The sequence below is a fragment of the Siphateles boraxobius genome, unplaced genomic scaffold, assembly GCF_051911475.1.
Source record: "Siphateles boraxobius isolate OS27281-9 unplaced genomic scaffold, OSU_SipBor_1 6, whole genome shotgun sequence".
NCBI lineage: Eukaryota > Metazoa > Chordata > Actinopteri > Cypriniformes > Leuciscidae > Siphateles > Siphateles boraxobius.
Window position 1 is genome coordinate 19,235,679 of NW_027509186.1, and position 122,536 is coordinate 19,358,214.

Genomic DNA, 122,536 nt, shown 5'->3' on the forward strand with positions numbered 1-122,536 from the left:
CAGCATTTCTTGTCCAATGGTTGGTCAGATTAATTTTCTAATTTCATCCTAAATGAAGACGTGGGGGGAGTAGTTTGATGTTCAAGCTTCTGGGGAAAAAAAAACATTTTTTATTATTACAAACAAACAATTTATTATTATTATCATCAGATAAAATTATTTTTTTAATTTATTTTTTATAATGATTGAATGACATTAGAATGACTTGAAACCATTTGGTTTGTTTTGTTTATTAAATTGTAAATATTCGTGTTCAGACTAGTTAGCGTTTGCTAAAACTGGGAATGTAGCAACCAAATGGGGATTTAAATTACGGCTAGCTTAGAATATGCAAAACAGGTTGCTGAGCTGAAAACTGGAAAATATAAGGTAGCATGTACAATAAATGACAAGAATCTGGAAAACAACTAATGCAATATTTCTGGTTTACCATGGAATCATGCATAAATTTGCAACTAAACTTGGAGGCTTGCATATTAATGTTAACAGACTGGCTAGTGTTTGCTAACTTAATGCAAACTAATGTTGCTGATAGCTACATTTAGATTTTGGTTAAACCCTATGGTACAAATCCCATGAATGACATATCTCAATTTTATTAAGTTAAAATAACAACTGGTAAATATAAAGTAGCCTGCACAATAAATGACTAGAAGCTGGAAAACATAACTTATGCAATAAGTCTGGTTTACCATGGAATCATTAATAGATTTTGTTTTACCATTGGCTGTTCATGTTAGCTGCAGTCAGACATACAGGCTATAGTGATTACAGGGTTACATCTCCCTCTCTCTTTAAAGGTCTGTGATATATTACATGTATATAATATATATGTGTGTGCCATATTTGTACATTTTAAAATCCAAAATGTGAATGTAATTAAGCAGCACAAACTTACTGCATAATAGCTGTCTTATCTGATGCCATCACTAGGCTGATTTTAGAATTCAATTTAGGCTGCTATATTTAACAGTGAGTTCATTTCATTCAGGTGTGAGGATGGTGGGTCACCAAATTGTTGCTGCATACCCCTCTGACACTGGGGAGTTGTGCTCCTGACCGTTTGTGTACCATGAGTTGCGCATTTTCTCAGAACGAAGAGTATAAGAGATTTTAATCTAAATAAGATGTTTCCAGGTTAAATATAAGCCTAATACATGAAAACCACAAGACGCAACGATACAACAGGATTTATATATAAATATATTTTAAGTTTTGATCAAAATTGATGCTAGGGACATATCAGTGTCACTGGATAGGTAGGGCTGAATAATATTGGTAGGGCGTCCCTGCTAAATTCTATGCCCCTGCCCTCTCCATACAGTACATGCAGTTCAGTTGCTCAGCGAACACACTTGGCTGAAACTCACGACAGCACAAGCTAGGTCTAGCTCTCAACAGCTCACCTCGACACTTGCCAGAGTGGCACACTTTGACAAGTGTTCTTGTCTTTTTTTTAAATTCTTTCAAAATGAAAGTCATTGAATACCACCACATGAAGCACTTGGGCAGCTAGTCAAATCCTGATTGGTGCTGTGTCAAGTCGTGACGTGTGACGGCGTAACGTGGATGCAACAAAGGGAGTGTGGTGGCAAACAAAATTCTATCACTGAATAAGAGACAAACATTTCCAATTATCTTTGATGAGGTTTATTTTCTTTCAAGAAAAGGCCAGCAGTCATACAGTCACACAGAGTGGCTGCAGAGTGTGACAGTGAGGGGAAGGCATCCTTCCTCTTTTATAGTTTTATAGACTCCCAAAATGTTATCTTTCTAGGCCAATGATGGTATTTTCAACCATACGTGGAACATTCTTAGACTTGTTCATCATATTTTATCATTGAGTGGAGGCCCTCCTGTCCATACCAACACTCTTTACCATTCCAATACAATTCCATATTAGAATAAGGTCACACACATCTTAAAGATACAATTTCTTCCACAATTCACCCCTTTTCATCATTTATTGATAGCTATAATAATGCTGCAAATTTAAGTCATTACATCACATTTATACTTTTGATTCCTGATTTTCATAAAAATTATTACTCTCTTCAATTTGTGAAAGAAGATATTAAAAGAAGAAGGCTGGTTTTTTTTTGTGGGGCTAGTCCCTTTAGTCTTAGCAAGCAAAGATTTTTTTCTGAAGCCGGGCTGAATGAATAAACACATTGCACTTCTGACACTAGGTCAGACCCTCAGTCACCTCAGTTAAAACAAGTAATATTATAGATGTTCAGAATGAAAAAAACATAACTTAAATTCCGCTAGTCATGTCATCTTAAAATTTTTGTGGTTTCATCATTAAATTGATCCTCATAATTTAGACATTTGAAGCATTTGATGTACTTTTCACCTTTCTCTCCACTAAGGCTGAAATATATTTTATTACACATAGCAGGCACACTAACACCAAAACTCCTATCAATATCACTGGCAGCACTGTATGGCATATCCAATAGCCCCAGAGGTCGGTGAACCATTCAAACAATGAATTATCACTTCTGGGTGGTTCTATTACGGCCATTTTCATGTGCTCAATTATATTGTTTATATTGTCAGTATAGAATGTAAAAACAACATGATGTTCCCAACATTTTTCACACTCCTCCTTTTTCAGCAGTTACCATGTCAGTAATCTATTCTGTTTAACAGCATCTCTAATTTGTTTAATTTCATCATTAATCATTGTCAAAGCATTCTCAGAGCTGTTTGCTATTGCGAACACAGTCCATGTCAACCCATTATAGCCCACATAAAAAATAAAACATAAATGAACATAAACCTAAACTTTGTGAAATACCCTTGTTACTACACCAAAATTGTTATAATTTGAACAAAAACAGTCCAATTTTCATAATCCGCTAATAACTTAAATCTCCAGGTTTGATGTTGTGCAGTGTGATATCAGCTGCCTTTCCTTGATCTGCTTTCACCTAAACAAAAATGTTAGATAGGATAGAAGACGTTTTTTTACATGATGTCCACACAACTCGGTTGATGGCACTCGTTGTTTAGTCCCTTGCGTTCCCATAACTGGGTTTTCCATACAATAGCCAAAGCAAACTTTTTCCCTTTTCCCCAAACAAAAGTTATCATCCCCCCTTTTGATGCATGGTCCAACCCGTGCATCAATTTATCATAGTGGTTGAAGAAAGGTTTCGGTAAACAAGGTTTGCCATCAACACTAAACTAAACACGTCTTTAATACTGCAGCCTAATTTCTTCCAAACAGCCGTCTCTGTGTCTTAATCAAAACACTGCATGCTCTGTAACGGAGTCAGACAAGTCAGGGTTACTTTCAGATAACAGGGTACACACAATCTCCATAGTTTCTGTGGGAGCAGCTTTTCAGCTGCGTCTGCCATGCCATTTCCTATAAAAAATCAAATTGTTTTTGTTAGTATGCGCTGCGGATTAACAAATATAAATTTGATCAGGCAACAAAATAGGATCATAAAAATTGATACTAACTCAGCATGAAAGATAGGGCGACCATCTGACCACTGCCCCAAAATCATGAACAACCGCAAACAAATTATGATGATCTGTATAAATTGTCACACATTTTCCTTTCATTAATTTACAGACTTCAGTTAAAGCCACAAACTCAGCTCTTTTAACAGAATAATTTTAGGGCAACGGCCATAAGACTAACACTTACAATTCAGTGGTCACTGCCTATCTTGCCCAATTCAGGGCTGCTGTTTTGTCTCTGAAGCCACAACCAACTACAAACAACACATTCTCTCAGTTTTCAAGTCCTGTGTCTATGCGGTCAGGTCGTTTTGTACAGAGTTGGTCAAGGACAGTCAAACAACAGTGACGGTCCTCCCCGTCCTCCACCTTTCATAATATGTGAGGAGCTCTCTCAATAATTGTTATGGTGACCAATTTGTCACTTTGTCACTCTGCCGTCAAATCTATTATTTTTACGTTTATCATTCTGATCACAAATAGTTGACTATTTACATTTAGACACTCAGTTTAATTTAGACAAGGTTTTTTAACCCATGATGGACATCAATCTTCACAATTCCAATTTACACAAATACACCAATCCAGATAGTAATTCAAATCAACATCATAAATGACAATAGTACAGTCATAATCAGCACTAGCAGACAGACCTGTAAACCAATCCAATTAAATCTCAGCCCATGTTCTGTATCGTCTTTTCATCAGATTCACTCAGAATTATCAGCTTAAAGTTATTCGTTTCACTTAACCTATCTGTAATCATAAAACACTTATTCCAGAGGTTAATGACACTATATCCACAAAATCTCAAAATAGTGCAGTCACCATCACACACACTCATACTAGACACACATAAACTGCTCATACTCAAGGTTTGCTTAAGCAGTTGCCTTTCAAAATATTTACTCTCTCACTATACACACAAATGATCTTTTCAACAGCCTCTTAAGACTCTAACTTAGACAGAATGTAATACTGAATTCATTACAATAACCTTTTTATCAATCACAAATGTTAAAAATGTAAATGTTTAACTTCCAAATTAGAACCATTACAACAATATAAAATATGTTATGCAAGGAACATTTCTAAGGTTATCTTTAGTTTAAATGCTGGATTCACGTAACCTTTGTTATCCAGATTTTCTCTCTAATCTTTGCTCTTTAATCTTTAAAAACAGTCTTCATCTTTAGCCACCATCATGTCTTGGAATTATCCTATGCCAGGTCTAATAATCTGCAGTAGTTAAAACTATGATAAAGACAGTTCAATGAGACAGTCACAGGAGCCACTGGGCAGTTAACTGGGTCCAACTAACAGCAACTTTCACTTACGGTATAAAGATTCCTCGTAGGGGGAGCTCTAGACCCGAGGCTGGTCTCCACAACCTCAGATGAGAGACCTGTATTCAGGAACTAATCCCCCTCAAGGGTCAGCCCCCCTCTCTCTAGAACTCCTGGGAGCAGAGCAATCGGGGGAAATGCATACAGACAAAGCCTAAGCTAAGTCTGTACCATGGTATCTGGTCCTGCAGGGCTGGATGTGTAAGGGAGGACCAGAGCAGACAGTGGGTCATCTCTTATGATGCCAACAGATCTTAGTAAAATCTCCATTCCCTGGGCCTCAGCCCCTGCCTCTACAGGACGTCTACTCCCAAATTTTGGTCCCCAGGGATATACATTACTTTAAGTGAGAGCAACTTGCCCTGGGACCAGAAAAGGACCTGATGCACCAGTCTGCACATATAGTGTGCGATCTCAGGCCCCCCCAGATGAATTATGTAGGAGACCACCGACATATTTTCTGTTTGTACTAGATCATGATGGCCCCTGAGGTGTAAGAAGAAGCACTCAGAGCTAGAAGCACAGCTCCTCCTTGTTGCTCCTGAGGGTGCGCCCTCAGTGGTCTGCACGTAACATCTGGACCTCTTACCCGAAGATCCTTCGAGAGAAAAACAGTCCTCAAATCTGTTTTCTTTGCTGCACGCAGCAAAATGCATCACGCATTCTTCTGCCAAATACCAAAATGATTTACTCTGATAGTTTTCCCCAATATTTATTTTTCTTCTGTTATTTAGTGGCTATACAAGACCCGTTACACAAGACTTGAAACAACAGCGCAACCAGTAGTCTGAATCCCAAAATATGACTATGAGCCAATTATTTTGAGTGAATGAACAATAACAGTAAACAAAAAGTCTAACTCTCAAATGAATGACTGTAATTCTTCTTTTAATTAAGTCAAATATTTTATATTTTTTAGTGAGTCAAATATTTGGGAGCTTGTTTCTGCCACTGAATAAAATTGCAATTCTGATTTTTTCCCTCAGAATTACATGATATAAACTCGCAATAGCATGTTATAAAGCCAGAATTGGGAGATATAGCCTAAACTCGCAATTCAGATTTTTTCTTTCTCAGAATTGCGAATTTATATCTTATTCTGACTTTATAACACACAATAGAGTGTTGCTGTCATTGTTTTCAGGTTCACTGACTCATTTTCGCTGTCTCTCTCTGTGCTCGTGAGTGCTGATTGAGTCATCTCATCTGGTCCTCATTACCACGACCTGTGCCTTTTCTATTCTGTGTTGTCAGAAGTTTGGTGTTTATTGTGCAGTTGTTATCCAGCTCACAGTTCTGCCTCAGTCCTGTTCCAGTCTGGGTGATTGCAACACTGACGAATTTGGATCTTGTTTATGGACTGTCTGTTTGTGGCTCTGGTTGTTCCCTGAATACCCACCACTATCTGTACCAGTATCTAACTGGGTTGTTCACTCTAGTGTATATCTAATAAATTCTGCAAATACTGCATTTGCGATTGCATCTGTCTCGTTCATCCCTAACAGTTGCAGGTTCAGTATGATGTCAGAAACCAGAAATCTAATTCATTGCTGGTTCCTTAGATTTTCCTATGGGGTTTTACACATTAATCGAAAAAAACCTTAGGACAATCTCTGGAACCAGTGGCGAATTAGTTTTCATACCTTCACCACTCTATTATGAGTTATAAAGTCTGAATCTTTTTCCCTCTCAGAATTGGACTTTGTAACTTCCAATTGTGAGTTTATATCTCAGTTCTGAGAAAAGTCAAAATTGCGGGATATAAACTATAAAAATTGTATATCTTGCAATTCTACTTTATTTCTCGCAATTGCGAGTTTATACAGTATCTCGCAATTCTGACTTTATTTCTTGCAATTTCGAGCTTGTTTACAATTCTGACATAACTCGCAATGGCGAGTTTATATCTTTCAATATGAGAAAAAAGTCATAATTGTGAGATATAAAGTCGCAATTATCTTTTATATTTTTTTCTTCTGTGGCTTGAACAAGCTTTCATACCCAACCCTATCATATTGGTGGAATATCTAAGGGATACAAACCTATTAATCAAATTACTAAAATGAATACAAAGACGTGGCATAACATTTAGAATGTAGGCCTAAGTAGACTGGTGTTTTCTTTTCTCATTGCCTTTCCTCCAGAAAGCTGCTGTTCCTGCTGTTTTCTGTTATAAACAAGATTTCTTGTAAATCACATGACAATGCATTTTTTTGCCAATAATTTTCCCTTTTTTTCAGTGTCAAAGCCCAATTTAACGGAGGTGGGAAATAGCCCTCGTAGTCTTTTCTCAGTTAGTTGGTAGATGATGTTAGTTGCTGTCCTAATGGAATAATCGCATAGGAGCAAGGTGAAACAGCAAGATGATCTACCCTCTGTTTTTTGCATTTTTGTTTTTTCTTGCAGTGGATGCACAGAAACCCACGTAAGTACTAGAATTATTGACTAATTTTACAAAAGTAAACCGTTCTTGTTTTCTCATAATTACCCACTGCTTGCATTTTGTTCTATCCTATCAGTGCGTATATTCATTTGCATTTTACCGCAGATGCCTAATTGTTGCTCCAAATAATATTCACCTGGGAGTGGAAGAGACTGTGAGTGTGCAGCTTCATGGAGCAACTAAAGAAATCAGCATGCTGCTATACTTTGAAACACAAACCTCTAAACATCTGTCAGAAAAGAAGTCTATAATCCTTAACCAGGACAATAACTACCAAGCTGTGGTAAAACTTAAGGTAAGTCTGTACACTTGAGATTTTTAAAAGTGTTAAAATCTTTGTCTCCACAGCAAACTCTGCCAATGTCTTTTCAAACCAATGTACTGTAGGTTGATCCTAAGATGTATAGAAGTACAACAATGGATTCATACGTTCAACTTGTAGCTGAAAGCAAAGATGTCTTTGCAGACAAAGTCAAAAAAGTCAGAAAAGCCAACATCTTTTTGTCAACTAAAAGGGGGTACATTTTTATCCAAACAGACAAGCCCATTTATAATCCAGGAGAAAAGGGTACTGTATCACTATTCAATTTCTTTTTTTTCTTTTTCTTCTACTTATTTACTTTTATTAAGTATGTATTATTTGTTTACCAGTATTAAAAACGGCCACATTAGTTTAGTTTCTCTTTGTTCCATATTTTTCAGCAAAATACAGAATCTTCACCCTAGACAACTACATGCTCCCCATAAAGGATGAAATTCACGTTCAAATAGCAGTAAGTCGTTATTGTCCATGATGAAACGCAAATAATATGCACAGACACCTAGACTGAGCAGGTGAAAAACTTTCCTTTTACAGAATTGCAAAGGCTTGATTGTTTACAATCATATTTGGTTTTCTGACCAAATCTTGGAAAAAACTATCACTATACCGGAAGTGGAGCTGTAAGTTAACTACATGAACACTAAACAACACTTACAATAAATAAAGTGTGTATATAGTAATTGTTTAAAGCTTTGGTTGTAAAAATCACATTTGCATATGCAGTGTACATATTCTTATACAATGGGCAACATTACATTATAGGGGACAGCTATGGACTTGTAATGAACCTCATTGATATATTGTGTGTAATTTTATTCATCCTTCAGGGCTGGCAAATGGAAAATCATTGCATCATTCCATAAGTACCCTGAATCTATCTCAGCATTGGAGTTTGAGGTCAAGGAATATGGTAGGTATAATGACATTGCAGGTACATCTATATTAAGAATTCTCGTTTAATCGGTCACTTTAACCTTTCATTTATCACAGTTTTGCCCACATTTGAGGTTAAGATTGAGTCTACACAGCCTTACCATATTTTGATGAGCGAGTCCTTTCCATTCAACATCTCTGCCAGGTATGTACACTACTCCATCACATGCCGATGGGGTTTGTTGTTGACTTCAGATTTTGCCATGTAACTCATCAGTATTTGGTGTTTTCAGATATACTTATGGGAAGGGGGTCAACGGGATAGCATATGTTCGATTTGGACTTATTGATGAAATGGGGAATAAGATATATCTTCCAGGCACTGAACAGCAGATAGCAGTAAGTAAATAATTTTGCACTAGAACTAAAAGAAATGATAAATGAAAAGAAATTATCTAAAAAAAAAATTCTCTCTCCCTCTCTCTCTCTCTTTCTCTCTCTCTCTCTATCTCTCTCTCTCTCTCTCTCTCTCTCTCTCTCTCTCTCCCCCTCTCTCTCTGTCTCTCCTCTCTCTCTCTCCCTCTCTCTCTCTCTCTCTCTCTCTCTCTCTCTCTCTCTCTCTCTCTCTCTCTCTCTCTCTCTCTCTCTCTCTCTCTCTCTCTCTCTCTCTCTCTATATATATATATATATATATATATATATATATAGTTGTGGTCAGAATTAATGGCACCCCTGGTAAATATGATCAAAAATGGCTGTAAAAAATAAATCTGCATTGTTTATCCTTTTGATCTTTCATTTAAAAAAATTGCAAAAAACGAACCTTCCGTAAAAGAATTGAAAGTGGGGGGTAAATCACATTATAAAATAAATGCTTTTCTTTGGTTTGCTGCCAAAAAGCCCTTTTTTTGTTTCATCTGACCAAAGAATCCAGTCCCTTTTGAAGTTTCAGTCGTGTCTGACAACTGAATATGCTGGAGTTTGTTTTTGGAGGAGCGAGGAAGATTTTTCTTGAAACCCTCCCAAACAACATGTGGTGATGTAGGGGTTGTTTGATATATTTTTTTAGGCTTTCTGACCCCCGAGACTCAAGTAATCTCTGCAATTCTCTATCTGTGATCCTTGGAGAGTCTTTGGCCACTCAAACTTTCCTCCTCATCGTGCATTAAGACAATATAGACACACGTCATCTTCCTGGCAGATTCGTAACATCTTTAGTTGATTGGAACTTCTTAATTATTGCCCTGATGGTCAAAATGGGGATTTTCAATTCTTTAGCTATATTCTTACAGACTCTTTCTATTTTGTGATGCTCAACAATCTTTTGATGCACATCAGAAATATATTCTTTGGTTTTACTCATTGTGATGGATGATTAAGGGAATTTGGTCTTTGTGTTTCCTCATATTTAAACTCCTGTGAAACAAGTCATAGCTAGACAATTTCATGTTCCTAGTCACCCTGGTGTGTTAAAAAAGGTAAATATTAATGGGAATATACTTCAGAGATATAAATTCTAGGGGTGCCAATAATTGTGGCCAATGTGTTTTAGAGAAAAACATTTATTTCATAATTTGAAATACACAGACACTTTTAATTATTTTACCTAAATGAAAGGTTTGATTTTTTGCAAATTTATTGAATGAAAGATCAAAATTTCTTTACAGCCTTTTTTTTATCATATTAGCCAGGGGTGCCATTAATTCTGACCACCACTATATGTATGTATATGTGTGTGTAAAATGTACTTATCAGTATCTGATTTGGTTTATTTGTTTATATTCTTCTGTTATGTAGGTAGAGGATGGCACTTCATATACAGAAGTACTCACTGAGGTCTTAAAGATAGTGTCAAAAAATAACACTCAAGGCCATATAGAGGGATATTATCTTTATATTGCAGTCTCGGTTTTGGAAAAAGCAAGTGAGTAATAAATGGAAAGTAGCCTAATGATTAGATCATGAAATGTATGCAATAAAATAAATTATAGTGATCACAAGTGCAAAAGTACATTGATTAAATAATTCCCTTTATAAATAACAAAGTTTCTTTGTCTTATTATACACTAGTTATCTTATTCACTTATTTTATGTACTTAAAGTTACTATTTATCCTCAGACTGGCATTAAAATATGTTTAATGACTGAAAATGATATCACAATGAACATTTGCATTTATTTTATGCAGGTGGCAATCTAGAGGAAGCTGAAAGTTCTTCTGTGAAGATTGTGACATCACCATATGTTATTGATCTGTCAAAAACCAAGACATATTTCACCCCGGGTGGCATGTTTTCCATTTTGGTATGTGGCCTAAATAATTTTTTATCTTAAATACGTTATTTTTATCCCTCTCTGGCTTTAAAATAAATGTTAGTATCCCACCTGCATACACACATTTTTTTGCAGGCTACTGCAACATATCCAGATGGCCAAAGAGTCCCAAACTTGAAATTTACAGCCACTGTTAGAATAGAAGGATCACCAGAGCAGATTCTAAGCGATGAGGGCTGGGGAAATCAAATTGGAGATGTAGCCATGTCCTTTCAAATACCACCACAGGCTAAGAATTTAGCTATAACGGTGAGATTTCACATGATAATTGATATTACCATTCCAAAGTGGCCACAATATACAATGGCCTTGTTTTAAATCTGCTGTCAACAACAGTATCAACCTTTCGTGTATCCTCGTGGCTTTGGTATTGACCAATCACCATCCAGGACTGGGACTGTCCATTTTATATGGTCCTTATTTTGCAGGTGTTTGCCGAGGGGAGAGACCAGGAGGTAATTCGTAGTGATAAAAAGATGACAGTCAGTGCAATAAAAGCTGAAGAACACTGCTATCTTAGTTTGGAAGTGGAGCAACAGTTCCTACAGCCTGGAGAAGACTTGAAAGCCACATTACGGGACATTGCACCTCAGGGTTCAGGAAAACCAACTTTCTTTTATTTTATGGTAAGACTAAGAACAATCAGCTTGGATGTCATTTTGAATAGGTCTTTACCAGATTTGCTTTATCTTCAATCTAATGTCTTCCATCATTTAAAAAATAAATAATTACCCAAACAGGTTTGGAGTAAAGGACGAATTGTGCAGATGGGGAGGGTGCCAAGAACTGAAATCACAACAATCAATGTGAAGTTCAATGTGGATATGGTGCCTTCTTTCCGCCTGGTCGCCTACTATTTTACAGGCCTTACACCAAAAGAAAAAATAGTGGCTGACTCTGTGTGGGTCGATGTGAAAGATGTCTGCAAAGGCAAGGTACAGCAGTGATGATTTATCTTTCAGAATCTAAATATTGTGAAATTTTTTTAGAAGCGAGTGTTTCCACATACTGTTTTGTTTGAATAGGTAGAAATTGATCCAATGGCTGAGATAAAACCTGCAACTGGGTTTAAGGTGACGGTCAGAACAGATCCAAAGGCCAAGGTGGCTCTTGCCGCAGTGGACTCAGCTGTTTACATTCTGAACAAAAACAAACTAAGCCTTCAAAAGGTAATGCATTTGGGATTATGTATTGTACATTATGTACAAAATCAAAACTGGAGTTTTGTGGATATCTAGTATGCTATGCTAGTGTACTCCTAAAAGTACTGCATGTACCTTTTCAGGATTGCCTCTCACGATGGAGATGATTTGTTTTTTCCCACAGATGTTTGAGTGTATGAACTCGTATGACTTGGCCTGCTCTGTTGGAGGAGGAGAGGACTCCAGTGCTGTTCTGCAGAGAGCTGGGCTAACTTTCATTTGTAACTGTGATCTGGAAACCCCTATACCCGAAAGTAAAATACCTGCTGACAATTTATTTTGTGAATTATTATTCAAAAACCATAAGAGCATGAAAGCGTGATCAACACAGTTTTTTACTTCTTCTCAGAGCATAAGTGTTACAACTCTAAACCTCGTATCAGGAGAGCAGCGGACTATGTTGCAAAATACGATGCAGTCGGTAAGATGCAAAACAACAGTTTGACAACCCTTGATCATTCCTCACATGATTTGTCTTTTAATCATATGTCAATTGATAATATCATCAACAGTCAACAGCTATAAGAACAAAGACAGGAAATGCTGTATTGATGGTGTAAGGCCAAGCAAACTGCATACATCCTGTGATGAGCGTCTCAAAAGAGTACAAAAATCGGACAGCTGTCGTAAGGCTTTTAAACAATGCTGCGAAGCTGCAAATGAGAGGAGGAAGAGGGAGAAATTTGAGAGGAGAAAAACAAGCCTTGGAAGAGGTACAATTTGTCTTGCATAACTTCTTGGAAGGGTTTTCTTGTATTAAAACCACATTTATTGCACAATTCTAAAGTGATGTGTCTTTCTAAATCAAACCAAACAAAGAAATGAGTGAGCAGTGAAGCCAATTTAGTTTATTATTTTTATATTAATAGTGATTATTATTATTATTAGTATTAATATCCTTAATAATAATAATGTGAAAATATTGTCTATATCAATAATTGTATTCACTCCCACTATAGTTTAAATTATAAAATGTAAGAAATATAAAAAATGTTACTGAGAAGTGAAGTCTAAATTGGCTGCTTACACTTATATACAATATAAAATATAAAATGTATTATTACAGTATTATTATTATTATATTATTACTGCTACTTTTTAAAAGCTGAAATCTGCTCTCCCTTTCTGTCTCTCACTGTAGTCTCTGACGACACACTGGACGAAATTGTTATTAATGAGGATGCAATCTATCTCCGTAAATATTTCCCACAGTCATGGATGTGGACAGTCATTGAATCAGATAGGACTGGCATTATCAGGTCACCAATTAATCAGATAAACAAATAAACATTATATTGAGTTTGACTACATATATATATATATATATATATATATATATATATATATATATATATATATACTATGAATAAAATAAATCATCTCTAACATCATATTTATATGTAAATACATTTTTGTCTTTTGTAAACTTTAAGGCATGATGCAGTTGCTCCTGATTCTATAACCACTTGGGAAATACAGGCTGTGGGCATTTCTTCCACAAAAGGTTGCTATAACCTTAGAATCTGCCATTAAGTGTGCTATTTGGATGCTGATAATTTTTCAAAAGGTGTTTATTATTATTATTATTATTATTTAGGATTCTGCATTGCAGAACCAAAGCCCCTGAAGGTCTTCCAAGATTTCTTTTTGTCCGTTAACCTTCCTTACTCTGTGAAAAGAAATGAGCAGCTTCAGGTTAAAGCTGTTGTGTACAATTACAAGCAAGAAAGTTTACAGGTAAATTCAATTCATCTTTATTTCAGGTGCTATTCTTTTTTACCAGTAACATGTGCCTGAAAAATTATTACTGTGACAAACAGGATTAAAAAGCTTTGTAGAAACTAAGCAAAACTCTATTTCCTGTTTAATGGCTGAGAATGCCATATCATGTGTCTCAATAGGTAATAGTGCAGATGAATAAGAAGGAAGGTTTGTGCACTGCTGGCGGCAGTGAGGTGAGGGAGGAGGTCACGGTTCCTGGTAACTCTGCAGTGGCCGTGTATTTCACCGTGGTGCCCCTTGTTATCGGAACTATCCCCATCACCGTGCTGGCTTACGCCTCAGACACTGCCCAAGATCGAGTAGAAAAGGAGCTCCGTGTGGAGGTAAAGTGTGGCATACCACGATTTTACTGTTCTTCAGTGCCACATACCTAAAAAATTAAAGGTGTTTCTTAAGGGAATATTCTTGTTTCCTACAAGTAATTAAGTATTCACCCAAAAACTCTCTTTGTAATCCTTCATCTTTAGGGGGAAGGGGAAATCGCCTCTATTGACAGGGAGTTCAACATTGATCCAAAATGTAAGAATCCGGTATATAAATAGTAGATCTGTTCTTGGGCTTTCCATCATTGCAGTAAACCTTTTTTTTTTTTTTTATGTTTTTTTACGCAGTGAGGAAATTAGAGATTGATATTCCAGTCCCTGATGATGAGATCCCTGGTGGGACAGACTCAGACGTCCTTTTGAGTTTAAAAGGTGAGGTGGTATAGAACTAGGTTTTAAGCCGCTAAACTCCAGGAAAGTTTTTAGTCCAACGATCTAGTAAGTGAATTCCTATTCTGTGATTGTTTCTGAAGAGCGTGTGTGTGTGTGTGTGTGTGTGTGTGTGTGTGTGTGTGTGTGTGTGTGTGTGTGTGTGTGTGTGTGTGTGTGTGTGTGTGTGTGTGTGTGTGTGTGTGTATGGATGGATGGATGGATGGAGTTGAAGTACAGTAGATAATGACCTAGTTATTTTCCAGGTGGTGTGATGGGTGAGTCAATAGATAACTGTCTAAACCTGGAGGGTGTTGATAAACTCATTCAGCTGCCCACCGGCTGCGCGGAGCAGACTATGGTGAAGATGTCTCCTGCTATTCATGCCATGAGGTACCTGGATGCCACCAACCAATGGATATCACTGAAAGCTGAACGAAGAGATGAGGCCCAATCAATGATCCAAACTGGTGCGTATCCATTATGAGATACCTTTAGATGACAAAAAATCAAGTAAATAATAATAGGTCATAAGCAATGAGCAGGGCCATAACTAGGGTATCCAGGTTGTTAATGTGGTCTCTCGTTGGTGGAAAATGTGTCCCCCACATTTTCTTCCTCCTCGATTGTAACCGCGTTCCTGGAGTCAGAACTTTAAAAAAAAAATGTTTTCAAATGAAAGTCTCTTGTGCTCACCAAAGCTGCATTTATTTAATCAACAATACTGTTTTCTATTTGAATATGTTATTAAATATAATGTATTCATGTGATGGTAAAGCTGAATTTTCAGCATCATTACTCTAGTCTTCAGTGTCACATGATCCTTTAGAAATTATTCAGATATGCTGATTTGCTGCTCAGGAAACATTTATTATAATTACCAATGTTGAAAACGTAATATTTTTGTTAAAACTTGGATAAATTTTTCTTTAGGATTATTTGATGAATAGAACGTTTGAGAAACAGTGTTTATGTGAAAGAGAATATTTTGTAACATTAAAAATGTCTTTACTGTCACTTTTCTTAACTGTAATGGATCCTTCTTAAAAAAAATTATTTTTTATTATTTAAAAAAATCGTACTGACCCCAAACTTTTGAGCAATATTGTACATATCATATATTTGCATATATTTGCATATAAAGAGTTTTTGTTGGGCCCACCATTATACAAAAGTATTAAGTAAAATACCTGACAAATGTTAGGATGTTGAAACATCATATATACTTAAACCACATACATCTTTGTTTCAACTTCTTATGTACCAGGTTACAGCACAGTCCTCACACACAAGAAAACTGATGGCTCTTACGGAGCCTTTCTGTGGACTCCCAGCAGTATTTGGTACGTTTTTGGTTCCTCTAGCTGTAATGTTGCAGCAAGGATAAAGCGGAGAGTGAATCCAATCGCAAGCACTTTAATAACAGAATATCCAGGGTAAACTTAGAATAATTCACAAGGCACACGGAACTGGGAAAAACTCACATCAAACAACGACCGACAAAAACCAACTGAAACACAGAGATCTAAATAGACAGGCAAACAAGCTAAACAAGATAACAAGGGGGCGTGGCTAATCAGAAACACATGGGAACAATGATCAGACCATTAACAAGACACATGGCAAACAGGGAATCACATGACAGACAAGAACAAGGAACAAGACACAAAACCCACAAGCCCCCCCCCCCCCCCCCCCCTTGAGACAAAAACAAAACAAAACAAAAAAAACACTAAAGTTCAGGAGGGTGGTGAAGTGGAGGCGGTCTTGGGGGAGGGACGGAGGGCCAGGTTCGTGGAGTGAGGGCGGACCTGGACTGTGGGTGGAGCAGGCTGAGCAGGCGACCCCTCGGGCGGCCAGGGCGGTGAAGACCCCTCGGGCGGCCAGGGCGGTGAAGACCCCTCGGGCGGCCAGGGCGGTGAAGACCCCTCGGGCGGCCAGGGCGGTGACTCAGGCGCAGGAACAGCAGACACCGGCTCAGGAACAGCAGACACCGGCTCAGGAACAGCAGACACCGGCTCAGGAACAGCAGACACCGGCTCAGGAACAGCAGACACCGGCTCAGGAACAGCAGACACACACACACTGGCTCGGGCTCGGGAACAGACAACACACACACTGGCTCGGGAACAGACAACACACACACTGGCTCGGGAACAGACAATACACACACTTGCTCGGGCTCAGGAACAGACAACACACACACTGGCTCGGGCTCAGGAACAGACAACACACACACTGGCTCGGGCTCAGGAACAGACAACACACACACTGGCTCGGGAACAAACAACACAAACACTGGCTCTGGCTCGGGAACAGACACTGGCTCCGGTTCTGGAACAGACACCAGAACAGAAACAGCCACAAGGACAGACGTAAACACAGAAACAAACATAGAGCGATCAGGTTCAGGCGTGACTTGAACAGTCTCTGAATCGGCAGACGTGACTTGAACAGTCTCTGGATCGGCAGACGTGACTTGAACAGCCTCTGGATCGGCAGACGTGACTTGAACAGCCTCTGGATCGGCAGACGTGACTTGAGGGGCAGTCATGGCCTAATGGTAGCAGAGTTGGACTGGTGACCCAAAGGTTGCTGGTTCAATTCCAGTACCGGCAGGAATATGACTGAGGTGTCCTTGAGCAAGGCACCTAACCCCCAATCGCTCCCCGGGCGCCACTCAAGGCTGCCCGCTGCTCCGGGTGTGTGTATCCAAGTTTGCAGTGTGTGTGTGTACACTACTCACTACTCTGCTCCTAATGTGTGTGCACTTACTTGGATGGGTTAAATGCAGAGGTCAAATTCCAAGTATGGGTTACCATACTTGGCCATCACGTGTCACTTTCACTTTCACTTTCACTTTCACTTGAACAGCCTCTGGATCGGCAGACGTGACTTGAACAGTCTCTGCATCGGACGGGACCAGCGGCGAGGACTCTGGGCTGACAGGAAGTACAGGGAGGACTTCCAGGCATTGCGGGACGCGGGAAGTCCTCTTTCTCTTCCGTCTCCGAGAGTGAGAGGGCGCTGTGCTGGACGGGACCAGCGGTGAGGGCGCTGTGCTGGACGGGACCAGCGGTGAAGGCGCTGTGCTGGACGGGACCAGCGGTGAGGGTGCTGTGCTGGACGGGACCAGCGGCGAGGGCGCTGTGCTGGACGGGACCAGCGGTGAGGGCTCTGTGCTGGACGGGACCAGGGGTGAAGGATCTTTGCTGGACGGGACCAGCGGTGAAGGCTCTGTGCTGGACGGGACCAGCGGTGAAGGCTCTGTGCTGGACGGGACCAGCGGTGAAGGCTCTGTGCTGGACGGGACCAGCGGTGAAGGCTCTGGCCGAACGTTGCTGACGTGAAGCTCTGGCCGGACGTGGCTGACGTGAAGCTCTGGCCGGACGTGGCTGACGTGAAGCTCTGGCCGGACGTGGCTGACGTGAAGCTCTGGCCGGACGTGGCTGACGTGAAGCTCTGGCCGGACGTGGCTGACGTGAAGCTCTGGCCGGACGTGGCTGACGTGAAGCTCAGGCATGTCGTGGTGAAGCTCAGGCATGTCTTGGTGAACTTGAAGAACAGGTGATGACGTGGCGTGCCACGGGAGGAAGCTCTCCAGACATCTGGAGAGTGCCTCTCTCCAGTCCAGACCGGAGAGATCGGGGAGCTCCCTCGGGTCGACCTCCTTAGCCCCCAGCCGGTAACACATCTTAATCGCCTCATCACCCAGAGAGCAGGAGGCAGCGAGGGGAACAAACCCCCAGTTGTACTGGAACAGATCAAGGCTTTCCAGGGCCAAGGCCGCGATCTGTCCAGCGAACTCCCGGTCTAGCCTGTGTAGATCAGGCGAGATCCGTGCTGCTGGATTCATATTTGGGGTCGGTCGTTCTGTAATGTTGCAGCAAGGATAAAGCGGAGAGTGAATCCAATCGCAAGCACTTTAATAACAGAATATCCAGGGTAAACAAGGAACTGGGAAAAACTCACATCAAACAACGACCGACAAAAACCAACTGAAACACAGAGATCTAAATAGACAGGCAAACAAGCTAAACAAGATAACAAGGGGGCGTGGCTAATCAGAAACACATGGGAACAATGATCAGACAATTAACAAGACACATGGCAAACAGGGAATCACATGACAGACAAGAACAAGGAACAAGACACAAAACCCACACCGTGACACTAGCCTAGCGCAACTGGTACAGCATGACACTAGCAATGCCAAGAATACTTAAAATGTATTTTTTATATTAATTACAAGAAATCCACACATAATTTAAGATTTTGTTTTTGATATATATTAGTACAAAAGTGTTTTTTGTTTTTTTATTCTATCCAACCTTCCTGTAGGCTTACTGCATATATTGCCAAGGAGCTGACGGAGTCCCGGGACATTATCAATGTGAATGACTTATATATTCAGGATGCCATGTCTTATCTCATTTCCAAACAGAAAAGCAATGGTGCATGGGATGATCCCAATCGCCTATATGACAGAGGAATGAAGGTACAGCTAAAAGGGTATATTTATTTTATTTATCAATATTGATTGCTAACATTGACTGAAAATAAACAAATATTTGTCCTCAGGGAGGAGTTGGAAAGGCGAAAGATGATGTTCCCCTAACTGCCTTTCTCCTTATATCAATGACCCATGCTTTGAAAGCCTACGAGCTGGGAAGTGATACAGAACTGGTAACATATTAACTCTATTGACATCAATTAAATTCATTAACTACTGAATAAACAATACACAACTCTGTTTATTTCCAGAGAGCAGCTATTGATAAAGCAAAGTCTTATCTAGATGGGCAGTTGGATGCTTTGGAGAGTCCCTATTCAGTTGCCATCACAGCTTATGCCTTGACCTTGCATGACCATCAAAGTGCAGAAGTCCGGCGAGTGCTGCAGAAGCTAAAAGACATTGCTAATTGTGACAACAGTCAGTAATTAAATTATTTCCAGCAATTCTTTCTCTTAGAACATAATCCACTTAACATGGCAGAAGATATTCTCAAAATTGCATGTCTATACACATAAAATGTTGAATAAATAAAGAATCACAAAAAAAAAACTGCATGTAAAAAATGTGGTCACAATGTTTTAGCTCAGTTATCATATTATCCAATCCATGCATCATATTTTCTCTCCTTTCTGCACAGCAAAGTGTTTTTGGAATGCCAAAGGTGGCAGAGGCAAATCAGTGGATAAAGCTGAGGCTGAATCTGTGGAGACCACAGCATATGCTCTACTCAGTATGCTCTCAGTGCGTGACATGCAGACTGCTAAACTCGCTGCAAACTGGCTGACAGAGCAGCGCAAATATGGTGGTGGATTTCAGTCCACACAGGTGGGTTGCAGAATTATTTTAACTCTTTTCCCACCAGCATTTTTTTTTAAGTTGCCAGCCGCCTCAAGTGTTTTTGATCATTTCCACAAAACTTCTTTATAATAAAAAAATAATTTGAATAATTTATTGTATGAATATCTGAACATGCAATATATCAAAAGAATGAACAGACCATCTGCTTTTAAACAAACTAACAGACAAAAATGTACACTTCAGTGTGACTAAAAACTACATCCAGATCAGATTCAGAAAGATGATTAAAATGATGGAGTAGATCGAGTCCATCAACGCTTCACAGTCCTATAGCTCATCCTGGGTCGACATTTAATTCAGTAACATTAGGCAGTTTTGATTTATATCCTGTTTAATGTTGATGTTCGCATTATTTTACATATGCATATGATTACATATGACAGCATGTTTCTGCATATTCTTTGCATGTGTTTTGATCAAGTGATTCAGTACTCTTTCAGAAGATGCCTAATAGCATCCCCTACCGTATAACAGTGAAAAACCGGAAAATTCCGTTGCCGAAGCGTTTTCTCCCATATAATTGAAATTTCCGTCAATGGCGGGGAAAGAGTGAACTATAAAATGTTGAAACCTTATTTTTATCAAAATGTTGGTAAAAAATTATAAATATGAAAGGAGAGTTTTTCAAGGGTGCTAACCACGGGTGGGCAGCACCATAAAGTGGTTAAAAACAGAAACGACCACCTCTTCCCTGAGCTCACAGAGTTCTCGGGCGACACAGAGCACCACCCACAAGCCGTGCTCTCCTCGCCCCCCTCTGTCCCAAAGGCGGTTGATACAGCATGCTGTCCACGGACCGCTTCGCCCTTGTCTCCCTCTGTCGCCAGACCCCTGGCAGAGCAGGAGGGACGACCAGCCTGGTCCTTCCCTGGCCCCCTGTGACAGGGCGCAGTTGCTAGCTGTGCCCCCACACCGGGCCGCTATGCCGTCCACGTCTGGGCCAATTACTCCGCTTTGCTGCCCCCCCAGGGTGACGTCTGTGGTTCGCATGACCCCGCTGGTTCAGTTCCTGGAAGCCTGGTTAGAGCTTCCCCGTCTGTCCCGCTGGGTCGCGCGGACCGTCAGGCTCGGCTATGCGATTCAGTTCGCACGGTCTCCTCCCCGCTTCAGGGGAGTCCGCTCCACTGTGGTCGGTGGCAATGCCCCCATCATGAGAGCAGAGATTAGGGTTCAATCGAGACTGTCCCTCCAGCCGAAATGAGGTCCGGCTTCTACAGCCCCTACTTCATTGTCCCCAAGAAAACCGGTGGGTTACGGCCAATCCTGGACTTGCGCGTGCTGAACCGCTCCCTTCACAGGATGACGTTCAAGGTGCTCACAACCAAACGCATTTTCGAATGCGTACGGCCCCAGGATTGGTTTGCAGCGATCGACCTGAAGGACGCCTACTTTCATGTCTCCATTCTTCCTCGACACAGACCGTTCCTACAGTTTGCTTTCGAGGGGCAGGCATACCAGTACGCAGTTCTCCCTTTCTGGCTAGCCCTGTCTACTCGCGTGTTCATGAAGGTCGTCGAGGCTGCCCTTGTTCCCCCCCGGGAACACGTGGTTCGGATCTTGAACTATATCGACGACTGGCTGATTCTAGCTCACTCTCGAGATCAGGTTTGCGAACACAGGGACCTAGTGTTTCGGCACCTAGCTCGTCTGGGCCTTCGGGTCAACTGGGAGAAGAGCAAACTTTGCCCCGTGCAGAGGATCTCTTTTCTCGGTATGGACATCGACTCGGTCGCCATGTCCGCGCAGCTTACAAGCGAGCGCGCGCAGTCACTGCTGACTTGTCTGAGACGATTCGAGGGCAAGAGTGCGGTTCCACTGAAACTTTTTCAGAGGCTCCTGGGGCATATGGCATCTGCAGCCATGGCAACGCCGCTCAGATTGCTTCATATGAGACCGCTTCAGCTTTGCCTTCGCGACCGAGTCCCGAGGTGGGCATGGCAACAAGGCACGCTCCGAGTACCAGTTACTCCGACCTGCCGTCAGACCTTCACCCCGTGGTCGAACCTCAGTTTTCTCAGGGCGGGTGTCTCCCTTGAACGAGCTTCCCGGCATGTTGTCGTGTCAACAGATGCCTCCACCACGGGCTGGGGCGCCATGTGCAATGGACATGCTGCTGCGGGCTCCTGGACAGGACCCCAGCGGCTATGGCATGTCAATTGCCCCGAGTTGTTGGCAGTACGCCTTGCCCTGCACCGCTTCCGGGCATTGCTCAGGGGTCAACACGTACTAGTCCGATCAGACAATACCGCCACTGTAGCGTACATCAACCGTCAAGGTTGTGTACGCTCCCGCCGTATGTCACAACTCGCTCGCCACCTCCTCCTATGGAGTCAGAAGCATCTGAGGTCGCTTCGAGCCATTTTCATTCCCGGAGCTCTGAACTGTGCAGCCGACGAGCTTTCATGGCTTCAGCCCCTCCATGAAGAATGGCGACTCGATCCCCAGTCGGTTCAGCTGATTTGGGACAAGTTCGGGGACGCACAAATAGATCTGTTTGCCTCTCACGACTCGACCAATTGCGCCCTGTTTTATTCCCTGACCGAGGGCACTCTCGGCACGGATGCACTGGCGCACAGCTGGCAGCCTCTGCGCAAGGTCAGGGAGGGTGAGGAGCAGGTCATTCTGGTCGCGCCGTACTGGCCCACCCGGACCTGGTTCCCCGAACTTGTACTCCTCGCAACAGCTCTTCCTTGGCCCATTCCTCTGAGGAAGGACCTCCTTTCTCAGGGACGGGGCACCATGTGGCACCCTCGTCCCGATCTCTGGAGCCTCCACGTGTGGCTCCTGGACGGCTCGAGGCAGGTTTGAGTACCCTACCACCAGCGGTGGTGGCTACCATCACTTCCGCTAGAGTGGTGTCCACGAGACACGTCTATGCGTTGAAGTGGAACCTCTTTGTCAGCTGGTGCTCTTCTCACCGAGAAGACCCCCGGAGATGCTCGATCAGCGTTGTGCTTTCCTTCCTTCAAGATGGATTGGAGCTCCCTTTGAGCCTCTGCAATCAGTCAAGCTTAAGTTCCTGTCAATGAAGACAGCGCTCCTGGTTGCACTGGCCTCCATCAAGAGGGTAGGGGACCTGCACGCATTCTCCGTTTACGAAGCGTGCCTTGAATTCGGGCCGGCTTACTCTCACGTGATCCTGAGACCCCGGCCTGGATATGTGCCCAAGGTTCCCACCACTCCCTTCCGGGACCAGGTGGTGAACCTGCAAGCGCTGCCCCCGGAGGAGGCAGACCCATCCTTGGCACTGCTCTGTCCAGTACGCGCTCTCCGCGCCTATGTAGACAGAACGCAGTGTTTCAGGACCTCAGACCAGCTCTTTGACTGTTATGGTGGGAAGCTGAAGGAAAAAGGCTCTCTCCAAGCAAATGTTTTCTTACTGGATAGTGGACGCCATTGCTTTGGCTTACCAGCAGCAAGGTCGACCGTGCCCCCTTGGTGTGACTGCCCACTCCACCAGGAGTGTGTCGTCCTCTTGTGCTCTAGCGCATGGCGCCTCGCTGACAGACATCTGCAGAGCAGCAGGCTGGGCGACAACGAACACATTCGCCAGATTGCACAATCTCCGAGTGGAGCCTGTGTCCTCTCATGTACTCGCTTCAACCAGCTAGTACTGGACCCGCTCAGGTGTCTTCGCTTGCTCGCCATTCCACTCCACGGACTGGATACGTGCGATATTCTCCTCAGGTGAGCTTCGCCGAAAGTCCTGTGTTCCTCCAGCACTCCTGACGTCGGCGCCAGTGTCTATTGCCTGGGCGTCGGCTAGGTGCCTCCCGTGTGCTTGTTCCCTCCTCTGAGCGACCCCCACATGTGTATTTCCACTGTAAGCCTTTCTGAGCATGTGTCTTTCCCTTGGCAAGCCACCTTGCCACCCCTGGGGTTGAAATATTCCAGCTCCGGCTGGACACCCCAGTGTCTCCATATGTTTCCTTCGGGTCATATGTGTATTCTCTACGTTCCCCCCCTCTGGGTTGGCATTAATTGCATATTTCCCCTAAGCTTGGGATATGCTTCCTAGTGTACCTTGGTATTCCTGTGATGAATAGGAGTCCTTCGTCCAGTCTCACGACAGGGATCTCAGATTTACGCAGGGCAATGGAAGACAGCTGAGAAGGTGGCGTGATTAGACTGGTAACCCCATTCGTCGTCATCCGACGTAACTCGGAGTGACAACGAAAGGGAACGTTCCGTCTGCCTGCCACTCTCCGCTGTACCGCGGGGATAGCTCAGTCTTGGCTCCTCAGCGAAGAAACATATCTGCATGTTGCCAGCGTCCTCCTTTTATACCCACGAGGTGGGGCGGAGTAACGTCATGCAAATTCCGTAGACCCATGGCATTTCCTTGCCATTGGCTCATTTTGTAATACTCGAAGCTGATAGGCTTTCTAAGCGAAACACCATTCGTCGTCATCCGACGGAACGTCTCCGTTCCCTACTCAGGGAACGAGGGTTAAATCCGTAACCGAGACGTTTTACTTTCACAAGAATACTGTAAATTACAATCTTAAATATTTTAACATAGAAAATAGTTATTTCAATTAGAATTTTTATTAGAATTTAAATTATAATTAGAAAATATTTTTACTGAATTTATGATCAAATAAATGCAGTCTTGGTAAACACAAGAGACTTCTTTCAAAAACAAGCAAACAAAAAAAGCCTTACCGACCCCAAACATTTGAACAGTAGTGTACATTTTATTAATTTCTAAGAAATTTCACATATATCAAAAATTAAGACAAACCATCTCCATGTCTGGTGGTAACATGGGAAATCACACACATACACAATCACACACATTAGTAAGAAACAGTCCTTTATAATGCAATAATTTAAACTCATAAAATAACTTTCTCAAATGTGAAACAGAGGTGAGGCATAATAATAATAATAATAATAAAAGATATGTTGATGGTTAAAACACACTTAAGAGGGCTCCATGAGCTATTACCATTATGACCTTGAACCACAGTAGGCAACAGTTGCTGCACAAGTGCATTTAATACCAGTAGTAAATGCACATGGATCATGTACAACCCACAAAACAAGGGGGTCATGATGCAAACTTCTTTGTCATCTGACTGTTTTTAAAAAGTTTTTTTTAATTTTTTTATTATTGATAAGACATAGTATTATAGGCCCAAGACCAAGTAATTTAAATTAATTTAAACTTGTCAGCCCCATCCATTTCTGCCATCTTTTGTGTTGGTTTTCGAGTTTGCATTAATCAATGTTTTTTATATATATACATAGGATACAGTCTTGGCCCTTGAGGCTCTGGCGAAATACAGCATACTGAACAACGATATAGGAGACCTGAATCTGAGGGTGGAAATGTGCCTTGAAAATGGCAAAAAGCAAGATTTACACTTGACCAAATATACTGCTCTCACCACAGAAGCTGTTAGGGTAAGAAATAATACTTGGAAGAGTAATGGTACTATTCCTAAAAGTTGACTTATTTATCTTCAGTAGATATATGCATATACTTTAATTTTAAAAATAGTGATGACTCATCCTGTACTGTCTAGATTTTCTTTTCTTTCTTAAACGAGTAAGTCCCTCCCACTAATTCCATATTCAAGCGACTATAAAGTAGGTTCATGGCTTTTGGTGCAACTAATATAAAAAAGGAATAAACGTTTTTATATATTGAAATATCCAGTTTCAATGGGGAATATCAACAGGCTGCAGAAAACTCAAGTGATTTTATTGGTCTTTAAATATGCGATAAAGTATGCAATAGAAAGTATAAAACCCACACTATATGTACACTTGTTTACACAGGTCAGAAATGCTGGTAAAATTACCCTAAATGTTCAAGGAACGGGACGTGGAACATTAGCAGTAAGATTTTTTTATCCCCTCTAATTTACATTATTGATGATCTATGATGTTTCAGTTAATGCTATTTTAAATGACCTTTTGCTCATTACAGGTTGTGCAGACATACAGAACTATGAAGAAGGATGAATCATACTGTGATCTATTTCACCTCAGTGTTACAGTGGAAGGAGAGCTGGAATACAGTGCGTAACATATAATGTGACAACTGTTGTTGTTGTAGGTCATTCTGAATAAGTAATAAATAAATAAATGTATACACACAATTCAAATTTTAAGTATAAATGTTTTATTCAACCGGACAGGATGTTAAAAACGATACATTACATGAGAGTTTCACAGATCTAGTATTTGGGTAAGGGTGACCTCAGATGGCGAGGAGGAGTAGTTACAAACGTCATCTAATAATAATTTAGACTAGGACTAAGTCAATATGCTCTTCTCTAGAAATGTACAATAAGGAAGAAACTTTTGATGATAATTACAACTACGAAGCCGAGGAGGTTCAAAAAGATGAGCCCATGAGCAGCATTGAATGGTTTGATCTTCGCAGCCGCAGAAAAAGACAAATCTCAGAGGAGCCAAAGAAAGAGAGTTCACTCATATACACAGTGTGTTTGGGGTGAGCACAATAAACAATCTTTTTATGCGCTTGAAATGTTTGATTTGTTATATAAATGTTCAGCAGAATTGTTTGGTCTATTTTTTCTCCTCTGTCCTCCCTCAGCATGAAAAAGAACAATTCGGTTGGCATGGTCATGGTGGACATCTCACTCCTAAGTGGACTGATGCCAAACATCAAGGATTTGGAACATGTGCATTTGCATTTATCATTTTTATTGTTATTACATGTAGTTCTCAAAAATACATTATATTTCTATGACTTGTTATTATTGTACTTGTTAGTACAATGTAAGTATTAATAATATTTAATATTATTTACCATTTTTGTAATTTGGATTTTTTTTATTTCTATCAATAAGCATTAGGTAAACATCAAAATAAATAAAAGAAAAGAAGAAAAACATTCGAGTTTTCTTACGATAAGCACCATATTTCTGGAAGTTTTCTATAATTTCCCGACTTTGTTCAGTTACAAATAATACAATTACTATGTGATACAAAATATGAATGTATTTTTTTCTAAGAATTCATTTCATCTCTCATTTTTCTCCCACAGAATGTAAAGGGCTCAGAGAGGTACATTGATCACTATGAAACCCACCATAATAAAGTCTTTCTTTATTTTGCAAAGGTAATAGAATAGTTTATATTCAAGAATCCCATGAATTTTCAAATGTTTCTTTTTGATGTATGGTTTGCATCTTTCTTTCTTTGCTGAATTTGAAAATAAATGGCTCCACTTTAATTCATCAGTACTTATGCAACAGATCAACGCAGCAGACACGAATAATTTGATTATATGGTTCATGTCAACAGATCACCGAAACCGAGGAGTGTCTTCAGTTTGGTGCTGAACAGGTCGTTCCCATGGGCCTTGTCCAACCTGCTTCTGCTGTCATCTATGACTATTACAGCCCAGGTCATCAAACGCTATGAACAGAACACTTTATTGACAACACTTTTGAGTATGAACACTGACTAATGCTATTCAATGTGTTACACAGAAAAGAGATGTGGCATATTCTATACAGCCCCTCAGAAAAGCCCAATGATCTCCAAACTGTGTAATGGGGATGTGTGTACATGTGCAGAAGGTGGGAAAAACTGTGTACAGCTAGTGTACTGTGATTATATTTGAACACATGGGCCACAAATGCATAAGTGAAAACCAGATGTACATTTCACACTTTTCAGGTGGTTGTCCAAATCTGAAAGTCACCTTCAGCAAAGATATGAAAGATAACACCCGGAGCGGATATGCATGCTACGATCCTACTGTTAACTATGGTGAGAAATTAAGTCAGATAATGTACAAATACTGTATGTTGCCAAGTCTTAACACTATACTAATTTATATTTTAAACGTGTTCTGTTTTCTATAGTCTATGTGATTAAAATTATCAACTCAAGCAGAGATGAAGTGTTTATGCACTATACCACATTAATCACTGATGTTCTTCAGATTGGTAAGTTTGGTCCTCAGTTTTAAATTTAAAACTAAACAAGTTGTAATAAGGTTCTGTAGGTTGATTAAAGTTATAACTATTAGTTATTGTATGGCTGTTTTGAACACTTGATTGGCGAATCGCACCATCCACTGGCAAATTCACTCAAAGTTATGATAAAAAAAAATGCCCGTCATGATGAGTATCCTAGTAAACAGTCGTTTGTGTCTTAAATGAACGAAGTCGAGAAAGAAAATGCACCTGTACAGAATGTATTAATATATTGGATCTGTGCATGTGGCCTTAAAGTGACAGCAGCCTAATATACTGTTTCTGCAGCTATCTGCAGGGTTTTTTGCTTGCTAAAAATCACTCACTGCTCTTGATGGAATAACCTCTGTAACTTTAATAAGGTTTAATCTATGTGTAATTTATACAGTGAAGACAATGCAGTGTTATTTTACATTTGATAAGCCTACTTTATTAAATTCTGTTAAAATTGGGAATTTCACTGGTATCTAAAATTCTGGTGTTATAACTGCCTGTTTCATGGCCAGTAAAAATACTTATGGGCAGTACGTTTTTTTTAAGTCACCGGCCTAAAGTTTGTTTTACGCCCTGGTTGTAATGGACTATTTTTTTATAGCGGAATCTTCAAGATAACATACAGGTCAAATCATACGATTATTTCAACCAACATCTCTTGTCCACAGTCCACGTATTTGTTTATGTGGTATCTGTGTAATGTAGTCATTACCCTGGTATCGCAAAATAAACCCCTACCTGACTACGCTATCGGGAGTTATTTTGTGATAATTGCAGACTGACTGTACGTATCAAGTAATAATGCAAACTGTACATACTGCAAAGTTCATTAAACCTAATAACATAGAAAATTATACCTAATGCATGTAAATTGTTACCGCAATAAATAACATATCAACACAACCTTTCTTGTTAAAGGGATGGACTCTGGTATTCGGAAAGATGTCACGCGCCAGATGATACTGCGCTTATCTTGTGATAAAATGGAGCTTAATAATGAAGCGCAATATCTGTTCATGGGTCAGAACAACGCAATCTCAGTTCTGAATAACGATGGACAACAGTAAGCCTTGAAATCGGAAGTTTATTGAAACACAAAATGCAAATTGTTTTTTGATTGCTGAAACATTGTTCTTCTATTGTTTCTGAAGTTTCAGGTATGTACTGAACAATGACATGTGGATCGAGAAGATACCAGAAGAAAAGAAATGCAGGGCAACCTCAAGTCGCTCTGCCTGCTCTCATCTTAATGAATTTATAAAGAAACACCCCATTAAACGCTGTGATATTTAGAAAACATAACGGAGATGGTAAAATAACCACTTAAAGCATCATTATTTGGCTCTGTAAATCATGTGCTTTTATTTCTAGTGCATATACTGACATATAAAGAGACTGTTACAGTTGTTTGATACATTGGAAAATAGTCAAGAATTTCAATTCAGTTTTCCGTGTGTATTGGCAATACAGTAGATTCACGTCACCTTTCATTCTGATACATAGAGGGAAGTCAAATGGAAGAAATTTATTACAATAATTCCAGATATTATCTCTTTGACATGCCTTTAGATTTTCAGTATTACAACACCATAAAACAAGGGTCCTCTTTTTAGGGGTGTTTTTAGAGATGCTACATTTCTGACAAATATTCAAGAGTGCATTATTGCAGTTTGAATACTGTATTTAGTGGCTTAAACAACACTGTCTTTTTATCGCTTGCACTCGTTCATGATTCCATATAAAGTACAGATGATGGATGTCCTGCTTGTGAATTCATTGCTTTTGTGAACGTCTTGGTGTAACATCTAGGCCAAAATGATCAATGATGAACTGTCAATGCAGTAAATATATATTATTTTTTTTAGATTTTTCTTTCATTTTCCTACATTCATAGAAAACAAGCAATAAAACAAAATAAAAACCAGTAGTAAATGCTTCAGTAATACAGTAAACTATGGCAAATACCCTGCAAATTGTTCTTCCATGAATTTGGCAACTTAAAATGCAGCAGTGGCTGTGTGATTTAATTTTCCCTTATTATTTTATGTTCATATTTCCATTGTCTTGATATGACAGATTCCCTTTGATGTGGTGACTATCGTGTGCATGAGAAAAAACTGTAGTACTTCACTAGACATTAGCTTTGTACACCTTGTGAAAACCACTGAAGGCGGTGGATAACTGCAGATAAACAAAACACTTCAACTTAGAAAAATAACTTGTACATTATACCATTGTGTACAAAATAAATAAACTTGCTTTATAACCTTTTTACGTGAATACAAAGCATGCAATATGTCAATTGTGCTGTTGTGGTCAGTGATATGTAGCAAGCCCAAGTCCCTTTTAAAATCAGAGGCACGATGAACCTACAAGCAGTTCTAGTAGAGCCAGTAAAGCACATTGACAGCTGGATTACTTTAATATTGAGCTTTAGCGCACTAAGAGAGAGTGGATCTCAAAATAAGATATTACAGCATATCAATGGCGATCAAATTTACACCATATGATACAAATACGTACACATGTACAGCTAGTCAATGCACAAAAGGCCAGTTCGATGTGAGAATTTTGAGCTCCATCCATAGGTCATTCTTAAGCTGTTGCATTAATGATTTGCCCAGAAAACATTTATTGACCACCATTTTATTCCCTGCTATTCTTGTTAAATTTAACAGAGGGGTTTGTTAAGCAGCTTTAAGTTTTGCATGAAAGATTTTGTAAAAAGCACAAATATAGCTGCCCTCTCGGTCACTGTTACATACACAGCGCCTGTTATTACTTGCTAGGGTTCAATATACAGTACATTCATTTCGGAAATGACTATTAACACAAATTGATCAAATAGGGATGCAACATTCATGAAGCCCTGGGTTTGTTCACATCAACACCAGTCAAATGGCTGGAAATTTATGTGCAGAGACTTGTTCAAAGGAAAACATGAAATGCCAAAGACCTTACAGTATATTTGTTAACTCTTCCATCACGGCGAGTCTTTACTGCAGGTATCGGTATACCTTGAAGCAGTGGTTTCCAGAGTCTGCCACGGCCACGTGACCATCTGACGTGAGAGCCAGACCCTGCGGACCGTACAAAGGGTCCGCCGTCGTGTTGATGTACGACAGAAAAGAGCCAGAACTGTCAAACACCTACATGACAAAAAATATGTTGTTTGAACAGATTCTATAATAATAATTATAATATATATACATATACATACACAAAATAAAATTATAAAAATAAATCAGGGCTAGGTGGTTGAAAGGAAAAGCAAAATAAAAGTTAATAGTTAAGAAAAAGCATTTTAAAAATAAAATTTTAAATAAAATATATATAATTATATGGTAACAATTTACCATAATGTTTGTTAGCATTAGTTAATGCATTACAATGAGCAATATATTCTTACAACATATACTTTGGTTAATGTTAGTTCACAGTGCAGCTAACAGATACACCTTTAAATAAATGCTTAGAAATTAATAAATGCTGTAGAAGTATTGTTCATTGCTAGTTCATGTTAATTAATTTAAACTTATTGTAAAGTGTTACCAATTATGTTATAATATAAAAATAAATTACAATAAATAATAAATGAAAATACAATAAGCGTATAATCACATTATTAAATTAAATATAAAATAAAATGAAAAAAAAGTTTAAAATAAAATTTTATTTTGGCTTAAAGTAATTGCAAATGTCTCAGAAAAGTAAAATTGTTACTTTTTATAAAAATTATATTTAGTTGTTTAGAATTTAGTGTTTGCAGATGCTGTTTGATATTTTATCTAATGCAATGAAATTCACAAATTGGAATTCTGTCTAAAGTGTGCAAATACTTGGGTCATTATATAGAAACAGCCAAGTTTCCATAAACTTTTATGACAAAAATTGTTGAATTGGCCCAAACTATAAAACTATTATAAATTATTATTAAATGTGAAGATAAAAATCAAAGTGTTCCATAGCCTACCTGTATCCTACTGTTACCCCAGTCTGCCACAATAATATTCCCATTGCCATCAACAGCCACACCGGTGGGTGCGTTGAACTGGCCGTTCCCTTCTCCATGCGATCCAAATTTAAACAGGAACTCTCCATCAGCATTGTAAACCTGCAAGAAGCCGTAAATCAAACAATCCATGTTAAATCCAGAGGAAAATAGACCACAATAAACTAACAATGTTAAGAAATGTCTATCAAAACAAGCATCTTTTAATTTGCACAAGTAGAAATGTCATTAATTAGAGGCAGAACGTAAAAACAGATAGCAGACCTGGGGCCTGTTTCAATAAGGAGGTTCAACCAACTCTGAGTTAAAACTTGAACTCTGAGATGACTTACCCTGAGATGGGAAACTCTGAGTTTTCGGTTTCAGAACAGCTGAAATTAGTTAGTTCAATCAACTCTGAGTTGACTGACTCTGAGTTAAGCGCGTGCACCACAACTATAAAAAGCCATTATCAATGGAGCGCAGATATTATGAGTAACGTCTCGGTTACATATGGTAACCCTCGTTCCCTGAGGGAGGGAACGGAGACGTAGGTCATGACTGACCAATAGGAATCTCGCTAGAGAGGCCAATCTACTTTGAGTGAAACTAAAACAAGCCAATACACATTGGCGTGCAATCATTTGCAACAGCTGTGCAGCCTCGCAGCGCGGGTATTTAACAAGCAGCTGGTGCGATTGCACACTAGTTTTTTGCTGAGGAGCCAAGCCTGAAAAAGCTGGCCGCCCCGGCGGGCGGCAGCAGATGTGGCGACGGGACCTACGTCTCCGTTCCCTCCCTCAGGGAACGAGGGTTACCATATGTAACCGAGACGTTCCCTATCGGTCAGTCACTACAACGTAGGTCATGACTGACCAATAGGAATCCCTACCAAAGCGCCACAGCTGCTGCACCCCATCCAGCGCCCCCATGCAAGCCTCTACACCTTCTTGCCTGGAAGGACGATAGGCGGAGGCTTACACAGAGTGAGTCTGACACTGTTGTTCCGTGATAACCCATACAGTGAGATATTGGATAACACTGGGAAAGCGTGCCCTTTCTGTTTAGGAAGGAACGCTGCGGAAGCCACTTTTTCAAAGAGTTATGTGGAAATGCATATGGACTAGCCCGAAGGCTGTACTGCATATGAAATAATGGGTGACTTAGCCCAAGGGAAAGACACAGGCTTCCGATAGGAGCAGCCGTGGAATATACACATATGGGATCCCCGTAGGGTCACACATATGGAACCCAGCCCAGATCCGGTTCTCAAGGATTCAGCGGATAAGGGCCTGGCGCCGGACGCTCCGCCAAGTCCGGGCCGAGGGGTTATGGAGGACTCGACAGGTTTTACTCTGGAGCAATAAGGGTGCACAGTAGGGTGCAGCAAGCCGACAGAGCCAGACCTCTCAGTGCTTCTACCCGTCTAGGGTGAGAACACGGGAGGAGACCGGCTCTACACGTAGGCTATAGTATCTAGCGAACGTGTTAGGTGTCGCCCAGCCCGCAGCTCTACAGATATCTGTTAGCGAGGAGCCACGTGCCAGTGCCCAGGAGGATGCAATGCCTCTCGTGGAGTGTGCATGCAACCTGAGCGGGCAGGGCACGCCTTGTGCTTGGTAAGCCAAGGCGATGGCATCCACTATCCAGTGGGCCATCCTCTGCTTGGAGACAGCCTTTCCCTTCTGCTGGCCTCCGTAATAGACAAAGAGTTGGTCTGAGGTCCTGACGCTTTGAGTTCTGTCCACGTACATACGCAGAGCGCGAGCGGGACAGAGCAAAGCCAGGGCTGGGTCTGCCTCCTCCAAAGGCAGCGCTTGCAGGTTCACTACCTGGTCTTTGAAGGGAGTGGTAGGAACCTTGGGCACATAGCCAGGCCGGGGTCTTAGTACCACGTGGCTGTCACCCGGCCCGAACTCTAGGCACGATTCGTCGACCGAAAATGCGTGCAGGTCTCCTACCCTCTTGACAGAGGCCAGTGCAACCAGCAGCAAAGTCTTCATGGAAAGAAGCTTTAAGTCTACTGACTGCAGAGGCTCAAAGGGAACATCCTGAAGTGCTCGAAGCACCAGGGAAAGATCCCAAGAGGGTATGGAGGGGGGTCGAGGAGGATTTAATCGTCTCGCCCCCCTAAGAAACCTGACGACCAGGTCGTGCTTTCCAACTGCTTTGCCATCTATGTGGTCGTGATAAGCTGAAATAGCGGCAGCATGTACTTTGAGGGTGGAGGGAGACAGTCTACGCTCCAACCCCTGCTGCAAGAAGGAAAGCACAGACCCTATCGGACATCTTCGGGGGTCTTCTCGGCGAGAAGAACACCACTCGACGAACAGGTTCCACTTCAGGGCGTAAACACGTCTCGTGGACGGCGCCCATGCTGAAGTGATGGTGTTAAGTACCTCAGGGGGTAAGTCACCCAAAACCTCCGCGTCCCGTCCAGGGACCAGACATGGAGTTTCCAGAGGTCTGGACGCGGGTGCCATAGGGTGCCCCGTCTCTGAGTCAGAAGGTCCTTCCTCAGAGGAATGGGCCAGGGAGGGACTGTCACAAGGAGCATGAGTTCTGGGAACCAAGTCCGGGTGGGCCAATAGGGAGCCACCAGAAGGACCTGCTCCTCGTCCTCCCTGACTTTGCACAGTGTCTGCGCAAGTAGGCTCACTGGGGGAAACGCATATTTGCGAAGGCCCCGGGGCCAGCTGTGTGCCAGTGCGTCCGTGCCGAGTGTTCCCTCGGTCAGGGAGTAAAACAGCTGGCAGTGGGAGGTCTCTGAGGAGGCAAACAGGTCTACCTGAGCCTCCCCGAACTCTCTCCAGATCAGCTGAAACCGACTGGGGGTTTAGTCGCCATTCTCCCGGGAGCACAGCTCGTGATAGCTCGTCGGCCACACGGTTGAGCAAGCCGGGGACATACATGGCTCGAAGCGACCTCAGATGCTTCTGACTCCAGAGGAGGAGATGGCGGGCGAGTTGCGACATGCGACGGGAGCGTAGACCACCTTGATGGTTGATGTACGCAACGGTCGCAGTGTTGTCCGTACGGACCAGCACGTCCCTGCCCTGTAGCCGTCTTTTTAAGCGGGTCAGGGCGAGATGTACTGCTAGCAACTCGAGGCAGTTGATGTGCCAATGCAGTTGAGGGTCCGTCCACACCCCTGACACTGCATGCCCGTTGTACGTGGCACCCCAGCCGGTGGCAGAGGCATCTGTGAATACCACAGCATGCCTGGACACCTGTTCCAAGGGGACTCCTGCCCGCAGGAACGAGGGGTCTGACCACGGGCTGAAGGTCTGGCGGCACTCCGGTGTGATTGCCACCCGGTGAGTGCCATGATGCCACGCCCATCTCGGGACTCGGCCGTGAAGCCAGTGCTGAAGCGGTCTCATATGTAGCAGGCCGAGCGGGAGTACCGCTGATGCTGCTGCCATATGCCCCAGGAGCCTCTGAAAGAGTTTCAGTGGGACCGCTGTCCTGCCCTTGAACGTGTTCAAGCAGTTCAGCACCGACTGAGCACGCTGCTGTGTGAGGCGCGCTGTCTGGGCGACCGAATCCAACTCCATACCGAGAAAAGAGATCCTCTGCACAGGGGAGAGTTTGCTCTTTTCCCAGTTGACCTGAAGACCCAACTGGCTGAGGTGCCTGAGCACTAGGTCCCTGTGTTCGCATAGCTGATCTCGAGAGTGTGCTAGTATGAGCCAGTCGTCGAGATAGTTGAGGATGCAAACGCCCTGTTCTATCGTGGGAACAAGGGCCCACTCCGTGACTTTCGTGAAGACACGGGGGGACAGGGACAGCCCGAAGGGTAGGACTTTGTACTGATATGCTCGACCCTCGAACGCAAAGCGCAGAAATGGCCTGTGTCGAGGAAGAATCGAGACATGAAAGTACGCGTCCTTCAGGTCGATCGCTGCAAACCAATCTTGGGGACGGATGCATTCGAAAATGCGTCTCTGCGTGAGCATTTTGAACGGTAGCTTGTGGAGGCTCCGATTCAAAACTCGCAGATCCAAGATCGGTCGTAACCCACCACCTTTCTTGGGTACAATGAAGTAGGGACTGTAGTGCCCTGACCTCATATCGGCTGGAGGGACCAGCTCTATCGCCTCCTTCGCCAGTAGGACTGCGATCTCCGCACGCAAGACATGGGCATCGGCTGCTCTCACTGTAGTGGAGTGGATGGCCCGAAACTTGGGGGGACGCCGGGCGAACTGAATCGCATAGCCGAGCCTGATGGTTCGAATGAGCCAGCGAGACGGCCTGGGGAGCGCTAACCAAGCTCGCAGAGACCGTACAAGTGGGACCAAAGGAACCGTAGGCGTACCCGGAGTGGGGCAGCGAGGTGGAACACAGGGACGCGGCTCGGGAGGCTCTCTCTGGGAGGCGGCCCGTAGCGGGGTCTGAGTGTGCTGTGCAGCACTTACCTGGTTCCACGGGGCAGGAGGTGCGGGAGGCGGCTCGGTGGCGTTCTCGGACCGTACGCAGCTGCCGGCTGGCGATAGAAGAGGCGAATGAGAGTGGTAAGGATTCCGACCCCCCACTGCTCTCCGGGCCCTCTTCGGACCCAGAGATGATAGAAACTGCTCTTTTATTGAAAATTTGGGTACCGCTTGTTTTAAGGCCAGCGGCGGAACACAAACAAAATGAAACAAAGGATTTTCCACCCGGCCCTCTTCCGGGGGAGGGAGCGATGCAGTTATCGTCTCCTGGAGAGCAGTCCCTTCCACCTCTGGGTCGCCCGTCCTATGGCCGCTTACCTTTGGCTTTGCCGCCCCTCTTGGCAGGGGCCTGGACGGGCGGGGCGCCCTGCCTGCGACTGGCTCCACGGTGCCGCTTGGATGGAGGCTGCTGCTGCGACGCGGGAGCAGGGGCAGACGCAGGCGGACGCCCACGGCGACGAGCAGACCGAGGAGCCGCGGGCGGTGGGGTGGAGGCAGCAGCTGACCGCCGCGGCAGGATGTGTTTAATGGCCTCAGTCTGCTTCTGTACAGGCGAGAACTGCTGGGCGAAGTTCTCGACCGCGTCGCCGAAGAGGCCGGTCTGGGACATGGGGAAGTTAAGGAACCTGATCTTGTCGGTCTCCCGCATGTCAGCCAGACACAGCCAGAGGTGGTGTTCCTGGACCACTAGTGTGGACATCGCACGACCCACTGACCGCGCAGTGACCTTCGTCGCACGAAGCGCGAGGTCAGTTGCGGTATGAAGTTCTTGGAGAACTTGTGGATCATGACCACCCTCGTGCAGGTCCTTCAGTGCCTTGGCCTGATGAACCTGCAACAATGCCATAGCGTGCATGGCAGAGGCAGCTTCCCCACAGGCCTTGTAAGCCTTGCCGGTCAGGTCCGACGAGTACTTACAGGCCCGGGAAGGAAGACACGGTTCTCCACGCCAAGTGGAGTTAGGGCACAGTTGCATAGCAACGGCCGACGAGCCGTCGTCCGCGGAGAGGTCTGACCCACCCTCCGATGCAGCGATCGACATCTGGTCGTCGCAGGGAGCGCCGAACGAAACGACTGGTACACATCTCGAGGATGGTCCAGAACGTTCCGTTGGCAGCTCAACTGGTTGCGGAGCATGAGAGGAGTGAGGGTTCCTAGGGGGTTGGTTCCCCGAAGGAAGCGCGCTCACTGTAATCCTCAGGTCACCCGTGTCACTGCCCGTAGCAACCCGCGAAGGGGGGTTGGAACGAGGTGCAGGCACGGGGACTCCGCCCCTTTGCAGGAACGTTAGTCTCGACCTCAGCTCCGAGATGGTCATCTTCCCACAATGGGTACATGACTCATCCACGAACGCTGCCTGTGCGTGTTCGAGGCCCAGACACACAAGGCAGCGATCGTGACCATCCCGCGACCCCAGGTAACGACCGCATCCAGAAACATACAGATAGAATGTCATCTTGAAAAAGACGCAAACTATCTGTGTAAGCTCTTTTAGAGACTGCTCTCCTTGGTGCTGAAGCACGCAGGGGAACGGTCACGGCGAACACAGACAGGAATGTGCACCTGTCTGTGCGCGATTCTCTCTCGCTGGTCTTACCAGCCGTGAAAACGGCCGTTGAGCGCTTTAACCGCGCACCTTACCAGCCGTGAAAACAGCTTTTTTGTTTGCTCAGTTTTAAAACAACAAACAAAGAAGAGAGAGAGAGAAGAGAAAAAGACCGCTCGCGCTGCTGTGCCGTCACGCCCGCACCAAAGTGGAGAGATCCAGAAGAGGCTTGCTTTCAAATTCACTCTGTTCAGCATACGAAGTGCTTGGCTCCGAAGCAAAAAGCTAGTGTGCAATCGCACCAGCTGCTTGTTAAATACCCGCGCTGCGAGGCTGCACAGCTGTTGCAAATGATTGCACGCCAATGTGTATTGGCTTGTTTTAGTTTCACTCGAAGTAGATTGGCCTCTCTAGCGAGATTCCTATTGGTCAGTCATGACCTACGTTGTAGTGACTGACCGATAGGGAACCATGGCAACAGCGCCAAACAAAAAGAGGAATTACTGTTATACAGTGTTGGGTGTAATTAATTACAGTAATCTAAATATTGTAATTTAATTAAAGGGATTACTCTTAATTCTTCTATAATTTAAAATAAAATCTGATGTAATTACATTAAATAGGCTACTGCATAGACTATAGAACAATTTTGTATAAAACAATAACGTTAGTGGATTTAACATACATTTTTAAAATGTATATTTTTAATGTAACCTCCCTCTATACACACTTTGGTCAATTCAAGAATAATTCATGCAATTGTATATTGTTAATTTGAAAGCATTAAAAGCGCAGTTTCTTGTCTCCCCTTGTATTGTTAAGTGGTTGAGGTTGATATGGGATTTATAAAGTAATTAGTAATAAGTAGACCAATACATTCTAGAGATAGTAATTATTACATTAACATAATTACTGTGTTGAAGATGTCATTTGTAGTTAGTAATTAATTACTATTTTAGAGCAACTTACCCAACTGTTATAATATCAGAGGTGAAACTGGAAGAACAGTATATTATTAAACCTAATTTAAATTTTCATGTAGGCTAGGTCACTCGGTTGGGTTTTTCATTGGTCCCAACAGATTCGGATGGTAATATCTGTCTTTTGGAGCCTCCTGTCCCAACAGAACCCCAGATAGTTGTAAGTAGCCTACTCAATACACCAGAAATTATGAAAAATAATTCCCCAGTTAATGAGTTATATAGACTTCATCTTATTAAAAAAAAATAAAAAACAGCGGTAAAAACAGCAATGAATGAATGTACCGAAAGAATGAATGAGTTGTTTAAACACCGCTTCCTCTTTAAAAAAGGGGAGGAGACCGAAATAAACTCTGGGTTTACGGAAGTAAACCTGCTCCCGACCAGGTTAGGTTCACAGAGTAAGTTACTATGGTAACTGACTCTGAGTATAAGTTACCTCTCTTTCAGAAACGGGCTTGACTTACCCTGCTTTCTCAGGTTTGACTTACCTCCCATTCTGAAATGTGAGTGGTTAGTGAATAAGACACACAAGCTCCGTCGAATTGATTCATTAATCCTTGATTTTCTTCTTTTCAACTCATTTATAAACAAGCACTTTCTATTTTTTGTATCATGGGAACTTATCCTCGCTACTATTCCTTATAAAAAACAATCGGATTACTTTGATATCGCTACTTAGATCCAACTTTGCGAATCTCGGCTACTAGCCTTTAGTCCGCTAGCATTTCACGCGTGGCCTCGCGCCTACCGACCGTCTTATTTTACACCCGTTTCACTGAAAGGATACAGGTTATATCCAGCATTTCAGTCCTAAATTAGTAGTGATATTGGTAGTATCACTACTAATTTACTGTTCATCTGTTATAATGGCGAACATATCGGATGTGTGTCTAACGTTACCTCTGAGTGCAGGTGAGGACACATTCGAGCTGATTTCGGTACGATTGGAGCTGGAATCGGTGGAGAAACAGATCCGTGATCTGCTGGAGAAACAAGCCGAGCTGCGGGATCGGCGATCAGCGCTTGAAACGTCACGATGCTCATAAGTCAGTGGTTAGTAACTTTTTGACTCCGACTTAGTCTACTCCGTGCGTTTCTCTGCCCAGGAGGACGCGATCATCTCTGGCATCATTAACTCCGGCACCGACACAACACCATGGACCCTGGGTGATCCCACATCGAAAGACACGAGCCAGGACCAGGGCAAGAACCTCACCGCCCCTCCCGGTCTTCGAGATCTCCACCCGGAACCGCTTCTCCCCCCTTCGCGAGTCGGAACGCGACGACGCCGTGATCATCGGCAGTTCCATGGTCCGTCATGTCCGAGCTACCTCAGGTAAGGGTACGGTGCGCACTCACTGCTTTCCTGGTGCTCGTGTTCTTGATGTCGCGCACAGGTTCCCGAGATCCTGAACGGTGACGAGCGCGTCGGAGCTGTAGTGCTGCACACGGGAGTAAATGACATCAGGCTGCGGCAGACAGAGGTTCTGAAGAAGGACTACAAGAGCCTGATCGAGACGGTACGCAGCACAGCGCCTGAGGCAACGATCATCGTGTCTGGACCGCTTCCCACGTACCGACAAGGACAGGAAAGGTTCAGTAGATTATTTGCACTAAATGAATGGTTAATGTCATGGTGTAATAAACAGAAACTGCTCTTTGTAAATAATTGGAATCTGTTCTGGGAGCGACCTAGGCTCTACCGTGCTGATGGCCTGCACCCCAGCAGAATCGGAGCGGCTGTTCTGTCGGACAACATCTCCAAGACGTTACACACCATATGACTAGAAAATCAAAGTCCAAATCACAGTCTTTGCTGTGCCAAATTAATTGATATAATTAGTGTAGAACATTATATAGAAACTGTGTCTATTCCTCGTTTAGTGAGGCCATATAATAAATCTACTGTAGGATCTAGGAAAAATCTTATTGTAATTAAACCTGAAAATCTAAATATCAGTGAACAAAAACAATTTCTAAAACTAGGTCTTCTAAACATTAGATCGCTCACACCCAAGGCGGTTATTGTAAATGAAATGGTCACAGATAATAGTTTCGATGTACTTTGCCTTAATGAAACCTGGCTTAAACCAAATGAGTATTTCGGTCTAAATGAGTCTACTCCACCAGGATACTGTTATAAGCATGAGCAATCTATAGAGATATTCTTAATGTTACTCAGGAAACAGGTCACAGGTTTAATTCGTTTGAAGTATTTGTACTAAATATTACGCTCTTAGATGTAAGAAAGAAATCCCTATTATCTCTAGCCTTGGCTACTGTATATAGACCTCCAGGGCCCTATGCTGATTTCCTAAAAGAGTTTGCAGAGTTTCTCTCAGATCTATTGGTCAATACCGATAAAGCAATAATTGTTGGAGATTTTAACATACACGTAGATAACACAAATGATGCGTTAGGGACTGCGTTTACAGATTTATTAAACTCTTTTGGGGGTCAAGCAAAACGTCAGTGCTCCCACTCATCGTCTAAATCATACACTAGACTTAATTATATCATATGGAACCAATCCAACTGATATAGATATTATACCGCAAAGTGACGATCTCACTGATCATCACATGGTAACTTGTATAATACGTACTGCTGAAATTTGTCATGTTGCGCCACGTTATAGACCAGGCAGAACAATCGTTCCAACCACTATAGATAGATTCTCAAATAGCTTACCTGATCTATCTCAGCTGCTCAGTGAACCCAATCAAACAGATGAACTAGAGGAAATGACTAGCAGTTTGAGCACCATTTTCTCTAGTACATTAGATATTGTTGCACCAATTAGATCAAAAAAGGTTAGAGAGAAAACTAAAGCACCTTGGTACAACAGTGCTACGCATGTTATCAAGAGAGAAACTCGTAACTTAGAGCGTAAAGGGAAACAAACTAATTTAGAGGTCTTTAGAATCGCGTGGAAAGACAGTATGTCACGTTATAAAAAGGCTCTAAAAGCAGCCAGGGCTGAGCATCTCCACAAACTAATAGAAAATAACCAAAATAATCCAAGGTTTTTATTTAACACCGTGGCTAGACTAACAAATATACAGACATCACCAGAGCAAAATATTCCGTTACAATATAGTAGTAATGATTTTATGAACTACTTTAATGAGAAAATAGAAAGCATCCGTAACACAATTGTAAATGTACACTCTTTTATGGTGTCTTATGATTCAGCCTCACGTATCGCCCCTCTGGAACAACTACACCGCTTTACAACTATAGGACAGGAAGAGCTAAATAAACTTATCATTGCATCGAAACCAACAACATGTTTATTAGATCCAATACCCACTAAACTACTGAAAGAAGTGTTACCTGTAGTGGAAGAGCCTCTTCTTAATATTATTAACTCGTCTTTATCTTTAGGTCATGTTCCAAGAATATTCAAGCTGGCAGTAATACAACCTCTCATTAAGAAACCGCAATTAGACCCAAATAACTCAAATAACAAATTACAGACCCATTTCAAATCTTCCATTATGTCTAAAATACTAGAAAAAATTGTGTCCGCTCAATTGTGCTCTTTCTTGCAAGAAAATGAGATATATGAAAAATTCCAGTCAGGATTCAGACCGCATCATAGCACAGAAACTGCGCTAGTTAAAATTACAAATGATTTACTTTTAGCTTCTGACCAAGGCTGTATCTCAATACTAGTTCTACTCGATCTTAGCGCTGCGTTCGACACTATCGATCATAAAATACTCCTGGATCGACTACAAAACTACACTGGTGTTCAGGGACAGGCATTAAGCTGGTTTAGATCGTACTTATCAGACCGTTATCATTTTGTCTGTTTAAATGGGGAAAAATCAAAGATAACGTCAGTAGACTATGGAGTGCCACAAGGATCGGTGTTAGGCCCTCTGCTATTCTCAATATATATGCTCCCACTTGGTAATATTATAAGAAAACATGGAATTAATTTCCACTGTTATGCTGATGACACTCAATTATATATTTCATCACGGCCAGATGAAAACACTAACTTATCAAATTTGACAGAGTGTCTCAAAGATATAAAATGCTGGATGACGCGTAATTTCCTGCTACTAAATTCAGATAAAACGGAGGTATTACTTATTGGTCCAAAAAACTACCCACAAACTCACTTACAATACAACTTTAATATAGAAGGATGTCCTGTTACTTTATCCACTACAGTAAAAGACCTGGGTGTTATACTAGACCGCAACTTGTCTTTCGAAAATCATATTTCATATGTTACAAGAACAGCCTTTTTCCACCTTAGAAACATTACAAAGCTACGTAACATGCTATCTGTTTCTGATGCAGAAAAGTTAGTTCATGCATTCATGACCTCGAGACTAGATTATTGTAATGCTATATTAGCTGGCTGTCCTGCATCCTCAATAAACAAGCTACAGTTAGTGCAAAATGCAGCTGCTAGAGTTCTTACTAGATCAAGAAAATATGATCATATAACACCTATTTTATCATCTCTACACTGGTTACCTATCAAATTCCGTATCAATTACAAAGTACTATTACTGACCTATAAAGCCCTAAATGGTTTAGCTCCTGTGTATTTAATGGACCTTCTATCGCCCTACAATCCATCGCGTTCTTTAAGATCACTAAATTCGAGGCTTCTGGTCATTCCTAGGATATCTAAGTCCACTAAAGGAGGGAGGGCGTTCTCACATTTAGCTCCAAAACTCTGGAATAGCCTTCCTGATATTGTTCGAGGCTCTGATTCGCTGTCCCAGTTTAAAACTAGATTAAAGACGCATCTCTTTAGCCAAGCATTTACAAAATGCTTACCTTTTATACCACTGCTGAATCAGATCAACGATCAATATAAACGTTCCTGTGTATATTGCGTGAATGACGGCTGGTTGGGTAGATATTGTGTTTTGCGGTAGGTGGTATGCCATACGGAACCGTTGCCACTGAGCCTGCTTTAACGACGACAGTGGGGCTCGACAGCCTTAGTCAAACGGGTCGGCGCGTATGGTTGGGCTGCGGAGAGATTGTGAGATTGTGGTTGGGTCTCAGCAGCAGGAGGGATGTAGAGGTCAGTAAGCAGGGCTGAGTTGAGTGGGGGACGGAGGGGGGTGACTGTGGGACGCAAGAATCACTGTCTTCATGTTTTTTTATCATTTACGCCCGTGTTATGGAAATCATTATGAACAGCAGCTACGCTAATTATTTTCCCTTTTTGCTTTTCTGCTGTTATCTCGGGACGCGAGTCCTGAGAAAAACGGCGTTCGTCAGCTCCAGTTTGTATCCAGCCTTTCACGGAGACTTCAGATAACCCAATCACAAAGCCTGTGAAGAGACGACTCAACACCGGCGATATGGACCCTCTATGGTGGACGGCACTGATCCTCAACAACTCGTCTCAACACCGGAGTGATTACTTGGACTTCCAAAAGATGGAAATGGATAAATATTCTAAATGTTCCGATCCAATCTGCCTTGTAATGCTGCCCGAATCATAAATCATGCATAGTTCCTTCGTTGGCCAGAGGAGAACTGGCCCTCCGACTGAGTCTGGTTTCTCCCAAGGTTTTTTTCTCCATTCTGTCACCTGATGGAGTTTTGGTTCCTTGCCACTGTTGCCTTGGCTTTTGGCTTGCTTAGTTGGGGACATTTAATATTCAATAATATTATTGATCTGCCTTGCTTAAGGTGGACGTTGACTCAATTTTCTTTTAGAAACAAACTCTGTTATATTATTTTCATGTTATCACTGTGAACCTGCTTTGATACAATCTGTATTGTAAAAAGCGCTATATAAATAAAGGTGACTTGACTTGACTTGACTTGAAACAGAAAACCCAGAGTTTCCCTCATTTCAGGGTTAACATACTCAGAGGTTTTACTTACCCTTCTTTCTGAAACAGGCCCCTGGTTAGATTTGGATGAATATATGTTATGGCATGTGGAACAATTAACGCAATAAAAGGGAAGAGCTCAGCATACCTTAACAGAATGATTGTGAAAGTCTGTCACAACAATTTCATTCTTGTTGTTTATAGCCACAAAATGGGGACCTTATGGCCATAGAAGGAGAGAGAAAGAGAGAGAAAGAGAGAGAGAGAGAGAGAGAGAGAGAGAGAGAGAGAGAGAGAGTTGCTGTTACATTCAGAAGATGTTGTTTTGTCTCTAAGGAAGTGTGGCAGCATAGAGAACACTTGATTTATGAAACCTCCACACACACACACACACACACACACACACACACACACACACACACACACACACACACACACACACACACACACACACACACACACATTTCTCTCAGCATTGCTCTCTTTATGTGGATAATCAATTATCTTACAAAGCTTTCATCGTTTTCTGTTTTAAAACGACCTCATTCAATAATCAATAATACAATCTACAAGAAATAAATAGTTCATCTAAAAATTAAAAAAGTTGAATACGCACTGAAGGCAGGGCCAGATTTGCTCTGCTTTGGCTCTGTTGGTGTATTCGGAGTACTTTTGTCTGCAGAGAAACGGAAAGATTAAAACATGATCTGGCCATGAATTAAATGCTCAAGACCAGTGCAGTAGCACAAGAACCTTGACCAAATAAGGGGCATCACCTGCAAATTGCCTCTCTGATGTTCCTTTGGCACCAAATTTGGTCACCAGTTTGCCGTTGGATTGGAAAATGAAGACACAGCAGGCCTTGTTGTCTGCCGTGATAATATGACCATTCTTATCCACAGCCACTCCTTTAGGACCCATCAGCCGACCTGCCCCGATTTTATTCTGCCAGAAAGCCAAGTAAAACACATTAGCACTTGATTAGCAACTAATTAATCAAATCACTGTGGTAGACATTTATAGAGTACCACAAGCAACTGATGCTTGGAAAAGTGAGTTAATAATAATAATAATAATAATACTTTATTACATTTTAATTAGAAATGTATGATAGTTTTGAAGGATTTTTAGAATGAATTTTACTCATCAATTTATCATTTAATATTTTTTCCACTGTCACCATTCTTCTGTTTATTTAATCATATACTTATTCTTGTCATTTTAGATTTTCCCCATAATCACATATGTTAAAAAGGTCCTATTATGCCCTTTTACAAAGTCTTGTTTTTGTGGTGTACTAGAATATACTTTCATGCTTGATTATTCAAAAAACGATTTATTTTTCACATATTTTACATTATTACAGCAACTCTCTTCTCAAATACGCCAATTTCGATGAAGCCCCTCCTTCGGAAATATGAAATGTGCTGTGATTGGTTAGCTGGCCCAGTGTGTTGTGATTGGCACCTCTTAGCGCATGTTCAGGAAATGTGCCGTCCCTCCATAACTGCGAGTTCTGCTCGGGAGTAAATGTTACGGATGGCGTCAATTTCAAACCAATTCGAGCCCGATTCAGACCCTGACAATGTTAACAAACAAGAGGATCGTCCAGAACGGATGTCATGCATGGACTTTGCGAGCACAGATTTCACAGGACGTTTCAGAGTGGTATGTTTTTTGTAATTTCCTTATACATTATGGAAACAATGTTTTCCACCAACTAAGGTAATACAAACAGTAATCGATCACAAAACCATGGCTAATTTTCCTAAGAAGCAGTGAACCGTCTTACAAAAGCAAGCGCTTACAAAACACATCCCTGAAGTGTCAGCAGAGCTCGTTGGCCTCGTCGACACGACAGCCATCGGCACTGATCCTGAACAAACCCGTCTCCATACCGGCGTGACTCCGATCTTCAACCAGATGAACTGCATAATATTCTGATTGTTCCAAACCAATCTGACTTTTGACCTGTAATGCTGCCTGAATCATAATCATTCAATGTTCGTTCATTGGCCAGAGGAGAACTGGGCCTCCGACTGAGCCTGGTTTCTCCCAAGGTTTTTTTTCTCCATTCTGCAACCTGATGGAGTTTTGGTTCCTTGCCACTGTCGTGTTTTTCCACCTTTGTTGCAATTGGCTTGGCTTGCTTAGTTGGGGACATTAAATTTAACATTTAATTTAATATTCAACAATAATATTGATCTGCCAGCATTGACACTATTATACAAGAACTGAACTGAGCTGGACGATGACATCACGGTCTACTCCAGAGCGGCTATATATATATATATATATATAAATTAACTCAATTAACAACTTTTTTTAAACAAAAATTAAACATCACTGAACTTACTTAAGCTGGACTGTGACGCTATTTTCTTCTGGAAACAAACTTTTTTGCATTTTTTTCCTGTTATTTCTGTAAAGCTGCTTTGAAACAATCCGTATTGTAAAAAAGTGATATAAATAAATGTGACTATCCTTGGCAACAGAAATCAAAAACAATGCAAAAAATGTGTAGCGCACAGATAAACGTTGGGGTTATAATGTTCAGTAAAAGTGTTTAAAATAAGTTAACCGTTCTAAGTTTGTCAGCCTTAGGAATGTCAAACAAATGAGACAAAACTGTATCTCTTTGACATAGCGACAACACTGTCTTCTCTAATGCAGCTCAACCAGGCCTCGTCCCCTTTTTGCCTATTATTTAAATGAGTAACATTGTGACTTCATAAGATCCAGGAAAAATCACATTGTAGTACAAACGAGTCGTTCGTTGTAGTTCTTGGAAAGTGAATTCTGTAAAAAAATATATCTCCCTTTGGAGTGGACTTTGAGCTTTGTAACCTTTCAGATCTTTTTCTCAAACAGCAATATACATTCAGCAACAAGACACTAAAGCATAATAGGACCCATTTAATGAGGAGGGCGAGTCTAGAATGTGTGTGAAATACATGTTTTTTTTGTTTGTATTGTAAGTTTTTAATGTTCAAAAACTATGATGAACGAAATCACAGTTTCGTATTTTATATTCAGTTAAATTATATGAAATTTTAAAATCCCAAAAAATATTTTCTATGATTTCTAGATTTATTTATATCTAGATATTTATAATTTTAAAAAGTTTAAGTTATTTTATTATCATTTTAATGCACTTTATATTTAATGTATTTAATTCTTTTTTATATTAATAATTTTTTAACAATTAAAACTGCAGTCATAAATGAAAGTCAACATACCTTAAACTTGCCATCTGGGGAGAAGATGTTGAGCCATCTGTTGTCATAGTCAGCCACAATAATGTCGCCATTCATGTCAACTGCAACACCAGTGGGACGCTGGAGCTGGCCAGGGGAGCGACCTCTGACCCCGAACTTCAATTTGAATTGACCCTCATTGGAGAACACCTATAAGATTACAGAATAGACCAAAAGTGATTTTGGCTACACAGTCCACATTTATTAATATATTTACTTGTTAAAGGATAAGTTCACTTTCAAATAAAAAATTCCTGATAATTTACTCACCCCCATGTCATCCAAGATGTCCATGTCTTTCTTTCTTCAGTCGAAAAGAAATTAAGGTTTTTGAGGAAAACATTCCAGGATTTTTCTCCAAATAATGGACTTCAATGGCAACCAACGGTTTGAAGGGTCAAATGTCAGTGTCAATGCAGCTTCAAAGGCTCGACACGATCCCAGTCGAGAAATAAGGGTATTATCTAGTGAAACAATCGGTTATTTTCTAAAAATAAAAATAAAAAATATATACTTTTTTAACCACAAATGCCTGTCTTGTACCATCTCCGAGATGCGCCACGCATTACATAATCACATTTGCAAAGGTCACGTGTGACATCATTAAACATCCAGGATATACACATGTAAGGACCATTTTAAACAATAAACTGACACAAATACATATAAATATGTGTCATTCAACATACAATAACTTTGAACAATCCTCCTACTTCAAACTTGTAAACGAGCAACCTTTCCAACGTGATGACGTAATACGTGGCGCATCTCAGAGATGGTACAAGACGGGCATTTGTGGTTAAAAAGTTTAGAATTTTTTATTTTTTTTTTGAAAATGACCAATGGTTTCGTTAGATAATACCCTTATTTCTCGACTGGGATCGTGTCGAGCCTTTGAAGCTGCATTGACACTGACATTTGACCCTTTAAACCGTTGGTTGCCATTGAAGTCCATTTTATGGAGAAAAATCCTGGAATGTTTTCCTCAAAAACCTTAATTTCTTTTCAACTGAAGAAAGAAAGAAATGGACAAATGGACGTAAATTATCAGTAAATTTTTATTTGAAAGTGAACTACTCCTTTAAAGGTGGCCTACAGGCTGCTTAGTATTACCTGTATGCACTGGTTGTTGCTGTCAGCTACTACGATTCGTCCGTTGCTGGTGGTAGAGATGCCCTGCAGGTTGGAGAACTCCCCCCGCTCTCGCCCCCGCGTCCCTGTCACATCAAATAAGAGCTGAGCTGACACATTCTGATGCAGGCCAACAGTAAAGCTCAATGCAGGACCTTTTCATCTTTACAGATGACCTTTTTCCTTTACCATGTCTCTTTAGGGGCTCCGTATATTTACAGTACAAGTATTTTTCGTTTAGAAAAATATGTTTCATACCAATTTGCTAAGCAATTCCTGTGAAATTGAAAATTCTGTGACTTTTAAGATTATATAAATTTCCATGGCTGGAATCTCAATTAGTACAAAATAAATAAAAAAATCCCAAGTTGGAAATATATTTAGTTTAAACCTTCACATACCAAAAGATATTACAAACTGTACTTTTAAAGTATATTTACAATCTGAAATGCATCTTAAATATGTATTATTGGATTTCAGGATACAATCTGATGTAAAGATGTAAAATTAAACACCCTACTCTTAACTCACCCACTCTAAAGATGAGTTCATCCTCTATGGGATTCTCCTTCTTCTTCGTTGTACTGTACATACTTGAGGGTCTGCGCACCGCCTTCTGGCGCACATGTCCTCCAGCCCCTCCACCTGCTCCGGGAGACTTCACGCGCCTCTTCACGTCGTCGGGCGACTGCGGGGCGTCGCAGAGTTTAATGGCTCGCAGGCGAAAGGGGCTGCCCCTCACAGGCTGCCCGTAGAGCAGGACGGAGAAAGAGAACTCGCCCTCTGAGCGGAGCGTGTAGCCGATCTCGTAGGTGCCGTTCTTGTTGTCTGTTATGTCGGTTTGGGTGACGGTTGCATCTGGACCGCAGATCTGAGCCCTCAGTGCAGCATTTCCAGTCTTTACTAGCTCACCGTCTTTGTCCTAGGGAAGGCAGTTGAAGACTTATGCTACAAAGTACGAACCTAAATCGACCTAAAGCATTTATTAGGACAGTCCCTCTAAAACAACATGTGGTTTGTGCTTTGCTCATTTTATTAGATCAAACCTACAACATCATGCATTTTCTGTAAAGAAAATGGTTTGAAACAATATGTATTATGAAAAACACAATAAAAATAAATTTGAACTGAACTGATTTAATGTTGGCATATATTAGAGATTTAGCAATTAGACATTAATAATATTTTAATAATATATATACATCATTCTTTTAATGAAGTAAATGATAAAAATACATACATTTAAAAAGTATAAACAATTACAAAGATAATTATAATTCATATATTTATATATAAAGTAATTTACATAATTTAATTAGAATTTATTTTTACATTATTATTTCAAATATTATATTTAGATATTATGATTTATTTTCATAAAGATATCTTATTCTTTAATAATATTTAAATAATTAACAATTTGTCAATAATAAATAAATAATTATTTAATACATTTAAAATAAATGATAAAAATACATTTTTACAATAAATAAACGTTCAAATGAAATTATTTCATTAAAAAAACTAATTTTTTTACTTTATATTTTGATTTCTTGTAATGTTATTGTTTATATTTCTATCATTAATTTTAAATGTATTATAATATAGTTTAATTTATTATTGATTATTTATGTATCAGACAGAACTTTTAATCACTGCAATTCTAATTAAGACTATTTACAAATGAAATGTATTACAACACTGACTGATTTCTGAATCTATCACAATGTAATACAGACTTTGCAAAGAGGCTGTTTTTGAAAAATGGAGCAGTGAACATTATATTGGACACAACAGTAGACCCGCTTGGACTTTCAATAAAAGGTTAAGTTACATAATGCTTACAAATAGAACTCAAACACAAGATTGGCACTACTAACCTTTGTGGTCACTGTAACAGTGGTGTTTTGCCCGACAACAGCATGTCTGAGACCCTCTCCAGTAGCCACGCTGGTGTGGCCCACAGCGCTGGTGGTGAGCAGGACTCCCAGGTTCTGTATGGAGCGGCGCAGCCCCTCTGTCTCCACCTGACAGTCCAGGTGTCCGTTCTCATGGGGCTGCTCAGGGAAAGCATGGCGGGCGAGAACGCCCATCCGCTCTCCCATCTGCTTCTGCACCAGGAGCACCTCAGTGGGGCTGCCGTGGTTCAGTGCCTGCTCTGTGAAGCTGCAACTGCTCTGGATGTTCTCCTTCCCTTGCAGTAATGCAGTGAGTTGGGTCTGCAGCACCTGCAGCAACAGTCGATATAATTACAATTATGCATCCACATGGGTTTGAAATTATGTGAGGGTGAGTAAATAATGGCAGATTAAAAATTTTGGGTGAGCTATGCTTTTGAGGAGTAAGCTTTTCACCTTCTGTTTGGTGCTGCAGATGTTCTCCAGGTCAGTGATGAGGGCAGTCTTGCGCTGGGTCAGTGCTTTCTCTAGTTCCTCGAATGTATTGCTGATCTCGCTCACTGCCTCATTCTTTCTGTCTGTGAGCTGCCTGGAGATCTCATTTACCAGTTCTATAGCTACAGTCAGCTGAGGAAGCCTGCAGATGCAGAATGAGGACAATGTTCAGCCAAACTTTCCATAAGGAGGTCATAGTGTGACTAGTGTATAAAGAACGGGTTAAAATGAGCTGCTGGCTCAGATTAACAGCGAGCTTAATATTATTTTGGCTGCGTGAACCTGTTGCGAATTGCATCCAGCTGGTTCTTCAGCGCGCCTTTGTGCTGCTCCAGAACATCCCGCAGTGGAACGGTCACATGTTCTCTGTGCTCTCCTTCTGTGCACTCCAAACACATGGCCGTTTCACAAGACTCGCAGTAAAACTCCATGACCTGAGGAGGGCAGCAAAAACTCATTGAAATGCTGAACACTGATGGGAAAAGACTTGAAATAAAACAATTATATAAATATTAGCTGAAATAAAATAAAATAGAAAAAATTAGCTGAAACATGCAGAAATAAAATATAATATAAATATCATATTATAAAACTTACATTTAAAAAACTTAGAAAATTTGAATTAGAAATATTTCATTGACAACTATCTGAAATAAATAGGTTTAGGTTGAAGTACTAAAATGACTAAAACTAAAATAAAATTTAATTACTTAAATAGAAATATATATATTTAAAACAATAAAAATGGCAAAAGCACATAATAAAATTATTAAGTTTAAACTAAAATTAAAAAGAACACAGAAAATATTAAAATAGTACATAGATTAAAAACAACTTAAATAAATAAATAAAATGCATCTATTGTTGGTATAATAATTAAATGATTAATAATTAAATATAATAATTTAATTTGGTAAAATAAAGCTGAAATAATAATAATACTATTATATAGTATTTTATATATATATATATATATATATATATATATATATATATATATATATATATACAGTATATATATATATATATATATATATATATATAAACCAAATATTCATTTAAAATTTTCTAATTTTATATATATATATATATATATTTTTTTTTTTATTATTATTATTATTATTTTTTTATTCTAATTATTAATTATTATTATTAGAATTAGGTTGATGTATTCATAAGGATACACAAATTATAATAAGTAAACTACAAATTATAATAATTACAACCTAAAGGCTGCAAATGTCCCAATACTTGTACCAGGTACTTGTTCAAATGTATATATTTTCCCTATCAGCAGCGAAGTATGTGCATTTAGTTCATAGTAGGAGGCCACTGCACTACTCCCATCTGTACTGGCCTGTCAGTATGTGTGGGTGCTTACCTTGCCCTCGTGGTTGGGGCAGGACAGGGGTGGGGCATATGTAGCAGCACCGGCTGAGTCCAGCCCACTGGAGGCCTCGGGACGGGTGCAGTCCTGCTCCCTCTGCAACACCTCCATCAGATTAGTTATGAAGAAATTGTTCTGCAGTGCTGCAACACCCTTTTCTGGCAGGATGGAGGTCTGTCTGCACACTGGGCAGGACAGGGTCAAGGACTGAGGGGGGATGTAGTTCTGGAGGCATCTGTGATGAAAACATAGTGCATGACATAAAAGCAAGCTGTAAAGATTTCCCTCCACATCAAGTGGATTGTAAAAGAAGATATAACCCAAGACGTGATTAATAGCTGTCTGTATTTTTTCAGTCTCATTAAATCTCAGTAGTAAATATTTTGACAGGTTGATAGAAAATAAAAGTAGTTAACAGTTCTGTGAGGACATATGATCTGTTTATAAAATCTGAGGCTCACATTCCAGGTCAGTGACGGCAGAGGGAATATGGTCATCTCGGTCTTTGCTTTACAGGGCGGTTTCTAAACATGATGTCATACGACAGCCATTCTAAACCAAAATCCAGCATCTGGGTCATTGCTTTCTTACAATTCTGGAAGCCCAGGAAGAGCATTAAGTCAAACTGTACGTGTTCACTGGCACGGTGGATCTGAGTGCGGTATTTCAAATAATTTCTTTATAGAAGCTGAGCGGCAGTCCTGCACAGAGAAGTGTGCGGTTTACAACAGAGTGGCGAGAGTGTTGAAATCTTGGGAAATCTTAAACTTTATGCAAATGAGTGGTGAAAAACAATGGGCGGCAGCATCACTTTGAGGTGAAGGCAGTGAAGTCTGTCACAACCATTTAAATTTTGCCTAAATTAGATTGTTAAATAATTTACTATATTAAGTTCAATAATAAACTTATTTTTAAATGCAGTTTGCATGCTTTCAAAGTTGCTATAGACTGTGGAAGGATTAACAAAAGTGTATTACATTGACGTTGAATATGTACTTTGGCAATCCAGAAATAAAGTTTGTTTAATATTTTAGTACTACTTTTAAATTGAATTATTTTGAGAATATTAAGAATTCTCACAGTGAGAATATTACTTTGTAAAATTCTCAATGTGGCTAGACTGTTGTGGGATTTAAAAAAATATTATGACATTTATATGTGTACTTGGACAATCCAGAATTAAAAGTTATTATCCGTAACTTTTGACGCTCTAGCGGTTAATAAACAGAACTGCATGCATCTTGCGGAAGAACATTGTAGCCCGAGCTACTTCTCTCTGTTTATATCTATGACAAGTCAAGCGGGTACTAGGGCTGGACGATATGGCCAAATTTTATATCACGATATATTTCTTAATTTCGGTCGATACGATATAATTCCGATATCGATATGACATATGAACAATATAAAAGCCTCAGAAAAACGGCCAAGAACGCCCATAACAGATTCCTACAATCTTCTGAAAAATGAATTTGCCAAGTCTATGAAATCTGCTGGAGTCTTTCGCTACTGCACCATAACAAACTACATGAAGCAATGAAATAACCCATCATAACAATAATATTCTCTTCTCAATACCTGCTACAAGACTATGAAAGCATATGGGTAGCAATATTCAGTTTGAAATGTAATATGCAAAATGACAATGTAATATGTAAAATGGCAATGCATTTCTGTTTTTAAATTTACATTTGCCATAACATTTGTGCAACATTTGGTACACAAAATGGGGGAATTTTTTTCCGATTTAAATCCCATTTCCTGCATTTACATAAATTTAGGGACTATGGTGTTACAAAATCCAGGAAATAATTAAGTTGATTATAATGAAAAATTCTGCCAAAAATAAAAGTAGGCTACTAAACTATGTATAACAAAAATATGTCTTACTTTGTTGAAGACTTGAGATAATCATTTTATAAAGTCAAAAATGTTCACCATTAATGTTTTGTGTGTAAATAAAACTGAAATATACAGAAATTGAATAAGGTTATCAAATAGTCTGAACTGCAGTCTAAATTAAATAGAGATTAATCCTTATTAAAGCTACACACGTTCTTTAGACAACATCAGTGAGTAATTTGCTCTGTTCCCCTTTGTTCTTTGGTTAACTTAACTGACAGACAGAATTGGCTGCTGTCCCTTTAAGATCTGTCGCTGATGAGAGGATCTTACGCATTTAATTTTCTCATTTAGGCTACTCTTAACTTTCATTTAAGATTTTATTTAACTCATTTAGACTGTTCTTGTGAGGATACAATTGACAAAACGGACATTTTGGCATAAATGTGTGTGTTATTATTCAAGCGCTAAAGAAAGAGAGCTGGATTCTGCGCGTCGTGTGCGTGTGTGCGCGCGCTTCAGGACATTCACAGGGAGCGATACCTGCTCATTAGAACTTTCGGTGAGCTATTTTTAGAGTGTGGACGCGACGTTCCTGGCCGTGGACGTGCGCATCGGCACAGTCTATCTCCTGATCCTCGTCTGATGTTTTCCCGCTGCTAGTCGGACTCGGCAGTCACACTCCGGCACATTTTGCAGCACGCTGAAACACCGAAACACCACTGAATTTATACCACTGAATTAGTCTTTCCTCTCTTATCAACTATTTCGTCTGCTTTCTCCTCACTTGTGGAAGCTCGTTCAGTCACATTTGCATTGCGGTCAGGGGCGCTCATTCTGTGGCTGAAACTTGCCGCGTTGGAGATCCGCTGCTCTGAGCAGTGGCTGCGTGTCTGTGGTGTACGTCATCAGGAAAGTAGCCAATTGTGTTCTGCTCTTTCTGACGGCTGCGCGCCTAACGTCAGTCAGTGACAAATGCTGCAATGTATATTGAAATATCGAAAATGTGTTTAAAAATCATATCACCGTTATCGAAAAAAAATATATCGCGATATATATTGATATTGAATTATTGTCCAACCCTAGCGGGTACTTTGATACTCTGCAGTGGAACGACCCGAACCAGTCTAATATAGTCTGAAAATAAACACTTATTATAGGTGTACCGTAGTGATTCAGGATAAGACAAAAACATGGTTTGGAAAATGGATTCATAATGTATTTGTTTATTATATACATTTTGTAAATATTGAACACAAAAAAAGTTACAGACTGCAGCTTTAATTGAATATATAATATTTTTAAGTAAAATTATTGTAAATATTGTTTCAGTGTGGCTAGACGGTATTAGACTTTTTGTTTTTGCTTTTTTAATGTGTATTAAATTGATACTCTGGCAATTTAAAAATCAAGTTTGCTTTTAATGTAATCAAATTTGATTCAAATGTAATAAATATGATATTATTTTATAAAATGTTCAGTGTGGCTAGGCTGTGGCAAAATTAAAAAGTGTATTAAATTGACATTGCATGTATCCTCCAGCAATTGGGAAATTATGTTAATTTTATTTTATTTTTTAATGTATTTAAGAAAAAATCTTGAATAATTTTAAATATAGCTTATTAGAACTTAAAAACTTAAACTTCACTTGAATACAAAATTCCCAAACATTTCATGAGAGAGAGAGTGGACAGCAAGCATGTTTCATTATTACCTCACTTTGCTCGGCTATAATACAATATTACAACAACAAAAAATGAAGATGTACACTGTAATTTGCTCGATAATTTATTTGTCATGCTCCTAAAAATGTTGTTAATTTAGTGTGCTTTTTTGTTTTGTTTTAAAGCAGTTACTACCCAACACTGGATCATCTTGAAGACAACTAGATTGCTGTGATTTTACAGATACACCCCCAAACCCACAGACCTCTAGTGTTTTGGGCAGAATTGAGCACATTTCTTCCACACAAAGAACACAGACAGTCTTTGGCATTTTCTGAAAGTCTCATTCAGGCTATTCGATCATTCATCCACGAGGCACTTTTATTGTGATGTGTCAGTTTACCTCTCGCAGAAGGTGTGCAGGCAAGGCAGGACTTTGGGGTTGTGGTAGTGCTCCAGACAGATGCTGCACACCAAGAACTGCTTGTCTATTTGACGCACCACCGGGCTGGTGCTGCCGCTTTCCCGCTTAGCCATTGTGAGAGGCATTCAAATGAAGAGACAGAGGCCTCTCAGACTATAAGAGAGAGAGAAAGAGAACGTTAATCTTTGAATACAGCTGTACTATAATCCCATGTTTATGCAAAGACCAATGAAAATCTTGCATAATCTCAAACTGTCATTTCATGCAAAATCACACAATAAAGGTTTTTATGCATGACAAGGTTTTAAGGTAGTACAATTAAACATGATCTGGAATAAAATCACACCTAAATACAATGAAATAATATTTCCGCACTTTTTGCAATTTTACAAAAGAACAACAAAAAAAGATTTAATTGATTAAAAATAATGCACAGTACAAACACATTGTAACACATTTACATTGATTTTGGATCACATATTTTAATCTAACACATGCCCTCCGGTATTTAAAATGTTATCATTCATATTAGGTTGTAGTTTCATATTTTTTAAGTTGAGAATCTGAGTCCAGAACTAGGGGAAAACTAAATATAACAGGGCTTTGAAAAGTTCACCAGTTTTTTTTAATTATTACTTTTATTCAGCAATGACTAATTAAAAAGATCAAAAGTAAAATTAGAGACATTTATATTGTTACAAAAGAGTTATATTTCAAATGCTGTTATTTTAAACTTTACTATTCATCAAAGAATCCCCCCCAAAAAAATGGTTTCCATGAAAATCTTAAAGGGATAGTTCACCCAAAAATGAAAATTCTGTCAGTATTACTCACCCTCATGTTGTTCCAACCCCGTAAGACTTTCGTACATCTAAGGAACACAAATTAAGATATTTTTGATTAAATCTGAGAGCTGGATCACTCCTCCATAGGCTACTTAAGGGATTGACACCTGTTCCCCGAAAAGTTAGTAGTAGTTCACTGGTATAATAGCGTAAGTGTTGTACGTCATACGCATAACACACATGACCAGCGTCGGCCAATAGTGAGCCTACATGTGACGTAGCTCTACGCAATCACACTTCATTAACTGATTAGAGGCCCACAGAGAAGGAAATGAATGGTTGAAATAAAGTCGTTATTTTTGTTTGTTTTTGCGCACAAAAAGTATTCTCGTCACTTGATAAACTTAAGATTGAGCCACTGTAGTCACTTGGACTATTTAAACGATGTCTTTAATAACTTTTCGGGGCCGGCAAGTTTCAATCCCTGAAGAAGCCTATGGAGGAGTGATCCAGCTCTCAGATTTAATCAAAAATATCTTAATTCGTGTTCCTAAGATGAACGAAAGTCTTACGAGGTTGGAACAACATGAGGGTGAGTAATAATTACTGACAGAATATTCATTTTTGGGTGAACTAACCGTTTAAGCAGTTTTCAACATTGATAATAATACAAAATGTTTCTTAAGCCCCAGATCTGCATAAGAATTCAACTTTGCCATCACAGGAATAAATAGAAAAAATAGAAAACAGTTATTGTAAATTGTAATAATTTTTTATAATATTACTGTTTTTACTGTATTCTCTTTTTTAATCAAAAATAAGCAGCCTTGGTGAGCATAAGAGACTTCTTTCAAAAACATTAAAAAATCTTAACAACCCCAAACTTTTAAATGATGGTATGTATAATAAGAAAATCTGTTAGTTTTAATAAAAATCAGGACATACAAGTGTCCATAGGAATGAACAGTCTGTCTGAAAGCAGGAGCTTTGGCCATCAGCTATATCCATGACACACATCCATGTGATCATCTGTCTGCTCAGATAGAAAATAGATTAACTCTGTTCTCTCCATCAACTACAATGTGTTATTGTTCAGAATAAATGACTGTGAAAAACAGAGCAGCAGTTTATCATTCACAAACAAATGTTAAATCCGATGAAACCCAAAACATAACAGCCTTTCTGTTATTGAGAGAGTCATATGTCTGTCTGTCTGTGTGTTTTTGTAAGCAAATGGTATTGTTTGTTGTTTCAGCATCCATGTGCTTCCTCGTCTGCTGTGATTTTCCACCTCTGACCCGTGTCTGATTCCCTGTTGTTGGTTTTAGTATTAGAGTGCCTCATTTTTACTCATGTCAAATCAAATAAGGCCTGTACTCTGAAGCTAACATTAGTGCAGTGTGATGAATGAACACACCAGCAGCTGTAAGAAGACAAGAAAACTGCAGACTCATCCCTCACATCGTGGGATTAGAAACTTCCCAATTCCATCATGACTAACCTGTAACGTCAAGACGTTCTGTGCTTCTTGCAATCTTTCATTTCCAGCTTGTGGAAAAGCAGCAGACTGCGGTGCCCTGGAGCTACGGCAATATTGTGTTCTCTTTATCCTCCCTAAAGTGGTTTTTCAGACTTTAATTAAAAAAAACACACACACATTTTAAATATTATCTATCTGAGTACCGCACCTTTCATTTCTGTATCATCGCAGGAGGAAGGAAAAAAAGGAAGTCTCTAAAAGGCACTTCCTAAAAATCCTCCCAGTTCCTTCCTCCGTTCACACACAGAGAGAGACAAAGAGAGAGCGAGAAAGATCAACTGATCATTGCTAGCCACTGGGATAAATATAAAGACGAGAAAGACAGCAGAGATAAATCCCTGGTGAAATTTTGTTGACAATAAATAATGACCCGCTGATAGCATGGTTTCAGTTGAAAACTTCTGTGTGTTGTTTTAGCACCAAATTCACAAACAAAAAGATGATGCATGGTCAAAAGATGATCCAGACACCTGAACCGTGCATATGACGTTACACATTTTAAAAGCCATAAATATGTTTGACAACACAATTGGTATGATGCTCTAATCCTTTGATCATCATTTGATTAATTATGGGGCCATTCACAAAGAACACATTTTTGCTTTTAGAAACGTGAGACGCAGCCCTCAGGAGTGATTTAAGAAAAGAAAAAAAGCTTACATGAGATTTTCTTGAGACACGCTTTTGAGATGTGATGCAATAATGAAAAGAACAGAAGCTAAACAGCAGAATAGAAAGGTACAATTGAATGCAAAATCACGTTCTGTGCAAACAGCCTCTAATTCTGTTAGTACGGTTAGTACTTTGAAACACTAGAAATGCCCTTGCTTTTCAATAAAAGGTTTTGTGATTAAGGCTCCATCTATGATTTGACTAATTTTCTATAGAAAGTAGGCATGTTTAGTAATATCAACAATTAGGGCAGAATGAGTGACTAAAGAAGGGAAACAAAAATATCCCTCCGGATTGATTGTCAGAGCTAATAGTCAGGGAGAGACTCTATAAAACAGGTAAAATCCAAGAAAACAGCAAAACAGCAGATTTATGGTCAGAGAAACAGATCAATTTCACAATTCGATTCGATTTCGATTCACAAGCTTGCAATTCGATTCAATTCCGATACAATTCAAATCGATTCAATAATGATTCATTTCGATATATATCAGGTACAGTACATGTCAATTTTTTTGAATAATATATATATATCTCTTAAATCTCAAAAGCTGTAAATAATATAGGGAACCCTGTCAGTGGGTACATACTATAATATTAGGGGATACATTTACAAATAATTTGTATAAAAACATTTAAATGACACATCAGGCAGCTTTTAATAATAACTAAGTTATAATATATTAATGTAGAATAAATATAATGGCTGTCATAAACATAAACTTGTTTTCATGATGGATTTATTAAATAATACATTAAATATTGGAGAATAGGTTGAGTAAATAATGTAATGAATATGCAATATAGTGCATATATCTACTAGCAAAATGCCCCTCTCTACAGTTAGTTAGTAGCCTAAGCTATCATCACTGAATGGCTTTGATGTATTTTTTTCAAGCTGTTTTATTGATTCAAATTGAGAAATTGCTTTTTTTTTACCCATCGCTATGATGGACAGTTTGCAAATACTATATATATATATATATATATATATATATATATATATATATAAAAAATATATAATTTAATGATAGCAAATATGATGCACAAAAATAGCTGAAATACCATGTGCAACTGTTTAGTAATTTCGCCCCACTGTTTAGCTACTGTACATGGGTGTTAATTTCCATGTATACACACACAAAACACTAGAAAGATTATCCATGGTCATGAAAAACACACCACACAGAGCTGTGGATTTTCTCAAGCAGACCTCATTGTTTGGTTTCCTGCACGCTCTAGCCAAGCCAAGCCCAGTAACCAAGAAACCCCGGCGCAGCCCCCCTCACTGTCCCGCCCCACCCCCTTCATCATAAGCTCTGAATCAGAGCAGCTGAACACTGACATCACAGCTGCCCTTCCCTCCTTCTTCGACCGCCTCTCGCTGTCTCTCTCTCTCTCTCTCTCTTCATGCTCTCGAGATTATTATGCTTACTCTAAAGCCCAGTAGAAATTTTAAAAGCCTTTAGCTGTAGCATTTCAGAGTCTGTGTCTGTCATTACAGTCCATTTCCTGTGGGCAGACTTGAGAAAAAGTGCCATTATTGAACTGTAAACATGTTACTTTTTCTACCTTATGGTCACTGAGATATTAGCCTTGTTAGTCCCAGTCTAACTATGTTTCAACATGAGGATGGGTAGATGATGACAAATTGGTCTTAACTAGCATTTACTGGAAATAAGAGCAGGCCAAAGTCAGTTGGTCTAATAATAATGAGACCTTTTTGACAGTTATAGCGTCACCTATGGTCCGATCTCCATGAAACTTTGCATGCTTCTTCACCATGTTATGACACATATGCTCATCAATTTTTGTGAAGTTCTGATTTTTATTTATGATTTATAGGCTTTTGACTGTATTTTGCCACGCCCCTTTTCTAAATGACCCTGTTACAGCCACCCAATTGCAAAATTTCAACTTTTTTTCGATAATTATTGATCTAGAGAGTCCAGAGAATAGGCCTAGACTGGTTTGGTTCCGATCAGGCAAAAAACCAGGGACTAGTTCGCAAAAGTAGGTTTAAGACAAAATCCGACATAACTTTTTTTTTTTGTTGCTTAAATCGAATTCGGAGATATACATATTGTCCGTCTTAAGCCAAGGATCACAGTGGTGTAAAAAGCTTGAGGCTAGGACCAACGGTCAATGAGTTATGAGCAATTTAGTACTTTTGGTTGCTGTAGCGCCACCTATGGGCCAATTGGGGTCATACTCTGATAGGTTCTCCCCAAAAGTGTGGCCTACCATCTGGCCAAGTTTCAAGTCTCTAGGTCTTACGGTTTGGGCTGCACGATGCGTTTTAGGTTTTTTTTTTTCAAATAGCAATTACAATAGGTTTTCAGCACTTCGTGCTTGAACACCTAATAATGAGACCTTTTTGACAGTTATAGCGCCACCTATTATCCGATCTCCATGAAACTTTGCATGCTTCTTCGCCATGTTATGACACATATGCTCATCAATTTTTGTGAAGTTCTGACCAAACCAGTGATCGTGTAAAATACAATATTAAAGGTACACTATGTAACTTCTGGCCCTCTAGCAGTTAAAACAAAAATGCATTTGCGGGAGAACATTGTTTTGGTTGTGCTTCAGCTGTGTGTGACTGAGCAGATGAATGTGGTTATCGCACTGCTCATTAAGAGTTCATCACTAGCCTTAAGAGATATAACCAGTTTAGATGGAAAGGATATCAAGCTGACTAGCTGAAGACGTTACTGTAGATATACCCCTACATGGTACTTCCTTGAAACTAAATTCCAGGCCCAGCACAGCGCTACAACAACCATAATGAAATTACCCTTCAAAATAAGGGGCTTTTGCTCCGGAGGAATCTTTTCATAGTTGCTAGAACTGTTGGCAGAATTACCCAAATGCCGGCGTGTTAACACAGCAGGAACTAGGAACGATTTTAGTTTTAGGAGCTCTTTTGGAGGAACTAATTTAGCTTTAACTTCAAAGTAGGGTCTAAACCAGCACTACAGTATATGACTATCCGTGACATAAGTGTACGTGGATTGGCTGAACGCACGCGAAACACCAGCACCCGCCATTTTTTTAAAAATCTTTGTAGAACACACATTATAAATTTACTGCAGAAACTTTCATGGAAAACAGTGATAGACGTGCCTTATAACCTTATGCTGAGGAGAAAACGCATCTTTGAGGGGACCAAGCTAAACATGCAAATTTATTTCTGCTCAGCTAGCAACACTGGACATCAACCACACATCATACGCTAATAACTTTTCATATACAATCTACTTTCAGTGTATAAGAGTTCCCTTTCAGTCGATAACGTCGGACGTAGTCGACGCGACTGAAATGGGATCACGCTAGGGAGCCTATCATCTTCGAGTACTATTGAACGAGCCAATGTAATTGGCGTGCGTGATTCGCATCACACACTCCGCCCCCGCGGCGCGGGTATAAATACGGAAGTGGATGCACGCACTAGTTGCCTTTCGCTTCGGAGCCGATCGTTTGATGTCTCTGAGAGTGCTGTTGTCTACAACGAGCGAGTGTGTCGGTGTTCTTCAGGAAGACTCTCCCAGTGCTGGTGTTCTACAGCGCGAGTGCAGCGGTGATCGCGAGCTTTGAGCTCTCAACTGCTGTTTTAACAGCAACAAATTTCTAAATGTTTGTGTGTGTTGATGGCTGGTTAGAGGGCGGAAAAGTGAGTGCTTCACTGTTTCAGTTCTCTGTTCAGTGTTGCCGCGGTCATTTCCCTGTGTGCTCCGGCACTGGTGACGGTCCTATTTTCTGAAAGAGCAACACGGGTGCGTTTGCGTCTTTTTCAAGATGTCATTCCGCCCGTGCGTTTCTGGGTGCGGTCGTTCCCTGTCTCTCTCTGATGGTCACAACTGTTGTGTCACGTGTTTGGCTTACAGCACGCTGAGACAGCTTTTGTGGACAGCTCATGTTTTCACTGTGGGAACATGACTGTCGCAGTGTTGAGGGCGAGACTCGCCTTCGTTCGCGGAGAGCGAGTCCCCATTACCATGCCCCACCCTCGGGTGCTGTGTGGGATGGGTGACCGGAGGATAGTGTTGGATGTCCCGCCCGGTAACCATTCCCTGTGGGCTCCTCACTCCTCCCTTCCACTGCAACCACTGGAGCCTCCGGTGTTTTCTGCTGGTCCATCTGTAATGGGTGGGCCAGCGGTTTCACTCGGGGCTCCCCTGGAGGACAGGACGCCGATTGCAGCATCAGAGGGTGAGCTGACTTCTGGAGATGATGACTCGGCTGCATTGTCTCCCTCCGGGAGTTCAATGTTGCCCGAGCCGGATCCAGAATTATCAGCTATGCTGAAACGGGCCGCCGAGGCTGCCGGGCTCGAGTGGAACCTCCACCGTGTCCCGTTCAGTCTCGGTTGGAATCTGGAGTTTGGTATCTTGGGGCGGGCCGCGCTGGTTCTCAGCTCGCCGCCCCAGTGCCTTTCTTTCCCGAAATGCATGGAGAGCTTATCAGGTGGTGAACAGCATCTTTCTCTGCCAGAAACTGCCTGAATAGCTTTTCCCCCTCATTACCCTTGATGGAGGAACGGGGAAGGGTTGCGAGGTGTCCCTCCATTGGAGCGGTCTGTCGACACAGGTGCACCTGTGTCCGGCGGCCGCTGCCTTTTGGGGGGATCCTCGTCTCCCCCCTAAGGCCTGTGAGTTTCGTCCGTTCCGACGGGCAGAGCTTACAAAGCCTGTGGGCAAGCCCCTTCCTCTTGCGTGCCATGGCGTTGCTGCAGGCTAGGGCACCCATGGCATGCACGAGGGTAATCCAGACCGTGCGCTCATAGGTGAGCACCGCACTGCATCCGACCTCACCCTCCGGGGTACGGGTGTCGTAGCGTGCGTGATCGGTCTGGCGATGTCCACCTTGGTGGTCCAGTAGCGCCTTCGTTGGCTCAGCCTGGTTGGTATGGCGGATGCGGACAAGGTTCGGTTCCTGGTCTCCCCAATTTCCCAGGTTGGGCTGGTCGGCGACGCGGTGGAGAACTGCATCAAACAGTTCTCTGCCGCTCAAGCGCAGACGGAGGTCATCCGGCACATCCTGCCCCGGTGGCCAGCTGCTGCCTCCACCCGCCGCCGGTGGCAGCTCCTCCGCCTGCTCGTCGCCGTGGGCGTTCTCCGGCCGCCGCTCCTGCTGGCCCTCCGCAGCAGCCTCCACCCAGGCCTCAGCAGGGAGCCGGCCGCAGTAGAGACGCCCAGCCCGCTCCAGGCGCTGCCAAGCCAGGTGGCAAGCGACAGCGAAAGCATTCCGGAGCGGGCCGCCCAGGAATGGATGAGATGCTCTTGGAGTGGCACGATCACTCCCTCCCCCCGGGTGAGGGCCGGGTGGAGCCTTTGTTTGTGTGTGTGTCTGTTCCGCCGCTGGCTCCCTAAAAAAAAAAAAAAAAAAAAAAAAGCGGAGCAAGCGGTACCCACACTTCAAAGAGAGAGCAATTTCATCTGTTCCTGGGTCCCAAGAGGGCCAGTCTGGCGGGTGTGACCCTGTATAGCCTTACACCCCTCAGCTCCCCCTTGGTCGCCAGCAGGCAGCTTGGTGCGTTCGAGGACCCGGTCATCCGCCTTCTCACGCGCCCCCTGCCGCTTGTGGAGACAGGTAAGTGTTGCACAGCACACTAACACCACTCTCTCTACTTTGCTGCCCCACCTCAGGCTCGGCTACCCCGCTCAAGTCAGTGATAGTCATCACATTAGGTGTTGAGCAGACGTGCTCCTGAAAATTCAGTGATATTCATCACACCGAGTGTTGAGCAGTGCTCCTGACTTGTGCGTGCTTATCTTATCCTGCTGGCGAAGGATTTGATATAGCCGCTCCTCCAGCCGGTACGAAGGCCAGTTGTAAACTCGTTCTTCGTGCTACTAGGTGGTGGGTCGTGACCATCTTGGCCCAAGATTGGTCTGCAGCTTTGACCTGAAAGACATGTGCTTCAGATCTCTACCTCCCGCACCGCAGGCCATCCTGTGTGTTGCGTCTAAGGGTGGAGTATCAGTACAGTGTCCTTCCCCTCGAGTGCTCCAGAGCCCGTTGGGTCTTCAGGTCAACTGGAAGAGAGTAATCTCGCCCACGGGCTGAGTATCTCTTTTCTAGTTTTGGAGAGGTACTCGGTCCAACATGTCTCTCCAATGAGAATGTGTTCAGCTGGTGTTGAAGTGAGAAAGGGTCCCACTGAAAGAACTTTCAGAGGCTCCTGGGGTATATGGTAGTCGCAGCCTTTGGCTCCCTCCATATGTGACCGCTTCAGCGCTAGCTTCACGATCGAGTCCCGAGGTGACCGTGGCAGAGCAGCTCACCCTGTGTGACTATAGTTCATCCCGGTCTGCTGCCAAACCCTCTTCAACAGAGCGGCCATGTACAAAGGGCGTGTTTTAACGGGGGCCTGGGCGACCCCCGACTACACGGGCATTCGTGCCTCGAGTTGTTAGACATTGCGACCGTTGCGCAAGCTTCCCTTGCATGTCACAAACTCACCCGTCACCTCCTCCTTGGAGTCAGACGCTTCTGAGGGCGCCTTATTCCACTCCTCCTGCTTACTCAATCGTGCCGCCATCGAGCCTCACGACAGTTATAGCCAGGGCAAGTGGAGACTCCATCCCCTGGGTCCAGCTGGGTCATGACCATTCCGGGGCCGCTCAGTTGCCCCCCCGGTTTTATTTTTCCGCCAGTGTTTGGGTAAACCGAGCGGACTACCCTTGGACAAACACTGGGACTCAGCGGCCCCAGGGGCCCGCAGAAATGCGTTTAACCCCAGTGAGCCTTCTAAAAGTGACTGCGACTCATGGTCGCCTTGCGCCTGCAAGTCAGTGAAATCATCACTCTTCATGTTGAGCAGATTTGCTCCTGAAACTCAGTGAAGTTCATCGCACTCTGGTGTTGAGCAGCAATGCTCCTGTAGCTCAGTGAGTCCATCACAGGTAGCTCAGTGAATTCATCACACGCAGTGCTGAGCAGAAATGCTCCTGGTGCTCAGTGAAGTTCCTCGCACTCAAGTGTTGAGCAGAAATGCTCCTGAAGCTCAGTGAGTTTATCACACTCAGGTGTTGAGCAGTAATGCTCCTGAAGCTCAGTGAACTTGTCACACTCAAGTGCTGAGCAGAAATGCTCCTGTCGCTCAGTGAGGTTCTTCGTACTCAAGTGTTGAGCAGAAATGCTCCTGAAGCTCGGTGAGTTTATCACACTCAGGTGTTGAGCAGGAATGCTCCTGAAGCTCAGTGAACTTGTCACACCCAAGTGCTGAGCAGAAAATGCTCCTGAAGCCCAGTGATCTTCACATGTTGTGTTGAGCAATGCTCCTGTCTTTTGCGCCCGTCACTTGCACCTACGTGCCATGTCAGGAGAGGATCAGGTCTTCATAGTTGCCCCTCATTGGCCCAACTAGACCTGGTTCCCTTCAACAGCCTTCCTGACTTCCCCTGGATTCGGGGACGGGGCACGATGGCACACGCGTTCTTCCCCCGGAGATTCCGGGCGGTCTTACATCCGAACGCGGAGGTTCAGGTGGCTATCACAAGAACATGTGTTAGTTACCATCACTTCTGCGAGCACCCCCTAGAATTGGGTAGCGTGCTTACGCCTTTAGAAGTGGAACCTAGTCGTTGAGTGCGTCTTCTCCCCTGAGGAGATCCTGAAAGCTTTCGATCACTTCAGTGCTCTCTTTCCTGCAAAATGGGTTGCAGTAGGCTGTTTTCCTAAATCACCCTCAAAATGATGTTGCCTCGGTGTTTAAACGACGCTCATCGTGTTGCAGAAGTATGCAGAAGCACGTTCTGATCGTCAGGTTCCTGAGGAGCAAGGTCTTGTAAATCCTTGTGTCCCTCTTTATCCTCTTGGGCCTTGTCCCTGGTGCGACTGCACTGCAGAGACCGCCCCTGAGCCACTGCAGGTAGTGAGTTAAAAATTCTGTTATATCAGTTCTCCTGCTCGCGTGGTCTCTACTAGAGGGTAGGGACTTGCTCGCTTTCGGTCAACGTATTGTGCCTGGAGTCTGGGCCGGCTAACTCTCACAAGCTGAGATCCCGGCTCGGATTGTGCCCAAGGTTCCTACCTCTCCCGTAATAGGAGCAGGTGGTGAGCCTGCAAGCGCTGCCCTGGAGGAGGCAGATCCAGCCCTGGCTTCTCTGTCCGATTCGCTTGGACGTGTACAGAATGCAAGTCATAGACCTCAGACCAGCTCTTCAAATATCTGTGGAATTCAGCAGAGAGGGAAGGCTGTTTCCATGCAAAGTTGCACTTAGTGCTTGCCTTCATTTCGGCAAAGATCCGAGATGCAACATGTCCACTTAGGTGTTGAGCTCCTCTATGATGAGTGTAAAGTGCTCCGCCTGGGCGTTGACGATATACTTTGCTAAACAGATTCTAGAGTTGGGGGCTGGACGACACCTAGTTGAACCGCTGCTTCCCGTGGGCTCCCTTCTCATGAAGCCAGTTTCACCGTGAGCCCGGTTCAAGTGTCGGCTTGCTGCGCCATTCCCCTCCTATGGACTGGATACGTGCGCCTTTCTACTCCAGTTGAGTTCCCTTAAAATTGAACCCTGTTGAGTTCCTCCACACCCCTCCGACGTCGGACGTGCGGAACGTCTGGTGTTAGGCCTACCACTCGTAAGCAGTGTGGAACCTGTGTTAGGCTGGGTCCATATGTTGCGGTCCCTTCGGTGACCCCATATGTGTATTCTTCCACGATACGGCTCCCTGCGGTGAGCCCGTGTCTTCCCTCGGCAGAGTCTCTCTGCCGTCACTGTCCGGTGTGTCTCCCCCCGTCTTAGGCTGGAGCCACCCCAGTGACATTCCATATGTTAGACTGCCCGGTTTCCGCCCAGTTCATATGTGTATTCTCCACATTTCCTCCCTCGGGTTGGATGTGGCTTCCGCAGCGTCCCTTCCTTCCAACGTACGGGGAACGCTTTCCCAGTGGTCCTGTAGGAACAGCAGTGACTTCCCTGGCCTAAGCCCTGTCCTTCCCCGACTTAAGTTTGCGGGGGCATCAGGAGGCTTTGGTTTAGGCACTGGAAGGTGGCAGCGTTAGTGGCGTGTTCAATGGTTGATCCCATTTCAGTCGCGTCGACTACGTCCGACGTTATCGACTGAAAGGGAACGTCCTGGTTGCGTATGCAACCCACCGTTCCCTGAAGGAGGGAACGGAGGACGTAGTCCCCTTGCCACTACCGCTGGACCACCGCTGACCCCGGGTTACTCTCGGCTCCTCAGCGAAAAGCAACTAGTGCGTGCATCCACTTCCGTATTTATACCCGCGCCGCGGGGGCGGAGTGTGTGATGCGAATCACGCACGCCAATTACATTGGCTCGTTCAATAGTACTCGAAGATGATAGGCTCCCTAGCGTGATCCCATTTCAGTCGCGTCGACTACGTCCTCCGTTCCCTCCTTCAGGGAACGGTGGGTTGCATACGCAACCAGGACGTTCTATCTAATAAAGTGTTAGACAGATCGTAAACTAATGAACATGGAGAAAGCGAGCTCTGTTTGTTTCCATCAAAATAAAGTTCTCGGGGAACCACTCCGGTGGTTAGTTCCAAGAACTAAGTTCCTAGAACTATCCGGTGTGAAAGCCCCTATAGATAATGCTTTACAATGAACTCTGTTAGAGAGATTTGGCAATTTATCTGCTCACTAAAATACCTTGCTCGCCTGTTGAGTAGTAAAACCACCGATGCGTCACTTTTACAACATTTCAAATCCCTCAGTTCTCCAAAAAGCCAAGCCAATGGAAGAAGGATTGATGATGAATTGACTCATTATTTAAATTTTTAACAGTTTCTTAATAGTACATGTACTTAAAGGTACGCTGTGTAACTTTTGTTTTAAGTTAACACTAGAACGGCCATCAACGGTCAGACCGTTTTGAATTTTATATCTGCAATAACTTTGTTGAAAAAATAAATAAAATCCTGCTGGTACCTGACCTTTCCTAAAAGTGTCTGTATTTTCATTTAAAATGTGTTTCATATAAATTACACATAAGGCAAAAAAAACAACTGAACATATTTACAGATTTCGGCCAAAGACGGTCATATTAACCGCACTGAATTTCGCAGTATTCTTTTGTTACATTACCCGCGGTTGACCTTTGTCTCTCTCACTGTCAACAGAATATCTAAATAAGATACTTTTAGTTGTTATTATCTTGTTCTGAGTTATGTTGAATGGATATGAAAATATAGCCTATCTGTTATGAATATGCGATAATTACGGTATATGATATTATTATTTATAAATGTATAATTAAACTTGTTTAAATGTACAGTTTGGTGTTGTTTTGTTTTTAAAATATATCTTACTACAATAAATGTATTAATCTCTCAATTGGGTATATATTTATCATTAAAGATATAGAGTTTGGAATCTAGCGGTCAAAATGACCGCTTGTGGCAGTTCAAGTAGTTATGGAATTCTGGCACTTCTAGTGTTAAAGGGATAGTTCACCCAAAAATGAAAATACTGTCAGTAATTACTCACCCTCATGTTGTTCCAACCTCGTAAGACCTTCGTTCATCTTCGGAACACGAATTAAGATATTTTTGATATCCGAAAAGTTATTAAAGACTTCGTTAAAATAGTCCAAGATTAGTCCACTACAGTGGCTTAATCTTAAGTTTATCAAGCGACGAGAATACTTTTTGTTTGCAAAAACAAACAAAAATAACGACTTTATTTCAACTATTCATTTCCTTCTCTGTGGGCCTCAAGTCAGTTCACTAGTGTAATAGCGTAAGCTTCTGTTGTGGACGTCACACGCATCACACACATGACCAGCGTCGTCAAATAGTGAGCCTACGTGTGACATAGCACTACGCAATCACACTACGTTAACTGACTAGAGGCCCACAGAGAAGGAAATGAATAGTTGAAATAAAGTCGTTATTTTTGTTTGTTTTTGCGAACAAAAAGTATTCTCGTCGCTTGATAAACTTAAGATTGAGGCACTGTAGTCACTTGGATTATTTTAACAATGTCTTTAATAACTTTTCGGGGCCGGCAAGATTCAATCCCTTAGAAGCCAGTGGAGGAGTGATCCAGCTCTCAGATTTCATCAAAAATATCTTAATTCATGTTCCGAAGATGAACGAAGTTCTTACGAGGTTGGAACAACATGAGGGTGAGTAATAATTACTGACAGAATTTTCATTATTGGGTGAGCTATCCCTTTAATAATGTTGCTTAGCATGTGAAATATAAACTTGTGTCAATAAGCCATATTATGCGATACTCTCGTCTAATCCTTCTTACACTGTGTTAATGACCCCCCGCAGCCAAAATCACCATGAACAGTCTGGATCAGATACTGTGAAAACACTTGGTGTGTATATTCACACCCTCACAAATCCAGTCTGAACAAAAAAGTTTAGTGTGAATTTCCACAATAAATTTGATATTATTAATATTAATCTCTAGCTCATTTAGCCAATCAAAAGTAGTTATATTATGCTATAGCCTATACAAATAAATGAACGCAGTAAACTCAGTATTTACTTATAAATAAGTTTAAGTTTATAAAAAACACAATACAAAACACAATCTAACCACCTTTTAAATATCTGGATATTACAATTGACATTACATTTTTATATCTAGAATCATATTTCCTTATGTATTCCTCCAATCAGGGATGGGCAATAACTTGAATGGTCACATTATACTAAATAAATATTTCACAATATATTCAATAGTTTCCAAAGAAAAAAAAAAGCCTTAAGTTTAGTGTCACTCTGGTTGCAGCAAGGATAAGTTTGAGCAAGATCTATTCTAGTTGCAGCAGTAAAACTTTAACTATAATTAAAATTAACAAACACTAAGTAGAGAGAACAGGGTGCTGGAACAGAACAACCAACTTAAGAACAGACAAGAAACTAAACAGGGAGTATAAACAGAGACTAAATGAGTGAGTTAACAGGGGTAGGATACAATAGGTTGCTACTTGCTAGGGTAAAAAAAACAACTAGGAAACTAGGTCAACCAAAGGAAGACAGGAACTGGGAACACAAAAACTAAACCAAAACAGAACAGAACATAAACCTGACCGACCATGCATGCACAACATCTCATAGGTTCTGTACCGGAAACAGAAATGATTAGTTCATGTCTCGAGTCGGAGTCGTTCGTTGTTTTGTCACGTGACCTGAAGGCCATATTGGATACAGAAATTAGTTAATATTCCCATTTCCCAACCTTCCTTACAAACAAGTACGTAGTTAGTAGGGCTGTGAATCTTTGGGTAGGCAGCGAATCGATTCGATTCACGATGCATAGGTTTTCAATTCGATTCAAGAATGATTTTTGCAAATTCAGAAAGATTCGATTCAATGCGATTCACATTAAAATTCGATGCGATTCGATTAATTCGATTCGATTCTTCATTTTTTCTATGCATTCATAGGATTATTTAAATACTTCCCCCATTGGGTCTAAGTCAGGGTGTGAATTACACAGCGGCCTACGGGGGTCAGAGAGTGGGGACAAAAAAAAAATAAAATTGTCTATTGTTAATGTTAGTTCATGCTAGTTTTTAATGAATCTATTATTAAAGCCTATAAATGAGCATTTGTAGAAATGTAAGCCAAGATTTAAAAAGGCTTTAAAATTATTGTTAGTTCATCATGCTAACTATTTTGTAGGATATGTTAATGGATACACAACCTTAAAGTGTTCCTGGTACATCCTTCCATTGTGAGAACTTTCCCAACTAAACCTTAACTAACTTTTCCTCTTGGAATAGTAAGTATTCCTCATGGAATACTCTTTGTTCTCTTTATACTGAACATTTTCCTATGATTCTGAAAGAAAACGCGCCGGGTGTCTACTTTTGCTATAGGCTAGTAACGATTACGAATGCAACTTTAATGCGCATCTGATTGATGGATAAACCATGCGCTCTTATTTCAGTGTAATTAATATTGTAGTTATTTCAGCAGTTTCCTTCGTACATTCAGTTTAACGACATAAAGTTAAATTTCATTCATCATTCATGATTCATAGGAAGCGTGTGCATTTTAGGTCTATTATGCGTTTGCTCTTTCCATGTAATAAATGCGCACCCTTGAATAAGTGGGGTTTTACTTCAACTGCTCAGGACAGGTACGACCCATTTCCGTAAAACTTCAGTATCTTATCTTAAAGAAAATAACGGCGACGTTTCCACGCAACGAACGCGTTGTTTCATAGCAGTGCCCACGCAGTGACATGGCAGCTTAATCAATGGCTTGAGCGGTTTGACTCAAGACTTGCTTTCTCGATAGAGAGCTGTCATCGGCTCATGTGAACATCAGTGAGCCAATAAGCATACAGCATGATTGGCTGTGGTGAGGCATCAAGGAAAAACACTATTTCACGCCGATTACGCCCAGAGACGTTGCTCACAGTTACATTTGAGGCTGTAGTGTGTAAGCATCCCCACCCCAGATGTAAAAGATGTGGAAAAGATCAAAAGTGAGGATACATTTCACAAGGCTCGATGCCAACAGCGAGCGATGCAATATTTGCGACAAAATAATTGCTGCCAAGACCGGCAACACGACAAATGATGAAGCACTTGACAGTGCACGGAATAACTTAAACTTAAGAGTAGAAAGCTGCTCCATCTTCGACTGCAAGAATTAATAAATAAACCGAAACTTAGCGTACAATCTACTTGTCTCACAGATATGAGAAATATGCAATTATAGAGCTTGAAATGTCTACTTTTAAACTAAATATTTTAAATCAAAAACAAATACTCTGATTATGTGATCCAAATGAAAGGTGCATTTCTCTCTATAGGCGTGTGCACATTCACTATACTACGGATATGACGCGTCAGCAACAATGCCAACGTCATCTTTGCAGCCAACACTAGCCGCGTTTCCATTACCCTTCAAATTGAGTAGCCTAAATTGAAATTGCGTTTTGAAAATACACCCAATGGAAACTCTCATATATCACAGTTTTCACGCTTGCCTGAGGTGGTTTTTCAGGCAATTCACGTGCCCCGAAATCGCTGTAAATTACATTCCACTGCAATTTAAATAAATTAGATACATATAATTTGGTAGTAAAAACATAAAATGTTGCACATTTTATTGGTGCACAGATGAGTATGGTATGTGTAGGCCTATTTTGTACAGCATTTGCAACTGTTTTTATCACTCATTTAGAAGCACCACAATTTTAAATGTGTGTCATCTGTTAGTTACATAGCAACTACTGAACAGACAGACAGACAGTTTATTATAAAATGCAAAGTATTGAAAATATAATAAATAAAAGCTCTGTAAACACCTGCACCTATATTTCAGTCGCATAACAGCGGTTAATGGAAACGCCGTCACTGACAAGGCTACTGACCTATTTTTTCCCTGACATATTCATAATCATTAAGCTACTTTTGCCAGTAGTTTGCGGCAAGATTTATGCGCATATATTCCGCCCCCTTAGTGGCCTATATGAGTCTTTGAGTCAGTAAACTGTCAGGAAAAAATCCAACCAAATTTTTTTAGGTAACATGTAAGGTAATCTTGTTAAAACGAATTTCATAAAACTGGTATCGAAAAAAGTATAGTTCAGGAACCCGGTACCGAAGTCAAGGTATTGGTATTATCGAATTTTGAACAATACCCAGCTCTAATGGGGATGTTACGTGACAAAACAACGAAGGGCTGGAATGACGCATCTACATAAATTGTTTTGGATCTGTCTATTTTCCCCAATGATGCCGGCTCCCAAGAATGCTAAAAATCAGCAGTTATTACAAAAATATCAAGCCCGACATAAAGTGTGGGAATTTTTTAAACAGAGACTGAATAAAAACTGAAATGGCAAACCACAGCAGCAAAACTTGTATGCAAGAGCATCTGAAAAGAAAATATCCCAGGGCTCTCCAATCTCAATACGACGAGAGAGCAGCGTAAGTATTTGGACTATTACAGTGAATTATTGCACAGTAGAATACGGTTGTCAATCCAATATTTTGTGCTTAAAGGGGCACTCGGCAACTCTAGCTATTTCTTCGCTGATTTTCACTTTTGTTGTTGCATGTTTTCTCAACGAGCTCCCCCTACAGCTGTGAGGCGTATATTTCACAACAATGTCGTAAAATAAACTCACTTGCAGCACCCTCCGCCCCCTTTCTACCACTGCTCATGTGCATTTGTTATTATCGTAGCCGGCCAACTTTATTGTGTGGAGCTATGTCTACCGAGGTGGGTAATACATCATACACATTGAGGGCAGCGTGTGTGTTTATATCGAATTGCCGTAAAGCAGTTTGTGTTTCACGCTCGTTCTCGCTTCTCACGAGACTTCCTATTTCCAACTTACCGGGACGTTAGTTCCCATGTTGCAAGGTTGGTTTTTCGCCTAGGAACATTGGAGGGAACGGGGAAAGTCACCATTCTCACCGGAAGAGGTTATTAAACCATCCAAATGATTTCTAAACGGTTTTATTAAGTTGAAATAGTTGCCAAATGCCCCTTTAATACAGCTTTGTTCATAAAGAATTCTGTTTTTACGAGCTTCTGTAAAAAGTGGCTCTCTGCAACCGGTTAAAAAGCATTTTATGCTGTTGTTGGCTATTTTAAATAGCTAATGGATGGACTTCTTGAAACGGTCATTAGCTGGAGTGCTCTTTAGAGCAGGGGTGGGCAAATTTTTTGGGTCAAGGGCCACACTGGGTTTTAAAATTTGACAGAGGGCCAGCTCAGTAGCACCAAACACATTAACGTTGTGGCAACGTCTGCGCGACATTCAACTGAGAGACAACGTTCTGACAATTAATCTTTTATGCTATAGACAGGGGCGATTCTAGGAATTTCATTTTAGGGGGGCTCAACCCCCAATGAAGGTATGGTTTTAAAAAAGTAACACTTTATTTTGGGGTCTAATGCTCACTATTAACTAGTTTCATTAACATGCATATGGCAGGGTTTTATAATCCCTGAGGTCCTGAATGGGAGGCTAGGCTATTAAGGAGTTTGGAAGGTTTCCCCCAAGATAATTTTGATTTCCACATATCTACATGTGCATTTTAAGATGTTTTGAAGGCCAAACAAATTGGATAACAACAGCTTTAAAACCAGTGAGCAGCTGATTATTTTTCTCTCCTTATCAGCATCACTCTTTTTCTCTATGTTTTTATCTTGCCCTGTCTCTTCCCCTCCTAAGGCTGAGCTTTGACTGATATAGGCTTTTCCTTTTTGTCTGTCAGTGAAGAAAGTAAACATATGGGTCAACTGATAGGTTGATTTTTAGCCTATGAATCATTTTCTCAGATGCGTTAATTTACTGAAAGCGACTAGGAAAGCTAGCTAAATAACTTTATTAAATTCATTCACAATATAGGCTACACATTCATGATTGATCTTATGCCTAATACAGGACTTTATAATCAAATAGGTCCTAAATTTGAGGTTGTTTGGGGGTTCAAATTTTTATTTCTTTGATATGTGGATTTCAAGACGTTTGAAGGCCAAAAAAGGATAAGAAATAGCTTTAAAACCATGTTAGCTGGCAGTAGAGTATGTGCCAATACCTGCTCTCTCCTCTTATCCATCACTACAGGCTACAATACATGAGTCACGTTACATAGGCCTATTTTCATTTCAAAATGGTTTATCAGACAAATTTTTATTAGTTTGCCTTAATTATTTTTGTTATTTGTTTAACATTTATGATATAAAATGTCAGATATGAAATGTTTAGTTTAGAATACTTACATCTTTTCTCGCACTTGACCGTAAGCTGAACATAGAAACTGAAGCGCGTCGAGTCGCTCTGCTAAAATTCGCGCTCTGAAGCTACTGTGAACATAAAACCCGCCTACTTTGATTTGATTGGTCATCCCAAATATTCTGACATTGACGAGTGACAGACCAATGAGGCTGAGATGAACACACACACACACACACACACACACACACACACACACACACACACACACACACACACACACAGTCCTCTTTCTGATGTGCTTGGCACCGCTGCGGATTGAAGATGAAGAACGTGCTGAATCTGATTATAACTGAAGCGAACACGAATTTGTGTAGCCTACACTTAATCACAAATTTATAACGCAAAGTATTGTAGGAAAAAGGCTAAATGAATGCGATCTTTAAGACAATTTTTGTCTGTATGTCATTACCTTGTTTAGCTCACCCCTTATAAGCCTGGTTTTCACATTCACTCACTGCATAGTTTTGTATGTTGTTGCACTGCATCTCTGAGCATTTCTCTAGTTCCCTGTATTTCGTTATTTGGACACTCTGCCTGCCTCTGGATTACCCGTTTGCCTTGTTCCCTGCCTGCCTCTGGATTACTCATTTGCCTTGTTCCCAACCTGTGTGTATTGTTTTGTTAGTTTGAACTGCCTTCCAAGAAAATCCCCCGAACGGGGTCTCATTCTGCCGAAACCACCTTTCCAGAGTCTTGTCCCGTCGAGACAGTCATCCCTACAGAGTCTCGTCTCGTCGAGACCGCCGTCCTTCCAAAGCCTCGTTCCGTCGAGGCCCCTGCCGAACCTGCGCTCCACATCAGCCCTGCCGAGCCTGCTCTTCACATCATGCCTGCCTACCCTGAGTCTCTTCACGTCATGCCTGCCAAGTCTGAGTCTCTTCACGTCATGCCTGTTCGGCCTGATCTTCACGTCACCCCTGATTCGCCTGATCTTCAAGTCACGCCTGGCCAGCCTGATCTTCACGTCATGCCTGTTCAGCCTGATCCTCATGTCATGCCTGTTCAGCCTGATCTTCACTTCATGCCTGTTCAGCCTGATCCTCATGTCATGCCTGTTCAGCTTGATCTTCACGTCAAGCCTCATCAGCCTGATCTTCACGTCATGCCTGTTCAGCCTGATCTTCACGTCAAGCCTCATCCCCCAGAACTTCACGTCAAGCCTCATCAGCCTGATCTTCACATCAAGCCTCATCATCCTGATCTTCACGCCGAGCCTGCGGTCCCGTCAGTCCTGCCGAGCCTGAGCTTCACGTCGGTCCTGCCGAGCCTCTTCACGTCCGTCTAGCCAAGCCTAAGCTGCTTCACGTCAGTCCTGCCGAGCCTGCACTTCACGTCAGTCCTGCCGAGCCTGCACTTCACGTCAGTCCTGCCGAGCCTGCACTTCACGTCAGTTCTGCCGAGCCTGCACTTCACGTCAGTCCTGCCAAGCCTGCTCTTCACGTCAGTCCTGCCAAGCCTACGCATCACGTCATGGCCACCGAACTAGAGAATGTACACGTCGTGCCTGCCGCACAAGAGAATGTTCACGTCGTGCCTGCTGCACAAGAGACTGTTCACGTCATGTCTGCTGAGCCAGAGACTGTTCAAGTCACGTCTGCTGAGCCAGTGTCTCCGGACAAGATGGCCGCCGCCGAGCCAGTGTCTTCGGACAAGATGGCCGCCGCCGAGCCAACGTCTCCGGACAAGATGGACGCCGCAGAGCCAGTGTCTCCGGACAAGATGGCCGCCGCCATGGTCCCCTGAACTGTCTGGTCCGCCCTGGCCGCCTCCGCCAGGGCCGCCTTAAGGGTCATCTCAGCCACGGCCCCCTGAACTGTCTGGTCCACCCTGGTCCCCTGAACTGCCTGGTCCACCCTGGCCACCTGAACTGCCTGGTCCACCCTTGTCCCCTGAACTGTCTGATCCACCCTGGTCCCCTGAACTGCCTGGTCCACTCTGGCCACCTGAATTGCCTGGTTCACCCTGGTCACCTGAACTGCCTGGTCCACCCTGGCTCTCTGAACAGACTGATCCACCCCTTATAAGCCTGGTTTTCACATTCACTCACTGCGTAGTTGTATGTTGTTGCACTTCATCTCTGAGCATTTCTCTGGTTCCCTGTATTTCGTTTTTTGGACTCTCTGCCTGCCTCTGGATTACCCGTTGGCCTTGTTCCCAACCTTGTGTGTTTTGTTTGTTTGGACTGCCTTCCTGTGCTTGACCCTTTGCCTATGTTTGACCACGATTCTGGATTACTCTATTAAACTGCATTAGGATCCTCAACCTTGTCTCGGAGCAGTTTGTGACACTTCTATTGGACTCATTTTTGAATCACGCACTGTCAATTGTGTAAAATTTCACGGTTTTATGCACACTGCCAGCAGTTTGATCATACAGCTGAATGAACATATTCAAGCAGCTACTTTAATCTCTTTAATGAACTAAACATCAGGATTCACACGTGTAAGCAACTGCTGCTTTAAATCCCCAAAAGAGACTGTGAAAAGCCATAGTAAACAACTTTCCTAAGTAGGTCTACACAGCATAAACCTTTACTTTTGTGATAAATAATATTAGTCATAAGATTATTCGATTAATTAAGAAAAAATCTATTGAAAAAAATTTGTTGACCCAGCTAGGCAATTAATTAATTTCTGTTTCATGTGTCCTTGGCTGCATTATGGATAGTTTTTTCTTATTCTAAATGTGATCAACATTTGCGTAAGTTTTAACATGAAACATTTCAATTATATTCTGCTGAAGTGGAAAAAATTAACGAAATGACTTGAAAAAAGATTCGTTCATTTTGCTGAACAAGACTCAAAGATCTTCCCATCACTATTTCACACAGAATGTCAAGACTGTGATAAAAAAACAATCAGGAATATTTAATGAATAGAAAAATTCTAAATAGCATAAAAATGTATTTGAATGTTAATCTTTTGTAACATTATAAATGTCTTTACTGTCACTTTTGATTAATGTCATGCATCCTTTCTAAATAAAAGTATAGGCTATTAATTTCTTTCAAAACAAAATCTTACTGACCCCAAACCTTTGAACGGTAGTGTACACTGAATATCAACTATATCCTGGCTTTACAGTGGCAGAGAGAGTTCATATAACACACAGTAAACTAAACCTTTACCTCAAACTACACAAATATGTCTTTAGATGTCCCAGATAGCTGCAGAATAATGAGGACCAACACAACGAATATTGCAAGTACAGCTCTAGAGTACCTTCTACAGCAGACAGCACTGACCTCACAGTGATTTATGATTTCCTGCTGAATGAATCTCATTTATAGTATGCATTGCAAGCATAAAATATTCAACAGCAGCTACAATGTGTAGTCATTGTGAAATACTCATCATTTCAAAGTGGCTAAAACTAAATAAAAAAGGGGGGGGGGGGGGGGGTTGTACAATCTCCACAGGATTATATTACAAATAATTTCCATAAAAGAATAAAGGTGGATATATGCCTAAACTGAATATCATGGTTGTATTAAGCATTAGGGTTTAAGGGCCATTATTATTTCTTAATGCCCAATTCTAAGACCTTTTCTCAGCAGGGATGGTGTTTAAACGGATTGTAACGCTGACTTACATTCCACAAAAAAAAAAAAAAAACGGTCTGGGTCTAATCTGCCTGGGACAGAGACCGCCACCTACAGTAAATAATAGAGTGACAATAGAGCCGAATAGATATTCCAAGACTGCATCATTTCCATAATTTTCACTTTCTAGTGATTAGTCAACATTAGCAAAGCCGCTCAGAAAGACAGCATGCAACTTTTTCCATTACCTCTGTCTAGAAGGATATTGCACGCAGCAGGCAATAAGCAATTTACCGCAGGACTGCAAAAAACAATTACAAAAGACCCTCGACACCAGGTCGTAAGAGTGTGCTTTCAGGACAGATATCCACGTGTTCAGACTTTTAAGAAACCTATGACATCTAAAGACTTAAAAGAAAGCAGTTAGATGGATTTATTCCATATAACTGGGTTGATTTTGCATGCTGAGAGTGTGTAAGCGGCATGTACAGTGTTGTGTCTGGGGGGATGCCATGAGTCACAGAGCACTAACAGAAGTGATGCATCCGTGGTTCTTTATCCTTATATGTCTGGTTTGAACTACAGACTTGGGCCGGATAGTTAGCCTACTTCCTGTTACTGTTTGTACCATGAATAATGTACAAATTCAAATATCTTTTAACATGGCTTGCAGACGCTGACTATGGATTTGTATTGCATGATAGATATATTTCACAGTTGGACTATGAGCAATGATCTTGCATAGTTTTATTGTTCTCTCTGTATAAATCGTTAAGATCAAAGTACAAGGCCTAGTTTTTAACATTTGAGTGTGTAATTCCACTGCTTTAAGGGGATAGCTTAACAGTTGAACAGATTTTATGTCCTTATGGAGAATGTTTCAAGAATCTTTTCACACCTTTCTTCCATACACAACAGTTCACAGTGTCCATGTCTGTCAAGCTTAAAAAAGGGCAAAAGGGCACCGCATAAAAGAGGACCACGTGACTCATGTACTGTATTTCAAGTCTTCTATCTAAAGCCATATGATAACTCAAGAACTGCATAATTGAGTTGAACAAAAATTGCATAAGTTCTGTTTGAAAATCAATGATTCTGATTGTTGATCTAGTTCACATATTGGGCTGAAAAAAAAGAGTCAGTAAGTTCAAGAACCAGACCAGGGCTGCAAGTAGATCACTGAAAATATTGGCACCAAATGGTGTTTACGATCTACTTAAGCTTACAATTCTTCTTAAAAAGCCCATCTCAGTCTGATTCATCAATGAATCGTTCAGTCTGAGTGACTTGTGACCTGAGTCAACAGTGCAATGAAAAGAACCAATTCAAATAAATGATTCATTCACAAATCTGACTAATCCAGTTTGAGTTCAACTCACCGACTCACCGATTCAGTTAAAACACTTTAATGAAAGACAGCCAATATGATCTGTCATGTATGCAAAAAAAAGCTGTGTGAAGATTCTTCAAAACTATATTTTTGTCATGACATGTGACATGAGTTAAGCTAAGAGTATTATTTGTAACATTAATCAAGAAATACTACTAGAGAAAGCTGGTGTGAAAGTAAATCCATTCAAATGCAACAGTGTAAAACACAATCCATTTCTAATCAGTGTCACATAAACACTGAGTGGCTTTTTCTGACAATGATGATGTGTCAGCACATCATACAGCTCTTTTGGTTTCACCATCAGATTAACTAACAATCATGGACCATAGGGGAAACAGAGGAGGTTGATATCATCAACTATGATCTATCCACACACAACCAAGAGTGTATCTCATCACAAACGAGACAGTTCATGAATGTCTTATCACAGCTGATCCTGAATAACCAAACAGTGCTGTTATGAGGCATGAGGACATGGCTGTCCTGCTGCTGTCCATTGAGAGACGCTTGGCTTCTGACTGTTCAGCCTAATGGAAGCCTTGTCTGCTGTGCCACACAGCTCCACGTGTCTTTAAAACCAGATGGATGAATCTGTCCATTACTTCCTATCAGTTACTCCATATCCTTTACCCAAAGATTATTCAAAGCCACATCGACTCATTAGTACACTGTAACAGACAGAAGGATGAAAACGAAGCCATTTGTCTTTATGACATAAGATAATAGGGGAAAAGGCAAATCGCTGCAGAACAAGTTAAGCCACATTTTCCAAAGCAGTCATTAGTCACACTATGTAAACTTGTGTTACTGTCCACCAGCAGTGTAATGTGGTCATCTGGACACTCTCAGTGCATCTGCAGTAGTCTGGCATGATGAAATATTATTAAAATAATGGTCTGATATTTTTCCATTTATTTATTCATTTATTATTAATGTTACGTTCCCTCTCCAGTCTAGGGTACGTCATGGGACGTAACATTAACTTTATTTATTTACTTATTTTTTATTAAATATGATATTGCGTGATACAATAAATAGGATATAAAAATTTTTTTTTTACTGACATACAGTTTTCAACTAAATTGGTTATTTGTAATAGGATGCATGATGCATTAAATATAATATAATTTTATTTTTACTGATATTTACACTTTTCAACTAAATTTCTTATGCACTATATTTTTTTCAAAACAGTCTTTGCCAGTAAAAGAATATAATGTTTTATTTGAATTTTTTTTTTTTAACATAACAGTTCTTAAGAGAGAATTGCATATCATTAAGAAGTAAACAGTAGGTCAAAATAAATTTGCAATTATTCAGATTACAAATTAAATGCGTATAAATATTAAAGGCATGCATAGAGAAAATATATTAGATTTTTTAACATATATTTTGTTGTCCAATGATTATTTAGTTCTTATTCAGACCAAAAATAGAAATGAAACTAAGGAAAAATCAGTCAGATCAGATGTAACACGAATACCAGTCAATCTGAAAACTATTTTACTTTGCCTGCGAAAAAAGTCATTAAATGTCTGTTTACTTTGACTGTTTATGGTAAGATGAAAGGAGAGAAACAAAGAAAGAGAAAAGAAAGAAGAAGAGAGACATATCCAATAAAATCAATCTGACACTACCTAGACAAATCTAGTCAGACTCAGCATGATTGAATTAATTCCCATGCATGAGAGCACTTGTGTGTATCTGTCTGTTTAACCAGTTAAATTCTGCACACACACACACACACACACACACACACACACACACACACACACACACACACACACACACACACACACAAAAATACACAAACTGCACATTTCTGCAAGGTCAAAATATTCCAGACCATGCACCGCCCAGCCCCCTGTCAACTCGATGGCATGAATGCAGAGTAAACTGTCACTCATACGCAGACATGATTCTCGCACATTGATTCACCTGGAACGGGCTGCTGTCGGTATGCTTTGCTTAACATCAACCTGACAGCATCTGTCCAGCAAAAGCAAGGCAAACACCAGCCTTCACCAAACCCTGTACAGACACTAAACATGACACGACAAGCTTCTCCACAGCTATGCTTCTGGTCGGATAAACAGCGATGGTGCATTTTATTTCGTTGCAATTATAACGATCAACGGCAGTAACATGTTATCTTTATAACTAGACTTAGTTAAACCCCATATGTGATGGTGTAGCATCTCACTATCCAACTGGCTCAGGATTCGCCCGCATAAAGCAAACAACAAAAGGCCACTGAATGTGCATTAACATCCTACTCAGAAAGCAGATTCTCATGATGGTACTGCAGGAAATCATTTTGAAAATGCAGATAGATAATGCATTATCTGTAGCTGGGTAAAAATGCTGATGTAAAGACTACACTTTCATCCTTCTTCTCAAACTGATTAAGACAGGAACAGCTGAGCATTTACTGTGCCAAAGCAGGCTACAGCTGTTGTATTGAGCAGACGGGCTGGTAAAACTTTCTCAAGACTTTCTCTACTGTTTCTACTTTATTTTACCAGAATTTTACTTTATATACAGTAGTTGTTTCTGGTTGCAAAAGAGGGTACAACAAACAAGTTTTATCATTTAAGGTATCTGGTCTTATTAAATTTGTGAATCAGGAATCAAAGTGTTTAAATTTGCCATTTCCTCTCATAGCCTAATTTTGTATATCATTGAGGCATATCCATTTATTGCCAAACTTTTCTGACGACTGTGTAGTGAACAAGAAGTATTCAGAATATGGACTACAAATCAATGTGATTGTGATTGACTAGAGAAAGCATTAAATATCATTTTAATAGCTACAGAACATGGCAACCTGTGCAGCATAATTATACCGCCTTCGTCACCAACAAACCAGTCCATTTTAAAACAAACCCACTTATGCCTTGAACTTCTTTCAGACCAAACGAAATATATGTCTTAACATGTCTTTAACTCATATTAATAAACTGCAAATATATTACATTAACGGATGCATGGAAAACTAAAAGGGCTTAAATTTTGCTCACTTCTGTGGTGAAATTCATGTCATGCATGAGCAATTGTGCATGATAGAGGAAATTGCAAAAAAAACAATACACAAAACTAAAGCCATTAAGACAGACTGTTGAGGGAACACAAATGCTGCAGGGCCATTTACGTACAGTAAGAACTCACCTGATTTCTCAGTAGCATTTGGCGTAAACTGTACTAAAGACTAGATAGGTTACACCAAATGGAAAAATTATGATCCAATTTTCCTTGCGGAAACATTCAACTTTGTCATAATGGACTTGTCAACAATATTCTTATTATTATGACTATGAATACAATAAGCAAAATGCATAATCTGTTTTTATTGTTGTCCAGTGATTATTTAATTCCATTGTGTAAGAATAATAATTATAATAACAATAATAATAATTAAAAACAAGTTTCAGTTTTACAATTGTTATGGGGCACTTAAAACATTAAAATAAAGTTGAATTAGTCATAGAAAAAAATTTATTGTCAATCTCAACTAAAGACATGCAGTGTGATTTATTATGCATAACACAAGTCATATACAGCACCTAATTTGGATGATTCATCAGAAGGCCTTTATAAACTTTTCAAAAGATCTACTTTTTTGAGACTCGAGAAAAGATCTCTTTATACAGGAGTGATCACAGCCTAAAGACACTCATAATAGCTATAAAAAGTGCTAATAATATGTGATGGGATGACATTCATTATACATGCACAAATCAATAGAATATGAAAACAATCGATTACTGTAAGTTACAACTCGTTGACCTAAAGCACAGCCCCATGACATAAAGGGTAATCTACATCCTGCAGATATTTTAAGACTTCCTCACAATCCTCGGAGATGGTGGACGTTGAAACACATTTACAAAGAACTGGCTGATTTCAGCAGTCACGCCAAAGAGATGCGGGTCTCCACTCCAGTGTATATGTCAATGAATTATTCAGCATGTATCAACGCATTCACCGCAATGACAAAACGAGTCTAATTTGGGAAGAGGCGTCGGTAAGAAATCAGTACACTCACGTGAAATTTGGACCGGATTTAGAGAGGAGTCAGCATGAATAACGGGAGAAAGCGTTTTTCATTGTCAGTGTCCGATAAATAATCCTTTTTTTTACGTTTTTTATGGAAAACTGCAGTCCTTTTCTCCGAATGGGAGTCGGTTAGGAGGGGACAGTGAACTGAGATTGTGGGCGTGTGCGAATGCAAAGATGTTCACTCATTGGCCAGCATTGGAATGGGAGGAGCTATGATAGCCAATAAGAGTTAGTATTTTGGAATATGTAATTCTTTCAAAAGCATATCTGAAAAGGGGTGATTCACTGGTGGTGGGGCTTTTGGTTCAACCCGGTGACTCAAATACTTTGAATATGTTGACTGAAAAGATTTGTTTAGGTTCCTTATCTGATTTGAATCACGTTAACGTTACATGTCCGTATGTGTCGACAAGTGTCTGTTTGTGGTATCATTGAAAAACAAACAAACAAATAAAAAACGATCAAGCTATATAAGGCTAACAATGATTTTCCCCCCTTCTTTATATATATATATATATATATATATATATATATATATATATATATATCCTACAATAATGAATGGCAGTCATATTACAAAAATAATTACCTCCAAAGGGGAGGAAACATCTTGGTACACGTACACCCAGCCTAGACGACATCTTTTAAAAGGGAAAACATCTGGTGCTCTTTTTTTCCTTAAACCCAGTCTGCAGAAAAGTGTTTTATTAAAAGGCGCAATAGTTCAGTCAATCCATGACCTTAGGTGATACGAGTGAAAGTACGTCAGTCTGGGGTGTGGATACGAGGCTACACAGTGCAAGGGTTGGGCTTTGTTTACAGTGGGGTGGGGGAGGTAAGACCGTGTTCTTGGGCTTTCATTATGAAGGTGGTGGTTGCTATGGAGACTGCATCCAGCCTAAGACAGCCAGATGGCAGAAGCAGACTGTCTCCCGAGCCACGTCAGCAAACGCTACATAAAGACATAGACTGAACATTATTACACATTTGCCTATCATGTGCATCGTATTGTGTGCTCTGCCAAAAAAAAAAAAAAAACATTTTTATATAATTTAAAGTGTGACGAAAATGCGCATATTGTACTTCCAACCAATATATTAAATAATGATTCATTATAATTCTGTTTCATATAATAATAATAATTTAATACATTTGTTTGTATTTTATGCTGAAATAGATCTATCATTTCTGTCATTACATTTATAAACTGTTTATTATAATATATTCAAAGAAATAAAATACATCTCTAAACAGTTCATGTTAAGTGTCTGAAATAAACAGCATTCAGCATTTAGACATGCACTGTAACAGCATGAAATCACACTTATTAGCCACAAAACATGTCCAACACAATCTAACAAGCCATTTTCAGGATGAACTGGACTATAACCATAGCATGTTGTGACATTCAATCAGTGCTTGAACCTTTATTCTCAGTTCTGTGAGACTGATGAGGATGATTCACTCACACAATCACCCAAACCCCCCAAAACTCCACCCGACAGGGTCTCAGGCTGTCTAGAAAGCAATAAAGAGGACCTATCAGGAGCCCATGACGTTATCTATTCTCCCTAACTAAGCCTTCAGTGTCTTTATTAAGGATAAGCCACTTTAGCTTCTTGTTCCTCTTTACTCCAAAAGCTCAGTGGACAAAAAACATGAAATACCATGCATGACTGCATCAAGTACTGTAGCACAGGAGATGTTGTTGAGGTCAAGCGTAACTACGTAACATAAAAAAAGATAAATATATCTTGCCTGAAAACAGGACAAACAGCATCATATAAAAATTAGTGTGTGAGCAACTCCTAACTGGAGCATGGTCTCTAAATTCTCTTGCAATCTCATATTGAGAATCAAAAGCAGAGGTTTTGCTCTGGAACGACTCAAATAAAAGACCTTCTTTCATTTCTGGAGCTCTGAAAATCACAAATTACATGAAGTCTCTTCTCTATTCCCCATTTCATCACGTAGGCGAGTGCTTTGATCCGTATACTGGTCTGTCATAAAAAGCCTACAATGACCATACAGAGACTACTTTCAGAAATATAATAATTAAAAATAATAATGATTTAACGTTAAATTATTCATCAGACAAGAATTTGTGATTTTATGTGGTGCATTACAACCAGATTTACCAAATTACTTGTATTTTGACCCTTTCTTGTATTTTGTCAGTATTTAAACTAAACTAAGTGAATAATTACTCATAGTCAGAGTCATGCATAATTGTGCATGGATCATTTTTGCAGATACAGAAACTGTCTCGCCATGGAAATGTACTGCCATATGTACTGCCCCCTTGTGTTACATAAAGAGCACGGCATGTAAAATATCTTATTTTCAACTGATCTCAACACTTTATTTAAATTCATTGTTTTTTGGATGCCATTGCATGCGCGCTATTTATAGAAGGCGTGGAAATAAATGTCCATTCACTGTTTTAACAAGCAAACATTGACAAAGCACCAAGCTTGTTTTCCATAAATACAGCATGACACTGAATAAATAGACAGCAATGTTTTTTTTTATATATATATCACGGATCCACACTGTCAGAATCAAGCTCTTTTGATTTGTCTTTTTCACGCCAGCGCTTAAATAAAGACATAAAGCTGAAGCCCTCTTTAGCGCTTTTATATGATGATGTTTGGCTGTTTCTTTTTCCAGAACCAAATTGCAAGCTAGGAACCGTCTCTTCAGTCTTTGCTTCTGTCTCGGCTGATTGTGACTGTGATAAGTTAACTGATTGTGATTCTTCCAGAGAATTAACAGGCTTTGCTTCTGAATCTTTAACAATCTTTAAAGAGTTTAGTTGTGCGGTGAGCATATTACAATCCAAAGATTTCCCTTTTCCAATAACACCTATAGAGGGAGCCGGAGATGCATCTACATCACAGGGCACAAATAGGTCCTCTTGGCTGGTACTTTCACATTTGGCCTCAGGAAGTGCGATTGTGTGCCGGCGATTGATGATCTGGCTGTTCTGCAGCAGAGGGCTGGATTTTTTAGTGTTTTCTTCTATGGCCATGATCAGCAGCTGTCTTCTGTCCTCCTGGAAGAACGTCTGCCTGGGAGACAGGATCGGCGACAGGGCCTCGGCGGATGACATACTACTTCGACTGGACTGGTATTGTAAAACTTTCCGTGACACCTCTCTCATATTCTGCACTTCTTTCTCGGTCTGGGCATCTTCTTCCTCCTGCTCCGTGGATACGGAGACTCGTTGATCTGATGAGGAATTGGTACCGGCACTTTCCTGCACCGGCCTTGAGATTATAACCTCTGGGTGATTGGGACATGGGGTCTCTTCCTTATCAAAGCTCTCCTTGATCAAGGAGGATTGCATGACACTTTTGATCCAGATGTCCCTCTTAACCTCTTTGTTGTCAACGGGGTGGTCGTTCTTCAAGGGGGTCTCAGTCAGATTCCCCAGCGTGGGTGAACCGGTCCCAGCTCTGCGGCGGGATTGCCGACTGTTGAACCTCTGTAGGATGGACTCCAGAGCATCTCCTTCAATGTCTTTGTCTCGTGATGAGCAGGTGGCGGTGGAGCGTCGCTTAGCAGCAATCTGAGTGCGCTCTCGCAGCCTGCGCCTCACATCCACCATGTCTCGTTCAAGGTTCTCCTATGGCAGAAAGATGATAGAGAAGTGATTCATGAAGCTTTCTTTATTTTATCTGGTCAAGGAGGATAAACAATATTTATTATTTAAACAATATAATATTTATTTAATTACATATTACAGATATCTGTGACAATTTAAAATAACTGACAATATTTAAACATTTAAAAAAAAAAAATCTAAACAAAAAATAATCTAAAAAATCTAATTGGTTAACAATAATTAAATAGGTTAACAATATTTAATATTTATTCATATATATTATGTTTATTATTATCTCACTTGAAGAGGTTACATTTACAGATATGCTCAAAAGTTTTTTTTTATTTGATTTATTTGTTTGCCAGACCCTGATTCTTATACTTGCACACATTGCTGTTGATGCAGCATAACAGGTAAATACACTACCATTCAAGTTTTGGATCTGTAAGACTTTTCAATGTTTTTGAAAGATGTATCTTATGCTCACAGAGGCTGCATTTATTTAATCAAAAAGTACAGCAAAAAACAGTAAAACCATAAAATATTATGCGTCATTACTTCATCATTACTTCAGTATTCAGTGTCACATGATCCTTAAGAAATCATTCTGATTTGATGCTCAAGAAACATTTATTATCATTACTATCAATGTTGAAAACAGTTGTGCAAAAAACAGATATTTTGTGGGAACTGTGATACATATTTTTTAAGATTATTTGATAAAAAAAAGTAAGTTCAAAATAACAGCATTCATTACAGACAGAAATCTTAACTTTCACTTTTAATCAATTTAATGTGTCCTTGCTGAATAAATGTACCAAATTCTTTAAAAAGAATATAAACCAGTACAACTGTTTTCAACATTGATAATATTAATAATAAAATGTTTCATGAGCACCAAATTAGTGTTATTATTAGAATGATAATTAGAATTATTTCTAATTTTTTATTCGAAAATAAAATTAGTGATCCCAAACTTTTGAACAGTAGTGTGTTGCGTTTCTTCTTCATTTTATGCTAAAACTTCTCTTTCTAAAACATCTCCAAGTTTAAACTGGATTTTCAACGTGGTCTCAGACTTTTGGACCCCACTGTGCATCATTTCAAACATGTTTAGCAGAAGTCCTATTGATTTCTTTAGGTCTTTATTGCTTCTTAGACTAGAGCAACTGCAATGTATGGTTCGAATTACCTGAACTGCTCGTTTGAACTTCTCACAGAAAGAGTAGAAAATGGAGCAACAATCCTCTAGTTTGAACTGAGTGGGGTCCTCACAGAAATACTCTGCTACCGAATCACTCACAGCAGAAAGGGTCTTGAAGGCTGTCTCGGTCTCATTTAACCTGGTTTCTGCATTCTAAAAAATAAGAAAAGATAAATGGAAGAAGCAGCTGTTCTGATGTGATACTTCTTATTTAAAACATAAACATTTCATGCAATCAGGGAAATGCACTAATGTTTATGTGCATGTCAGCACTTCAGTAGTCAATAGGCTCAATGGCATGTTACCACACCAAAAGACTTTGAACAAAAAAAAGTGCATGCTCACATTCAGCGATAAACTAAATAGGTTCTAACTAAGGAATTGTGAGAAATATAAAATGCCTCACCAGCAGAAAATCCCTCATCTGTTCTTCCAGATCTGGATGTTTACTAGCATTCTGCTTCGACACCTGGACTTTACTCACTTCCTTTTGGAAATCAGACTCAATTTCCTGTTTATGAATCCTGTATTGAGGAAGACATTTCACTCTTATTTTGCATTTTCAGTGCAATTTAGCACTGAGCACAATAATTTAACCTTTACAAATATATTGAAAGACTTTGCTAAAGCAAGCTTGAGATTCTAACCTCAATAAATTAAGATACTGTACAAGACTTACAATATTTAAGAGGAAATTACCGAGTACTAGAATTCCATATAACAGTACAGAGATTCACATATAACGCATTTTATTGTTAAAATCGGTATTGTTAACTAAAACTAAAAGTATTAAAAAGTGTTTTTCTTAGTTGAAATAAAGCTGAAACAAAATAAAGTAAATATTAAATGAAAACTTAATTAGAAATGAATTTGTCAAAGCAATGGCAACTTACTGTAAGTTAATTAAAGTACAAAAATAAAAAATTAAAGCTAAACAGAAATATTTAAAATAAACATAAAAATGAGAAAGACACAACACAATTACTAAAACAAACTAAAATAAAAATGAAAACTGAAAAAAGCCAATTCAAATGATTACCAAAAATCACTGGTTAAAATGCTGCTTTTATTGTTAAAGTTTTTTTTAACAGATTTGTGTAGTGTGTGTGTGTGGAGTTTTCTATTGAGCAACTATTAAATTAACTACCTTGCTGCCTCTCCAATGTTCTGTAGTTTCTCTGAGAACTTCAGCAGCGATGCATCTATCTTCTGGGCTTGCTGTTGTAACAGACATAAGAGAAAAGAAACATGGAAATAAAGCTGTGTGTCTTATGTGGTTCTGGCACCAAAGTATAATATTAAACATCATTGCTACCATCACGACATAGTGCATGAGGTTCATTCCAGGCTTGTTGGCTTTGGTATCCGCTAGCTTGAGAAGTGACGTTATCCGGAATCCCACCGCGCTGCCGGCGTACCCTCCCTGGTGGAAGTGGGGGCAGAACGATTAGGATCTCGTGACAGTGTAAACACACAAATGTGCAGTGCTGTTTTGAGTTAACCAACTTTAATCATCTTCAAGTTTAACAATAGTAACAAAATATAGTGGTATGATTTAACTCACAGAGTTCATGTAGTTCCCTGTTTCCAAGACTAGTCGAATGACTGAATGTAGATCCGCACATTCCAACAGCTCTGGAAATTATTTCATGCATGGGTTAGGTGAAATAAAACAAATCAAACCTAGTCACATCCTTGTAGTTGCACTAATAAACAAAGCAAGCCAAGTTTCCTGGGAATCAAACCCATAAAGTTAGTCATCCTTTAAGGAACTATGAGGATTATATAGTATGAGAGTATGTTTAAAGTTGATTTAAATTATTTACATTTTTAATTTAAAAGGAATAATAATTAATAACCATGACTAGCTATTATAATATAAATATATATTGTATTTGATGTGTCTGCACCAAAGTCAAACAAAGACTAGTATAACTGTCTATTAACAAAATAATTATACATATATACATATATACTGTATATACTGTATATATACACGTTTATGGTACTATTTTACAATAGCTACTGATTTGTTGTAATCTACAATCTTACCTTGTCCAGCAAAGGTCATAACTGCAATAGAGTGATTCACCTCATCCACAAAATGGGAGAATTCCTCTTTGAGTACTAAACCATTCAACCGTTCCTCATAGCTAGAGGAAGAACAAACAAATAAAAATAATCATAATGGCATATCCAAAAATGACTGTATAGAAAGAGCTCTGTGTACAATCGTGTTAAGTGTGTATTTGTCTTTGTGTGGCTGTATATACCCACCAAGGAACTTTGACAAGTTGTACCATGAACCGATCTGGTTCAGATAAAGTTGAATAGTCTCCTTTAAAATCAAGAAGCTGACGCACCTAATGAAAGCAGAAATATAATGCATAGCAACAAGCTTTTAGGTTGGCGATTCAAATGAAAGTGCTGCATAAAATATTCTTATTTTGGTCTTAAGTATAAAAACTTTTATTAAAATGCCTTGAAATTGCTCAATGAGTGTAACTGAGGCTCTAATATATATCTAATATAATCAGATTTTACACCCACCTCTCCATCCTCTGGCAGTAGTTTGCACAACTCCTTCAGTTTCCCTGTACCAAATCTTTCTCCTCTGCCGCTGATAATGTCATCAATCATTTCACTCACTGGCCTGTGGAGAAAGTTAGAGCAAGATGTGGTAAAATTATAGATCAGGACCACAGAGTATTTGAAGAGTTACAAAATCTCAGATTTTCCAAAGATTCACTGAAAGTGGGGTTCTACCAATATGATATAGTAATCTCCAGGATTCCTTATGAATTTATGAAGGAAAAACGCCAAAATAAAAAAATAAAATAACATAAAATAAAATAAATAGTTTTATATGCATCAGCATCAGCTTTTGATTTTATTTTATTTTGGGGACAATCCGGTCATCATTTACTCACCCTCGTGTTGTTTTAACCCTGTATGACTTCCTTTCTTCAAACAAAAGAAGATATTTTGAAAAATGTTAGAACCAAACAGTTCGGTCCTCATTGACTTCCATTGTATGGTCAAAAACATATAATGGATGTCAGTGGGAACCAAAACTGTTTGGTCAAACAGGTTTGCAATAACATGAGGACAGAATTACATTTTTTTGGGTGAACTATCCCTTACCGTCTCCTATGGCAGTTTAATGTGCCGTGACAACTATAAGATATTTGAAGGTTTATTTTCTGTGGCGTGTCAACATTGCTCTGTTTGCTTGAGCAGCCGAACACAACAACAATGACTCAACCAATGGAGTTTGGTGGTGAGACTACCTGTTTGTCCAACCAATGAAAGCTGGGTGAATTTTCGAGAAACTAGTGTGAAAACAATTGATACTTTTACTGCTAATAGCACAGACACACGTCACCTTTAAAAAGACTGATTACATTGTAAAACTCAATTTGAAATTCTCTAAAACAAATGACACATCAAGCGGTCCATCTGTCGGAACGGTATAGAGGAAGTGTCCAACACATGTACTTCCACACTGTGAGTCATACTTCACCTTGTTCTGGTTGCTATACACTCTTAATCTCCTCTTCTTGGCCAAGCATAAAAAATACCTAGGATAGACAAGCCCCATCTTGCTAAATTTTTTTTAGAGATAACCAAGCACACCAAACTGGTATCGCAAGCTTTAGCTGTAGCACTATAGAACTGATGTGTTCATTAACATGTCAAAGTTAAACTGTCACAATCAACTAACCAATATCTGAGGAGAAATACTGCATGATTAAGAGAACTGCTGCAAAGCTCATCTTATCTCCATGTTTGTACTCGGTAGAAAAGATATGCCTGGACTGATGTTGTCAGGGAAAATTCATTTGGCTTGCAGAGACATGTGAGCAATGTATCATATGACTACTATGTGTTTCCACCCAAAGAAATGCTGATGAAATAGGGAGCTTTTCTTAATACTCCCTTGTGGTACACTCACCTTCTGAACTGCTTGAGGAAGATACCAATGTTCATGTTCTTTTTGGAGTTGAGAATGGACACCTGGCAAGGAAAAAAAAAAAGAGCCAATTATATGGACATGGCTTGACAAAGGCAGTTGTTAGACTGATTGCTTATTATGTATATTACACCATTAACAAACATACATGTAAACAGATTGTATCAGGTAGTTACTCCACCCTGATGTGTTTAATCAGTTTTGAACTATGAAAAACTAATGATGATTTACGAACACCAACAACCCTGCCTATTAATTTCTTGCATTAAAAAAAATAAACGGAACATTGCGATGATGTGATTCAGCAGTTGTAAAATTAGATGTTCTGCATCACAGTGTTTTTGAAATGTTAGCTATTCAATATTGGTGGAGTCCGCCTTATGTAAACACTTAGCCTACAGAAAAGAAGAAAGGTTCAGATCAAAAGACAAACGTAGTCAAGTGGCGTCCATAAATGCCACGGTATTGTCTTATGAATGACTGTAAGCATTATTTGAAAGAGAAAGTTACTTCAAATCTAGTTACTTTGGTTTTTGACTGACAAATCAAGATTACAACAATGAAAAATATAAAAACTTTTTGTTTTTGCTAGAAAACTGATAGAAAAATGTAATTTGAATTTCCTTTTAGTAAACTTTTCTTTTCCACTTATCTATCTGACATTAGTATTAGTACTGTATCATGTGACTGCAGAAGTTTTCTGACTAAATGTCATAACATAAGCTAGAATTTATTATGAAATGAAGTTAAATTACCAAAGAGTGAAATGATAATGACAAAAATTGTAAATTGGTCCACAATAGCCATAAAACTGGTTAATTTAGTAATATAAAAATAACAATAAATAATTGTCTTTTACACACAAGTACGTATGTTGGGTATCCATGTTTTATTGGGACTTTCCATAGACAATGATTTTTATACTGTACATTATATCCCCTGAACCTAAACCCACCTTTAAACACAACCCTCAGAGAAAACCTTCAGCATTACATTTTCAAAAAACAGCATTCTGTCTGATTTATAATAAATAAATAAAAGGGTTAGGTCAGGGTTAAAAGTAGCTCCGCACTGTAAGAACTGCAGGTTACCACTTTTAAAGAGAAATACTGTAGATAGAAATAATACAATAGTACACTACATGGAAGATAACTGACTACGAAGAAACGGTTTATGCAAAACTAGCAATTAGGATACCTCATGCATTCGGCATGAGAATATGAGATGCTTGAATCACCTTCAGCTCTGTAATCATTACTATAGAAACACTTATAGATCCCAAAACCAACAGATTATATCAAATTTAGTGAGGTTACAACTAAGTCATCTTTACAGTGTTTTGCCAGACCTGAGACAGTCACAAAGCCAACCCTAGGGACAAGCTTGATGAAAGCATATGTAAATCTCTCTGAGTAGATGAGTCTGGAAACACCCAATTACTGGAAGCCTGCAGACACAAAACATCTTTTCTAGCACATCCCACCTAAACTCACCATTTCAGGTCCTGGGGCCTTGCTTGGGGATTGGCGTAAACTGCTGCGGGTTGTGGCCTGGACCTTCTTCTGGTCATTGCGGCTGAACAGCTCCTCCATACCTTTGGTGTCCAACTCGAAAACCCTGCTCTTCTCAGCCGTCCATATGTTATGTTTGCCTTGCACAGTGTCCTTTGGTATGGCCTCCCAATTAAAATTACGCATTATAGAGGCCCGTGCCGGCCCTCTGGAAAGCGGGCCTCCACTAGGGAAGAGGGCAGGGGGAGGGGGAGGAGGAGGAGGAGGAGGAGGAGGAGGTGGTGGTGGCGGCGGCGGTGGTATCATGGTTTGGATGTCACATGCAAAGATACTGCTGCATCATCCCTTTAAAGAAAGAACAGAAAAGGAAACCATATGTTTGTATGTCTACTATCTGCTGTCATTTAACTAAAAAAGGAAGGATTTGTGAAATAGGGAAGCTAACCGAGAAACTGTAGGAAATGAGCTCTGGTGAGTAGCCTACATAAAACCAGGATAGTGAAAAATATCTAATAGGTTTACAAACGTTTACATGAGCTCTACATGACGTTTATATCAAAATCAAAATTTGCTAGACATTTACACATAAGTACCATGTTACACTCATGTAAACAAAATTACATGTACATATTTGTATGGTACTACAACTAGTTTTTGTTGTTGTTGTTGTAAGGGTTAGTTTACCATAAAGCCTACCATAATTTCTTGAGAAACTTTAGAATCTTAAATAAAACTGTACAACAATTGTATCATACCTTAGGTAATGCCATAGTATTCGCATGTTCTTCTCTCAGTTTTATCATAGTACTTAAATGGTATTGTAGAGTATTTCAATAACTGTCCGTGGTGGGGAAAACGACTTGGATATTCATGGTATTTTTGATGTCTATAGTTTTCTCATGGTGACAACGTAGTAGGCCTATAAAAATATTTTACTTACTCGTTTGATAGGTAGCCTGACGTCTACCAACAGAAATTACTGTCTGACAATATCCGAATTTACTTTGGCTATATACTCCAGAAAAGAATAGCATGCTCCATAGTACTCTCTCCCACGAGACTGTTGGTTACTGTACCGCTCTGCGGAAGTGTGATGTTGCAATCTGCTCTCTTACCTGTAAAGTTAGCTCACGCCCAGAACTCGTCAGCGCTTGTTTCAGACGTAATCCATGTGTCATGATTGTTCATATTTCATAAAAGTACCGGATGCATGTATTGGTTCGCCTACATTAAGGCGAGACACGGCAGGCAAAAACATCGATTTTTTATGCAGTGGTCAGTTTTGAGATTTTGGGCTAGTTTACTTCTTCAATGTGTGTTCTTTCAAACTGCTATAAAGAAAACATTGAAAATATACATTAAGATGTTTATTTTATTACATTTTGTTTACTTGCGCCAGTAAGTTTCTCCCGAATTCACCAAGAAGTTAGCATTCTAACGCGACATGCAGCGCTCCGTCTGTTTACTGAAGTCTGTCATGACCGGTATCGTTGGAAAGCTCTGGGTCTCATGCACAACGCTGTGTAACCCATATATGGGCATTTCCTTTCTATCAGTAACCAATCATGAATGTCCAAAGGGGGATTTAAAGCTAATGACGAAATCTCATTGGCTACTGCTGGTTTCTGCTAACGTGATTCGCTCAGACGCATCACGTGGTGTACTCTGACACTTCCGTGTTTAGCTTGCCGCGAGACTTTCGAAAATGCCGCTAACACCGCAAATCTCAAGGAAAAAAAAACGGCAATTGCGCTTTGCAAGATGTGGAAAGGGAAAGCAATCAGATGGGTTAGGTGAAAAAACACCAGGAAGCAGCACATCTGCCCGTAAGCTGACGTTGGGAAACCGGGGTGGGTTTAATGACAGTGCCGCTAACTGTGGGACACAGCAGTGGCTGATTATGCATGTCGCACGTCTGAACGAATTAATAAATGATCTCTTGTGCCCTAATTGTGCTGCATCAAGTCTATTTATTAACATTGATCCAGTGAACCATGGATTTTGTAGCAGTTTGCTTCTAGAGTGCAGTAATTGCAAAGGGGAGAATGTGTATAGGCGAAGCATCTACACATCCACACGGCTGCAAAGCGAAACGAGAGGTGATGTCGCTTTTGACGTGAACGTCCGCATGGTGCTTTTAGCCCATGAATTAGGGATGGGATATGCAGCACTGAGGAAGGTCAGCAAGGTGTTGGGGATCCCTTCCCTTCACCTGAAAACATACCAGAGGCATGACAAGAGAGTCACAGGTAGGCTTTCGAAATAGGGATAGGACAGGGATGTTGATTTTGGAGGTCTAATGACCTGTTACATTTATCATAGTGTTGTTGTAACAGTGAACATATTTTATTGGATGGAACACACACACACACACACACACACACACGCACGCACGCATACATACACATACACATTAACAGTAGGCTGCATCACATACACGCACAATTATGAATCTGTTATAATAGTATAACATAGGATGGCCTTATTCTTTAGTCATTTACTGTTTGCTTGTCCAATTGGCTGCTATGACTGCATGGTCTACTCCCTGGTCCTTTCAAAAAAAAATTTGCCACTCAAATGTACTGTTTCAATAAACTCAACAAAAAAGGAACAGTTCTTGACACAACATGCATTTTAATCTTAGTGGCGGAAATTGAGAGAGGACTGGAGTCACTGCACAAGACTAGGGAGCAGATCAGACAGGCCTATGCAGACGTTGATCCAGAGTTGGCAGAGTTGCTGAGGGAGGATGCTGATGCTGTAATTAACATTGGTGTCTCTTTTGATGGCACCTGGCAAAAAAGAGGCTTCACTTCCCATTATGGCATTGGTGTTTGTATCGACATTCTTACAGGACTTGTCATTGACTTTGAGGTCTTATCCTCTTACTGTCATGCTTGTGTCCTAAAGCAAAGTGCCAAGAATGAAGGGAAGATCACTGTGGAGGAATTTGACAGCTGGAGGGAGACGCACACTGACTGTGCAAAGAATTTCACAGGGTCTAGTAAGGCAATGGAGCAAGAGGCAGCAAAGAGGATGTGGGCTAGATCAGTCAGTCGCCACCAGCTGCGGTACACTGAGATGCTCTCAGATGGGGATAGCTCTGCTTTTAAGGAAGTACTGTCACTAAACCCATACCCTGGGCATGAGATTGTAAAGCTGGAATGTATAAACCATGCTCACAAGCGAATGGGCACAGCGCTCAGAAAATTTAGTGGCGAACGCAAATTGGGAGGCAAGGGTTTGGGGAAACTGACTGCAAAGAAATGCAAAACACTGCAAAATTATTACAGGGGGGCAATTTTGAATAACCAGGGGTCACTGGAAACAATGAAAGCAGAGATATGGGCAGGCCTTCTCCACTGCATGTCAACAAATGAAACACCATTACATACTAGGTGCAATCCATCTTGGTGTTGGTATCGGAGGGCAGAAGACAAAAATGAGACCCCCGAAAGCCACACACGACATACTGCAAACTACCTATCCCACGAGGTGGGCCAGAAACTTCTCCCCATTTATCACCGCATGTCAAGTGATAGCTTGCTGCAAAGAATGCAGCATGGTGGCACACAAAATGCAAATGAGTGCCTCAATTCTGTGATATGGGCCCGCTGCCCAAAAACAGTTTTTGTAGGCAAGAACAGGGTCGAGGCAGCGGCAAGCATGGCCATCTCCACTTTTAATGAGGGTGCCTCAGCTATGCTTAATGTGATGGCAAACTTATGGCTGGAGAGCACACTTATTACAGTGAACACCATCAAGCAGGCAGACCTGCTCAGGGTGTCCAAAGCAACCGCCATTCAGTCCGCAAGTGCAAAACGCAAACGAAAACTTGTGAGCACAGACAAGAAAGTGAAAAGGCACCAGCAAGAGATGTCAGAGGGACCTACATATGGTGCTGGAATGGATCATTAGACTTTAGAAAGCTGTGACAGCTACTGTTGGTATTGTTCTGTGTCCATAACTGTCCAGCGTGGGTTTTGTCGGCAACTTTGTGCATGATACACCAATGTTAATTAATTGAGTTACTGCCGTTGTAGGCCTTATATGCATGCCATGATATTAAATAATCAGTTTTCATGAGCTTGAAATATTATATATTATTATTACTAAGGGCCTGAGCATTTATTCTGTTTTTGAAAAATGTTTTCCAATAGAAATGTATTAAATTCCCCTATTTAAATCTTTAAATGCCGTTTTCTCAAAATGAGTTTTTTGTCATTCTCCAGTAGAAACTTCTCAGCCTGTGTAACACCTATGTACACCAAACTTTCCAGTTATACACTTAGCAGTATTCTGGAGATATTTTCAGAGGGATTTGTTAATAAATCATTCCTGGCCTGATTTATGTGACATTTTAATAAAAAAAATAAGGCGAAAATCGATTTTTTAAGGCTATGAACAGTATATTTTGATTTCCTATGTAATGAAAGTATATATCCTGAAATCCCTCTGAAATTTTGTTTTCATCTTGTGTGTAAACAAAATGAAAAAAGAATTTTGCACCTGGCTTTATCATATGTTCAGATCTATCTACCGAAAATATATGCAAAATCGCGCATATTTAATGAGATAATGCCTAATTTGCATAATCAAACATAAAAAATTTAAAAACTTGTAATACATTTTTTTTATATACTTATGCAAGTAATCAACTGAGGAGGTTTCATGGTGATATCTATTATTTAAAAATTTTACCCTATTCACCTGTAGTGTCTCGCCTTAACAGACAATAACAGCAACTACCGTTAGAATTCGAAAACTTCCATTTATTTGTCGTTTTCTTAAACTCAGAATAAAGGCTGTTTTACACTGATAATTATTAAAAGGGTTTAGTACCGCTTTTCACCAAGGATCATGGGTAAAATATAATGAATTAACCCGAATTACGGAGCCAGGCAACGACCTTACGTTAAAAACAAACGCTCAAGCACAACATTCATTCCTTTCATGAGATATTTTCTATCAATATAAACAAAATATATAAACTGGCCTGGGAGGTGCTCACTGGACAAGGAACAATTTTGTGAATATGAATATGAATGATTCATAAAAAGTAAATGTTTACAGAAAGTGAGTGTAAAATAATCAGTGCTAGAATTTTAAGTTTTTTAACAACAGACAACCAATCATAAAATGACTCATGGTTTACCTCATTAAATATGAATGATTTGCACACACTGTAAAAAGCGATCATTTGACTTGACTTAAAAAAAGGTGAGGAAATCCGTTGCCTTAAAATTATTAAGTAAATAAACTTCATGCATAATTGAAAAATTAAGTTATGTGAACTTCACAATTCCACATAACTTTATTTTTTTCAATTACACACAAAGTTTATTTACTTAATAATTTTAAGGCAACGAATTTCTTCACTTTCTTTAAGTCAAGTCAACTGGTCACTTTTTACAGTGCAGAAATTGCCTTGTAAATTTTAAAAATGGGTGTTAATTTAACACGCAAACAACGAAAACAAACAATTTAACTTGGGTGACGAGACATTTTTATATAATTTCAGAGGACAACCTGAGCAATTCAGTCATTAAATATTTTTGACTTGATTAAAACCAAGTTAAAAATCAGTTAATGTAAATGTTACTATGCACATTTGTGTGGGGTAAACGTACAGTAAATAGGACTGGATTGATTTGAACAATCTAGTCAATATTAGTCTATTAGAAAAGGCCTCTGTCGAAACAGACCCTCAAAAAATGGGTTGTGAGCATTTTAGGAAGATAAAATACCAGGCATGGTTGCTGAGTCAATATTAAAATTGTGTAACACCGATCAAATCTACTTGCAAACGTAACAAATTATTGTTAAAGCAAACCCATACTAATACAAAAGCACACTATTTCTTCCGAGAAAAAATGCCTGATCCAATTTGATTACCACAGTGAAACCAAAACCAAGCCCTTCTCTTATTTGAGTAAAGAGCTAAGGAAATAACAATCTGATCAAGGAAAAGCGGTTAAATCTTTCCTGATTGGCAGCAGACTCTATCAGTGGGGTTTGCTGCCAGCCCGGTAGAGTTTGAAGACATTGCTCAGAAACTTGCTTCTTGTGACAGAAAAAAACAAAAGAGACACATGCAAGACACGATAAACATCACAATACATACTCGTAAGATTCTATCGCCTTCAAATGTGTTTTAATTTCATATGTGGGACCTCACAATTTACATAAATATAAATATATTAACCTTCTTATGACACATACTGTGAGCAATTTTCCTTTCTTATGCCTTGACGTAATCCTCCCCCAAATTACCTTACATTAAAAACAAATGCACAAACACAGCATTCATTCCTTTCAGCTCTATTCTATCAAGATAAAACAAAATATATAAACCGGCCTGGGAGGGCAGTATGACGGTTTTGTGAATATGACAATGAATGCCTCATCAAATGTGAATGTTTTTACAGAGTGAATGATTTGTTCCATGTAATTTTGCGTAATTTTACTTTAAACAGCCCATACGCTATACCTAAAAGTAAGTTAAGGCAGCTGTAAAGCATAACCACGGTTAGTCAAATGAATATTCATCGGAAGATTTTTCTGCCTTTAAATAAAACCGAACATGTTCCAGGGTTTGGCAAAATAAAAACATCCACTTCTCTTGTCTTAATCATTCATACAAATCACATATAATGCATCTTTTTACACCCCCATCCATCTATTTTCAGGTTTCCATGTTTGAGTGTCTCTTTACATTGACAAAGTGATTACTGTTCCTCAAGCCACGACGGCTTGTCAGAACCTGGTGGCTTCAACTTCACGTTGAACTGTCTGAGAGTCTGTTCCAGCTGCTGCTGATTTCCAGCGAAATATGCCGAGATAGCATTATGAAACAGTAGGAGCTGCTTGTGCATCACCTTTACCTGGAAATCAACATACATAAATCTGAAAAAACTACGACAAAAGTAAGGAATAACTCTGACGTATGAAACACAACACGTGAACACCAGGGATTTCAACATGGTACCTTATTCTCATCCAAGAACTTGAGTTTGATGGTGACATCACTGCGCAGTCGATCATATTTGTCTTTCTGGATCTGGTACTGCTGTTGCGCAATTTCAATGCGCATCATGGCTGCAGCGTCCCGCGGACCCGCGCTCAACTCCTCCAGGTCTGTCCTATAGGCATCGAATTCCAGTCTAAAACGAAAACATATTTATTCACTAGTATAAACTGGTTCAGAAAATCTGTATAACTAATCCTAGGTTAAAAAAAGAAGAAATTACAGGAAATGTTCTAGAAGTACAGGCTGTGAATCCCTTGACACCATAACTAGAGCTGTCAATTAGAATTTCTGTCATCATTTACTCACCATCATGTTGTTCCAAACCTGTATGTATAAAATAGTTTTGGACTTCCATTGTGTGGACACAAAACAATGAGAGATGTCATGTAAAATACCTTTGTTTATGTTCCACAGAGGAAAGAACGTCTATGTAAGGTTTGGAATAACAGACATGAGGGTAAGTAGCTACAGTAAATAATGACAGAATTTTTGGGGGAACTAGGCTAGGCTATCCCTATTATTAAAAAAAAGTTATGCTTATGATGCAAGATGTGAAAAAAGAAAGAAGAAGACATGACGCAAAAGCCAGAATCTGAATACAGATTGACAAACTCATATGCAATTAATTCCGGTGGACCGGACTGGAGCTATGAATATGTTTATTTTCAAAGATCAGGAAATAAAGCAACACGTTGACTTCTAATTGCCCTTTTTGTAATGCCTTACCAATACTTGTCATCCACAATAAGTCTCTGTCTTATCTTCATTTAGGGGGGTTTCTCAGCAAATTTTTATACATGTGATTGATTTGTCTAAGCAATCTATGTATCATATTTATTTTGCCGACCTTTTTTTGGCAAAACTTTTTTTAAAAGGTTAGTTCACCCGAAACTAAAAATGATCCCATCATTTACTCACCTTCAAGCCATCCAAGGTGTATATGACTTTTTTCTTTCAGCCAAACACAATCGGAGTTATATTACAAAAATATCCTGGCTCTTCCAAGCTTTATAATGAGATTGAATAGTAATAGTAATAGAATAGAATAAAATAGATTTTGAAGCCAAAAAAAGTGCATCCATCCATCATAAAAGTAATCCATATGGCTCCAGGGGTTTAATAAAGGCCTTCTGAAGCGTTTTTGTAAGAAAAATGTCCATATTTATAACTTAAAAAAAACACTGTAATCCCTGGCTTCTGGTAACGCCCGTACGCCAGTCTAGGCGGAAGAGTGACTTCTGACCCAACACATAACATCTTGACAAACGTTGAAGCGCAGAGGATAGAGCAAAATAAATCACCGGTCACGAATTAGAAACAATAATTTTTAAAGAGAAATGTCGGAGAAACTTGAGTTTGTTGCCCAGCCCTATTTGTTTAAACTTCGAGAGGCATCTACTCTCACCTAAGCTTATGCTATACTCCTACATCCTACGTCATACGCAGGAACTCGACTCGTGAACGCACGCGAACGTTACTAGAAGCTAGAGATTAGTTTATAAAATTTATAAAAAAATATGGATATTTTCCTAACAAAAACGCATCGCTTCACTTCAGAAGGCCTTATTAACCCCCTGGGGCTGTATGGATTACTTTTATGATGGATGGATGCACTTTTTTGGGCTTCAAAATCTCAGTTACTATTCACTCCCATTATAAAGCTTTGAAGAGCCAGAATACTTTTTTAATATAACTTAGATTGTGTTTGGCTGAAAGAAGAAAGTCATATATTATACACCTAGGATGGCTTGAGGGTGAGTAAATAATGGGATAAATTTCATTTTTGGGTGAACCCCTTTAAGCAGCTAATATTACTTTCACTCATTTACACATGAAGTTACATGTAACTCATTAACATCAAACTTCTGATACCTTGCATTCTCATACATCTTGATGGTCATGAGCGTGTCCTCCATGGTTTTGTTGACTAGCGTATTAATGCTGGACACAAAGAAATTGATGGCACCCAGGAGCGTCTCTCCATTCTTGCATAGCAGTCTTTGTGTCTCTGCATTATAGCCAAACTCATCCTGTAAGAGATTAATTTTAAGTTAGAGCAAATAAGACACTATGGTAAGGTAAGATTCAGTACTAGTAATATGGAACTAAATATAGATTGTCCCAACACTTGCAGGCATAACAGGGGACACAAAAATGATTAGTACCTGCAATTCAGGGGATTTCTGGCTAAGATCAGCGAAAGTGTCCCCAAGAGCCTGCTGAGTCTGCACCATGTTGTAGAAGTGGTTAGTGAGATCACGTGCTAGTCTCAGAATACACTCATACTTCAGCTTAGTCTCTCTAAGCACATCGATCTGAGCCTCAAGCTCCATGTCCACCGTCTTCGTACCACGGCCGAAGCGCTCCGAAAACATCTGTTTTGTGCACTGGTGAAGAGAGGACAGAAGCAGATCTAAATGAATCCCATAATGGCTTTACCTAACATTTTCATAAATCCTAAATACCTGTACATAAATAATTTTATTTAGCAAGTAAACATTAAATTGATCAAAAAGTGACAGTAAAAACATTTATAATGTTCCAAAAGATCTGTTCCTTTGAACTTTCTATTTATTCTATTTATCACTGTTTCCTCAATAATATTGAGCAGCATAGCTGTTTTCAGCATTGATGATAATAAGTAATCTTTCATAAGCACCAAATCATCATATTAGAATGATTTCTGAAAGATCATTTGACACTGAAGACTGGAGTAATGATGCTGAAAATACAGCTTTGCCATCACAATAATAAATGACATTTTAAAAATATACTAAAAACAGTTTAAATTGCAATAATAATTTACAATACTGCTGTTTTTATTGTATTTTTCCTAAAATGCAGCCTTGGTGAGCATAAGAGACTTATAAAAGTTAAACTACTATTTCCATGCGGTGGGTTTTCTACCTTGTACGTGTTAATGCTCCACTTTTTCACGCTGTCAAATTTCTCTACAGCTACTCCTCTTGTGGCCTCCTCTGACATCATTGGGTTGCTGTTGCTGTGGTGCATGCTGGGAGCTGAGAGTAGAAAATGCAGGAACTTACTATAAATAGGGGGCAATACCCCAAAATACAATATCATTTCAAATTGGACATTTTGGATATAAGGAACACCCTTTTGAATACCACAACCCAGTATTGTCTAGAAGGTTACAGTAATCACAACAAGATTACAGAGAAAGAATGTTACTACAATGCACCATTATCAGACTAGAGACTGATATTTCTGAGGCTGACAAATGAACAGGGGCAAGAATAAAAGGTGTGCTGACAGTAAATGAGTAATGACTGCTAACTATGGGCTGGAAGAAAAAGGTATCTGGCAGTGGCAGGAAAGGGTGAGGAGGCCCTGGGATACCTGGGTAATGTCCTGGCTGGTTTGCTATCCGACTGGCAGCTGAATTGCTGGGAGTGATACCCCTGGATTTGGAGCGGATGTCTGAAATGAATGAATAACAGTGGACGGGTGGAGGAATGGGATGGAGATGTAGTTTAATAGAAAGACCATTAAGGATATTGCCATATTAAGTGTTTTGGGGTAATCGAGATGATTAAAAATAACTGTAACATTAACTGTGTTGTAGTTGAGATTAGTAAACTGATGAAAAAAATGATTTCATAGGGTATTATCAAAATGTACATAAACAATAACAATATTGAGGAGAGTTAAATGCTTAAAAGTGAAGGTTAAGAGGTTTATAAGAGCAAGGAAACCAAAAGAGAGGAAATTTATACCTTTATACAAAGGTAAGGTGATAAAAGGTGGAAGTAGAGGATGAAAATGAATGGCAAACCATGATGCTGCTAAAGGACTGACTGTGTAGAGTGGTGGTCATAAGAAATGTATTCTATAATTTTGGATAAATAAAATTAATATTAATAAACAATACCGGATAAAAGTTTGGGGTTAGTAAGATTTTATTTTTTAAGTTTGATTTGATCAAAAATATAGTAAAAAAGTATTATTGTAAAATAGTAATATAGTTCAAATTTAATATATTTTTGAATGTGATTAATTCTTGTAATGCCAAAGCTGAATTTTCAGCATCAGTACTCCATTCTACAGTGTCACACGATCCTTCAGAAATCATTATATGCTGATTTGTTGCTTAAGGAAGATTTCTTATTATTACCCATGTTGAAAACATATTTTTGTGAAAAACATATTTTTATGAATAAGATCTTTTAATGAATAAAAAAATAAGCAGCAAAATAGCAGCATTTATTCGAAACAGAAATCTTTTGTAACATTATAAATGTTTTTGACCAATTTAATGCATCGAAGCTGAATTAAAGTATTCATTTCTTTCAAATAAATCTTACAGACCCCACATTTCAGAATGGTAGTATATATATAAAATAATATTTAATTCATATTTAATTAAAGTTAACTTTTGTTTAACCACATTTCAATTTATTTAATTATTTGTACTAAATACTTAAATTCCAGAGGACGCTAATAACAAAGGCTCATTTGATTAGTAACTGAACAATCAGAACGGATATTTAACTAAACATAATAAATCAAATTAAACTCCTCATGAACTGCCACTGACTGTGTCAGCTAGGTTTGGTACTATGGCATGTGTTTCAGTACCATGTTAATGTGTTAAGGCCAACCATGTTACTGAGCACACTGTATTTCACAGTTCAATTACATTCAGCTCACAAACAACATTTGTTAAAAAAACATATGTTTACAGTCAATATAAAACAAACAAACAAACAAACAAAGGGGTTTCGTGTTGCATATGCAAACATGCATCCACCATGCGACTGTCCTCAGCACCCTGTAGAAAAGAGCCAAACGTTTGCTGTTAAAATGCTGTCAAACACATTTTACACTGAGGGAGAGAGAGGGGGAAGCTGTAGAGATTCTAGAAAAAGATCTCCTGTAAAGTTATCATGCATAGACACCTGGTTTGGGCGTGTTACCACATCTTCTGTCAAAATACTCCGGGTTGAAACGAACGGCTGGTCCTAAACATATACGTCACCAGAGATGTAAGTCTATCCACATGCCTCAGATGCTGCTTCAAATCAAGATCAGATTCGGACACCATTTTCAACTATTTAAGTGCTCTTTACCTTTGATGGAACTGGTGGGTATGATGCCCTCTGCTGCCCCTCCGTAGCCTCCGGACACAATGCTGGTTTCATTCAGGTTCGGTCCAGACACCATCACCTGCTGCAAGTCCTAGATGCGATGAGATTTAATTTCACAGTATATTACAATCTACAGTACAGAGATGAAAACACATTTAGCACAAACTCTGCACACTAGGTGGGGGGAAAACACAAGTGGGTATCAAAAGAGTGGATGGAGCAGAGCTATTTTAGTATTATATTCATGGTATATACTATTATATTTATTAACATTTTAAATTAGCTTTTTTTCTGTTTTAATTTTTATTTGTTTCAGTAATTATGTTTACGTTATTATATTAATTTCAGTTTTTGTTATTTTAATTTTGTCTTTATTTTTTTTATTAGTATTAGTATTGGTAGTAATTAGTATTATTAGTATTCTGTGTTTTTTACTTTAATGTTTATTACAGTTTTAGGGATTTCAGTACTTAGTTGCTAAGTACTTTTTTTTCCTTCTAAAAAAACTTTATATATAGTGTTTAAACACTTAAACACAAAAATATGTTGCTTTAGACTAGAAGTTGCTTTATTCCTATTAAAGAAAATACGGCCTTATATTAATACTACATCCTTTCCTTTCCCTTAAAACTTTTATAAAATGTTATAACGACAAATGTGGCAATTCAGTAAGTTGGTTGATAACTACATTGATTAACCAGACATCTTTAGTTCGGAGAATCCCTATTAAGAAAAAATAAATAAAAAATCAGAAGTCACTATAAAACACATGCAAATTATATTTTTTGCATGACTGCTTTTCATGTTTCTGTTTGACTTTTCTGACCAGTAAACAGCTTCCGTTTGCGATAAATCCTGCACCAACATTTGCCCAAGCCCCAAGCTCAATGACTACTATGTGTGCAACTATCAAACCATCGACCACACTAAATCAAAGGGAATAGGGCTCCAACATACGAGGACACCCACAAACTCTCCCTCACCATGGCCACTGGCAGTGTGCCTACAATTTCATCTAAGCTCCCACCAATCTGTGCCCCCTGTGACATGAAAAAACATAAAATGTGAAGACAGTGCAACAAAAAGATGGTGAAACAGATAGATTGAGAAGACAAACATAATAAAATACACAACTAAAATGAACCGTGTCATATTTACAATGGCTCATTAATGTGTGATTAGGCCAACTATTCAAGGCCTCGCAGATCCAGCTACACCATTTCCACAGAAACAGGACATCACATCACAATCAGGTCTGGTTCACGACGTAACATGAAAAGTAGGTTGAATGAGCAGTTGATATACACCTGCTCAAGACTGTCATCCTCAGCCGTCCTGGTGTCCCCGTTGCTGTTGATGGGTATTTCCATAGTGGCGGCTTTGCTCAAAATACTGTCTGTCATGATGGGTATCTACAGAAAAAGGCACATTGCAGATGAGATAGACAGACAGACAGATAGACAGAGACAGATATACACAGACGGACAGATAGACACAGACAGACAAATAAAGTCAGACAGAGACAGATAGATAGACACAGACAGATATCTAGACAGACAGAAAAGACAGAGACAGATAGATAGACACAGACAGATATCTAGACACACAGACAAGACAGAGACAGATAGACAGACATATATAATTTTTGGTTACATCATTAATACACACTATGGTAAAACCAACTCTGGTGTCTAATACCACATAAATACTATTTTAAAAGTCTTAGTGAAGCATGTGTTGAAATTTAAATATGTATTAACATATAATATAATGAAAACTATTAATAAAAGAGTGATAAATACACAATCAACAATGACGTTTTATTAGAAGCCCAATATACATCACATGATGCATCTAAAGCCCAGTCTATAAGCAATAATCTGGGGGCCAATACAAAAGAAAATCTAGCATACTATAGGCCTAGGCATCGGTAAAAACTGCGCCCTTAATTAAAGGGGGAAGGGATGGATTATACTTTATGCTACAGTGTGTGTGTGATGTGAACAGACGCCATGACGCGCTTCAGCCGGAGCAGGTCAAGCGTCCTCTTCTCGGCGCCGCTGCAGCTGAGCTACGTGTCACACACACCGGGGAGAAGAGGATGCTTCACCCATCTGGCGCTGCTTTACTAACCTGTATGCCGTCTTAACCGCTGAACCGAACCACACGGGCCACATTTAAAATTATTCCATGATCAAAATGCGATGTGTTTGTGTTTTAATGGATGTCCGACTCCGGATGGCAAATAATCTCCACAGGCTCCTCTGTCAATCCTCTTGGTCGCTCGGTAACGCAAATCCTCTCAGTTCTCTTTGCAAACGGAAGTGACGATGTGAAATTCTTCAGGGTTACTGTAGTAGCGTCGTTACAACGGCATTATATTGGAGAGTAAACAATAGTACTATTGTTTTTTGGGTTTTTTTTTTTTACACAGAATACAATCCAAATAGAAACAAAAAATTATGTGAGGTTAAATGTGATGCGCAGCTTTATGTAAAACGAAATGAGGGAGATAAACAGAGCCTTTCTACTATACTTAATATGACCAGGAGGTGTCAGTATCACTTCAGGAATGATAGCATCACTGTGACAGCTCACAATGGTTAACCCATTACTGTTGTAACTAACTAAAAGCATCCCGTCTCATTAACTATGCAAATGAATATGCCTATACACACATATTGCATTCATTAAATGTATAGTTGCTTTGTACCACTTATTCCAATTCAGTCATACAAATGATACTTTTTGATTTAAATTAAACCAGTTAATTAATATGGTACCACATGAAGCACATTTTCAAGTAGGCGTACCTGACAAAACTTTTTTTACAGCTTTACAATTGATTTTGCTTTATGCATTGGGCCTATCTGTTACGTCGCAGCAAGGACAAAGCAGAGAGTGAATCCAAATGCAAGCACTTTAATAATCCAACAAACAGGTAATCCAGGGTAAACTCAGAACTAGGAACAAGGTACTCAGAACTCAGACTTACAAGCAACATTAAACAACGACCGACAAAACACAACTGAAGCACAGGGGTTTAAATACACAGGCAAACAAGATAACAAGGGGGCGGGGCTAATTAGAAACACCTGGAGAGACTAATAAACAAGAAAAACTACAAAGGACTACAAAACATGGCACAGGACAGGAAATAACAAAAGTCAACACAAGACAAGGAAAACATAAGACAGGAATTGTGACACTATCTCCGAAGTCTCACAAAGAATACTATTTAGAGGCCAAGCTGAAGACGGAAGAAGCAGTTACTGAGTATCTTGGGAATAGATGTTAGGTGGTGTGTGAAACGCCTCACATGCTTCACCTTTGCCAGCCAATATGCGTCAAGCATGAGGAGGAAGTGAAAAATTGGAAAAGTGTGCTTTTGTTAGACCGTTCAAATGAACATCCTTTCACTTTTAACCTTTGACCTCCACATTCTTGCGTGCACCTTAAAAAATCATGGTTAGGGCTAAAAAACTGTTATTTTGTCCCTTTGCACCGAAAAAGCAGAGCCCTCTGTGTCTGCCAAAGAAAATAGTAACACTTTATTTTACAGTGTCATTGTTACATGTTACATATGGTTACTACATTAATAACTAAAAATGATGCATAATTACATGCAACTAACCCTAACCAAACCCTTAGTTTAGTAAGTACATGTAGTTACTTAATATTGCTCATATAATTACAATGTAACAAAGACACCTTACAATAAAGTGCTACTCTTTACTTTAAGATGTCTGTGTTAGACTGTAATTATACATTTAAGTACTAATAATAATGTACTTATTATAGTGTTAGGATTAGTGTGTGGTTTAGGGTTAGTTGCATATAATTATGCAAAATGTAGTCTACTATAATTAGTCTACTATTATTTAGACATGTGTAACAAGGACACTGTAAAATAAATTGTTGTGTGTGTGTGTGTGTGTGTGTGGGTCTGTGTGTGTGTGTGTGTATATTTTTAAAGGTCATGTACTGGACTTGGCAATCCATTAAATATCTTAAAAATCAAATAACTAGATATTTATCTTTACTTTAAACATGATCTTTAAAGGATCATTCTAATTGGGTGGTCGGCTGTTATAATACAGCTGGGTTCACCAGGGGCCAACAAGAAAAAAAACACAAGGTTTAATGTAATTGCAATTAGGTTGTATTCCCAAACACATACATTATTGAAGTCGTGTCTACGCCACAAGCCTTCTGTTTAGAGCATTTTTTAGTCTGGGAACCTTAGGTTAAATTTGACAATGAGGCAGACCAAACCAGCCACCCACAGTGGATGTATTTGGATGCAAGTTTACTGGTACACATAAACTGAAAACAAGGCCTGTTAAATCTATGTTCTCCATGTTTGAAACCTTTGCAAGGACATACATTACCGAACCATTCCGTGCCTTCGAAAGCTCTGCAGCTTCCCACTCTTTTCCTCCCATTCAGTAAATATCCCTTCACGCTTTTAATGATCATTAAATGTGCCTCCAGATGTTGGCCAGCGGTTCGTCCTCACACAGCCCTTTCTGAGTTCCTCGACTGCAATCAAGGCACAGAGACAAGGACCTCAAAGAAAAGCAAGAAAGAAAACATGGCAGCACACCATGCTCTAGATGTCTTACCCGCTATGTCATTATTCCCAAGCAAAATAATTACAAACATTGCTTCGTGTTTACACCGTGTAGCATATGGACCTGGTCCTTTTATAGTTTTTGTAATGTGCCATTTCAAACAAACTGTCAACCTTTTTTTTCCCTCCTGCTCGCTGTTGAATCAGGCTGAGTGCAATTCGTCACTGTTATGGATCCATAATATGCGTGACTGTGAACATCAAACACTAAACCTCTTCCTGAAAACACAAGGTGAAAAGTAAGAAACAACAATGTAATCCTTATAAGCGCATCATGTTTAAAGAAATAGTTATCATTTATTCACTCAAATTTGTATGTTTTTTTTTCTTTCAAAAACAAAAAATAAATAAAAATTGTTGGTAACCAGGAAAAAAAAATACTTTGGAATAGACTATATTCCATTACTATGGAAGTCATTGAACTGTTGACTTACCAACAGTTTGTTAGTTGACTTACATCAACTGTTTGGTTACCAACATTCTTTAAAATAGGCTATATATTTTTTGTGTTCAGCTGAAGACAGAAATTCATACAGGTTTGGAACAACATGAGGGTGTAGACATGATGACAAAATTTTCTTTTTAGGATGAACTATCCCTGTAAAGTGAACCTACAGAATAATAACAATAACAAATAGAATAAGAAATGTTGATTTTCCAGCTTGCAAATTCTCATAAGAGGAAAGATCACTTTGATATTTGAAGAGCAAAGAACTTCTCAGAGCAGCTGTTCTCTTTTTCAGATTTTGGCAAAAAATTACAGTGATGTTATTTTCCATGTCGCCTATCATCCATTAAGCAACCATATTTCAGGGCTAAATTGGGTGGATTTCAGGCACTGTTTAATCCAGCTGGAATTAGCAAGAGTTATAGCTATGGCGAGGAAGAACCACAGCTGAACGAGTTTATGCTGGGAAGTTGGGATCATTTGACAAGGAAATTATGAAAAAGTATCTAGTGGGGTTCCAGAAACTGTAGAGTGTTTTGGCTTTTCATAACTGATAAACAATATTGGTTTTCCAGTTCGATGTAGTGCCATTTTTTCCATGATAATTCAACTTCTGCCTATTTAACGTATTATACTGACATGGTGAAACATTTTGAATGCAATATATATATATATATATATGCATTACTTTATACGCTACTTACAAGAAGATGGGTTTTGTCTGCCACGGCTAGTTCCAAATCTGCATGTCTACAGAAGAATTTTCCTCTGTGAATATTACACTGCTCTCTAGCAGGAATACTTTGTTTATGTACAGCTTTTTTGAATATTAATGAAATTGGTTTTGGATCAAAGGAAGACGACAGATTATTATCTTAGTGTGTTTTAGACATGCACTACAGTTTAAAAAAAAATTGGGGTGTGAAATTGCACAGCGCACTATCATAGACTGGTCTTTTGAAAAAGTTACAGTCCTCCCTAATTTCTAATCTGGGACTAAAGATACTAAGAAACCACGCATTTACTTTCACTTGGGAAAATGGTTCATGACCAGAAAACCATTGTCTCCTGCTTGTTTACTTAAAGCAGTTAACATGTTTTTGCTTGATTTTGTGGTTGTTTCGGAAGAAATGCCACCCACAGCCCTATATAAACTTTCATGTTGTAAACTTCCACATTATCACAGAATTATTCCATATTATGACACTAAAGGGATTGTTCACCCAACAATGCACAAGCTATTCAGTTCGATTTTACTCACATGAGTGTGAGTAAAGAATGACAGAATATATTTTTTGGGGTAACTTACTATCACTAATCTTTACTAAATGGTAAAAAAAACTTGCCTTATCATAATCAAAAATCCTTTCCATTTAAAGTTTCCATTGCCACGTATGACCCTGTGTGTCGTGAGAGCAGCTTGTAAAACCCAATAACAGCTCCACCAACCTGCTGGTAACACTATAACTCTTCCTGTTAATTTCACCTGGATCATCAAAAAGACGACCAAAAAGAGCCCTCAAATTTGTATACAAAAAACGATTTATGCATCATAAATCCTGTTGGGGTGGTTAGCATAAACTCCAAAGTGTTAATTTAGTTTTCTGTGAATACTAGTTGTGGTTGGCTCCCAGTGTCTGCAGACATGGCTTGCACGCAATGGCAGATGCAGAGAATTTAAAGGCCACGTCTTGTGAATTTACAGGCAGTAATCTGAGCTCTGAATGCCATACATTTGAGCTATTTGTGCTGCTTCGCTAAGATTGCACACAATTGTTTCTTATATCCTTATGGAATTATATAGAACACAATACTGCCCACCCTTTTAGAGAAGTAACAAAGCGAAGAAAGCCTGGATTTTTAGCTGTATTTAAATAATTTTTTATTTATTTTATATCAACATTTCTTTTGTTTTTGGCTTATTTAAGATGTCTCTCTGTTATGTCCTTTGCTCATTCTCCCTGACACTTCAATGAAGAATCACATTCTACCCTCTTAACCCTCAATTTAGTAATAGGACAATGCATTCTACACTCGCTCATTATATTTACTATTTCCCTGCTGATCTTGTCCAAAGTCACATCCAGAATCCTCACTGGAACATATTTACCTCAGACCAGATGTGTGTGAGCTGATTTAAACCTGGAAGTGAAGAGAAAGGATTTTTGGAAATGTTGGAAACAAAATAAAGTTATGAGTCTGACATAAAAGGAATAAAACATGATCATCAGGTTTTACACAAACTTGTGAAGTTCATGCAGCCCAAATACTGTCATTAAAGATAAAAAAGTGGAACAAACCAAATATTATGGCATACTAAAATAAAAAAGAGCTTTTATGCAGTCAAAATAAAAAATAAAAATAAATAATGACTTTAAAAAATGATTTTAAAAAATCAATAAATACATATGAAATAATAAATATATAAATAAATAAATAAGTAAATTAGCAAGCAAGCTCTCTTTGGATATATATATATATATATATATATATATATATATATATATATATATATATATATATATATATATATATATATATATATATATATATATATATATATAAATAAATATAGCCAAATATATTTTTCCAGTCATATATCAGACTTTTGAATGATTTAGACAAATTAGCTAAATCTAATTTCTGGACAATGTATGCACAGATATATGAAGTGAGAAGACCCTGTGGGTGAGAACATGAGAATTTTCTCACATTATATGTGTTATATCACACTTTTCTGTCTTGCGCAGTATCACAGCATCATTATCTCTGTTTTAGCAGAGTAACTGACATCACAACACTGCGGATGATTTATTTCAGGCCATGACCCCTGAAGATCCAGTGCTTTTTGAGTCTATGTGAACATATCTAATATTTATTATTTCTCAAGCGCTCGTCTAAGACCAGTTTTCATTTTTTCCTAAACCATTAAAAGTCGAAAAAGAGGAAATAGTAAAAAAAGTCGGCAGCAAGGGAATCCCACGAATAACCAGCTCAAGTATATTAATTCCAAACAGACTACATCTCTTAAAGTTCACCTATTTTACACACCACCTGCAGAAGCAGTTCTGTCTTTTTTTGGCATTTTAAGATTGTTTCTTGCATGATAAAGTGCTTGAGACTTGAATAAGCAATTGCCATTTTTCACAAGTGACTTTAACAAGCCAAACACATGTTCTGGTGTGGACAAGGAGTTTATAACCCTCTACCTGGGTACGTCTTACAGGGGTGTGCACTGGTTGTAGTTCTTTCCTTATTGTCTCAACTTAAGTTGCTCTGTCCACATTACCCTTCAGTTACATAGACCTGTTGTGAAATGCCAAGGAGGAGTATTTCTGATAGAGGGAAAATGGGAAATCGTTCACTTCCATCTTTTGGAGAGTTTTCCCATGAATGAATGCAAGGCACCCTGACAAGCTATTAATGGAAATGTCTGGCTCTGTCAGCTCAGACATGCATCTTCCTTTGCCTCGGTCACCTCATGCGATTTACATCACGCTCGGCTGTTGTGTTTGGCATAGGAGCACAGGCACTTTCTAGACTGCATGCAGATCCAGAGAGCCACAGAGAGGACATCTCATTTCCACAGGACATAAAAGAGAAAATTATTCCTATTTTCAAAGTGGAGGGAAATACTTCACACTATCTATGCCATCTAGTCTCAAAACATGCTGTTTTTCTAAGGGATAGTGAGTGTCTTATGAACTTCTCATGTCCTAAAAAATATCACTTGGGTTGGTTTGTGATGACTGATAAACACTGCAGATACTGTGGTGGTCAGAATTAATGGCACCCCCTGGTAAATATGATCAAAAATGGCTGTAAAAAATAAATCTGCATTGTTTATCCGTTTGATCTTTCATTAAAAAAATTCGCAAAAATCGAACCTTTCATTGAAGTAAAATAATTGAAAGTGGGGGGTAAATCATATTATTAAATAAATGCTTTTCTCCAAAACACGCTGGCCACAATTATTGGCTCCCTGTTATTAAATACTTTTTGTAACCTCCTTTTGCCAAGATAACAGCTCTGAGTTTTCTTCTATAATGCCTGATGAGTTTGGAGAACAACTGACAAGAGATCAGAGACCATTCCTCCATACAGAATATCTCCAGATCCTTCAGATTCACAAGTTCATGTTGGTGCTTCTTCTCTTCAGTTCAGCCCACTCATTTTCTATAGGGTTCAGTTTAGGGGACTGGGACGGTCATGGCAGAAGCTTCATTTTGTGCTTAGTTACCAATTTCTGTGTTGATTTTGATGTTTGTTTTGGACCGTTGTCCTGATGGAAGATCCAACCACGGCCCGTAAGATTTCTAGCAGAGGCAGTCAGGTTTTGATTTTGTATCTGTTGGTATTTACTAGAATCCATAATACCATACATCTGAACAAGATGTCCAGGACCTCCAGCAAAAAAATAGGCCCACAACATATAAGATCCAGCAGTATATTTAACCGTAGGCATGGGGTACATTTTGTCCCTGTTTGCACCAAACACATCTGGTGGGTTTGCTGCCAAAAAGCCCTTTTTTTGTTTCATCTGACCAAAGAATCCAGTCCCTTTTGAAGTTTCAGTCGTGTCTGACAACTGAATATGCTGGAGTTTGTTTTTGGAGGAGCGAGGAAGATTTTTCTTGAAACCCTCCCAAACAACATGTGGTGATGTAGGGGTTGTTTGATATATTTTTTTAGGCTTTCTGACCCCCGAGACTCAAGTAATCTCTGCAATTCTACATCTGTGATCCTTGGAGAGTCTTTGGTCACTTAAACTTTCCTCCTCATCGTGCAATATAGACACACGTCGTCTTCCTGGCAGATTCGTAACATCTTTAGTTGATTGGAACTTCTTAATTATTGCCCTGATAGTCAAAATGGGGATTTTTCAATTCTTTAGCTATATTCTTACAGACTCTTTCTATTTTGTAATGCTCAACAATCTTTTGATGCACATGAGAAATATATTCTTTGGTTTTACTCATTGTGATGGATGATTAAGGGAATTTTGCCTTTGTGTTTCCTCATATTTAAACTCCTGTGAAACAAGTCATAGCTAGACAATTTCATGTTCCTAGTCACCCTGGTGTGTTAAAAAAGGTAAATATCAATGGGAAAATACTTCTGAGATATATTTTACTCATAAAAAATTCTAGGGGTGCCAATAATAATTGTGGCCAACGTGTTTTGTAGAAAAACATTTTTTTTCATAATATGACAATAGAGTGGAGTCCCTAAAGGGACCTTTGCAAAAAATAGTGATGGGAAACCAATGCTTTCTGAAGCATTTGAGGCTTTCATAAAATTGTGCCGAAAAACGATTTATTACTCGAAGCTTTTGACACAATGAGCATTAGTATCTGATATCAAAAGTATCAAATATCTGGCCCAGTGTTACGTACTGCTCCGAGACTTTGGGTTGAGGATCCATATAAAGCATTTATTAAGGGTAATCCAAAGACATAATCTAATAAACAGGAAAGAGGTCATGAAACCAGGCAAACAATCAAAAGGGCACAGAAAATAAAAGAACGGGCTGAGATCAAAACCATGAAACCGGGAAACAGGAGAGAACACTCAGAATTGCAGTAGTGACACATACAAGACTTAGCAATGAGAGATTGAATAAACCAGTCATATGGGTAATAAGTTGCAGCTATATGCAGTCACATATGATGAGTCCGGGCAAAGGGTTATGGGAAATACAGTTCTTGATAAAATGACAATGGTCTGGGGAGGACTGTCCTCTAGTGGATATCAAGGGCACTTCTGCTGGTGATCGTGACACCCAGAGTCTGACTGATTATTAGGGGTGCGGGAAAAAATCGATTCATGTATGAATCGCGATTCAATCTTCTACCGATTTGTTTCAATTCACAAATTTCAAAAATATATATTTTTTTGGTGTTGCACTTCTTTAACTTCGCAGTATTATTTAAAGTTACTTAAAGTTATTGACGTTAATCACAATAAGCCGCAAACAAGGATTCATGCGGTGCTCGCGCTGCACAGATGCCGCCTCTCATATGCATGTGGCCTCAAATTCAATTCTCTTTCACAGCTACATACACAATTATGTCAAAATGCACATTGTGTGGACTGTGGAGTATTCAATGTAAACAGAGTCTGTTATGTCATACACGAACGAAAACAAGTGGGTGAAAATCTGATGTGTAACTATATCCATGCATTAAAGGGACAGCAGCCTCATAAACGGTTGCCATCCATTTCATTAATGTTAATAAAAAAAACTATTTTTTTATCTTCTATATGAATCAATTTATATTTAATTCATAGTGAAGATTATACATACAGTGTTTCATTTTTACATTTGATTATTCAATTTTGGCAGTTGGGCAGTTAAATAAACCTATGCTACAGTACCTGAAAAACTTAAAGTTTATTTAATTTGTATATTTTCTATTGTATTTGTCCAATTGTTTGTAATTTGCTTCTTTGTTCCTATTTTTTATATATCAAAAATAAAATTGCCTGCTTTGCTTTATTACAGAAGACTCTGTGTATGATTTTATAATATTGACTTGACTAAAATGGGAAGAAAAACTCAAATCGAAATTTTATTCAAAATCGAGAATCGTGCAATATAAAATAGGCTATACTGTAATTTACACAATAACCCTAACCCATAATGCCGATTTACACAAGGCTTTGAGAACCAGTTGTTGTGAGCAAATATCTTGCAGAAACTGTTTAACCCTGAAGCCATCGGCTGGCTGCTGTAAACTCTCAATTCATCCAAAGGATTTGTTCAGCCTTACTGTAATAGTTAAATTGCCACCTACTGCATAGTGTCCGTCGGAGCAGGATTTGTGCTTTGCTGGCATGTGCTCTTTGGAGTAATGGATGTCAGCAATAGCTGGAGAAGCTTTGCTGCATTCCATTCACGGATTCTGTCTGCTAAACCAATTTAACACCTTCTCTAAAAACAAGACAGAATAGAATCAATTACTCCTCATGCAGGCCATGTTTGGCATGGGGTTGAAGAGATGTGACGGCCTTGGTTCTGCTTCTTAACAAAGAAGGACCGCAGCTCTGTAGGGAATCGTGAAGTGAGAAAGGAAGTTGGTTTAAACAAAACATTCTTATAATTTCACTAGAATAATACTGTAGAACAAGAACGATAGGGTGCCTCCCTTTAACATGAGCTGATAAATTTCATCTGCGTTATTGGTTTATTGGCATAAAAGATATAGCGCTTGGCCCAGTGCCCTCAGCCTTTGATATGGTACATACTAGCAGTGGTGGTGTCCAGGTTTAAAATGAAACAATGCAAACCACATCTGCACTTCTTTATAGGTCTGCCAGATGCATATCAAGGCAATCAAACGTGGTCTTATGATCCTGAAGCACATGTAGGATACCAGTAACACTGCTACCCACTGTGGACCACCAGTGGTGTGGAGGGATAAAGACACATTGGTGTTGTACGAATGTATGGGCTGTTAAAGATAAAGGCAACATATCAATTTTCTGAACAGACTCTTTCATTGATTTCGACAGATTTTGGGCTTTCTCTTCAGCTAGAACAAAGAACAGAACACCTTTCGGTTTTGGAGTGTAGCGTGAGAGAGATGTTAATTGTCAGTTTTGCAAGAACAAAACAACTCTCTTACCACATTATTATTTTTCATCACAGATTTGCCAAGCTTTCCTCTCCATTCCTCCATAAGACCCGCATTACTATTACTACTGCTCACACTTGTGTTTAAGTACTAAAATATTACTTTATATTTACTGATATATATGCATATAAGTAATTTCATTGGATCTTTGAGGTGTTTCACAGGCATTCTTCAAGCCTTGTTTTACTTTCCACTCACATGCTCTCCATATGCTCAAAGTCTTGTTTTTCCTCATCCTCAATGCATTGTTTTAGTTGCCTGTCTGCATGTAAAATGATTTCCTTTATCGGGCAGATAGTAAACAAAAGTTCTGAGGTTCCCAAGTAATTTGAGAGCCCAGGCTACTTGTCAATGACAAACCAAACACCACCCAGCATTCCCTCACCTTACCCTGTTGCTGGAGCCCGTCTCTGAGCCACTTTGGGAATTGGAACTGTATGAAGCAGTATTAAATGTTATTGAGAAGGCATGGAAAGGCCAGTGCACTGCTGGAGGTGGTTCTGACTGCAATGGTGTCTCATCTCTATGTACACTGTATTGTGTTTGCCAAGTTTTACAAGCTTATGTGAGAGCAGAGTGTGTCTGACATGAAACTGGGATCAGTTAACAGAGTTTAGACCAAGGTGTACTATAAATCTCATCTCTTTTTCTTCTTTGGTGTTGGTAAGTGTGTATGTGTGTCTGTATGTGTGCACATTCAAAAAAAGCAGAGATTACAGAATGATTGCGGTAAGTTTACATTTAAGTTTACATACTGCATATTACATTTTTGGTTGTTGTTAATGTCCATAGTAGCAATTAAATAGTAATTGCAGGCAGTTCCTAAATAACTTTATTAAGGTGCAATAATATAATATAATATAATATAATATAATATAATATAATATAATATAATATAATATAATATAATATAATATAATATAATATAATATAATATATGTTTAGTTGTCCTTTATCGTTCCCGTGTTTCTTTTTCCTGGTTTAATTATTAGTGCTATGTCTCCTATTATGTTTTCTGATCATTGGCTAATTAACCTACACCTGTTTCTGTTCTTCCGATTAACGTCCTGTTATTTAAACCCTGCTTTCTCCTTAGTTCATTCTCCAGTAATGTTTGTTTTTTCTTTAGTCATGGTTGTAATCTGTTCCTGAGTTTTCCTGTGTCTGTTGGACTTATTTATTAAAGACTGTTTGCTCTTTGAATGCGCTTCACTTCAGCCACTGACCATAACAATTGGGTCCTCGTTTGTTTCTGTAGTTATGTATTAGTTTAATCTATCTAGTTTGGTTTCCTTTGTCCTTACCTTGTTTATATGCCTGTATTTTCAGTTCTGTTTGTTGATTCTTGTCTTTGGTTATAGTGTGTATGCTTTGTTATTCCCCTACTAATCATAAGTATTCTCTTTTTTCATTAAAGACTATTTGTATTTATGTCATGCGTGTTGGAATGCCACACTAGATTCATAACTTAACATAACAATAAAAACGAAATAGACTAAATATGTAATATGCATGTGCATGTGCAGGTTCACATTTTTGTAGTTTACACAGAGACAATAATGGTATCGTTTTTGAAAACGTGCACTTTGAAAGCTTTGTGTTTTCAGGCCCCCAAAACGCTGTTGTCATGTAAATGAATGGCCAAAATGCATAAAAAATGTTCTGTCCTTAACAGCCACAGCTGAACAGAATGATTAACTAATGAGTTACCAAGGAAACAAAGTCAATGTCAGACTAACATGTTACCAGGACTCAGTTCTTCCTCATTATGTTTTATAGTATATGAAAACAAGTAGGCCAAATTGTGTTCTATTCTACATATAGGTACATATTAAGTGCATATGGCTCATTACTATTAACCGATATTGAGTAGAATACAGTTTTAATTCGACCTAATCAGCTAGAAAGCTTAGTCCTCAAATATCCTCACTTGTCTGAGACCTCACATTGTGATATATGTGAAAGAGTGGAAAACATCTCAGGAACTTGGCTAGCCAAATGTCCATT

At 39.8% G+C, this 122,536-nt stretch overlaps 4 protein-coding genes across 11 annotated transcripts; 1 reads left to right on the plus strand and 3 right to left on the minus strand.

Annotated features, from left to right (window-relative positions):
* The first annotated feature begins 7,064 nt into the window (after window positions 1-7,064).
* Window positions 7,065-30,074, plus strand: c4 (complement component 4). The gene is made up of 41 exons (XM_077208130.1): window positions 7,065-7,248; window positions 7,372-7,561; window positions 7,654-7,834; window positions 7,969-8,039; window positions 8,123-8,208; window positions 8,416-8,498; window positions 8,579-8,666; window positions 8,755-8,860; window positions 10,259-10,385; window positions 10,650-10,765; window positions 10,871-11,044; window positions 11,224-11,421; window positions 11,536-11,730; window positions 11,821-11,964; window positions 12,122-12,251; window positions 12,347-12,418; window positions 12,510-12,710; window positions 13,139-13,256; window positions 13,431-13,501; window positions 13,595-13,734; window positions 13,899-14,102; window positions 14,247-14,298; window positions 14,391-14,474; window positions 14,738-14,941; window positions 15,739-15,814; window positions 18,813-18,969; window positions 19,053-19,157; window positions 19,236-19,404; window positions 19,625-19,812; window positions 25,099-25,254; window positions 25,633-25,692; window positions 25,784-25,874; window positions 26,137-26,311; window positions 26,417-26,504; window positions 26,870-26,944; window positions 27,130-27,232; window positions 27,318-27,407; window positions 27,508-27,600; window positions 27,696-27,779; window positions 28,722-28,866; window positions 28,955-30,074. The coding sequence occupies exons 1-41, from the start codon at window positions 7,187-7,189 to the stop codon at window positions 29,094-29,096; spliced, it is 5,094 nt and encodes a 1,697-aa protein (XP_077064245.1). The 5' UTR covers window positions 7,065-7,186; the 3' UTR covers window positions 29,097-30,074.
* trim3a (tripartite motif containing 3a) lies at window positions 29,141-85,536 on the minus strand. 2 transcript variants are annotated; one of them, XM_077208140.1, is made up of 15 exons: window positions 85,365-85,491; window positions 58,963-59,075; window positions 56,656-56,829; window positions 52,741-52,981; window positions 51,642-51,793; window positions 51,321-51,501; window positions 50,847-51,194; window positions 49,498-49,888; window positions 48,949-49,052; window positions 47,818-47,985; window positions 45,355-45,523; window positions 45,195-45,254; window positions 44,727-44,797; window positions 31,777-31,917; window positions 29,141-30,952 (listed from the first exon to the last, which is right to left on the minus strand). In XM_077208140.1, exons 3-15 carry the CDS (start codon window positions 56,799-56,801, stop codon window positions 30,800-30,802), a joined length of 2,325 nt encoding a protein of 774 aa, XP_077064255.1. In that variant the 5' UTR covers window positions 56,802-56,829; window positions 58,963-59,075; window positions 85,365-85,491; the 3' UTR covers window positions 29,141-30,799. The 2 variants fall into 2 exon arrangements, with proteins under 2 accessions (XP_077064255.1, XP_077064254.1); XM_077208139.1 differs by lacking the exon at window positions 58,963-59,075 and having other exon boundaries at window positions 85,365-85,536.
* Window positions 85,537-86,572: 1,036 nt separating this feature from the next.
* fhdc4 (FH2 domain containing 4) lies at window positions 86,573-97,207 on the minus strand. 2 transcript variants are annotated; one of them, XM_077208084.1, is made up of 12 exons: window positions 96,789-97,207; window positions 95,656-96,018; window positions 94,145-94,206; window positions 92,740-92,842; window positions 92,467-92,552; window positions 92,242-92,342; window positions 91,754-91,824; window positions 91,505-91,612; window positions 91,337-91,407; window positions 90,596-90,713; window positions 90,178-90,342; window positions 86,573-89,006 (listed from the first exon to the last, which is right to left on the minus strand). In XM_077208084.1, exons 2-12 carry the CDS (start codon window positions 95,977-95,979, stop codon window positions 87,918-87,920), a joined length of 2,298 nt encoding a protein of 765 aa, XP_077064199.1. In that variant the 5' UTR covers window positions 95,980-96,018; window positions 96,789-97,207; the 3' UTR covers window positions 86,573-87,917. The 2 variants fall into 2 exon arrangements, with proteins under 2 accessions (XP_077064199.1, XP_077064197.1); XM_077208082.1 differs by having other exon boundaries at window positions 96,614-96,791.
* Window positions 97,208-100,424: 3,217 nt separating this feature from the next.
* On the minus strand, window positions 100,425-110,345 carry arfip2a (ADP-ribosylation factor interacting protein 2a). Of its 6 annotated transcripts, XM_077208085.1 has the most exons (11): window positions 109,945-110,087; window positions 109,119-109,223; window positions 108,795-108,851; window positions 107,794-107,902; window positions 107,623-107,685; window positions 106,064-106,144; window positions 105,611-105,723; window positions 104,869-105,090; window positions 104,576-104,733; window positions 102,662-102,836; window positions 100,425-102,557 (listed from the first exon to the last, which is right to left on the minus strand). In XM_077208085.1, exons 2-11 carry the CDS (start codon window positions 109,212-109,214, stop codon window positions 102,402-102,404), a joined length of 1,230 nt encoding a protein of 409 aa, XP_077064200.1. In that variant the 5' UTR covers window positions 109,215-109,223; window positions 109,945-110,087; the 3' UTR covers window positions 100,425-102,401. The 6 variants fall into 6 exon arrangements, with proteins under 6 accessions (XP_077064200.1, XP_077064201.1, XP_077064202.1 ...); XM_077208086.1 differs by lacking the exon at window positions 108,795-108,851 and having other exon boundaries at window positions 109,945-110,322; XM_077208087.1 differs by lacking the exon at window positions 107,623-107,685 and having other exon boundaries at window positions 109,945-110,120.
* Window positions 110,346-122,536: the final 12,191 nt, after the last annotated feature.

Coding starts and splice junctions, on each gene's coding strand:
- fhdc4 (XM_077208084.1), bottom strand. CDS start 95,979: ATGATACCACCGCCGCCGCCACCACCACCTCCTCCTCCTCCTCCTCCT. Junction 91,825..92,241: donor TATGACCTTTGCTGGACAAG/GTAAGATTGTAG, acceptor AATAATTTCCAG/AGCTGTTGGAATGTGCGGAT. Junction 91,408..91,504: donor TCATGCACTATGTCGTGATG/GTAGCAATGATG, acceptor CTGTTACAACAG/CAAGCCCAGAAGATAGATGC.
- trim3a (XM_077208139.1), bottom strand. CDS start 56,801: ATGCCTCTCACAATGGCTAAGCGGGAAAGCGGCAGCACCAGCCCGGTG. Junction 52,982..56,655: donor CTGCACACCTTCTGCGAGAG/GTAAACTGACAC, acceptor TTTTCATCACAG/ATGCCTCCAGAACTACATCC. Junction 49,889..50,846: donor CTGTTACAGTGACCACAAAG/GTTAGTAGTGCC, acceptor TGCCTTCCCTAG/GACAAAGACGGTGAGCTAGT.
- arfip2a (XM_077208085.1), bottom strand. CDS start 109,214: ATGACAGACAGTATTTTGAGCAAAGCCGCCACTATGGAAATACCCATC. Junction 106,145..107,622: donor TGGTAACACGCCCAAACCAG/GTGTCTATGCAT, acceptor CATTCATTTCAG/ACATCCGCTCCAAATCCAGG. Junction 104,734..104,868: donor AGAAATCCCCTGAATTGCAG/GTACTAATCATT, acceptor AATCTCTTACAG/GATGAGTTTGGCTATAATGC.
- c4 (XM_077208130.1), top strand. CDS start 7,187: ATGATCTACCCTCTGTTTTTTGCATTTTTGTTTTTTCTTGCAGTGGAT. Junction 7,835..7,968: donor TTATAATCCAGGAGAAAAGG/GTACTGTATCAC, acceptor CATATTTTTCAG/CAAAATACAGAATCTTCACC. Junction 12,711..13,138: donor AAAAACAAGCCTTGGAAGAG/GTACAATTTGTC, acceptor CTCTCACTGTAG/TCTCTGACGACACACTGGAC.